This window comes from Nuphar pumila, chromosome 3, assembly GCF_984573655.1.
Source record: "Nuphar pumila chromosome 3, dmNupPumi1.hap1.1, whole genome shotgun sequence".
Lineage (NCBI taxonomy): Eukaryota > Viridiplantae > Streptophyta > Magnoliopsida > Nymphaeales > Nymphaeaceae > Nuphar > Nuphar pumila.
In genome coordinates this window covers 32169431-32276948 of record NC_143251.1, presented here as the reverse complement: position 1 = coordinate 32276948, position 107518 = coordinate 32169431, and the positions used below count along the sequence as shown (strand labels likewise).

The window sequence follows — 107518 nt, the reverse complement described above, 5'->3', positions numbered from 1 at the left end:
GTTCTGCGCAGTACACAATTTGTCATATATCATATGTACATGCTCTGTGTATACTCATGATCTGCAAGGTCATCCATATAGTGCCTTAAAAAGAGTCATCATAATGCTCATGTGATAGCTATTATTATTTGCAAACTCGACCAAAACTACGTGCAAGTCCCACTCACCCTTCTATTCCAACATAAAGGCTCATAACATGTCTTCCAGAGTCTCTATGGTCCTCTCTGACTATCCATCGGTTTAGGAATGAAAAGCGGTACTAAACTTCAACTTTGTAGCGAAAAATTGCTGCAATTGTCCCCAAAACTATGAGGTAAAATGTAGGTCACGATTAGAGATGATCGAGACAGGGACTTCATGTAGTTGTACAATCTCCTTAATGCACAAATCAACTAGGCTCTCCAGGGCCAGACTGATCTGAATAGATAGAAAGTATGTTGATTTTGTGAGTTTATCTACTATCACCCATATAACATTGTGTTGCATACAAGTTTTGGGTAAGCCCACAAAAAAGTCCATCGTGATATCCTCTTATTTTTATTGCAGAATATCTATCCGTTGTAACATTCTGCCTGATCTCTGATGCTCAATCTTGGTTTGCTGACAGGTTAAGCACCTCGAAACATAATCCGCCATGTCCTGCTTCATACTGTTCCACCATATCTGCACTGTAAGTACTTGAACATTTTTGTGCTGCCAGGGTGGATGGTGTACTTGGTCATGTGAGTCTCATCTAACAACTCTACTCTCAACTGGGTGTCACTAGGCACCCAAAATCGCTCACCCATCCATAGATTGTCGTCCTCTTTTAGTCGAAAAGAGGAGTCCTCTTGTTGAGCGAGTGTCTCAAACCTATCGTACTAAGGGTCTTCCTTCTGTGCTGCTATAATCCTCGTAAGGATCTCAGGTTGGACGGTCATACTAGATAACCTTATAGCCCCCTGCTCATCTGTGAAAGGCTTCTAATCTATAAAATCTTCCAGTAATCTCCATCTTTTTCCAACCAAACTGGCCAATGTACCACCTGCCTTGCGGCTAAGAGAGTTCGCCACTACGTTCGCCTTTTCTCAGTGATAAAAAATGGTAAACTTGTAGCCTTTGATGAACTTCAACCATCACCTTTGCTACATGTTCAACTTTTTCTGAAAGAATAGGTACTTTAAGCTCTTATGATTGGTAAAGACTTCAAACTATTTCTCGTACATGTAATGTTGCCATATCTTCAGAGCAAACACTACTACTGCTAACTCTAGGTCGTAGGTCGGGTACTTTTGTTCATGAACCTTCAACTGACAAGATGCATAGGTTATGACTCTACCATGTTGTATTAGTACGCACCCCAAACTTGAAACCAAAGTATCCATGTACACAACAAATTCACCTTGACCAGGGTCAAACAGGGGCAGTAATAAGTTTCTCCTTCAAAATCCGAAAGCTCTCCTCACACTTTTCCGTCCACTCAAATTCAGTTTCTTTCCTCAAAAGCTTGGTCATAGGTAGAGGTATCATCAAAAAATCCTATATAAAATGTCTATAGTACCCTGCTCTTCTGATATCTCCTATTGTCTTCAGATGCTCCCATCTTAGTGTTTCATCAACCTTTTCTGGGTCCACTTAAACTCCATCTTTCGAGATCATATAGCCTAAGAACATGATATTCTCAAGTCAAAACTCACACTTTGAGAACTTTGCGAACAACTAATATTCTCTCAAAGTTCTCAAAATTATCCGTAAGTGATTCCGATGTTGTTTTATGCTTTCTGAGTATATTAGAATGTCATCTATAAATACAATGACAAATAGATCCAGGTACAACTAAAACACCTAATTCATTAGGTTGATAAACGTTGCTAGTGCATTATTGAGTCTGAATGGCATAACCACAAACTAATAATGCTCGTACCTCATCCTGAACGTCATCTTCAGGATGTCATTCTCTTTAATTCTGAGCTGGTGATACCCAGATCTAAGGTCGATCTTGAAAAACACCTACGTTCTCTGCAACTGATCAAACAGGTCCTCTATGCGAGGCAAAGGATACACATTCTTCATCATCTCTTGGTTGAGCATCCTATAATCGATGCATAGCCTCATAGATCTGTCCTTTTTTACGAATAGGACTGGTGCACCCCATGACAATACACTAGGTTTGATGAATCTTAGTTCTATCAGCTCCTATAGTTGCTTCTTAAATTTCTCCAGTTCTGTCGGTACCATACAATATGGTGCCTTAGAAATTGGTGCAGTTTTAGACATTAACTCTATACCAAACTCTACCTCACGATGTGGAGGGAGTTCACATAACTCCTTCAAAAACATGTTTGGGAACTCATGAACATTCTCGAGCTTGTCTAATGGTATTGTCTTCTGCTCCACCAGCTCTTGGCATCCTCCCTCAGCTTGTATGTGCCAAAGGTCACCTTCCTGTCCTCAAGTACCTCCAGTACCTAGAATATCTTTTTTATTGTCCAGATTCACTCTTCAGCAGCATATGCATCCTCCTTCCCAGTGAAGGTCGGGGGATCCAAATCTATGAAGTGCTTATAGCTAACCCCATGATTTCCCTGTTGGTTACCATTATCATTACCCTCACCATTCACGAGGTTCTGGCAGGTCTCCGTCAAAGTATTGAGAGCTCTTAGTAGGAAGTCCCTCTAGATAGTCCATCCCTATGGCTGACGTGTAGTCATCTATTCCACAAAGAATTAATATAAGTGTTTGGGTTTATTTTGAATTGCCTATGATGTCCCTATCATTTTCTAGGTTCACCATTACACATTAAAGGCTAAAATATTATAAGCATACTTACATAGCAACGATGGGTTGCTGGATGGACCATGAAACAAGAATTGTATACTTACTCTGATACCAAGTCTATAACACCCCCAAAATTTTAATCGAAAAATACATAACTTTTTTTTTTTACAAATACAAGGTCTCATTTATGGTATTACCTTAACCGAATTGAGCTTTAAGAAGTCAGTTAGCGCAAGCACCAATGTTTAACAACTCCCTAGAACTGAATATGAGAAAAGACATTCAAGTGATAAAACCCTTTTATTTCAAAATCATATATTATTTGAATTTCATAGCAGAAACATTATTTTGAAAATGGTTAAACATTTTGAGCGAGTTATAGGTATTTAAAACAATGTTAACAATCCATAAACTAATCTAAATCATCCATTCCATAATTAAATAGTTTATATCAATGGTTTAATTAAATAATTAGTAAATCAGAGTAACTATGTTCACAAGATCTAAATAAATAAATGGTTCGCATGGCACCCCCACAACATCCCACAACTGCTCATCAACTCATTCATTAGCATCTATATATTTATAAAGGTAGAGTATCAGATTGTAATTGAGTCACAATATGACACACATTAACATTGCATGCACACACAACACTAAGCATATATAAGCATGTATCAAGTATAACATACAAAATATAATATCAAACTTTCAACTGAATCACTACAACAGTTAATTTAATGAAACACATTATCATACCATGTCATCATTAAGTATCGTATCATTATAAGCATGCTTTCAACAAAACAATAAAATAAACATAAATGCATAATGTAAAGTAATCATAATCATCTAATTAATTGTTTATCTTGCTTAATCGTGTAGGCACTCCCAGGCGACTTCATCATTCAGTCAAGACCACTCAGACATTTATTATATTATATATTTTATTATAACCCGAATGACTAACTAAACAGTAACCAAAAGGAGAATGCCTCATAATCGAGAGAAAATCCCTTAATGATAGCAGCAATTGGATCTATCTAAAAAAAGAAGACTTTGCAAGCCAAGGGAACTACTACTTAAGTCACACGGTAGTCCCATCCCCTAACTTCTGGGACTGGGGACTAAGAGAGACGTCTCACTCTCCAAAACAACACAATGTCCTAGAAGCTTGTACTCTCTACCCTCTCCAAGGTAGACTTGGGATATTGGATCGAACGAATTTCAGTATCCTTTTCAAGTAAATCAGGAACCATCAAGTGTGGGGATTTCTTTATTAAGATCATAAGTTAATGATATTTTTACAAATTGGTGCTCAATCAATAGCACATGGGTTTTCATAACTTCTTGCTCACAACTAAGCGATTTCATGTGCTTGCATGTCACACACATACCTTGCAACACAAGAATATTATTTGACCACATCCTCACAGTTAAGAACACACAAGGCACATTCACGTAAGCATATGCAACACATCAATTCAGGCTCTCAAGTACTTATTGGTTCCTTGATCTACAAACTCACACAAGAGCAAACAATCATGCAATTCATGTATCATAACATAACAATAATAATTATTCAGCATGATGCATGCTCATAAATCATGTCATGACGTACATTACATATCCTACTCATTTAAGCATGTAACATAGCATGCATTCATTTAACTGTGAAACTATCATTCAGCATAAACATTATTTGTAATACACATTGGTCTCTAACCATTAGTATGTCTATTTGGTTCAGTTCTGGATCCAGGATATGTCCAACTGGTCCTCTCTTGAAACTAGGACACATGTATCACACGAGTTCCAACACAGAACTGCAGGAATTGAATTTTATCAATCAATATAAATTTTGTCACAGTCAAGTTATAGTGAGTAAAAATCTAAATTTTTTACAGTAAATTCACAATTCTGTTAGCCAAACATAGCCACAAACTCTGCTTTAATCGGGTCTGAAGCAGGGAGAAATAAATGATTTACCGAGATTGATTTTTGTTAATCGAACAGACCTGTCTGATTCAGTCCCTCTGATGAAGCATAAATTCAGTGACTTTATAGAAGTATAAAATTTTTGTAAAAAAATTTGTAACTAGATGGACATGTATGGAACAACCTCCTACAAAGATCAGGTCCAAATTTTATCCCAGCCGTGAATTAAAATTCATAAACCACAACCTATTCAAGTTTTTGGACATGTTATGCTCTAAAAATTTCTAGGTTTTGGAGCTAACTTTCGTGAGTTTTAACTCACAGGACGTAATGAATATGTGCATCAAATTTTTATTGAAAATTTATCAATATATAATCTAATATACATAAATTTTTCAGCCATAACCTTAAAATAAATTAAGATAAATAAAATCAACAAGATAGTGCAGTCATATATATAATTTCTATCAAGACAAAATTATGTTCTAAGTTCCGGAGATCGTATTTGCTCATCTTGACCTCAAACAGTGCCAAATTTTCTTTTGGGACTTCCTCTACTTGTCTGGAACATCCCACATTTAAAATTTTTTGGCCTAACCATTCAAGCATACAATAAAATTCTTAAAAAGTGTTTGAGCCCTTGAAAATAGGACATGCTTTTCATACCAAAAGCCATGTATAATTAATATTTTTCATAAAATAACACACATAAACATGATTTTAATGGTTTGATTCATCATAATACGATCAATATCAATTTAGACATGCCTTAACATAATTTCATGCTGCATACAAATTAATCCAATGCATGAAAATAAATTTGAAACACAAAAAAAAAAAAAATATTCAAAACAAGCACTCGTATACCAAAATATGTATCGAAAAATAGAATTAAATTCTGAATCAATTATGAATCATGCACGTGTATATCAGCTCTAACATAATGAATAAATCATATGTTGATCATGAATTAATTAAATATAAATCATAAATAAAATCATATATTTTTTCAAAAAAAGCTCCCATAAACCCTAATCAATACGACCTATATGAATTTATTTATGATATTCAATTTCAGTTCTTCGTAAATCATGCATGTAACATGAATATGATTCAAATCATACACTACCTGAATCTTAACATGAAACATAGCAACAATAAACCCATAAAACATGTTTTTCTAAAAAAAAACCTAAATCACCAAAATCAATTTTCACTATTCAGGCTTTTATTTTGATTTTGAACCACAAATATCAATTTAAATAAGGTTTATGCATACTGATCATATCGACTACACATTCATCTTGCTTTAGAAATATCAAACAAGATTTTTACGAACATGATTTAAAGTTTTTTTTCAAAAAATATTTTTAATAAAAAACTACTCGAAAACTAGTAGTCCTTCGAAATCATAGGATATCAGCCCAACACATATCTATAATTGATATTACTAAAAAAAATAGATCTAGATTTTAATCCCTCATGCATATACACCCTTGGTGTTATACATACACACAAATCAATAAAATCCTACTTAAAACTCATAATAGAAAAATTATCAAATTTTGGGTTGCTTCACCTCCCCCACATTCGAGATGCAGCTCCAATGGCTGCCTCACCAGCTGATATTTTCTTCTACTGGGGGGCATGAATAGGAAGATGAAGAGCACACAACGCCTCAAATTCTAAAGGAGAGAAAAAATTAAAAGAGAGAAGAGAGAAGGGAGAGATGAGAGGGCATGCTTGAGCCACATGACCTGAACACGAATAAAGGATGCATGGCCCGGTTCCGCTTGGCACATACCATTTGTTTGAAATTAAAAATGATCACAATGTGTAAAGCAATTGGTCGAGGCACCTGGCTTTGGGAAGAGGTGGTCGAGTGTTCCAATTCTTGGTTTTTATCAACATCCAAAAAATGAGTTATATTCACTTGGCTCCGCTTGTCACAAGCCCAGCATCTCGACCCAAGCTAGAGCTGGGAATCATCTTAAACAAATCCAACTGAACCTCAACAGGCCAAGCTTGGCTCATTCACCTTGATTACCAGCCCTTATTGGGACGCAATCACTTTGGCATCCCATCCCCAAACCGCAAACAAGACATGGCACATGATACGCAATTCGAGACATCACACAACAAAATTTTAAAAAACGAAAAATATATCAATCCATTGGTAAAATGGCTTCTAGGACTGAACACTAACAAAACTGAGAAAGAGAAAAGTGCAGCAATCTGCAACTTACATTTAGCTTTCCATCCACTGTTAACTTTCTCTATTGTCTAAAAGAGACGACCATGAAATGGAGCCTAACCTCCTAATCTCCCCCACCCACCCCTCACACAAGCTCGTGCACACGCACACACATAATGAGACAAAATCACCACAAAACAAAAACAAGTTAGCAACTATTTCTCAAAAACTCATTATTCAACATGTTCATAAACAATTAAATAATTTCACTATCATTTAAGAATGCATCAGCCTAGACACTATGTTACATGACAAGAAAATGCCAAAAAGAAGGAATGAAACCTCAAAATAAACTGCTAAAACCATCAGAAATGAGAAGCACTGTACACTTTGAATAAAGCAGCCTATGATGAAGGCAGACACGAGCATCAAATAATATGCCATGCTTTGCTTCTCAGTGCCCCCCAGCAGCTATCCGCCTGAGTGCAGATAGAAACCCACCACCTGTTGACTTCTCCTTGTGTCGATCTTCACCATCATCTCTAACCTAGAAAAGTAAAAAGTATAGCATTTAGTGCCGCACTTTACAATGATGAAATGTGAGCTTACAGTTGCAGTTGTTAAACCTCTTTGGCTATTCGCTGCAGAATCACAATGATCTCAGAAAAGTCAGGCCTCAATGATGGGTCCTGCTGCCAGCATCTTTCAAGCAGTTCCACAAGCTTTGGATGACTACTGTTTGGAATAGTTGGTCTTAGTCCCTAAAATCCAACCAGGGTTAGAAGAATTTCATTTGTACACTATTAGGCAACCCACAAAAGAAAAAAGAATGGCTGCTAATTAACATGCATGTGGCGCAATCATAAGAAAAAAGAAAGATATAAAGGCAGGAAGATAACATCAGTTTCACAGGTCATGCATGCCCCATGCTACATTCAGCTTTCTACTTGTCAAAACCATCATGTGACATACTAATTTATTGATCACCTGTTAATTCAGTGTGTAGGAACTTGATGAAAATTTAAACCACAGAAGTAATTGTCCCATTCAAAATCCAACACACAAATCCGAGAGACTAAAGAATTGAGGCATATTGTGTTGTTACGATTACATGTTCAACAATGACTTCTGACATTATATAGATTGACCCAGCAAACCAGTTGAGGCCACATAAAAAGCAGTGGTTGTTGCATCCTACCAACACAAACTTACACCTGATATCTATGTCACAGGGACTCGCCAACTAGATGCCGCACCCACGTCGCACCCGATGCGGTCAACCTGACCCTGGGTGCAGTCAACGCACCGAGGATCATTTATGTCCAACTTTTGGACTATATATATATATATATATATATATATATATATATATATATATATATATATTTGCCACAACCCCACACCCGCACCCGCACCCGCACCCATGTGACATAGCCTGATATGCATTTCTTTTGCCACAGTCTAAAGGACTTTGGAAACATTGCCTCTGAAGACTAAAGTTTTCTGGTTCTTTTAGGAGTATATGGACGCAATTTTGAACAGATGGTCAACATTCTCCACCCTATTCAGCACATCCTCGTGTAATAAAAGCACAGCATCCACTACATTCAGGGAAAAAAAGAGGGAAATAGCAAGAGCCAACGTCATAATTTACAAAAGTGGAAGGATGTCCAAGTACAAAAATGGCTCCTACAAGCCTGTTACACAAGGCAAGTGCACACCAACATGGCTTTGAATTTACTATGCCCTCACTCAGTGTTATTAAAAATGTGCCTCAAGGCGCAAAAAGTGTACCTCGCCACAAGGCGAGGGCCCTCGTGCCTTGAGACACAGCTAAAAGGCGTAAATTCCCTGAGGCATACGCCTTAGGGCAAGGCGCAGCTCAGAGTGAGGTGCGCCCTTCTTATATGTTCGGTCAAATGGGGGTCAAAGCCCCCATTTGACCCAAATTAAGGGAGAAAGAGAGGGAGGCCCCGATTAGGGTCCTCTCTCTCTCTCTCTCTCTCTCTCTCTCTCTCGTTGTCTCTCGAAAGGAAGAAGAAGTCACCCAACACGATTGTATGAGCTTTCTGCTTTCCAAGTAACGACAATTCTCTCTCTTTCTCAAATAGGGCTTTTGTGTGCTCGTCAATTTTTTGGCATTTTATTACGAGTGTGCATGCAAAAATGTGTGTGTCGATCCTTTTGATGTAGTGTTTGATGAAGATAAATGGATTTTAGGGCTTTAAATTAGGGGCTTTTGTGTGTTTTCTGGCATTCTTTTGTGTTTGTTAAGCTTTTGGCATTCTATTACGTGTGTGCAAGCAAAAATGTGTGCGCCGATCCTTTTGATGTAGTGTTTGGTGAAGATAAATGGATTTTAGGGATTTAAATTAAGGGTTTTTGTGTGTTTGTAAATATTCTGGCATTCTTCTATGTGCTTGTTAATTTTTTAGCATTCTATTACGTATATACATGCAAAAATGTGTTAGCTGACCTTTTTGATATAGTGTTTGGTGAAGATAAATGGATTTTAGGGATTTAAATTAGGGGCTTTTGTGTGTTTGTTAATATTTTGGCATTCTTGTGTGTTAATTTTTTGGAATTCTATTGCATTAATGTTACTTTTACATGTTAATCTCATAATTTTCAGTATTTATTTGAGATTTTTTTTCCTTATTGGTTGTTGCGTCATCAATAAAGCATTTCTTTTATTTATTTGTATTTTAGATATTTTTTGAAGTGTTTTTTAAGTTTTCAAAAAAAAAATTTGAGGCTTATGCTTAAGCCTCAGTTTTTGGTGGAGCGCTTCGCTACACCTCAACGCTTTTCACAACATTGTTCTCACTCATTGATACAATCATCTATGTACAAAAGACATCAAAGTTCTATCTGAAGTACTCCAACTCACTCAGATCTATGGACAAAAAAATCTGAGTTCAGTAGCCATGAAGAAAATGATAGCTACTGGCACACTGAGAGAACTTCTGATCAGCAACACTACATTTTCTAGATATACATGTTTTGAGTAGAAACAAAAATATCTGAGATTCGCATGTGTATTTGTGTGTGTGCATTCCGTGCATGTTAGTGGGGCATGCACACATGTCACATTTTATGACCCTAATGAACAAAAGAAAGAGATCAAAAGATCAGCCTGTTAGGCAATTAAAACAGGTGCAAGGCATGATGACTATGTATTCATCTAAAAGCTCCATAAATGACAAGCATGTGAAAATGGTGAGAACAGCAATACCTTTTGCACTACACCTACAGCCGCTTGCAATGGGGTTAAGTACTCGTACGGAAGCTGAAAACCATATCACAATTTGCTAAGCATCAAGTTCTGGAAAGCTTCATGTAAATATCTAATAGAAGGCCTATATAAATTGCAAAGAGGCATTCCAAAGCTAGCATGTAAATTAATTACTTTTAAAACGATTTTACCTTTCCTGTCAATAGCTCCCATAGCACAATCCCAAAACTGAAAACGTCTGCCTTGCGGTCATAAGGTTTATGCTCTATAATCTTAGGGAAGCCAAGAAAGGAAAAAAGAAAGGGTAAGGAGATCTGAAACCGACGACCTGATCTTATCTGAATTAGCAAAAGAAACATCCTTATAATGAAAGTAAATCAAGCTGGTAATCATATAGATATATGTTATCTCCATCATGTTATGTAGAATTAGGGGGTGTCTGCATAGTTTGCTAGAAATGGGCTTTGGATATATGTTAAATTTAACTTTAAAACATGCACATTAATGTTAGCAACATTCAACTGATTGAAATGATGAAAACACCTTAAAAGATCATGGCATTTTTAAAAATATGTAGTCAGTTTTAGGGGTACAGTGGGTCTTGAAGGAAAAAAAAACATCAAATACATTTTTCCAAAATGTAAGGTTACTTTTTAATTTTCATTTTGAAAAATGAATGCAAATATTGTACCTAAAAAGAATAAACTTTGCCTCAATTGCCCCATGTCAAAGATTTGAATAAACATTGCAACATAGAAGAGCACAAGTAAACAAACTACCTAGAAACAAATGTATGGGAGTCCTCAAAATCGAAGTAAAGGAAATGCCACAAGAAACTGAAGATAAAGAAAATAAGCTGTCATAGAAAAAGACAAAAAAGCAAAAAGACATTTCTAGTAAGGAATTTGTGCAACATATTTTGGATTTCAACAAAAAGTATGCCCAAGCAAACATCTGCAGCATAGTGCATGCGTGCAGAATAAAATAAAAAGGATCAAACCTCAGGTGCCATCCACCGGTATGTTCCAGTCTCTGCAGTCATAACTCCAGATTGAGATTGCACCCTTGCAACTCCAAAATCAGCAACCTTGACAACCTGCAAATGAAGCTTTAGACTTTTCAGCTACATAATTCAACAGAAGCTTTAAAGACGTGAAGAAAAAGTGAAAAGAGCATAACATTAGTTTTCCTCACGTTATACTTGGTAGTCATGGGCCAGTTCAACTAGTTTAGGAAACAGGTAAGCATGAGTTGACATAAATCAGCAACACGAGATGCATTGGAGGCATTTACACCATAGTCATAGTTATCACCCGCAAAATGAAAATATCAACTATATAAATAATTTTTTTGGAAAAATGACTTAAAATGTAAAATATAACAATATTTACAAAAATAATTTTATAGAGACATTATCACAATAATATAACAAAAATATCATGATATTTTGGTTATTTTTACTTTTTTATTTTTTATTTTTTAAATATGTTTTTCTTCTTTCTTTTATTATAATTTATACATGTGTATTTTATTATATAACATATTATTTTCTTATTTCTGCCTTTTTTATATACTTTTAAACTTTTTAAGTGCCAAGATTTTCCTGAGATTTATCAACTAAACCTATATTATGGTAAGATTTTCCTTGACAAGATATAACCGAGAGTCGAGACCAATATTTGCAACTATGATTTACACATTAAGCCAAAAAATAAATACAACTAGGTTCTTCCAATAAATAAAACAACAGAATGAGGAGATATTGAAGGAATAAGAGAAAACGATACATGTAAAAAGAGACACAGGCAATCGCCTATGCAAGATATGTAATCTAACAACTGAATCAACATGGGGAATGAAACAATCATTTCATGCAATAACCCTGTAAAGATTCACACAAACAACACTTCTTAGATAAAAACCTAAGCTATTCCCGTTAAAAGGCACCACAGTTTTAAACAAGGGTGACTTTGGTGGAAAAGCTATCCTTAGGCATCTGCCTTTGATTTACTATTCAATTTAGTTCCATTTATATCAGGCAATTTATGGGTTTCAAGCATATATGAGTGACAGACCCAAGAGAGAGCATTAAATTAACAACAAGAAACCAAATAACAAACTTTGGGTTTCACATAATTTTTTACATGAGAAGCTTCCCGTTTTTGTCAGGGAAACATTGCAGCCGAAGGGCAAACAAACGGAATTTGGTTGATTATGGAATTAAAATGGAAATAAAATTCTATTTAAATTTTTGAAGGATAAGATGGGTCCATATTGGTTCATATAGGAAGAGGGAGTCTCACCTAGTAACATTTAAAAGTGGGGTTAATACAAGTCAGATAGATTTTTTCCTACTTAGAAAGAGAGATAGGGGTTGTTGCATCGATTGTAAGGTTATACCGGGAGAAAGTGTAGCTACACAACATAGAGTCTTAATTTTAGATCTTAGAATTAGACAATGCCGCAAAAGGGATAGACATAGGATAGATCCTAGAATTAAGTGGTGGGCACTGAAAGGAGCTAAACCAGGAATGTTTGTAGAGCGGGTAGTTAAGAAAGTTGATTGGTGTCTCGAGGAGGATTCAGAATCTATGTGGAATAAGATAGCGGTTGGCATGAGAAAGGTGGCTAAGGAGGTATTGGGTGAGTCTAAAGGCGGTGCACCGCTAGGTAAGGATACATCGTGGTGGAACGAGGATGTCAAATTAGCTATTAAGGTTAAAAGAGAGTGTTATAGAAATCTAAGTAAAAGTCGTGATAATGAGAATTTGGAGAAGTATATGATAGCAAAGAAAGAAGCTAAAAAAGTAGTTCGGAATGCGAGGGATAAGGTATATAAGGAGGTTTATGACAAGTTGGATACCAAAGAGGGTGAGAAGGATATTTATAGGATTGCAAAAATGAGAGATAGGAAATCGAGGGATCTGGGTATGGTTAGATGTATCAAAGATGAAACGCAAAGGGTTTTAGTCAAAGATGAGGAGATTAAGGAGAGATGGAAAGATTATTTTGATAAGCTATTTAATGAAAGTCATGCTCAGGATCTTGGAGACTTTTCCATTCCTTTTCATGAGATGAATCGTGACTTCATGCGCAAGATTCAAAAGAAAGAAATTGCAGAGGCTTTGAAGAAAATGAAATCAAGAAGGGCAGTTGGCCCAGATGGTATACCTATCGAGACTTGGAAATGCTTGGGAGAGAAAGGTTTAGAATGGTTGACAAATCTTTTTAACAAGATTTGGCGGACAAATAAGATGCCTAATGAGTGGAGGAAGAGTACTTTGGTGCCTCTATATAAGAATAAGGGTGATATACAAGATTGCACAAACTATCGTGGTATAAAACTCATGAGTCATACTATGAAACTTTGGGAGAGGGTGATTGAATCTAGGTTGAGGAAGGTTGTCATGATATCGGAGAATCAATTTGGTTTTATGCCTGAAAGATCTACTATGGAAGCTATACATCTTCTTAGACAACTTATTGAGAAAAATAGAGAGAGGAACAAAGATTTGCATATGGTTTTTATTGATTTGGAGAAGGCTTACGATAGAGTACCTAGGTACGTTCTCTGGTGAACAATGATGAAGAAAGGTGTTTCTCTCAAGTACATTAGTATAATTAAAGATATGTATGAAGGAGTAGTAACCAATGTCCGCACTTGTGGAGGGGTGACAACCAATTTTCCTATAACGGTTGGGTTACATCAAGGATCTGCTTTAAGCCCTTTCCTATTTGCTATAGTGATGGATGAGCTTACGAGACCAATTCAAGAAAATGTGCCGTGGAGTATGTTGTTTGCTGATGATATTGTTTTGATTGATGAGTCTAGAGCTGGGGTTAATGCTAAGTTAGAATTATGGAGACAGACATTGGAAGCAAGAGGTTTTAAGTTGAGTAAGAGTAAGACAGAATACATGGAATGTCGATTTAGTAAGCAACGAAATAGAGATGGGAGTGTAGTGAAGCTTGGTGAGCAAGAAATACCGATGGATGATTCTTTCAAATATTTGGGATCTATCATTCAAAAGTATGGAGAAATTGATGGAAATGTAAATCATAGGATAAAGGTTAGGTGGATGAAATGGAAGAGTGCAACTGGAGTGTTGTGCGATCGTAGAATGCCATTGCGGTTGAAGGGAAAGTTTTATAGGACTACTATTAGGCCCGCTTTACTCTATGGTACGGAATGTTGGGCTGCCAAGAGACATCATATTCAAAAAATGAGTGTGGCTCTATGTCACAGGGACTCGGCAAAACAGATGCCGCACCCACGTCGACGCGACGCGGGATCGCGTGCGGGTGCGGTCAACACGACCTTGGGTGCGGTCAACGCACCCAGGGTCATTTTTGTCCACATTTTTGGGCGAAAAAAAAAAATTTCCCCCCGATGAAAAGGAGGAGGATTAGGGCAAAAATTTTTTTTTGCCCTAATCTCTTCTCTCTCTCCCCCTGAGCTCGAGCTCTCCCATCGCCGCCCCAGCTCCGCCGCCCCCAGCGTCGCCGCCCCCAGCGTCGCCGCCCCCAGCGTCGCCGCCCCCAGCTCCGCCTCCCAGACTCCTCCTCTCGACTCCTCCTCTCCTTTCGCAGGTATGTCTCTCACTCTCTTCTTGGGTCGGCTGGGGAGGGGCCGAGCACCCCCCCCCCCCTCTCTCGGTCTCTTGTTGGGTCGGCAGGGGAGGGGTTGAGCCTCCCCTGCTCACTCGTTTTTCGGCACAGGAGGGGCCGAGCCCCTCCCCCATCTACTGTCAGAGGAACACGTTTTTATTTTTTATTGAACTGTACATTATGTTAACTGCAATTGTTACAAGTCAGCCAGCAAGACAGCCTCTTGTCAGAGGAACACATTGAGGGAGCTAAATCTTTTTTACAATGGGATCTGGAAGAAATGGTTGTTTCCTTGGCATAGTAGTTAGACATAGATATGACGAACATGGTCGATGTATGCAAACCAATTAACTCAGCAGTGTGATCAGTTTATTCTCACGCATTCCGCCCAGTTAATCTGGTTTCTCAGCAAGGGGAGAAGATATGGTGAATGGACTGCTTCACGTCATTGATGCTAATCTTTTTTCCGCTAGGCCCTTCTTTAACCTGCATCCCCAAATTGAACATGTAAGAAAGTATCTTCATTAGTTCCATGTGTGTGGAGTACGTGAGTTTATGACAATGTTTACTGTTAAATGTTAAACTGTTAAAACTTCAAAATTATATATATATATATATATATATATATATATATATATATATAAATTTTTTTTTTTTACATTTTTGCCCCTGCCGCACCCCCGCACCCGGGTTTTTTGGAAATGCCAAATCCCCGCACCCGCACCCATGTGACATAGGTGTGGCTGAGATGCGTATGCTGAGATGGATGTGTGGAAATACAATAAAAGATAAGATTCGGAACGAGGAGATACGTAAGAAGGTAGGCGTTGCACCCATTGAAAATAAGATGAGAGAGAATCGTTTACGGTGGTTTGGACATATTCGACGAAGGCCTAATGATGCTCCAGTTAGAAGGATGGAGAAATGGGAAAATATATTAGTTAAAAGAGGTCGGGGTAGGCCTAGGAATACATGGATGGAGGTGATAGGAAAGGATATGAATGCTTTGAACCTCACCGAGGACATGGCATTGGATAAAAATGGAGGAGAAGGATTCATGTGGAAGACCCAGAATGATTTTCTTTGTTGGTTCATATCGCCGACCCCAATTGTTTTGGGATGAAGGCGTAGTTGTTGTTGTTGTTGTTGTGTAAGATGGGTCCATGTAATGAAGTGGTGGAAACTACAAATACAAAGTGCACAAGCACAAATACAAGTCCACTAAGGGACAATACAAAGGCACTACACAAGCACAAAGTACATACAAGAATCACAAAGAATCAAAAGAGGAACAAAAGAACATTAAAAATAATATCTTTATTGATGATAATGCTAAAGGAAAAGCATTGAAAAAATAGGGACAAGTGGTCTTTTTAAATAGCCTACACAAGAGAGTGGAGGGGCTCCCAATAGAGTCGTTGGGAGCCCTCCAATGGTTGGAGCTCCAACAAATCTATGGTCTTAATGACCATAGAGCCCCTACTCAAATACAAGAAAGAAAAAAGTAAAAAATAAAAGAAATAAAAATACAAGACTGTCCTTAGAGGACAGCACCTATTACAACAAGAAAAAAGACAAAAATGCCCCTGATGGGTATTACCTATTACAAAACTGTACAATAGCAAAAATAACTATATATATATATATATATATATATATATATATTAACAGTCCAATGGAAATCAAACTCATATTTTTGTTCATTTTGCTGAATCCTTTCATGAATTTTATAGCAAGTAGTTCTAGAAGCCTTTTCACTTTCCACATTACAAGCAACTAAAAGCTTGAGATAAATGAAACCACAAGAAAATAAAAACAAATGCCAAATGAAACTTTTAAAAAAGCAATTAAGCTGTCAATTTGTTTGAAGTCATCATCATAAGGTCTCAATGCAACTCAAGTTATCAATTTTGCAAGAGAATAAAATTCTAAATTTTTTATCACCATTTATTCTTCACAAATTTCATAAGACTTTTTCATTGTCCCGCATGTTTTAACGAATGTTGTCTGTATCGTATCGTACGATATGCTAGAATACGTATCGTATCGATGAAGTGCACGATGTATCATACGATACAGCCCATATCGTACGATATGGTACCGGCGGACTTAAAAAAAGGCAAAACCGGGGTTTTAAGTTTTTGGGTTTTAAAGGGATTTTGAGGACCAAAACCCTTTTTCATATAGAACATACTAGAGAGCTTCTCACACACCCTAGGATTCGTGAGACCATTTTGGGGGCCGATTTTTGCACTGGGGAGAGGGCTTTCGTGTGCATTTCCACCATTTTTCATGTAAAGAAGTGGGTTAAGGTAAAAAAAATATTTTCCCTCGTTCTCTCTAACAAATAATACACGTCAATATCTGCATAAAAAATCAGTACAGTAATGTTGGTGGACACTAATTTTGACATAGCCACTACTAACTACCACGTAAAACTAGAGAAAGAAAATATTTCAATTGGATCTGAGCCATTAAGCACCATCCTACAAAGACCCAATCCAATGGAAAGCTGAGTTGTCATACCAAAATTCCAAAGTACAACAAAAAGATCAAGGATCCATAAATTAAGCAGCAAGGTAGAAAAAGTAAGGCATCAAGAAAATCCAGCACTCTCTTCAAGGTCCAAGATAGAAATTGTGAGTCTTTTCCTTTTTTCAAACTAAACAATATGGATGTGCAACTTTTTATTGCATTGCTGAAATGGTGCTTCAAAGCCTTCAACAGCACTCATGGATGAAAGGATTGGAAAACCTGCACAAGTTCTCTTAAATCCTGCATAAGTTTTTTTTGTTTTCTGAAAATCTCACATACTCTGTTTGTACCTAGAGGAGTTTTAGATTTAAATGTTTAAAAATCATGGTATGAAAAAGCAGACTCCAAATGCTCACAAGGATACTCTACTTTTACTCCTGCAATGCAACCTCTATATATCATACTCAGTGGAGATCTTGACAGAAAAAATCTGAATCCATATGATGTAATCCAGAAGACATTATAGATGGTGTTTTAACTTTCAAGTTACTTTCATTTGGAAGGAAATTACTCTTTCTGATACAATAGTCATAGATAGCACAAAAAGAAGAAAAGAAACAAAATAGAAGGTGAAACACTACACAGAAAAGTGCTAAACCATTATCCATGATGCAGAAGCAAAAGAAAGCACCAATGTTCCAGAGAATAAACCACAGCTTGAATGAGAAATCATGAGTGCCAATATCAAGAGGAAAACAACTGCATTTCTGACAAAGAAACAATGGACTACCAACACGAGCATGCAAGCCATAGATAAAATTTCAACTAGAGCTTATCTATCCAATAGCCAATAGCCTTGATATACTCATAATTTGCAGCATACAATCTCACCTCATTCTCATCCATCAGAAGATTGGCAGCCTTGAGGTCTCTATGGATTATATTATTCTGGTGCAAGTAATTCATTCCCTTGGAAACATCAATTGCCACTCTAAGCAATGCAGGCAATTTAAAAACACCTTTTTGCTTATGCAGAAAATCATAGACACTTCCACCAGACATAAATTCTGAAGACGAAGGAATATGGAAAAGCTTCAACTTTATGACAAAGATTAGAAATAGAAGGAACTAAGCTAAGTCCTTTGTGGAAATTATGAAAAATTGTACCTGTCACAATGCACAATCTTGGAGGCTTGGTGCAAGCACCAATGAACTGCACAACATTTTTGTGTCGCACCTTTCTAAAACATGAGAAAAAGTGAGCAAATAAGTGTAAAAGAGAGATATTCTGTCTACAGATAGTTTAAAATTAAATCCAGACAAACCCACAAGATTACAGCGAAATTTGTGCTAGCGAAACGTCTTCCATTGAGAAAATGTTTCCCATATCTTAGTTGCAAACAAATACACAATGAAAGTTATATTTCAACAAGTCTGTGGTTTAGTGCCCAGATCATTTCATCACAAGATAAACATGGACCAGTACATCTAAAGTGAATAAGAACATTCACCGTTCTTGCATTGCCAATCCAGATGGAAACTTAGCCAAGAAAACCAAAGGATCAATATTTCAATGAATAAATAAGCACAGAAACAACTGTATTCGTAAAAATTGTATAATCACAAGACTCTTCTATACGGTCACATTCTGACTTTAAATTCACAAACCAACAAACTGGACAGGAAATTCGTGTTCCAGCATCCTCCCAGCTAAATGGAAGCTTGCTAGGAATTAGAGTACGCATACTCCCATGACCTTATAACCAACAAGTGATTAACTTTCTTTATATCTAATTGGCAGATATAACAACATGAACAAACTCTGGTTTAGACTTCCCAGAGTAAGAGTCATGCATACTTATACAAATGAAATGTATGCATCATCCACAGGTGAACAAATATAAAAATTACGTGATATGTAGACATATATCGAAAATAATTCAATATCCTTGACACACACATACACACAACAAACATTCATATGCATGTGTGGATCAACAAAATTCAAAAAGCAAATTACATTTTTGAATAAGGACAAAATGGAAGGCTTACATCATATAAAATGCAACTATTAAAAAAGTAAACTTTTACATTTGAATTGATAGATGTGAAACATGATTTCCAGCAACTAAATCATAGTAACGCATTCATGCTGCCTGATCTACTTGAAAATGCATAAAATGGGATTCCACTCGTTTATACACACATAAGATCACACCAGAGAGTTCGCCACATACACTCACCCGTGCTCCAATTTTTGGTAACTATAGTCTACATATCATCCTTGCTGAAGCACTCAAAGTTTCCCCAATTAAAAGGGAACATGAAAAAGTGAACAATAACAGAACTCTCTCCATTTATTCAATGAAGCTTTCAAGCTGGAAATAGATTAAACTAACACATTACTGAAACAGGAACTAAAAATTAGGCAAAATGAAGAAGAGAGAACTTTTCTTTTCCTTTGTGTCTAATTATACCCAACCGGGTGCCATCCCCCATGAGACTGAAACCAAGTCCCTTGTTTCAAATTGTCTGATTTGTCCACTAACCTGAGATTGAGGTAAACTGACAATTCCCATTTCAGGAGCTTCACTGCTTCTATCAACAGCTTAGTTGCTTCTATTCACATCATCCCCAATGCATTAATTGGACAATGAAATTTACATATATTGCACGACTTTGTTCACCAGAACCCCTCATTGTGTTGTACTTATAGTAATTATTTGTAATTCACCAACATGATTTAGGCCAAAGAGCAAAAGCTGAGCCTTAGTGCTCATTTAATGTGACTATCCCTCAAAAACTAACTCTATGGTCCCTATAGGTTAAAGGACTCCGCCTGGTATTATTTTGCCTCTACCTTCCTTCTATTCTGATTGTTCCTAAGAATTGGTAATCATACTGGCAAAAGAGACACAAAGCACAAGTGAACAAAGATACACATATAACCTCCTAGAGTACCCTTCATAATGTCTTTGCAAAGAAAGATATATATATATATATATATATATATATATATATATATATATATATATATATATATATATATATATATATATATCATAGTCACAAATATCAGTATTGGCTATATCTCACGATATTATAGGTTTGGTGATAAATCTTGAGAATTTCTCTGGGCTTAAAATTTTTTAAAAATATACAAATAACAAAAATAAGTAACAAAATATCATGTTTAGATAATAAAATACATATATAATAAAATAAGTAAAAAATGTAAAATAAAGAAGAAAAACATATTTAAGATGAATACAATAAATAACAGTAAAAATAATTGATAATATAGTGATATTAACACAAGAATATCACAACCTTTTTGTGATAATATCACAATATGATTAAATTAGTGATATTTTCAAAATATCATGATATTTTGCCTTTAATATATTTTGCTGAAAATACAGAGATAATATCGCAATATTTTGAAATTATCATTGATATCTGTGACTATGATACACACACACACACACGGAAACATAGTGTATATATATATATATACGCTATTGTCTACACTCTTGTTGGAAAATCATAGATGGAGGCTGTATCCACTCAATCTGCATGGTATTGTTTGCAGAGGATCAGACTTTGGATCATTTTTTTAATGTAAAAAGTATGATTTTTTTTAGTCACGAATTTTTGGTATATTGTGGACCTTTCATTATTGAAGACCTTGGAAAACCAAGTTACATGTTATAAAAACATGATCCAAAACTTGTTTTCTACTAAAGAACATATATAGATCATGTTTATAAGGTTAAATCTACCAAAAAAATGGAAAAACGTGAATGATGTTTTCTACTAGATTGCATGTACAAAATACTAGCACACACACACACACACACACACACACACACATATATATATATATAGAACTTATCATGTACTAAAAAAGAGAGGAATGCTCAAGCATATAGTTCATTGAGGAGATGAGTAAATTTTTTTGTCAAGATATATTAAAATAAAAGTGAAAATCTGTTTGTCAATAAAGAGCACACCTCATGATAAAAACTTCCTGAGCAAATTCACATTGCATATCAACATCAACACGTTCAGGCTTAAGGGCCTTAATAGCAACATCCTGACTACAGTAGCTTCCCCGATAGCTGAAAGTTGGCGGGATGTACTTAGCATGAGTAAATATCAAACAATTACGAAGACTAGAAAGAAAAACACATAACTTACAGATCGCCATATGATCCGGATGCCACTTTACTCTCAAATTTTAGCAGTCTAACATCAATTTCCCAAACATCAGTCCCATCAGTTGGTATTTTTACATGATCAAGTACAGAGTCTGCTTCTGTTTTAACTTGGTCAGTCAACATGGGCAATGCTTGAGGCTTTGACCAAGCTTGTTTCTACAATGGACAAACATAAAAATACAGACAAAAAATTAGTACACTGTGAGCCTGTCACCTAGATACACCAAAACATAGGCGACATCCCAGACATGGAACAGATATACATACATACAACTCTGGTGAGGATGTGTATACCACATCAATGAGTAGAATCCAACCACTTGTGCATTTTCAAGTAGATCAAACCATACAGATAGATTCAGAATGATATACTTATTATAAATAATGTTTTACGCCTACAAATTTGGAAGGAAAAAGTTATATTTTTAACAGTTGCATTTTTGTGCAATCTGCACCATCCATTTCTGCATTAATTGTTCAACTACCTCCTTTCCTATAGTAGAAAGAGCTGTATGAAAGGAAAACAAAGAAAGAACCAGAAGGGGGAGAGCGGGTGGGGGTTTGAAGATGTTGTATTTGGGCCAAAGAAATGGGTCTACTAGTTAACCCCTTGGTTCTTTTATTGAAGAGATGCAAAGAAATGATATAACTGACGATAATGTTCTTAAAATACAAAAACCATTTCAGTCAATGCTTTACATCACTCACTCAACCCAGTTATCAGGGATTATATGGATATTAATAACTATCAATTACAAGTTTACAACATTACCACTCAATTTGGAGTGAAGATATCCATCCTCCCGAACATGCCTAAGAGCTCTACTTGCCCTGAAGTATCCAAATATAAGGGGTCGTTTGTTTCACCCAATTTACACATGAAAATGGGGGTTTACATATGGGAACCCTCCATTTACATATGTAGGTGAAACAAACATGCCAACACCATTTTCCTGTGGGGCCCATAGTCATCATGAGTTTATTTTCACATTAACTATGGATTTTCTATGTAAATCCATACATACCACCCTTGTAACACACATTTTTCCAAAAAAAAAAGTTTTGGATCCGGGTTCCATCCCCCCCCCCCCTTGTTTCTTCTTCTTCCTCTACTTTCTCAGAGGACAGCAGCAGCCGTCGGCTGCTGCTGTGGCCGTTGGGTGCCAACCCGGTGGGGCTGCTGAAGCCACCACCCCCTCCGCCCTTGTTGTCACCCGAGCCTCCTGCCTCCCTGCTCTTTCCCCCCTCTTCCCTTCTCTCTATTTGACGCCGGCAGGAGGGCAACCCTCCTGCCTCCTCTCTGTTTCCCGGTAAACCAAGGCAGAGGAGGGGCGCCACCCCTCCTGCCTTCTTCTCCCAGCAGGAGGGCAGCGCCCTCCTGCCCTCTCACTTTTTAACAGCCGCAAGAGGACAACACCCTCCTGCCCTCTCTCCCTTTTTATGGCAACAGGAGGGCAGCACCCTCCTGCTCCTTTTCTCTCTTTCTTTGATAGTCGCAGGAGGGCAACACCCTCCTACCCTCTGTCTCGCCTGTGACAGCAGCAGGAGGGTGCTGGCCCTCCTGCCCGTCTCTGCTGAACCATGGTGGTCTTGCCCCTTCTTGAGGGGCCAGCAGGCTAGCCGCTCCTCTGTTGCGGCTCTTCTGCAAACGCCACCGACCACCTGTCTGAGTAGTCGGATGCCACTAGAGTTGCTTCCTCTACTGGACGATGGTAATCATCGCCACCACTGTTAAAATATGATGTATATTTATATATATATATATCTATATATATCGATTACGACACATATACATATATATGATATATATATGTCTACGTGTCTATCTATATATATAAATATATATATATATATATATATATATATATATATATATATATATATATATATATTGTAAAACCCCACAGGGGTATTTCTGTCATTTCACCTGTACACGCATATCCTTGATATGCTTTTTCTTTTCTTTCTTTTTTCCTTTATTCTTTTTCCTTTTTTTTGTATTTTTTACTTTTTCTTTTTTACATTTGAGAGGGGTCCACATAGAGTCGTTGGACCCCTCCAACGGTCATAAATATGACCGTTGGAGGGGCTCCAACGACTCTATGGGAGCCCCTCCTTGGGTCCCTTGCTGTGTATAAATAAGGAGCTCAGCCCCATGTATTCCTTAAGCTTCTTTTGAAGCATTCTATGAAGTGAGATATATTTTTTATCTTCTTTTTGTGCTTGACCACTTTTGTGGTTTATTTTGCCCTTTAGTGGCATCTTGTGTATGTGCGTGCTTCCGTGCTTTCGCTTGGAGACGTTGCTCTTTTCATTTGAAACTTCATTACATGGTATCAGAGCCTTGGCTAAGAAGGCTTCATTGGATCCTCCATTGACAAGTAATACCTCTCCTCTCTCTTGTCTTATAAATTTTTCTTCTAATGGCCAACAAAGATGCAAAAATCGATCTCTCATTCAAATTGGATGAGACCAATTATCGCATGTGGGCGGCCGCTATAGAGAATAATCTCAAAGGTAAAAGGCTTTGGGGTTATGTATGTGGAACCATTCCGGAACCACAACTTAAGTTAACTAAAATTGAAGGAGGTGAAGAAAAAGCCTTGAATGAAGAAGAAAAAGAAAAGGCTATTCTTGATTACTCTTCTAAAATGGAAGATTGGGAAAGTGAACATGCTAAAATCTTAGCATGGTTCATGAATAACGTCGAATTGAAGATTTGTGCAAATCTTGCTAAATTCAAGAAGGCTAATGAAGCATGGTTTTTCATGAAAGGTATGTACACTCAAAGAGACCTTGCTAGGCATTTTTTTCTTCAAGAAAAGGTAAGAGCTACCAAGCAAGGTGATATGAGCATTAGGGACTACTATAGTGCCCTATCCTCTTTATGGGATGAACTTGTCCTTCTCGAACCGCAATGGGAAGGAAGTGCTATTGCTATGAGACAAGAGCAAATGGAAAAAGAGAGGTTCTTTCAATTTATTCATGGGCTTCGTCCCGAATTTGAACAACTTAGAGGATCTCTACTTCATAGAGCCTCTACTCCTCTAAGCGATATTTTGGCCGATTTATGTCAAGAAGAAACCCGTTTGGCCTTGAAAAGGGATGTTGATGAAGTACATGCCGTGTCTAGACCCGGCAACAATGTAAGATCATATAAACCACCACATTTTTGGAAGAATAATGGTGGAGGAAGGAAAATCATTTGTCATAATTGTAATGAACCGGGCCATATTCATCCCGATTGCCCTAAATTCAAGAAGAAGGTAGCTTCCGTGGGAGAAACTCCTCCAATCATCAATGAAGATTCAAAGAAGGATGGTGACATAAAGGATTCCATCGCTCATCTAACCGAAACTCTCCAACAATTTATGAAGATGAACGCCTCTACATCATCATCCTCACCTTCCACTTTCGGTGCCGCCATTTCTTCATTCCCAGGTATGTCTTCTTGGATTCTTGATTCGGGTGCCTCTTTCCATATGACTCCAAATGCATCACTTTTGTCAAAACCAAGTCTCAATAAGTTTAAATCATATGTATCCACCGCCGATGGAACTTCTTTAAATGTTGAGGGTATTGGAAACCTTGAGAAAATTTATGACCAAAACAAAGAATTTTTTGTTCCCAAAATCCGAATCATCCCAAAACTTAATCTAAATCTTTTCTCCGTCTCTCAAATCACTGATTTTGAGTGTAATGTCTCTTTTTCACCAACCCATTGCTATGTGCAGGATCTTCGGTCCGGGAAGCGGATTGGGCAAGGCCATAGAAGAGGGGACCTTTACTATATGGATTTTTTGTCTTTGCCATCCAAATCATTTTGTAATCATGTTCAATCCAAAGATATTGAGACTTGGCATAAGAGACTTGGGCACCCTAGTATTTCCAAATTGTACCTTTTCCATTTTTGGAAAAATTTTGTAATACAAATACATTTACATGCAATGATTGTATTATTGGGAAAATTCACTCTCTTCCATATTCTCATAGCAATTTTGTGTCAAAAAGGCCTTTTGAACTTGTGCATTCCGATGTATGGGGACCGGTACCCGTTATGTCCAAAGGAGGCTTCTCTTACTATGTTTCTTTTATTGATGATTTTACTAGATACACATGGGTTTATATTATCAAGAATAAATCTGATGTCTTCACTAATTTTAAAGAGTTTCACGCTCTTGTTCAAAATCAATTCCAACACAATATAGCCATTTTTAGATCCGACTCAGGAGGAGAATACATGTCTAAAGACTTCCAAAATTATTTTAAAACAAATGGAATTTTGCACCAAAGATCTTGTCCTAAAACTCCGCAACAAAATGGTCTTGCGGAAAGGAAACATAGGCATTTAATTGAAACCACAAGAACTCTTCTTGTGTCTAAATGTGTTCCTAAAAACTTTTGGGCCGAAACTCTTCTTACCGCAACATATCTTGTGAATCGTATGCCCTCTTCCTCTTTGAAAAATGTTTCGCCCTTTGAAAAATTATTTAAAATTACTCCCGATTTTAATAGATTAAGAATCTTTGGATGCAAATGTTTTGTACTTAGTTTAGGACAAGATAAGTTGTCACCTAAAGCTATTGAATGTGTGTTCATTGGCTATGGTGAGAATCAAAAAGGCTATAGATGTTTTGATATTCGAAACAATAAATTATATGTGTCGAGAAATGTAAACTTTATTGAAGAACAAAATGGTTTCGATATCCACACATCTAAGGAAGACATCGATTATTCTTTTCTATTTGACTTAGCTCCTAGAATTGAGTCTCCTGAGGCTATTTCTTGTGATACTAGTTGTGATGGAATTTCACATTATAATGATATACAACAACATGATAATACCTCCCAAAATGAAAACCTTAATGATATAAATGTCTATACCCGACGGATAGGAAATAAACATCAACCTGCTATTGACAGATACTCTCAAGACTTCTCTTTAGAAGAATCTACTGACAACAATCTACCTAGGAGATCTTCTCGTACCAGTAGGCCACCACAAAAGTTTGTGTCCTATGAATCTTTTTCTCCGAATTATAGGGCCTGTCTTATGTTAATACATTCGTATCACGAACCTACATCTTTTAAGGAAGCTAAAGATCACCCACATTGGATTGAAGCCATGAAAATCGAACTAGAGGCTCTTAACAAGGCCCAAACCTGGAGCATTATTCCTCAACCTTTAGGGAAGAAGGCAATTGGGTGTAGATGGGTATATAAAGTCAAAACTAAATGTGATGGGTCTCTTGAAAGATACAAAGCTCGTTTGGTAGCAAAAGGCTATGCCCAAGAATATGGGATTGATTATGAAGAAACTTTTGCTCCCGTGGCCAGAATGACTAGTGTACGGACCTTAATTGCTTTAGCATCCATCAAACAATGGCCCATATACCAACTTGATGTTAAAAATGCTTTCTTAAATGGAACTTTATGTGAAGAAGTTCTTATGGATCCTCCGCCAGGTCTTGAAATTGGGAAAGGCAATATTCTAAAATTAAACAAAGCTCTTTATGGGTTAAAACAAGCGCCAAAAGCGTGGTATGATCTTTTTAGCAAAGTAGTTCTTGATAATGGTTTCTCCTCATGTTACACTGATACTGCTTTGTTTGTTAAATCCTCTAATGAATACATAACCATTTTGTTATTATATGTTGATGATATGATTATCACAGGTAATGATAAGAAAGGTATTGATCTTATTAAAAATATTCTTAAGAAAAATTTTGATATGTCTGATCTGGGTTTTTTGAGGTATTTCTTAGGAATTGAAGTTGCATACTCCCCCAAGGGGTATGTCCTATCTCAGATGAAGCTTGCCTCTGATATTATTGCTAGGTCTGGGCTAACAGATGACAAAAGGGTGGAGACTCCAGAAGTGATCAATGCCAAGATGAGAGCCAATGATGGCACTCCTTTAGCAGATCCCACGCCTTATCGTCAATTGATTGGATCATTAACATATTTATCTATTACCAGGCCTGACATTTCCCATGCAGTTCATAGTGCAAGCCAATTTCAGACTGCTCCTACCACCACTCACATGACAGCAGTAATGAGGATTATCAGATATCTAAAAGATTCCATAACTAAGGGAGTATTCTTATCCTCTTCTTCACCTCTTACTTTACTTGCGTATACTGACTCTGATTGGGGGGTAACCCCGATGATCGTATTTCTACCACAGGTTATTGTGTGTTTCTTGAGGAGTCACTTATCTCCTGGAGGTGTAAAAAGCAGCGTAAAGTTTCTCTCTCATCTATTGAAGCCGAATATCGTGCGATGGCCACTACCACAACTGAGATTATATGGTTAAGAAGCTCACTTAAAGATATGGGTGTCTCATTCTCAACTCCCTCAAAGCTATGCTGTGACAACAAGAGCTCCATTTATATCGCTAGCAATCACACTTTTCACGAACGAACGAAGCATATTGAGATGGACTGTCATTATGTTCGAGATGAGTTCCTACCGAATATCAGTTGGCGGACTTCTTCACCAAAGCCTTGCCTTCGCCTCGCTTCTATTTCCTCCTTAGCAAACTCTCGGTGATTTCACCGTGTGTTTGAGGGGGGGTGTTATAATATGATGTATATATATATATATCGATTACGACACATATACATATACATGATATATATATATATATGTCTACGTGTCTATCTATATATATAAATATATATATATATATATATTTTGTAAAACCCAACAGGGGTATTTCTGTCATTTCACCTGTACACGCATATCCTTGATATGCTTTTTCTTTTCTTTCTTTTTTCCTTTATTCTTTTTCCTTTTTTTGTATTTTTTACTTTTTCTTTTTTACATTTGAGAGGGGTCCACATAGAGTCGTTGGACCCCTCCAACGGTCATAAATATGACCGTTGGAGGGGCTCCAACGACTCTATGGGAGCCCCTCCTTGGGTCCCTTGCTGTGTATAAATAAGGGGCTCAGCCCCATGTATTCCTTAAGCTTCTTTTGAAGCATTCTATGAAGTGAGATATATTTTTTATCTTCTTTTTGTGCTTGACCACTTTTGTGGTTTATTTTGCCCTTTAGTGGCATCTTGTGTATGTGCGTGCTTCCGTGCTTTCGCTTGGAGACGTTGCTCTTTTCATTTGGCACTTCATTACAACCACCACCTTCATTCCCCCTGGTTATGGAAGGACAACGAGGTCAGACAAACCCTCGTATGCCTCTTCTTTCTTTCTTGAGCAGGAACCGAGCCTGACTCGGTTGTGGGCTGGCCATTGCCTACGACAGTGGCCCAACCACGCTGGGTAAGCCTGACCGAGTTGAGCTCAATCAGCATCGAGCCCAGCTCGGTTCCCGCCTTCAGACCAAGCCTGGCTCGGTCCGGTCAGCTCGAACTAGGATCGGGTTCGACCCGTGCAACACAAAACATTGTTTATTTTATTAATTTAAGTTGTTGCAATGTTCTCTTTCGCAGCACGATAAAAATACCTTTTAGCACATCAATGCAACGGACAAAACACGCTTACCAAAGCATAAATCTTTAAAGACGTACGCTCGAAACCGTCAGCAAGTTTGACTATCTCCGAGGTAGGGAAAAGTTGCATATAAGGACAATGGCAAGACACTTCTAACATATATGTATATGTATATACATATATATATATGCTTTTAACTCAAGGACGCAATTTTGCGTATTCTTGTCCATTTAAAATTTATGTCATTTACTTTGTCGCCGCACTGTTACATGCACAGGCTACTACTTACGCAATTTACTTAACCGATATACGGTTTTGTACATCGTGCATTGCTTAAGCAACTTATTTAGCCAATGTACGATTTCGTACATCGTGCATCGCTTACGCAGTTTATTTAACTTGATGTGTGGCTTCGCACATCGAGTCTTGCTTTATGTCATTTACTTGCCGCCATGTTGTTACGTGCACAAGCTACTGCTTATGCAATTTATTTGGCTGACGTACGGTTTCGTACATTGTGCACTGCTTACGCAATTTATTTAGCCGATGTACGGTTGCGTACATCGCTTATGTAATTTATTTAGCTCGATGTGTGGCTTCGCAAGTCGAGCTTTGCTTTATGTAATTTACATTGTCGTCCCGTTGTAATGTACACAAGCTTATGCTTTGATATATATATATATATCATATATACATGTATATGACTTTATAAGGTATGCAGTTTTGCGTACTTCTGCCTACTTTGCATTATGCTTGCATTTAAAGATGCATAATTGTGCATGCTCGCCAAGTCTTTATAGAAAAAAGAAATTTCATGCGAGGTTCCAATGTTTGTAATATTCATTGTTTCGAAAAGCAAAAACGAATATCTAGTAGTTGCTTATTCACAACCAAGTCTTTCCCTCAACCCTGCGTAGCCCTAAAAGGTATGTATGGTTTTTTGTTTGATATCCAAAAATGACTCAGACATTCCCGACCTAGAGCACGGGACGTTGAGATTTTCTAAACAAAGTTGGGGTTTCTTTCTGAGAAACCGATACCCCTCTCATCGTAACAGTACTATCAGACATGCATGGCATGTTAGTATCACGGTGATTGTACGACAGGTTTATGGTAACCTCGTAACGTGCAAATGCACAATGATGAAAAAGAAATCACTTAAATGGTGATCATCGCCTTCACAAGTAAGATGCTCGAGATGGTTTAAAATACCAGAGCTTGTAGAATGGGTTGTCAGTTAAAATAGAACCTGATATACTCATTCGTCTCTTTGGTTCTGTCAAGGGAGAAGATGGGATGATACAAAAACTCTGATGGACAGATTGTTAAAAACTACGTTCCTCGAGTAGCAATTGAACTCGGTGTTCCCTGTCATTGGAGTTAGGAGACTGGGCTACCAAAAATTATCCTAGGTGGTAGGTCCCAATGACTTCTGCAGAAGTATGGATGCATCCCCTTGAACGAGTGGCCTCTAGGGAATTCTCTCTTAGTCATTGGCCATCCCCTTACGAGCAGACTCAGTTAGTTGTCCGAGGTATCAAAATACATAGAATAACAAACCCCCGGACAGTCTCAGTTGTTTCTACGTTTTTCCTGTGCGTACCCTCAGGACAGTTAATATCGAAACAAAGTTATATTTATTTTACTTATTTTGACTTGCAAATCACGAAAAGGATAACACATATGTTAGTTTTGTTCTTAATTGTTATATCTATACACCTATCAGATTTTTTTCAATCTGACCCGTTTCAAGGGTACAGGTGATGATTGTTAAAATATGTAATCTCATATATAATCTCATAGACATGTAATGTTTTATCTCCTTTCTAGTTAGGATTTTTCGTTTAATTAATTCTAGTTAAAATACAACTAGAATTAGCCAAACCAGTCCATCATTGGACTGATTTGGCCTTTACCTTTTTGACTAGTCAAAAAGGTACCTTTTTGACCAAGTCAAAAAGGTAAATCCAAAAAGAGCTGTTGGACTCCCCAACAGCTCTATTAGAGCCGTTGGAGAGTCCAACAACTCTCTTAAGGCTTCTCTCTATCTCTCTATAAATATGGGGCTATTCCCCTTGTAAATACTTACTCTTGTTTTGGGTTTTTATCTCAAATCAATAAAATTGTTTATTTTTCATTTTTATACCCGTTTCGGGTTGTGTGTATTCTTAAGTTCTCTTTGTGAACCTTTGTGGTTCTTATGATGTATTTGTGAGAACTTGTTGAGAGACATTTGTTGTAGCGTATTTTTCACTTTCTTATATGGTATCAGATCGGAACGGCAAGCGATGACACAATAACGTGATGATATCAAGATGAGACTTTTTCCCTGACGTTTCGCTCCTGAGAATATTTTTTTTGTAATTTGGTACGAGGGTTTATTTAAAATTCCACTTTTCGTATAAACTTTAAAACCTCATTTTGAATCTATTTGGTTTCAATGAATGTACAGAGTTATAAATCCGTTGTGTAAAAGAAGGTTGGCCAGTAATGCGCCCAAGGTTCGTTGACTTGTCATTTCAAACACCATTTTCCGCTGAACTGCTATTTCAAACTCTGAAAAATGAATAATTAGAAAGCTTTCAAAATTTTCCTAAAAAGTTAGGAGTCCGGGATTTTAGGGGCGTTACAACCCTCCCTATGAATGGATTTACTTATGCATTTTTTCACACATGGGTTGGCCCTCCCATCATGGGAGACCTTTCCCATGGAGTCTTTTCTTATTGGTGGGAATGAAACAAATGATCCCTAAGTGTGTCTTGAATACGCCTTTTTTCACCCTTCTCACAAATAATCAAGGATCGTGGTTTTGACAAACTCATTGATTCATCACTAATAATGACCAGCCCTTTCTCCTTCGAGTAAGCCAAACCACAAAGCTACTAGATTGCCTTTCACTTGACCTCCATTGACAATAAGGCATATCATGTTTTCTTTCCTTGGGCTTGACTAACTCCATATTGATGAAATAACACCAAATATCACATTACAATCAAATAAGATGCCCCTCATACATTATACACAAACAAGGGAAAATCTTAGTTTTATTCCAAGAAAATGCTTTTGACTTACCCAACAAATCACATATGAAAAAACCAAACAACATTATTCTTTCTGAGATTGGAGCCCAGCATGGCAAAATGTTATCATGACATCAACAAATGGTAGGTAGTCTTTTTAGAAGTACACAATGGGAGCCTACAAAGCTTTTAACGATACGTTCTACCACTTCCTTTAGCAGAAAAGATGGTCAACTATGTCACATAGGTGCGGGTACGGGGTTGCGGGGAGGGTATATATATAAAAATTTTAACAGTTTTAAGTTAACACTACGTGTAAGTGTGTGCATTTATGTATTTATATATATATAATATAGATAAAAATGGACTTGATTAGGGTTAACTGAATCTACTTTTGGATAGAAATGGATCTCAATGTGGTTGACTTCATCTAACACAAAGGAAGTTGTGTCCAAGTGTCGCACCCGCCCGGGTGCGGGTGTGGTGCCCTGTTAGTAGAGTCCGTGTGACATAGATGGTTAATGTTTACAGCCCATAATAAAGGAAAATATAGAAAGATTTGAAGAAAAACAGGTGAAGAAGAAAGTAGTTGTTTAGGTCCAAAATAATGGGTCTACTGGTTGACCTCTTTGTGGTCTTTTACTAAAGATCCATTCCATTCAACACTCCATGCCCCTTGATCAACCCAATTGCCATAATAGGGCAAGGACATATTTGTCCTTGTTGGGGCTGACAAAGTTTGACTGCAGAATCCAGAGTTAATTGGGATTAACTTTGTAATACAAGGGCATTGTTAGGATGAAACAATTGGTTTTATTATGTAAGAATAAAAGAAAGCCAGATTGAGATATACCCTGCTGTGAATGAGCTCTACCTTCTTCCTCTTCTCTTCTACCTTCTCCCTCTTTCTTCTTTCCTCTTCAATTGGCTTATTGCAAGTATACAAGATTAACATCAAAGGATAGATATCAATAATGCGACACCAATCAATGCCTATATGGACAGAAATGTCCCCATATTTTAAGAAAATTATTATTGCAATATTTATTTTTTTCATACAAAAAAGTATTTTGTGGTAGATGAACCATGTTAAACCCATTTATACTGTCAGATGTACATGAACAGTGGGACTACTCATTCACAACGCATTTTTGGTACACACACCTACACCAAAGACATACAACAACAACAACAACAACAACAACTATGCCTTCATCCCAAAACAATTGGGGTCGGCGATATGAACCAAAAAAGAAAATCAGTCTGGGTCTTCCACATGAATCCTTCTCCTCCAATCATTTCTATCCAATGCCATGTCCTCGGTGAGGTTCAAAGCATTCATATCCGTTCCTATCATCTCCATCCAAGTCTTCCTAGGCCTACCCTGACCTCTTTTAACTAATATATTTTCCCATTTCTCCATCCTTCAAACAGGAGCATCATTAGGCCTTCGCTGAATATGTCCAAACCACCGTAAACGATTCTCTCTCATCTTATTTTCAATGGGTGCAACGCCTAGCTTCTTACGTATCTCCTCGTTCCGAATCTTATCTTTTATTGTATTTCCACACATCCATCTAAGCATACGCATCTCAGCCACACTCATTTTTTGAATATGATGTCTCTTGGCAGCCCAACATTCCGTACCATATAGTAAAGCGGGCCTAATAGTCGTCCTATAAAACTTTCCCTTCAACCGCAATGGCATTCTACAATCGCACAACACTCTAGTTGCACTCTTCCATTTCATCCACCCAACCTTTATCCTATGATTTACATCTCCATCAATTTCTCCATACTTTTGAATGATAGATCCCAAATATTTGAAAGAATCATCCACCGGTATTTCTTGCTCACAAGCTTCACTACACTCCCATCTCTATTTCGTTGCTTACTAAATCGACATTCCATGTATTTTGTCTTACTCTTACTCAACTTAAAACCTCTTGCTTCCAATGTCTGTCTCCATAATTCTAACTTAGCATTAACCCCAGCTCTAGACTCATCAATCAAAACAATATCATCAGCAAACAACATACACCACGACACATTTTCTTGAATTGATCTCGTAAGCTCATCCATCACTATAGCAAATAGGAAAGGGCTTAAAGCAGATCCTTGATGTAACCCAACCGTTATAGGAAAATTGGTTGTCACCCCTCCACAAGTGCGGACATTGGTTACTACTCCTTAATACATATCTTTAATTATACTAATGTACTTGAGAGAAACACCTTTCTTCATCATTGTCCACCAGAGAACGTCCCTAGGTACTCTATCGTAAGCCTTCTCCAAATCAATAAAAACCATATGCAAATCTTTGTTCCTCTCTCTATATCTCTCAATAAGTTGTCTAAAAAGATGTATAGCTTCCATAGTTGATCTTTCAGGCATAAAACCAAATTGATTCTCCGATATCATGACAACCTTCCTCAACCTATACTCAATCACCCTCTCCCAAAGTTTCATAGTATGACTCATGAGTTTTATACCACGATAGTTTGTGCAATCTTATATATCACCATTATTCTTATATAGAGGCACCAAAGTACTCTTCCTCCACTCATTAGGCATCTTATTTGTCCGCCAAATCTTGTTAAAAAGTTTTCTTAACCATTCTAAACATTTTTCTCCCAAGCATTTCCAAGCCTCGATAGGTATACCATCTGGGCCAACTGCCCTTCTTGATTTCATTTTCTTGAAAGCCTCTACAATTTCTTTCTTTTGAATCTTGTGCATGAAGTCACGATTCATCTCATGAAAAGGAATGGAGAAGTCTCCAAGATCCTGAGCATGACTTCTATTAAATAGCTTATCAAAATAATCTTTCTATCTCTCATTAATCTCCTCATCTTTGACTAAAACCCTTTGCGTTTCATCTTTGATACATCTAACCATACCCAGATCCCTCGATTTCCTATCTCATCTTTGCAAGCGTATAAATATTCTTTTCGCCCTCTTTGGTATCCAATTTGTCATAAACCTCCTTATATATATTTACTGTTTTCTGTTTTATGTAAACTGAAATACACATCAGGGGTATTTCAGTCATTTCACCCATGTATAGGTGCCAACCTATTAGAGGCTTATGTATTCTTTTTTATTTTCTTTTGTGTACTTTATGGCTGTTAAGGCAGCCCAACTAGACGTTGGGCTGCTCCCAAAGGTCATAAATATGACCATTGGAGGCTAGCCCAATGTCTAGTTGGGCTGCCCCCTTCACTCCCTCTCGTATTATAAATAGGGGTTGAAACCATTTGTAATCTCTATGCTTTTCTATGCATTTCCTAGTGAATTTTATATTTTTACATTGTGTTGTGTGTGCCCATAGTGGCTATTGTGTATGCCTTTAGTGGATAATTGTGTTTGTGTGTTATGTTCTTGAGATTGTTCTCACCTTTTATTATCTTTTGATGAATTAGTTTGTGCACTTCATTTGTATTTGTGTTGATCCTTACTGGGATCTGTTTGGTACTTTCACTTGTTTCATTACATGGTATCAGAGCTTAAGGCTTTTGTATTTGTGTAACTCTTCTTTTCCAAAAGTTAGTGATTCCAAAGTTAGAACCATCCACACTCTATCCAAATGGGCGAAAAAGAATCCATGATGGTGATTGCCTTCAAGCTAAATGACTCCAACTATTTGATGTGGGCCACCGCTATGGAGCACCACATTAAGGGGAAGAAATTATGAAGGTATGTGAGTGGTACCACATGTGAACCACAACTCATACTCACCAAAAAAGGATGGTGACCAAGTGAAAATTCTCAATGATGAAGAAAGAGAGGCTGCACTTAAAAAACATTACATCAAAGTGAAAGATTGGAAAGCCGAAAATGCCCAAATTCTTTCTTGGTTTATTAATAGCATCGACCTCAAGATTGCAACAAGCATAGTCAAATTTTGCATGGCTTTTTTCATAAACACCTGTTCGTGCAAAAAGACTTGGCATAAAAATACTTTTTACAAGAAAAGATTTGAGGTGTTAAACAAGGAAATAAGAGTGAAAGATTACTATGATACTCTCTCACCTCTTTGGGATGAATTAGCCTTGCTTGAGCCAAATTGAGAAAGTCCCGCCAATGAAAAGAGGTAAAAGAAACTTGCAGAGGAACATTTGTTTTCCTTCCTATTCAGGTTAAGACCTGAATTTGAGCAAGTTAGGTCCAATATCTTGCATAAGACAGAAACTACCTCTCTTAATGATGCACTTGAAGAAATATACCAAGCCGAGACCCGACTTGGCATGACAAAAGGAAGTGAGGAGGTACTAGACGTGTCAAGAGCCAGTGATAACGTTAAAGCATATAAACCTCCTCAATTTTGAAAAAGTAACAATGGAAGAGGAACATATAACAATGGAGGAGAAGATGAGTGATTTGTCATTTTTGTCAAGAGGTGAGACACATTAAACCGGATTGTCCTAAGCTCAAAAAAAAGGTAGCGATCATTGAAGAAACACCATCCAAGCAAGGTGGTGAAGGTACCATAAGAGAAGGAAAACTTAAGGATTCTATTAAACATTTAACGAAAGAATTTTAACAATTCTTTAAGAACTCTTCCATATCTACTTCCGGTGTCGCCGTATCTACTTCCTCTCTTCTAGGTATGCTTTCTTGGATTCTTGACTCTGGTTCCCTTTTTTCATATGACTCCTTTATAATCTCTCTTATCCGAATGCACAAAATCCTTTTATAACTCTCGTGTTTCTACGATCGATAGAACAAATCTTTCAAACATTTAAAAAAATTCAAGTACCTAAAATTAGAGTTGTTCCAAAACTTAACTTAAATCTTTTATTCGTCTCTCAAATATCAAATTATGGGTACAAGGTCTCCTTCTCATCAAAAAAATGTTGGGTGTAGGATCATCAGTCAGGGAAGTTGACTGGGGAAGGATATAGGAAGGAAAACCTCTACTACATGGATTTTCTTCATCTTCCCAAAGAATCATTTTGTCAAGGAAAAAGATATTTCTATATGGCACCAAAGATTAGGTCATCCTAATGTATCTAAGTTATCGCTTTTTTCGTTTTTGAAAAACTCTTGTAATAAAGTGTTTATATATATATAACAAATGTATTCTTGAAAAAATGAAGAATATTCCTTTTCGTCATAGAACTTTTATTTCTTAAAAACCTTTTGAACTTGTGCATTCGGATGTATGGAGATCCACACCAATCATGTCAAAAGGAGGACTCTCCTATTATGCTATGTCACATGGGTGCGGGTACGGGTGCGACATAGGTGCAAAGCAATTTCAAAAAATTTGGACACGGGGACACGGCTATATATATACATATATATATATATATATATATATATGATTGTAAATTTTAAAGCAATAAGTTGACTGGTCAAAGTTGACAAAATATATATATATATATATATATAACAATAATAACAATAAATATATATATATATAACAATCATAAATGGACAAAAATAGACTCAATCAAAGTTGACCGAGTCCAAAATTAATTTTAATAAATGGACAAAAATAGACTCGGTCAAAGTTGACCGAGTCCAAAATGTGGATGGACTCAGCCTCGGTGCGTTGACCGAGTTCGACACTTTGTTGACCATGTCTGCCCCGTATCCAAAGCCGCACCTGTGTCGAGTACGGGCGACGCGGGTGCATCGACCTTTTAGCCGAGTCCGTGTGACTTAGCTATTATGTTATATTCATTGATTATTATACTAGGTATACTTGGATCTATTTATTTAGGCAAAAATCTGAGGTATTCTCATGTTTCAAAGAATTTTATAAAACTATACAAAACCAATTTCAAACCAATATTGTCATTTTTTGATCAAATTCAGGGGGAGAATATTTGTCCAATGACTTCAAAAATTATTTAAAAGAAAATGGGTTTTCACATCAAAGATCTTGTCCAAATACCTCTCAACAAAATGGTTTAGCTGAGAGAAAGCATTGACATATCATTAAAACTACAAGAACTTTGCTTGTAGCAAAAATTGTTCCCAAAAATTTTTGGGCTGAAAGTGCCCTCACTGCAATTTATCTTATCAACCGAATGCCTTCATCCACTTTGCAAAACATATCCCCAATTGAAAAATTATATCAAACCATTCCTGATTTAAAAACCTTAAGAATCTTTGGATGCAAATGTTTTGTACTTATTGACAAAAAAGATAAATTATCTTCCAAGGCTATTCAATGTGTGTTTCATTGTTATGCTAATAACCAAAAAGGGTATAGATGCTATGATAAGAAAAATGACAAATTATACATGTCAAGAAATGTTAGCTTTCTCGAAAATGAAAATGGTTTTGATTTTGATAAGCCTAAGGATAGTCTCGAGTATTCCTTTTTGTTTGGTTTATTGTCAAATAATACCCCTGATAGTGGTATGAATGATAATGATATGCGTATTAATGACTCTAGTATTCCCTTTGAGGACACCCAAAATCATGATATTTAAACTTATTCCAGAACTCTTGATCATCCAACATGAGCACTTGATAGATACTCACAAAACCAAAATCTAAGATAACCTAGTATTAGGAAATCTAGTAGATCCTCTAGACATCTTGAAAGATTTGTGTCTTATAAAACTTTTTCTCCTAGATATAGAGCTTATCTTTTCTCTATTCAATCTTTTTATGAACCCGCAACCCACAAAGAGGCTAAGAAAATTCCCGAATGGATTGATGCAATGAGCTTAGAAATAGGTACCCTTGGAAAATTCAATAATTACTCCTGGAAAAAACACTATAGGACGTAAGTGAGTCTATATGGTCAAAACAAAAGGGGATAGATCCTTAGAAAGATATAAGGCTAGGTTAGCAACCCAAGGCTATCTCCAAGAGTATGAAATAGACTATGAAGAGACATTTGCTCCTGTAAGCCGTATGACTAGTGTTAGGACACTCATTGCCTTAGCATCTTGAGATCGAGAGAGAAAAAGTTCTTCGATTAAAAAAAAACTTTGTATGAGCTTAAGCAAGCCCCCAAAACTTGGCATGATAGGTTTAACAATGTTATACTAAACTTGGGTTATAGATCTTGTTATCCAGGCATTGCTCTTTTTGTCAAAGATACGGGTACTGATATTGTCGTACTCTTATTATATGTCGATGATATGATCATCACAAGAAGTAACTGTTGAGACTAATTGTCCTATTGAGTTTTTAAGCTTAAGCTTTCTTAAAAGGTAGGTTATTTGATATTTCATAATTAAGGAGGGACTTGTATGTAATTTCTTTTATTGGCTTATCTCTATTTAACTTAGAGGAGATTAGTCCTAAAGAGAATTAACGAGTTCTCTCTCTCTCTCTCTCTCTCTCTTCTTCTTCTTCTTCTTCTTCTGCTGCTGCCTCAGTTCTGGTGCACCTCATTCAAGTTTCCACATGGTATCAGAGCAGTGGATCTCAGGAGCCTGATGACGTGATCGACCTACACAAAATCGTAAACAGGTGCGGTTAGTTTTATTTATCTAATTGTATAGATTTGATCACAGATCTGATGTCTGACTAAGGTCATGACACAGATCTGTAATCAGATCTACAGATCGATTACAGCCAAGTTGGGTGTTACGGCAGAGCAGGCGTGATTTTCTGTTTCGTGGAAGGAGTTTTTTTTTGCAGGCGTGATTTCTGTGCCATGGAAGCAGCATGTTAATAAGTTTTTTTTAATTTCTGTGTCGTGGAAGTAGCAGTCCTAATTTCTGTTTCGTGGAGTAGTTTTTTTTTTGCTATCGTGGGATTTATATGTCGAATGCAGCTGCTAAAATCAGACCATGAACAAGCTGTCGTGTTTGACGTTGTTCTGGCTTTCTCATATCTATGTTTCTGAGTTGTTTTTCCCATTGTGTCTGACGTGGGTTGAATAGTCAGGTGTGGTCGTGGAATTGGCTGACGCGTGATCATTAAACACGTTGTTTTATGTGTCAGTTGTAGCCTGTCGTGAATTTATTTCTGGTGTAGCAGCCTTGTATAGTCGTGGACTTGGCTGACGTGTGATTATAAAACACGTTCAAGAGAGTGAATCTGGATTTTTTTTGGCAGCTGCATTAGCATCAAATATCTCCCATATCCTGTTAGTACTATTCAGTATGGGTGAAACTTCGAAATTTGATTCCAAAAATGAGTATATTGGGGAGTATAAGGTTTTGCAAATCCCTTCTCGTATGGCTCTTCTGTGAGATTGAATGAAACTAACTATGCCAGGTGGTCCAGAACTTTTATGATGTCGGTATCTGGACATCGTAGAAAACATATTTTGTTGGAAAATGAACTGAATAAAAAGGTGGGAAAATACATTATTTGGGACGAAGATAATGACATCGTTATGTCATGGATCATGAATAGTGTTGAACCTCATATTGCAGATGGTCTAATTTACTATAATACAACAAAACAGATGTGGGACAATCTTCGAGATACATACTCTCAAGAAACTAATGTGAGTCATATCCTGCAAGTCGAACAGGAGATATATAATTTGCAGAGGAGATCAGACACTGGCTCAGTATTATGCCTTTGTCAAAGCAGCGTTTGAAAGACTCAATGCCCACAGGCCTCAGTGTTGTTCGCAGCAAAAGGATCATTAAGAACAGACTATGGTAGCTCAGTTTCTCATAGGTTTATCTTTAGAATTCTTTGTTGCAAAAGTACAAATGCTGACTGGATCCGATGTCCCTACTCTTGCTGATGCATATAATCGTCTGAGTAGACTTGTGATTTCTCTTCCACAATCTCACCATGTGTCGCAGTCATCTGCTCTAGCTGTCTCATCTGGTTATGGAATTGGAAATATTCAGAATATTAGAGGGAGGTCGTGGAAGAGGTATTGGAGGCAGAGGAAAACTTCAGTGTACCTTCTGAGGAAAATCTGGATATTTAGAAGATCGCTGCTGGGATAAGCATGGCCGTCCAATTCCTTCTTCGTCAAGGCATAATGTTCCAAAAGCTAATGTTACTACACTAGAGGTAGCAAATGCAAATGATAATACTTCTGCAAGTGATAATATCACCCTTAGTCGATCAAAATATGATGAGCTGATAGCACTTCGTCCCTCAAGCTCCTCTTCTCTTGTAGCTGGTGTGGCCTACTCAACAGAGAATCATCTTCATCTGAATGATAGTAAGTGGATTATTGACTCTGGTGCATCCATACATTTGTGTGGGAATTTGCTTTTCTTTTCAGATCTAAAGGATATTACTGTTCATCGAGGAGTCTCATTAGCATATGGGAGTTCCTCACCAGTTGTTGGTCAGGGAAATATTTCTATATCCTCCTCCTTGCAATTGAAAAATGTTCTTCATGCTCCCTCATTTCCTCAAAGTTTACTCTCTGTTAGCTGTCTTACCAAAGAACTAAACTGTAGAGTGATATTTGACCCGATGGGTTGTCATTTTCAGGATTTGCTGACGGGGAAGAAGATTGGTGGAGGCTATGAAGAAAATAGAGTCTACTACCTACATCATCCAGTGGACAATGTTTATGCTGCAGTAGAACACTCATTCAGCCCTGTTCAGTGGCATCGTCGTCTTGGTCATCCTTCATTGTCAAAGCTTTGTTATGTCTTCCCTCAAATTCCTTCTACTACATCATTTCAGTGTGAAGCATGTCAAATGGGTAAGCATCATCGTAGTTCGTTCCCTTCTAGTCAGAGTCAGTCTAGTCATAAGGTTTTTGAACTTCTTCATGCAGATGTATGGGGTCCTAGTAAGATTCCTACTAGGACTCAATGTCGTTATTATCTTGTTATTGTTGATGATTTCTCGAAGCTGTCATGGGTGTATTTAATAAAAGAAAGATCTGAAGTTCTAAGTATTATCAAATCCTTAATTCTTGAAATAAAAACTCAGTTTGAATTTGTTGTCAAGATTGTTCGCATTGATAATGCTCTTGAGTTCAAAACAAAAGCCTTGTTGCAATTTTATCAAGACTATGGCATTCTACCCAAACTACTTGTGTCTATTCCTCTCAACAAAATGGTGTGGCTGAACGAAAACACAGGCACCTTCTTGATGTCGCACGTGAAATGAAATGGGGATCTTCGAAACACGAGCTTAGATTAACAAGAGCAAGTGTCAAGAATGACACTAAAGCATAACCCTTAAAAAGGGTATAACTGGAAACAAAATAAAAATAAAAATAAAAATGTAATCTTTATTGATATGAAAAACCAATTGCTTAAGAAACATTGGAGTAAAATACAAGAGGGGCTGCACCCCTTTATATACACAGCTGAAAGAGGACTCAATAGAGCTGTTGGGCACAGTCCAACAACTCTATTTAGAGCTGTTGGAATGTGTTAGTCCAACAACTCTATTGCTAGTCAAGTCTGGACAGGACTTGACTAGCAACAGTCATTGTAGTTCAAACTGAACTAGATGACATAAAGACAAAAAATAAAAATAAAGGAAAAAAATTACAGAAAAGAAAGAAATGAAAAATGTATTTATATATATATATAATAATATAATATTATTATATATACATATATGTACTGTTTTACATTTTAACACTCCCCCTCAAACTTATGGTACAATGAGCGAAAGTTTGTCTAAGAGAAAGTGAAATCGGGGAGCAGCGAGAGGCTTTGTAAAGAAGTCTGCTAACTGATATTCTGAAGTGACATATGGCAGATCAATTATCCCGTGTAGATATTCCTCTCTGACGTAGTGACAATCCATTTCGATGTGTTTGGTGCGTTCGTGGAATGTTTTGTTACTGGCAATGTAGATCGCACTTTTGTTGTCACAACACATTTGTGAAGCCTTTGTTGCTTCAACTCCCATGTCAGCAAGCAGTCGTCGGAGCCAAACTACTTCCATGGTCGTGGTTGCCATGGCTCTGTATTCAGCTTCGGTGGATGAGAGAGATACCTTCTGCTGCTTTTTACACCTCCACGAGATTAATGATTCCCCTAAAAAGACACAAAAGCCAGTGGTTGAGTGTCTGTTATTGGGATCACCTCCCCAATCAGCATCAGTATATGCAATTAAATCAAAAGAAGAGGAGGAAGATAAGAAAAGTCCTCGTGAAAGAGAGGACTTGATGTATCTGATAATACGCATGACTGTTCCCATATGAACAGAAGTAGGAGCATGTTGAAATTGACTTGTTGTATGAACAGCATGTGCTATATCTGGTCTGGTAATGGATAGATAGGAAAGTGCCCCGACAAGCTGTCTGTAAGGAGTAGGGTCTGCAAGAAGTTCTCCATCATCAATCTTCATTTTAACATTAACTTCTGGAGTGTCGACTTTCTTATCATCAGTAATACCAGACCTGAAAACAATATCAAAAGCAAATTTAGTCTGAGATAATAAATATCCTCTAGGAAAATAAACAACTTCAATGCCTAAAAAATATCTCAACAAGCCCAAATCAGTCATTTCAAAATGAGATTTAAGAAGTGTTTTGATTGTTTCAACTCCCTGTTTATCGCTTCCGGTGATGATCATATCATCCACATAAAGAAGAAGCACAATGATCCCTGCATCAGAATTCTTAATAAACAAAGCAGTGTCAGTTAAACAAAATTGAAAACCAATATCAACCATAACACGACTAAACCTATCATACCAAGCTTTTGGTGCTTGTTTAAGTCCATAAAGAGCTTTTTCTAAGCGAAGGACTGCACCCTTAGGAATACTTAGACCAGGAGGGGGTTCCATATATACTTCTTCAACTAGCTTTCCATTTAAAAAAGCATTTTTGACATCCATTTGAAAAATAGATCATTTTTTGATAGAAGCTAAGGCAATTAAGGTTCGGACAGTAGTCATACGAGCCACCGGAGCAAAGGTTTCTTCATAATCAATCCCATATTCTTGGGCATAACCTTTGGCTACTAAACGGGCTTTATATCTTTCAAGAGTACCATCACTCTTGGTTTTAATTTTATAAACCCATCGACATCCTATAGTTTTCTTCCCTGGAGGAAGATCTTGAATATTCTATGTAGAAGCCTTTTCAAGTGCATCTAATTCAGCTTTCATGGCTTCTATCCATTTGATATCATTTTTTGCTTGAAAATCTGTGGATAAGAACTCTCCTCCTGAATCTGTGCGAAAAATAGTAATATCATTTTAAAACTTGTTTTTAACCATATTATGAAAAGTTTGAAAGTATGAAAATACTTCAGACTTATGTTTGAGAAAGTACATCCACGTATGTCGGGAGAAATCATCGACAAAAATAACATAGTAAACAAATCCTCCTTTAGAAATTACTGGTGCAGGACCCCAAACATCCAAGTGTATTAATTCAAGTGGTCTTGAAGAGAAAAAGGTTTTGTTCTGAAATGGTAATCTTTTTATTTTGTTGAGAATACAATCTTTACAATCAAATGATTCAGAGTTACAAAATTTTCCTAGATTTGGAAAATGTTGGATTTTGGCTATATGTGGGTGACCAAGTCTCTTATGCCATAGTTCCAACTCTATTTTTTGAATATTATAACAAAAAGCTTTCTTCGGCATTTCCAAAAAATCCATGTAATAGAGTCCTCCTTCTCTATGGTCTTCCCCAATCAGCTTGCCTGACTGGCGATCTTGTACCCAACAACCATGAGAAGAAAAAGAAATATTACACCCATAATCAGAAATTTGAGATACAGATAAAAGATTTAAATTTAATTTGAGAACATGTCTAATTTCTGGAATAAAAAAATTTTTTGTTTTATAAATTTTTTCAAAATTTCCTATTCCTTCTATTTCAAGAGAAGTCCCATCAGCAGTAAAGACCTTTGACACACTTGTTTTATTTTTAACACATTTGGATAGACTTTGATTATTTGGGGTCATATGAAAAGATGCACCAGAGTCAAGAAGCCACGAAATTTTACCTAGATCAGAAAAAGATGAGGCTGCTGCGCCGGTTGAAGCTTCAGATGAGGAAGAGGCACCTTTGATGAGAAGCTGAAGAATCTCCATTAGTTGGGCCAAGGAAACTAGTGCATCCTGATCTTTAGGCTCTGATCCAGCAATTGCAGCTCTTTTTTCTCTCAGCTCCTTAAGTTTGGGACATTGTGGCCTGTAGTGTCCCGGTTCATGACAGTGATGACAAATAACTTTCTTCTTATCATAGTCACCATTTTGTCGGTTAAAGTGAGGAGGCCTATATGATCGAACATGATTCCCTGGTCTAGACACGACTAAAACGAAATCATCTTCAATTTTTAAAGAACCTTTCCGGAGACGATTTTCTTCCATTGTTAACTCTTCAATAGTTTCAACAATAGAAGGATTTTTTCCCCGGTGAAGTAGGGCCGATTTAGTGGTTTCAAATTCCGGCCTTAATCCAATGATAAACTGGTAAAAATGTTCGGCATCGAGTTGTTTCTGACGAAGCTCGATGTCTTCGGCACAATGCCACTTTGGTTCTAAAAGGGAAAGTTCTTCCCAAAGTTCGGACAACCCATTGTAATATTCACGAATAGTTTTGTCTCCTTGTGTCATCATTCGAACTTTTTCTTGGAGGTTGCACACGTGTGCAATATCTTTAAGGGAATACATATTCTTAAGGTATTCCCATGCCTTATCGGCATGATCAAATTTGGCAAGACTTGAGCATTTTTTAATGTCAACGCTATTGATAAGCCATGACATTATCTTCGCATGAGATATTCTCCATTCTTTCCATTTCTTCTCGTATGAGGCAATAGCCTTGATTTTCTCTTCTTCCGATAGAGGGACCTCTTTATCTCCCTCCTTTTTAGTAAGAGATAGCTTAGGTTCCGAATCGGAACCATCCACAATCCCCCATAAGCCTTTTCCCCATATATGGTGCTTCATGATTGAAGCCTATGTTACATAGTTCGTATCACTTAGTTTCATAGGCATGATGGTGACTTTATCATTGTCATCCATCGATTACAATGAGAGAAAGAATAGGGATAGAAGAGAAACAAGAAGGAAAATGAAAAAGAAAGAAAAAAAAAACAATACAACAAGATGTGAAATCTTCTCCAATGAAGTGATAAAACACTTCTCTTCAAGTGGCGAACACTTTTGCAGACGGGCACGGAAACCGAGGCAGCTTTTCCTCAAGATTTAGTACTTCCGCGGCTCTGATACCATGAAATGAAATGGGGATCTTCGAAACACGAGCTTAGATTAACAAGAGCAAGTGTCAAGAATGACACTAAAGCATAACCCTTAAAAAGGGTATAACTGGAAACAAAATAAAAATAAAAATGTATTCTTTATTGATATGAAAAACCAATTGCTTAAGAAGCATTGGAGTAAAATACAAGAGGAGCTGCACCCCTTTATATACACAGCTGAAAGAGGACTCTATTTAGAGTTGTTGGAATGTGTCAGTCCAACAGCTCTATTGCTAGTCAAGTCTGGACAGGACTTGACTAGCAACAGTCATTCTATTTCAAACTGAACTAGATGACATAAAGACAAAAAATGAAAATAAAGGAAAAAATTTACAGAAAAGAAAGAAATGAAAAATGTATTTATATATATATAATAATATAATATTATTATATATACATATATGTACAGTTTTACATTTTAACAGTACGTACCCTTATGATTCAATCAAATGTTCCTGCGTCATATTAGGGTGATGCTGTTGTCACTACCTGTTATCTGATCAACCGCATGCCTTCATCTTTCGTGGGAGATCGAATTCCACTACATATCCTAAATTTAAATGCCCCACTCTTCTCTTTCTCACCTAAAATATTTGGATGAGTTTGTTTTGTGCACAAACTTGGACCTGACCGTGATAAATTAGCTGCTCAAGCTACAAAATGCATGTTTATAGGTTATCCCAAAAATCAAAAGGGATATCGATGTTATGATCCAATTTCTCGGTGAGAGTATATCAGTGCGGATGTATCTTTCTTGGAATCCATTCCATATTACTTGAGTGCCTGCACTCAGATGCAAGTTGATCCAACGGAGTTATTTTCACTTCTTGTACCTCCTTTTCCTTTGGAATCTGTGCCCCCATTACCGAACCAAACTTTATCTCCTTCACGATTTCATAATCCTCCATTGGTATATGTGTGTAGAGCTCTACCCCCTCCAGTGCCTTCATCTTCTTCTTCTCCTGAGGTAAGTACTACTGACAACAGTGATCTTCATGATGATAATAACAGGTCAATCGCTCTACGGAAGGGGACACGACAATGTACCTTATATCCCATATCTCATTTTGTATCCGATGCCAGAATTGGAAATCAGATGAAAGCTTTTGTTTCAGCCTTATCTGCTGAAACTATTCCTCTGAACTATCAACAGGCAGAGCTCGATAACAGGTGGAAGCTGGTCATGCAAGAAGAAATGGATGCCTTATTGTCTCAACATACATGGGATCTAGTTGATTCCCCAGTGGATGCTGACATTGTTGGATGTAAATGGGTATATACAATAAAGTACAAATCAAATGGTTTTATTGAAAGGTACAAGGCCAGATTAGTAGCAAAAGGGTATACTCAGACTTATAGTATTGATTTCTTTGAAACTTTTTCTCCTGTTGCACGGATGGGTACCATTCGTCTTGTTCTCTGCGTTGCCGTTCACCACGGATGGAATTTATGTCAATTAGATATGAAAAATGCATTTCTATATAGGGATCTATCTGAGACAGTATACATGCAACAACCTCCTGGTTTTGAGGTTGAGTGGGAGTGTCAGAAGGTGTGTAGATTGAGAAAGGCGATATATGGTTTGAAACAAAGTCCGCGTGCATGGTTTCAAAAGTTGTTTGAAGTGATGTCAAGTTTTGGCTTCAATAGGTCGGCGGCAGACCATACTCTATTTATTAAGAGAACTAAATCAGGTATTGGTGTTATGGTGGTATATGTGGATGACATCATTCTTACAGGAGATGATATGAAAGATATTGAAGCTACAAAAGCTCATCTTCAGAAACATTTTGTTACAAAAGACCTTGGTTCACTTAGATATTTTCTGGGTATAGAAGTTGCCAGGAGCCATGAAGGAATGGTTTTGTCTCAACGAAGGTATGTTCTTGACTTATTAAAAGAGACTGAAATGTTAGGAGCTAAACCAGCAAATATTCCCATGGACCATAAAGTTCAGTTGTTTGAGGAAAGGTCGAAACCTGTTGATAGCAAAAGCTATCGCTCACTGGTAGGGAAGCTACTATATGTAACTATGACCAGACCTGATATTGCTTTAGCAGTAAGCAAAGTTAGCCAATTTATGGACAAACCAACTGAAGTACATTGGAATGCAGCAATAATGATTCTCAGGTACTTAAAATCTTCTCCTAGAAAAGGGTTATTATTCAAGAAAGGTGGAACCCTGAAAATAGTGGCTTACTCTGATACTGACTATGCAGGATCTGTAGTTGATAGAAAATCTACTACAGGATTCTGTGTGTTTATGGGAGATAACCTAATTTCATAGAGAAGTAAGAAGCAAAATGTGGTTGTTAGGTCAAGTGCAGAATCAGAATATAGGGCTATGGCACAAATTGTTGTTGAATTAATGTGGGTTCGTACTATACTAAATGATCTTCAGGTGAAGATTTCCTCTCCCATGACAATGATGTGTGATAACAAAGCAGCCACATATATAGCGAACAATCATGTCTTTCATGAGAGGACAAAACATATTGAGGTTGATTGCCACTACGTAAGAGATATGGTTCAAGCTGGTCATATCGCTACCAAATATCTAAAGTCGGAGGACCAAGTTGCAGATATGTTTACAAAGCCTCTTGCTAGACCAAATTTCTCAAAATGTTGTGACAAGCTGAGCATGATTGATATTTATGCTCCAGCTTGAGGGGGAGTGTTGAGACTAATTGTCCTATTGAGTTTTTAAGCTTAAGCTTTCTTAAAAAGTAGGTTATTTGATATTTCATAATTACGGAGGGACTTGTATGTAATTTCTTTTATTGGCTTCTCTCTATTTAACTTAGAGGAGATTAGTCCTAAGGAGAATTAACGAGTTCTCTCTCTCTCTCTCTCTCTCTCTCTCTCTTCTTCTGCCTCGGTTATGGTGCACCTCATTCAAGTTTCCACAATAACAAAAACGGAATTGATGAAATTAAAAATATTCTTAAAAAATATTTTGATATGTTTGACCTTGGTTTTTAAGGTATTTTCTAGGTATTGAAGTAGCTTATTCTCCTCGAGAATATGTGTTGTCTCAAATGAAACCGGTTGTAGATATTATTGTCAAATCTGGAATCTCTGATGATAAAAGGGTTTATACACCAAAAGTTGTATATGCAAAATTAAGATTAGAGGATGGAACTCTACTTGATGAACCAACTCCGTACCAACAATCGGTTGAATCCTTGACTTACTTATTCATCACTAGGCTAGACATCTCTCATGTGGTTCACTCAGCCAGTCAGTTTCAACATGCACCAACTACGGTGCATATGAGTGTTCTGCGAATTGTCAGATATATCATGAATACTATCACCAAAGAGCTATTTTTATCCTCTTTCTCTTCTTTAGAGTTAATTGCTTATACTGATGTCGATTTGGGAGGTAATCCCAATGATACAATCTCAACTACGGGTATTTGTGTTTTTTTAGGTGACTCTCTTATATCTTGAAGGTACAAGAAGCAGTAGCAGGTCTCCTTGTCATCCACATAAGCTTAATATAGAGTCATGGCAACCACAACGATGAAAATCATTTAGTTGAGGGGGCTTCTCAAAGATATGGGTCTAATCATCTCTAGTCCTTTGAAGATGTGCTGCGACAATAAAAGTGATATTTATATTACAAGAAATCACACATTCCATGAACGCACCAAGCATATAAAGATGGATTGTCATTATGTCTAAGAAGAATTTTTGCTGAGAACCATTGAATTACCTTATGCTACTTCGGAATGTCAGCTGACAGACTTCTTCACTAGGGTCTTGCCTTCACCTCACCTCGTTTTTTGTCTCTTCTTGGTGATTACACCGTAAGTTTGAAGGGAAGTGTTAATATATATATATATATATATATATATATATATATATCATATTTACTATTTTCTGTTTTATGTAAACTGAAATACCCATCATTTCACCCATGTATAGGTGTAAGCCTATTAGAGGCTTATGTATTGTGTTTTATTTTTTTATTCCTTTCTTTTTTTTTCTTTACTTTATGGCTGTTGGGCTGCTCCCAACGGTCATAAATATGACCGTTGGGGGCTAGCCCAATGTCTAGTTTGGCTGCCTCCTTCACTCCCTCTTGTATTATAAATAGGGGTTGAAAGCCCTTGTAATCCCTATGCTTTTCTAAGCATTTCTTAGCGGATTTTATATTTTTACATTGTGTTGTGTGTGCCCTTAGTGGCTATTGTGTATGCCCTTAGTGGCTAATTGTGTTTGTGTGTTATGTTCTTGAGATTATTCTCACTTTTTATCATCTTTTGATGAATTAGTGTTTGTGCACTTCATTTGTATTTGTGTTGATCCTTATTGGGAACTCTGTTGTATTTTCGCTTGTTTCATTACACTACGCAACTGCCAAGTGTTGTGAAATGATAGATGCAAGATATATTGAAGGAATCTTAGAGGAAGAGAATGAAAAAACAATATGAGACAACAAAAATTGGCGGCTACAATATGTCCTAAACCTGAGACCAAGAAATGCCACCTAAAACGTATGGTAAGCTGTAAAACCCAAGTTTTAAAAAAAAAACTTTTGGACCTGGGTCATATCCGACCCGAACCCGTAACCCATTACGGTTATAAATCGTTATCGCGAGGGTTTTAAACCCTCGCCTTTTTTCTTTCTTTTCTTCCCCCCCCCCCCCCCCCCGTAGTCGCTCTGTTTCCCTCCTCTCGTTTCTCCTTGGAAAAGGAAACCCCGCTGGGGTTTCCCGATTCATGCCTCCAACTGGGCCCTTTAAGAGGCCGTGCGAGAGGAAAGAGGGCACGTGCGCCTCTTTCCTCCTCTCCCTCCCGATCACCCTCCTCTCTCTCTCACTCTCTCTCGTCTTCCTCAATTCGTCGGAGCTAGCCCGGGTAGCCCTCCTGTCCGGCATGCCACGAACACCACTGGCTCCCTGCGGGCGACTGCGACCCCAACGCCATCCTCACCCTCTCTGTGTTTGTAACGCCCCAAAATTTCGACTTGTGATTTCGAAAACCTTATCGAAAAAACCTTTCAAAGATTTAAAGTTTAATCTTTAAAAACAACAGCGGAAGACATTTAGAAAGGAACACAAGTCAACAATCCTGGGTACGTTAGCTGAAAAACCATCATTCACATGTACAACATCTTAAAGAAATTTAAGAAATAAGGCAATCGATTAAAATCTGCAGTTTATTACAAAATGAGCCTTTTATTCCAAAGTTCAATAAATCTAAGAAAAACTCCAAAAAGTCCCAGAGCCAAGCCGCCAGCAGAAAGAAAATGAATCTTGATCCACGTTGCACCACGCCATCGGCCGCCAGTGAAGTCCTACTCCTCACCTGCCCATGAAATGGGTCAGTTTCATAACAAACTAGTAGGTGCACGAACAGATAAGTAGAATGAGAATAAAACAGGACATTCATGAGATAAGCAGTTATGATATTTAAGCAATTAAAGCAGTTGTAGTCTATTCTAGCAAATGTAATAAGTGCAAAGAGAAGCAGTGTAAGTCTCAGTCATCTATATCTATTCCTGAATATATTCTTTAAGTTCTGATATTAACTGGCCTGTGGGTACGCACAGACGCGAAACGTAGAAACAGCCGAGACCGATCCGGGGGTTTATTATGTCAGGTGTTTTCATTAACCCGGATGGCTGGCTGAGTCCGCTCCTAAGGGGACGGTCAGTGACCAAGAGAGTAAATCCCCAAAGGCATTCGTGGCCCATGGATGCATCCAACTTCTGCAGAAGTGCCTGGGAGTTACCACCTAGGATAATTTATGGTAATCCCAATTCCCCTAACTCCGATGACTGGGGAAACCGAGTCTTTTGCCCGTGGGGTGGTTGTTAACAACCTGTCCATCGGAGTCTTTGTACCATCCATCCTCTCCCTTGATGAACCGTGAAGATCGAATGGGTACGACGGGGTTTTCTTAACCGCTGCCCCATCCTACATGCTCTGGTCTATTAGACCCACTCGAGCATCTTGCCTGTGAAGGCGAAAGGTCACCATTTATGTGATCTCAGCATTGTGCCAATTGCACGCATCGAGGTTGCTACAACCTCATCCCCCAACCATCGTAACCCACATGGGACGTACTTGTCCAAAAGTACGGTTGTACCTCCCTAGAGATACGACTACGATGAGAGGGCAACATAAAATGTTCTATGATACTTTTGGTTCATGCATGTATTGCCTTATGAGCAAATGGGCCTGTGGAGGCCGGTATTATCTCATTGATATCAATAAAGAGTTGCTTGATCACTTCGAGGTACTCAATGACCCCCAGTACTATTTGTATCATACCTGTCTTCAGTTCTAATGATAGTAATTTGTGGGTTTCTCGATAGATAACCCATCACAAAGTTTTGTAAAAATCTGTATTATACTTGGCATACTCGAATACTAAGAAACAAGAAGTCTCATACAAGATTCATCAGGCAATAATCAATAATGCATCTATAGTAACTTATAACAGTGAGCAAGGCGGAAATACAATAATAAGATCTTTCTAGCAAGGAGTCTACTCGTAGAGCTCACAATAAGCATGTAATTTCAAAACAAATACGGGAGCGGAAACACCATACAGACAATCACCAGTTAAGAAATTCTACGAGTAAGAATGCATGTCAAATAAACTATTCTATCACAGAATCCTTATAATTTATTTCATTCACACAAACCCTTCGTGCGACTTTCCCCTACCTCGGGATGTCGTGCAGCTGCGTGCGTCTACGCGTGTAGATGATACGAGGCTCGGGCCGCGGAGCCAGAGCGGGGGTCCGATACGAAGTCTGCAACAGTGCTACGTTAATTATCATGCGGAGCAAAAGAAAGACAAACCTGCCTATAGGAAAAGAGAGGCAGCAGAGGTGTGCCCCTGCTGGCCGAAAACAGACAAGCGGCGGGGGAAAAAGCCCCTGCCTAAACATAGCGTAGCGGCAGGGGCCAACCCCTGCCGACAGCCACCAAGTGGCAGGGGCTGAGCCCCTGCCAACGGCGCACAGTGGCAGGGGTTGAGCCCCTGCCGACAGCAATGGATGGCAGGGGGGCAGCCCCTGCCGGAAACAATGGATGGCAGGGGGCCAGCCCCTGCCGGAAGCATAAGGATGGCAGGGGGCCAACCCCTGCCAGAAGCACAAGGATGGCAGGGGGCCAACCCCTGCCGTCAGCACGAAGTGGCAGGGGCTGAGCCCCTGCCGACAACACAGGTCGGCAAGGGCCACCCCTGCTGACAGCACCAGACGGCAGGGGGCCCAGCCCCTGCCGAAAGCACAGGTCGGCAGGGGCCAACCCCTGCCGACAGCATGAAGTGGCAGCAAAAAGGGGTGCCGCAGGGGCCACCTGTCCCCTGCCGGCACTCCGGCGAATCGCAGAGGGAGACGGGGACGACAGGGGCCGCGTAGGCCACCTGTCGGGGCCCTGGCGACACAGAGAGGCGATGGGAGGCCGCGGCAGTGGCTGTGAACCACCTGCCGGCCTCCCGGCGAGGTGACAGGGAGGGGGGTCGCAGGGGCCTCAGGTCCCCTGCCGGCACTCCGGCGATCCCCAGCGAGAGAAGGGGACGACAGGGGCTGCGTAAGCCACCTATCGGGGCCCCCGATGGTACAGGGAGGCAGTGGGAGGCCTGCGGCAGCGGCTGTGAGCCTGCCGGCCTCCCGGCGAGGTGACAAGGAGGGGGGGTGAGGAAGAAAAGAGGGAGGAGAAGAGAAGAACGGCGTACCTGGGGGAGGGGGGGGGGTGGTTCCCGGCGTCGGCGGCGGGTGCAGCAGGGAAGGAGACCGGCGCGGGGGAGGAAGCTCGAGAGGGGAGGCGTGCCTCCCCTCGCCCTCCTACGATGCTCTTAAAGAGCTAGGGGGACGATAAATGGGGAAACCCCGATGGGTTTCCCTTATCGGGTCACAGGCGGGGTGGAGGGCGCGGCGCACAGGGGAAAGGGTTTTAACAAAACCCTTTCTCCTGTGTCGGGTTATTAAAACCCTAAAAAAAAAGGGTCCCGGGTAGGGTCCGGACCCGACCCGGCCCGGGTCCAAAACAAATTTTTTTTTTTTTAAAATGCGGGTTTTACAGTGTTCACCCTCTCTCCCCTTCTGATCGGCCTCCGAACTCCGGCCTGCGAGCCATCGTTGGTGACGCCGACCTTGTCGGTCCCTTCTCAGGTTACTCTCTCTATGCCCCTTCTTTTTCCTCAATAGACAGGGGTTCGCCCCATCTCTGTCCTTCGCACCCCCCCCCCCCCCTCTTTGGATGTGTCAGCCAGGGGCTTCGCCCCTGCCTCCTCGTAGTTTGCTCAGGCAGGGGCCTCGCCCCTGCCGTTTGAACCTTCTGTCTGGCAGGGTAGTCGCCCTGCCTCTCGGTTCTTGTCAGGCAGGGACTGCCGTTCCCAGGTTTCGTCAGGCAGGGGTGAAGCCCCTGCCATTTCCAGATTTCTAGTATATCCTCTGCCCCTTATCTTTCTTTCATTTTGTTTTTACTATATTAACAATTTACTTCTCTCAGCTTGCACAACGGAGCTCGTTCGTGCCCCGCGACCCGAGCCATCATCACCTACGCTCAAAGACGATCGAAACCTCGCAACTTCCCAAGGTAGGGGAAAGTTGCGCAAAAGGGCAGTAGATGAACTGAATTAAGTTGAGATAATTAAAATAGGCATGCTAGATATGCCTAGTCATACTTTATTTCTTTCTTGTACTTATCTGCTTTGCGCATAATGTGTGATTTTGCATATCGAATATTGCTTAGTACTTTGCTATCACGCTATAATATGCACATGCTCACAGTTATGGTATACAAGTAAACAAAGCTTTTTATATATCCTATTTTTCGCTAATTTTCGAAGGATGCGAGTGGCACTTGTGCGCAATAGTTCCTTTTAAAAAGGATTCCTTATGCGAATCCAGTTTTCAAATGCACCGTTTTGCAAAAGTGAAGATTGGAAGTCTCGCAAGCTGCGAAAGTGCAACTAAGTTTTCCAAGTCAGCACTTTCAAATAGAATGCTTTACAACTCTAATTTGATATTTTGATATGATTCGGAAACTCTGAAAAGGATTATAACTTATCGAGGGTGCAGTCTTGCAAAGCAAGCTCGAAGGTTTTGGGAGTTGCAATATAACAATCAAGTCTCCCAAATTATTGTGTCTTTGGAAGACAGAAGCAAGATCCGTAGCGATCTCCTGCATGCAATATTGTATCGTCACTCCAAAAGAGAGTGTATGACATCTGAGCAGTTTTTGATTTGCATTGAATCTTAGTGTAAATTTTGTGTTGGGGTTTTTATTGAGAAACCTATACCCCCCTTTCGTCGTAACGTACTTGTAGACATGTGCGACATGGTAGTACTACGATGATCGAATGAGAGATCTGAGGCAATCTCATATCGTGCAATATGCCATTGTTGTTAATATAATTTAAAAGACTTGATCTTATCAAACTGAGTAATTATTGTATCACTTTTTTTATAAAAGATAAATGTTGGGGTTTCTTTTGAGAAATTGTTTTCCCTTTTTATCGTTGTCGTACCTTTTGACAAGTATGGTCGTACCTTTTGACAGGTACGTCACATTGGTGTTACGATGATCGGATGAGAGGTTTGTGGTAACCTCAAAACCTGTTTTGGCACCTTATTGTAATCATGTAATGTTGATGATTGCCTAACAGGCAAAAAGCTCGTGAGGGTCTAAAGGACACAAATATGAACTCAAGTGATTACACTGTGTACTTTTACAAAGCAAATGTGTTGGAGATTTCATATGAGAAATTCATTCCCCTCTCATCGTGGTTGTACTTTTGAACAAGTATGTTGCGTATTACGATGAGTAGGATGAGAGGTCCATGTTTACCTCGAACGTGCAATGGTACGTATAATCCACATAATAGTGATGGTTTCGCCTTCACAGGCAAGATGCTTGAGTGGGTCGAAAGACCAGAGCATGTAGAACGGGGCAGCGGTTAAGAAACCCCCATCGTGCTCGTTCGACACGGTTCGTCCAGAGAGAGGACAGATGGTACAAAACTCCGATGGACAGGTCCTTTAATGACAGTAACGGGCAAAAGACTCGGATTCTCCAGTCATCGGAGTTAGGAGAAATGGGCTACAAAAGGTAGCTTACAGTTTGATGCATCCATGAACCACTCACACGCCTTTGGGGATTTACTCTCTTGGCCATTGGCCATCCCCTTAGGAGCGGACTCAGTCAGTCATCCGGGTTATCTAAAACACATAACATAATAAACCCCTAGACTGGTCTCGACTGTTTCTACGTTTCGTGCCTTACGCATACCCGCCTAGCCAGCTAATATCGAAACATAAGTTAAACTATTCACATTATTGAGATGTGCAGGATGTGACGTGACTTGCTTGTTTGCTCAATAATTCAATATACTACTCGTTGAAGTATGTACGTTTGTTTCAGCGTTACACTAGTTCTTTGCTAGTAATAACTAGCTGCTCGTACTAGTTAAATGCTTATGATAATAGCATTATGCTAGTTGCAATATGATGCATGTGACTTGCTTTACTACTTGGTTAAACTATTTGTGTTGGTTGTAATGTAGCATTTATTGGTTTGAGTCTCTTATGACTAATGTGACTACTTACAACTTAAATCTACGAACCGTTTACATCTTATGGCTAATGCAATTGCTTGATTGTACAATTGTTTATGGTTTGTAATTTGCACACAGCCTATACCATATGCTTGGTAGAATTGCTTGCAATGTAATGGCTTACAACTCGTAATCTACGAACGGTTTACAACTAAGACTATTATAGCTGCTTGTCTTATGAGTTGCTTACAATCCATGATTAATATAATTATTGTCGTGTGATTGCCTACCGCATATAGCTTATAAACTACTTGTGGTGCAATTGCTTATAGCTTGTGGTTTATGAACTACCTGCGCCTTGTAATTAATAGAACTGCTTGTGTAATTGCTTGCACCTTATGATTAATGTATTTGCTTGCCGTGAAATTGTGTATGTTTTATGTGAAATAAACTCTTACTCTATGATAGTTGATAGCTCACTTGATTTTATAGTAAATTGTTCATATTGAAAACCTGTATTTGTTTGCATACTCAATTGTTCATGTTAAAAATAGTTATTCATTTGCATAGTCTATTTGCATATGCTTGATATAACTCATCTCTTGTTCTAAATTGCTTAATTCAATTCTATATTGTCTCACTTGCGCACCTATCAGTTTTTCGTGAAACTGACCTATTTTATGGGCAGGTGATATATAGGTCAATGCGGCTTGTGATGGCATGATGACGTCATGAGATCAAGATGAGACTCTTTTCCTGACGTTTCGCTCCTGAGGACATATTGGTAAATTTGGTATAAAGTGTATTTCAAAAATTTTCTTTTAATTAAACCTTGAGTTACTAAAACTGTTATACTAAACTTCTTTTTGGTTTCAATAAATATAATGAGTTGCAAAATCTGATGTACAAATTCTCAATTATTGAAACTGCATTTTGAAACCATTTGATTTCAATAGTTGTGCGGAATTCAACAAAGAAAAGTTTACGCTGTAATGCGCTCAAGGTCCATTGACTTGTTTTAAAAATATCATTTTCTGCTGAATTACTATTTAAACTCTGATAATCGTATGATTTCAAAGCTTTCTAAACTATTCTAAAAGTTACAAATCCTGGATTTTTGGGGTGTCACAGAAGCAACGGGCAACGTGACCAGCCCAACTAAGGAGTTGGAGATTATACGACAGCAAAAAGAAAAGGGGTAGAGGTGGGGACAGGCAACGGTGGTCCTAAGTGTGCACCAACCCATAATGGTAGTAGTAGGGGAAGGAGGAAGAGAGAGGATTTACGAGTCTAAGGCATGGGATTTGTACATATTTTCCACTTACCACAACTCCTAGACCCCAACCTGATATACGTTCTACCATGGTCTCCAAGCAAATAACAGAGCCAACAGATCTAGCAATTGCATGTTTTTTTATGACTTGTACACCCTTCAAGAGTGCAAACTCGTATCGTTTAAAGGTTATGGCTGATGCAACAACCAGTATATGAACTTGTTACAAGATTCCCTACTATCATGCATTGAGCATCACGATTTTGAAGAAAGTTGTTGCATAAGTGAAGCAATGGATAGACGAACAAGAGACGACAAAAATCTGGTAAATTTTTTGGTCTTGTCTTAAAGGCATCATATTTTTGAAATCTACAAACATGTATTATCGAGCAAAGACGGCAAATGAGTTTGTGAATTTTAAAGATGTGGTGGAGAATGTTAAACCTGAAAATGTGGTCTAATTCACTATTGATAATGCAGCAAACTTCAAAACTATTGGGTTAATGGTGCAGGAGCACTATAAATGTTTTGTTTGGTGTCCATGTGCAACGCATTGGTATGATCTCATGCTTGAATATATTGGTGTGGGTACATTGAAACATGCAAAAAAATAACAAAATTCATCTGTAATCCTTCGAACATCTTACACTTGATGAAGAGGTTTACCAACGGAGCCGAAATGATACGCACAAGGTTTTCTATGAATATTTTGACTATTACGAGCCTTGTCATTCGTCAAAATGAATTAAAGCAGATGTTAGCTTCAGATGAGTGGTTTGCAATAAAGATTGAGCAGAAACCTATTGACAAGGAGCCTCTCTGAGGCATCATGTTTGAAGCCTCAAACCACATACATGCACACAGTCGAATACTTGCTCTGATACAAATGTTTTTAATAAATTTTAACCACAAATTTTTAATTATTATTTGTGCCTCAAGCCAAAAACCAAGCTGCTAGCCACTATACATCAAGTAAAATGCTAACAGTTAGGACAATCTTGCGTTCAAAAAATCAATGAAAACTTTATACAAACCATGCGTAGTACAAGTGATAAAACTGGCAACATGGCCCAATAAGAACAATTGAACAAAAAAAAAGAAGTAATCTGTAAGGTACATTAAGCATACATGCAACATTAAAAACAAACGCTGTATATGAAATATTTCAAAGAATTGCATTTAGGAATAGCATGTCACTTTGTAAAGATATTGAAAATAATAAGGAAAATCTATGCAACAGTTAATACATAGAATGCAGTGAAATAAACATCTGACAAATTTGGGCAACAATTGACACCCAAGGACTTGATAGGTATAAAGCTATTACCTTCATGAGTAGATCAGTTTTAGGTTAATACCATTAGTAATAACTCACTTGAAAAAAATTCTTGGTAAACATCAGCCTTGAAATAATAACTCTAAAAAAAATCGAGAAGAAAAGGAAATTAATAAATGTTCATCCGTATGAGTTTCTCATGCATACTGATCCGAGTATGCTGAGGAAAAGAAAAAAGCTTCAAAGAGTGATAACAGCAATTCTTATGAAATGAATAGAGAATAAAAGTGAAATGTTTGTCATGATTGCTTGCACCTGTATTACACAGATTGATCATGGAATGAGAATACAAAGTTTAAAAAAAAAAGGAAGGAAATCAATAATAGGACCTTAGAAAAATCAAAGTGCCTGGACTCATTACTAATGAACTTCCTTGTTATTTGCATTATTTACACAGAATAAACATCATGGCAGCATGTAATAGTATTCAGGTGGGAGAATCACCTCAGCCTTTGCAATTTCGTTCTTTATAGCATCCCTTAGCTGTTCAGTTTCCTGGAAGGTTTCAATAACAAAGTCCCATAAGCAGAAAGTGATACAAAAGAGCAAGAAGTGTGAAAAAGATTGAGGAATACAACATAATGATACGAAATTTGCTTCTTAGGAGATCATTACTGTGATAATCTGATGAAATTGAACTGAACAACACTAACATATTTCATATTTGCAAATTTCTGCCTTTCGAGGATGTGATATGGCCATTTAATAGACAAACAAAATAAGCATAAAGAAAATATCAGATGGTTGAGCTCAAAGTTATTATACTCTCCCCTCTTCTATTTCTCAATCCTCTACATTTCCTACCACTATTTTTTCTTCACAACAAAGTACAACAGTGGCTTTCCTTAATACTTTTATTTATTTACTTCATGAGATAATAATAATATGAAATAATGCAAACCAACCAAGCATAACGAAGAACAGTGTAAGAAGCAACAAAAAGGTAGAATTGGAGAAACTGTCAGTCCCAATGCAAAATTTCCCTTTCAGAAGTTTCCACTTTTCAAACCCAAATCCTCCTAATTGAGAAGTGATTTCTTGATCTCTGAAAAATCCTCTTAAAACATTGGGTGTGATAATAATTTCCTCGGGTCATATGGATCATGGTGGATAGAACTTGAGGTGGAGATCTTTAGTTAGGAACATAGGGATTAAACATACACCTCTCATGCTATACATAGATACATCATGCGTATATAGGGTTAATATTTGGTGATATTGAAGGCACGGAACTATATAAGTATAAGTCACCTTTCATATCATTCAGAATTTTTCTTGTCCAGTAGAAAATGAGTCTTGAATCATGTGATTATGATATATAAGCGGGTTTTTAAGGGCTTCAAAAATCAATGGCCCACAATACACTAAATTTCATGACTGAAAAAACTTAAATTTTTAGATCGAAATAACACGATCCAAGGTTTGATCCTTATCAAACAAACCATGCTGAACACATCTGTGTGGTCAGATTGTGTTGATAACGCTTAAACTTATGATTTCCAGCTAATAGTCTTGTGCCTTCAATAGCACCAAATATTGACCCATATATATATGATCCCAGACCTAGAGCATGTTATGGATTCAACCACAAATCTGTTGAATGAAGGCAGCTTGCTTACTCTCAATAAAAAGTTTGAACCTTGGACTTAAATTATGCTCAGTAAAGTGAGGTGGGTTAATCCATGAGTATGCCTCAGCGAGGACATCCCCCTTTATAAACCAGTAAGAAACCTATTAAAAGAGTTTCATCTCTCCCTCTCTCTCATGCACCCTCCTTTTATCTCTTGCCTTGTTTCACAACACACCCTCATTCCAATATACCCACTTTCTTCCCAATGCACCACTCTCTCCTTCCCTCCTTTCTCTTCCCAGTGCACCCTTTCAACATGGCTTATAGTGGGATTTAATAAGTTCACCAAATCATACTACCCAAAATAAATCTCAAAAGACAGTTGTAAGCCAAGAGGGAAGCCTAATAATGGCTTTTACGGCAAGAAATAGCATAAGGCAAGCAAGAGCAAATATTTACAATGTTCTAAGTTCTAATCTCAAATCCTTATTTATTTTCTAGATAGCTCTCCTTTGACTTGATATGTAGGGCAAAAACCATGCTTACCCTGAGCAGGATTATGATTCAAATGCATGAGTTACTCTAAACAAAATGGGGCTACTAATAGAGGTGGATATCAGACCATGCTTACACTTTATGAGCAGGATTAAGGTTTAAATGCATGATTATTACTCTTAACAAAACATCAGGTACCCAGCATGAGATGGGCTGGGCTAGGGCTGAAAATATGGCCTGAATCCAGAAAAAAAAATTGGCTTATCCCATTCCAAAAGCTACTTGGGTCAGCCTCAGGTCTGGACCTTGGCTAAATTGGGTGATTACTATATTTAAAAAACAGGATAAAAATAGGGAAAAGGGTACCACCATGAATGACTCAAAGTCAGTGCCCATGCCTTGGTGTTTTAAGTCTTGTAATTTAGATAGAGAGATCCTTTGACAATTACCCGAAGTTCCACGGTGCCGAGAGAAAGAGGGAGAGAGAGAGTCCCTTGACAAATGCAGCGAATTTTAACAATGGCCAACCAGAGAGTGAGAGAATAAGATGATGATGGCAAAGAATGTGAAAGGAGACAAAAAAAAAGATAAATGGGAAAGAAAGAAAAACAAGAGAAAAGCCGAAGGAGAAGCATAAGGAATGATGAAGCAGATAGAGAGAGAAGGGAGGGTTAGAACTTAGAAGCAACTCTCATACAGGCCTGTCAGATAGGCAGAGTTAATGGTACTATCCAAGCCCGATATGCTTCCAGGCTTAACGTAGTATGAAAAGTCTTTGGGTTAGGTCTATCCAGGACAGTGTTCTTAGCGGCACGTCAGGCATTGACAGATCCAACTCAAACCTAACCGGGCCTAGCATGACACTATTAAGATCATGGGAAGTCTCTTTTCCTTTTTTACAATTTCCCTTAAATCTACAAAAAGGGAACTCATCAATGAAAGCAATAGGACAAGAATTTTCCGATTCGCAGAATGACACTGTTGAAGGAGCATAAGAGGCCAAAAGGAAGACAAATGGTGCAAAGAAAGCTAAGCACCTGCTTCACTGACTAATATGCTCATTTGACGAAGAGAGAACCAACATAAGGTGTTCTTCTCTAGGATAGCAATCCCTTGGCTGGGATCAAATATCCAGCTATCAGTGTGAATTATCAGCACTGCAAGGCACAAACTGGAAACTGCAAAAGTTTCGGTAGGACTGAACCCCTTGGTTCTTATTCTTGTATATCATTTAAAAAATCATCATTGGGTCTCAGACAAGTGACCCTGAACTCAGAAAGCAATGCAGCAGATGAAGCATGCACAAACAAAAATGTTACTAAATGTTTTACCACTTGACACTGACTTTCAAAGATGGGTCCTTATTCAGTATCAGGGCCAAAAGGTGTTACCCCTAGAATCTAATCCAACACATCCATGAATTAGTTTCTGGTAGCAAAGACCAAAAGACCAGGTTAAAATGTAGTGAGGCAACCTGTAGGAAAGACTTAGCTGGTTTTCTTACCACGCGAGTTTTTAAGAACCTGGTTGAACATTTCTACTGTCAACTAGATGAATCGAGGTTCTCAAAAAGTGCAGTGAGTCAACAAACTCTGTAAAGTCTATGACAAAGTCCGGAAAGCTTAAGTGCAATCTTTAAACAATTTTTCTTTCCTTTCCTCTTGTCAAGCTCCTTGTTTCCTCTCAACATATGTTGTATTAAGCCTATTATGTTTCATGAACAGTTTTCAGGTCATGTAAAGTATACATGCCAAAAGCTGATACTCCTATGCTTCGAAATTAACACATCAACAGACATGATTTTCAAGCATGTTGTTTTCTTCACAATTGATCAGTTATTAACAACTCTACTGAACCAAAACCATTAAAAAGGATCTTTATAAAAATATTATGTTTAAAAAAACTATAAATTAAATTATTATATAAGAAAACACCATTTTTATATGCCAGGTTGAACTTTTATTTTTCCTTCTGCTTTGTATCCCAATATGGTTTACATAAGCTACTTTACCTCACAAAAATTAGCAGTGTGATTCCAAACTCTGTTGTTCTGTCTTGATGTTAAACAGCCACTAACTTCCATAAAATTATGTATCTTCCAATATGACTTGAAGAGTAGTTTAAATTCATGCCGGCCACTACTTATCATCATGAAATGCAACATGTGCAGTGAAAAGTAAGGACAAATTACTGTGGCTGGATTTTGGAAAAGACAGCACACACAAAAAAAAACACAGCTAATTCTAGTTATCCTGCCAATGGCAGAGATTCAATAACAAAGTCTTTATAGAAAGCAGTTGATCATGAGCGGCAGTGAAACTTGTTACATAAAAAAAGCAATCAGAAACTAGTCCAAAATCAATTAGTCAGTACTGGCTCTCACACTTATGCACACAATATGGAATATTTATGACCAAGAAAAACATTTTATAGTATGTTGTAAAAGTTCCAAAAGACGTAAGCAACATTATAATTTGTTATGCTTCTAATCAAGACAACACAAAACAACACTAACCAGTAACCAACAAACAAAGTAGACAGCTACAGAACAAAAAGGGAAGATAAAAGATGGCAAGCTTGACAAACAAAAATGTGAACTTGCCTATAAATAATTAACTTAAAATAGCATAACATCTTGAGAGAATGAGAATTTTTAAGCATCTCTGCACAGTCCTATTTCAAGCCTCGATTAGCCAATTAAAGCAAAGTATCGAACTGCAGTGCCAACAAGGAATAAGGAAAGAAGACAAAGACAAAAGTATAGTGAAATGTAGATTGTCAAGGAGCCCAAAATCATATCTCAATGTTGATTGGAGAGGTAAAAATATTAAAAATTTACATTAACCCAGTATAGAACCACTAGAAAAAGCAGAAATTGCAGACAGAAATGCACACCTCATAAGACCACCCATCCACAACAAAAACATCCAGAGAATAGCCATCTGTAGTAGAGAAAGCATGTGCCTCTTGTATGTTCAATCCAATTTCAGCAAGCAATGAAGTTAACTGACGCAAAACCGAAGCATAAGTGTTATCAAAATCCAGATAAAAGAACATTTACAGTTCTATGGAATCATTCTCATGAAGCTCAATCATTCAACAACAAAGAAAAAAGACCCAAATACTCAAAATGTGTATCAACAACTTAAAACGCTCTACCAAATATGCAGCAATCACAATTGCATCAATTATTTAGATGAAAATAACATGTATACATCTATTGAGCACGGTGCATCTAAAGATGTATATAAGGTAGGGAGCATCTAAAGCCTGTGGTTTTGATATATTTATATGTATATCTGATAAATCGAAAATCAATATTAAATGTATATCATGTCATTAGTATTGCGATCTATGAAGAAAATTCAGGTCATCTGACAACACCTTAGGATGATTCACCATTCAAACAATAAATAGCATCCAAATGTGATCTCAATATCCAACCGAATATTCTAAATCTTAAAGACCAATCTGCCTTGTGCTGATGTCACCTACATTTAGATTATCATGTATAAGGAGGAAAGAGGATACAGACATAGCACCATATAATTTAATGCAACAGAAAAAGATTTAAAATCTGATTCAGTAGGACATCACTAAAAAAGAGTATCAGACTCTCTTCTATTATTTATTCTTCCAAGAGAGAGCACCCTTGGAACAAAAGACTTCTAAGTATATTGCAATACATGAAGAACAATGTATTCATCATTTACATCTTCCATCTGGAAGGACTCTATGCAATGTGAGCAGTCTAATTATTGCATTGCACTAAATAGCTTGTGTGTCATTTGCATATTAATTTAGTCTTCTTTTTCACCTTTTGCATTTAAAATGGTTAACATGCCTGAAATATCAAAATTCCAAGACCTATATAGTGTAAAAGGCGTCTGCTCAATTTGCTAAAGAATCTAACTTATGTCTGCAGACTCAACACAATACACATGCTCTATTTCTCCAACTTCTGTCATCATAATATATCAGCGGGAGAACACCTTGGGGTGGGCATAGAATTGGCCCATCCCTTGTCCAAGCCAAGTGCCATTTTGAGCACAGTGACCCAGTCGACAATAATCAGGTATGGTGCCAAAATCTTATCAAGAATTGGATTGGAGATGCAGCCTCTGATCCAACTGCTGGCCAAATGAGCCATGAAGCAAGCATGACCTAGCCCAATTCCTTCTGCATTATTCTAAGCTACTGATGTAGGGATTTCTTTGACACTGTTGAAATTTATGGCCCTCTCTATCTCTCTGTAATGCCTAGCATTTTCGAAAATTCAGAAATTTAATTTAATTTAATTTAGTGGCATTTTTCTATTTGAATTCTCTAATAATTGATTAATGAATATTGTTTAATTAATTAAGTATGGGTTAGTAATATGCATTGGATCCTATGATGGGATCATGGACCTTTTAGATAAAATCTTTAATCCACGTAGGAGCCTATTATCCATAGAAATTAATATTTAAATTTAAATAAAATAATTGAAAACCCTAAATAGGTTTAGGTTGACTTTTTTATTTAGTTTCAGTAACTTCTAGATAGGATGTTTAGAGAGAGCGAGAGCCCAATTAGGAAACTAAGGTGGGACGCCCTGAACAACGTCATTACTGTTCCGACAAAAATTTAAGCTGATCGGTAGCTCACCGATTAAATCGGAGTCTTCCTTAACGTTCCTCATCCCGAGGGCATCAAGATCGACTAGCTATAAGCCTGAATTGGTGTTGATTTGAGTGTTCTATCGTTAGTCAAAGTTCATGCCTAATTGTAAGCCAAACATCAATATTTTCCGGCATTAGATTTGATAACAGTCATAAAAAATAACATATAGTCAAATTGGCAGGTTCGATCAGACTGCTCACAAAAATATATAGGCAGATCTGATCAGACTGCTCTTGGAAACATATCGACAGACCTAATCAGATTGCTAAAACACTGCACAATGGCAGATTTGATCAGGTTTGCTCATATGTTGAAATCAGCAAATTAAAGTCAGATCAAAACTGATCCCAAATAATATATATATAGCATGCTTGGCAAAAAGAAATCCACAACAAAACAAGAAAAAATTGACATATAAACACAGGTATGCCTAGATTTAATACTCAAAAGAAATCAAGATCTCAAGAAATACATGAAATCATCACTTAATATGTACACATACATATTTTTGAATCAGATTTTCCTTTTCCATCTAAACTTACACATAAAATTAGTTTATACGTATTTCTTCCCGTACAAACTTTAGAGAGAAACTTGTACCTTAATCGAAACGTAGAAAGAGATCAAAAATCGACGGATGAATGGTGAGAATTTTTTTTCTTTTTCTTTTTCTTTTTCTTTTTCTTCTTCTTTTCTTCCTTTCTTTTTTTTCCTTCTCTCTCTCCCCAATGAGTTTGGGGTTCTCTCTCTCTAACTCTCTCTGAAACAAGCTCCCAAAGCTTGGTATGATAGATTTAGCAATGTTATGCTTAATATCGGCTTTAGAGCATGTGTGACTAACATAGCTTTGTTTGTTAAGAATTCTGAAACAGGTATTATCATTCTGCTTCTCTATGTTGATGATATGATAATCATTAGAGGAGACAAATAGGGAGTTCAACATATTAAAAATATTCTTAAAACCAGTTTTGAAATGACTGATTTGGGTCTTTTATGATATTTTCTAGAAATAAAAGTTGTTTATTCCCCGATAGAGTATTTACACTCCTTAAGTAACAAATGTCAAAATCAGATGAGAAGAAGTTCGCAAGTCTAGTATATCAGATGACAAGAAGTTTGACACTCCTTAAGTAACAAATGCCAAAATCAAAATTGATGATGGGAAGCCTCTAGATGATCCAACTCATTATAGACAGCTTATCGAAGCTCTTTCTTACTTGACAATTCCTAGAACTGATATAGCATATACAGCTGGTCAGTTTCAACGCGCTCCCACATCTGTTCACATGGGAGTTGTTTTACGTATTATTAGATATCTCAAAACTTTGATTTCTAGAGGCATGTTTATGCATAGTTGGCAAATCCGGGAGTCGACTTAGGAATCGCCCGAGTCGACTCAGATCGGACCCCAACTGGGTCACGATTTATCATGTATTTTATTATTTTAATGCATAATTCTTATATAAAGTCGCTTGTTATGAAGAATCTAATATTGTTCAATGAAAAAAGTTAATAATCATTCATAATTATATGTTTTTGCAACTTATTTATTGACATATTAGCTTGAAGATTAGTTATTTCCACGTCTTATTCATGTGCTTACATTATAAAATATAGAGTCCTGAGTTACCGAGTCAACCCGCTAACTCGGTGACCCAGTAAGGGTCTGATCCGAGCCCGAGTCACGAGTTTGTCAAGTGTGTGTTTATGTCTTCTTCATCTACACTAGACTAACTTGCATATACAGATGCAGATTAGGGAGGTGATCCTCAACCACTGGTTTTTATGTTTTCTTAGGTGAATCGTTAATCTCGTAGAGGTGCAAAAAGCAACATAAGGTCTCTCTCTCTCTCCTCAACTGAAGTCGAATATCGGGCCATGAACTACCACATTGGAGGTGGTGTGGCTAAGAAGATTGTTGGCTAATATGGGAATAAATATAATAACCGCATTTTTTGGGGAATTAATTGGAATTTTTGTAGATAAAATATGTAAATAGGCCTGGGATCCACATTCAGGATCCAAGATATCTACTTATATAAGTATAATATCTTATATATATATATATATATATATATATATATATATATATTTAAGAAAAAGAAAATAAGAAGTGGAAAATATATATATATATATAAATAGACGTAAGTATATTAAGGGATCCACGATTGGATCCATTCGGATCCAACCCATGGATCCATATCGCATGGGTGATGCGGGTCCAAAACCCCGACTAGACCTGGATTCTCGGTCTTGGACCCAGACCCGGCCCGCACCCTACGAAAAAAAAAGGGAAAACGAGTTAAAGGAAACCCGATACGGGTTGCCCGATAAAAAAACAAACAAACAAACAAAGGTTAGGGTTCAGAGTGAACCCTAACAAAAAACGCAATGGGAGAGGGGTGGAGCGCAATCGTCAGAGGAGAGCTCCTCTCTTCTCAGGCTTTCCCCTACAAAGAGGGGCCCCGAGTTTGTCTCTCTCACTCTCCTCTGCCTCTCATCTCTTCTCTCCCTCTCTGTCTTCTCCTGCCTCTCGACTCCTCTCCGCCCTCGCACGTGGGTGGACTTAGCCGACACCCCTCCTGTGCCCCCGCTCACCCTCTCTCTGAATTCACCCGCCCGCCCCTTCAGATCGACCTCCGAGCTCCGGCCTGCTGCTCGTTGAAGCCCTTGCCGGAGACGCCGACCTCTTCTCAAGTTGTGGTGCTGTCGAGGCCAGCCGACTTTCCCTCGCTGCAGCAACCTTCCTGTCACGATCTCCCTTCCTCTCTGACCTCGCTCTCAAGCAGCCACCCTCGGTCGACAGCCTCGTTCCTCGCCGTCGGTATCTCTGGGTCTTTTTTCCCCAAGCGTTGGATTTTGAGGTACTGGCTCTCTCTCTCCCTTGAAGTCGAGTGAGAATTGGAATGTGGATCGGATTCCATGTAATATCTTGATGGGAGATGTACACACAGTAGGGTATAGGTATGCGCACAGCAGCCTGTACATACTCCTTGAAAAAAAAGAAAAAAGAAAAAAAAAGAAATATTTTTATACAGGTTTAGTCAGCTGGGCATTGGCATTTATGCTTATGGGTTTGCCAAATGAAGCCTTTATTTGAACCTGATTCACAAATGTATAATTAGATGCATAAGGACATTAAGCTCTACTGAGGTCTTATTAGTAAAAAAAAACTAAAAATATGTGCATATATACATTATGCAAAGTCCCACGGTGTTGAGGCATTTCAGGTTATCAGGTTAGAGTATAATGGGTTTTCAACTTGTCTATACGCAAAGAAAAACTACATATGTGCAAGCACTACAACAAGAAAATAAAGAACATAAGTAAATGGGCAAGTAAGATATTTTCATTCGAAAATGATGTTCAAGTAAAAGCATTATACTTGAGAATTTGAAGGATTTCAGAAACGGTTTTGGCACCCTAATCAATGATGTGGTACAGGGCATTGTATACCTGTATCCTATGTAACCGCTTGCTAAGATATGCTTGTTGTTACTACTTGTATGCTCTCATAAATTTTCGGTTTAGGTATGAGCTTACAAGCTTGGGAAGAACATGGTGATGCCTTATGAGTACTCAGAATTACTTATGTGACATGAATTCATTGTCTCCATATTCATGAGATGTACTTATAAGATAATGAAGGCCCTGTTCTTTCATTTAAAATTTATGCTTGTCTTTGCTTAGCCTGTCGTTTTAACTTGGAAAGGATTTTATTCATCTATATCCCTTAATAGATAGCATATTTTGTGTCTGAAGAGATCATTTTATGTTCAAGAAGACCTGGTCTCACTTGCATTCTTTGATGAAACTGGTCTTAGCTCATGAGTCAATTACATGTAAGGAGCTTGCTCCATTACACACTCATTGTTGTATTGTATTACACATTCATTGTTGTATTGTATCTTATTCATTGTTCTTTATGTGTTGATAAGTTTTGCTGCTGTGGCTTTTGATGATGTTTCAAATGATTTTTTTTTTGTTTCGATAGTACAGATGGAAGACTCAACAAGTATTAAGCGAAAATTATCCGCATAGTATTGAATGTGTGATATATGTTTAGGCGAAGTCAAGTATGGTGTGGCTTACGGTTCCAATAGCTAATTTAGAAAAGAACTTTGTTAGTTCACCATATAAATGACCAGAAATATTACCACCAATTTAAGTTGCAGTTGGATCCTATAGTTAATTATGATACTTTATGCAAGGTTGGCACCAGAGCCTATAGCATTAGTAGCATGTCGCCCGGGAATATTCATCTCTGTCCACTGTCTCAATCATCAATACCTAAAAGATATTTTTTTTCATTGTTGCATATATGTCGTTGATTGGGGTGTTCTTCAAAAAGGAAAAAGAGAATTCTATGTTTACACTTTGTATTTTCATGTGCTCTGTCTTCAACACTTTGGTTGGTTGGACAGGAAGGGGTGGATCAAAGGGAAAAGGGGAAAAACTTGCTAGATCCAGGGCATGGAAGTTCTCCCTCATGAAAGCTGTTTTGAAAATCTGGAAAATCTTGGGTGCAATTTTCTCTGTCTAGGTGTGATAACCATGAGAAAATTTGCATTAGGTAGTATTTAAATGAAAAAGCCTAGCCGATTGGCTGGGCATGTGGTCCTTCAAAAAAAAAAAGAGGGAGAACACCTTATGTATATCTATGTAAATCCAGAATTTTGCACAGGATGTTGCTGATTTTATACACATATAACTACTCATGTGTAGGTGCATAATCAATTCATATATGTTGATGGTATATCAGCATATTTGATTTCTGTTTATGGATCGTGTCATAACCATTTGCCTTGTGATCAAATACATAGTTTATGTAAAGTTGTTAGGCATGCATTGGTGAAATCAATGTAATTGGATATCCTATGCTGAGTTAAAAATGTTAACACCTGGCTGCTTTCTTATGCATAGGTCTACATGGAATTGAAATGTGTCTACATGTGAAAGGTTGCATGAGTATTCATATAGTTGTTGTAAGTGTGTATTGCAGGAAATCATGCATACAAATACTAAATGAAATCATGCATTTGACATAAATATGCAAATCAAATGAAAGCATGCAATGAATATGAAGTGTGACTCATGCACATACATAGGTGTATTATTGTGTTATGCTCATCTTTAAATGGCATAAATGCATGTGCATTGGGAAGCGTTGAAAGAATGCATTGGCATGTTCCTTAAGATTTTTGCATATGAATGCATAGATGATCAAGATGGATTATGGTAGGTTGTGGATGCCTTGAGCCGGTGTGCTCCTTGTTTTACTTGGTTATGCGTTGCAAAGATCATATTTGATATTGTGGTTTTAATTGCACTCTTCTATTGTTGCCATGAGTGGTAGACCGTGAAGAGTTGCGAGCTTATATTTGCATGTTGATTTGCAAATTTATGAAATTGATTTTAATAACAGGATAAAAAAAAAGAGAACAGTGTAATTAACGTTCCCTTAATGCATCTTCTTTAGTGTGGGAGTTTTGGGCTTAGCAGTTTGGGGACCGTGAGGATGCAAAAAAAAAAAAAACTATGTGTGCGTTGTTGCCCCTGAACCCGATATTGAGGTTCTTCTCCTGACCACGGTTTTAGGGAGAATCCACCGCTTTACCTGAGGGTGGTGTGTAGACACAACAGTTGTTTTGGTATACCAAGAAAGTAACGTCAGTGGATGATGATTTTCATGACGTCCCCGACATTAGATGTTGTTTTCTAATGTTTTGATGGATGGTGTTGTTTCCTGATATCGATCGATGGCTAAGTTTAGAACCCAGTAATAAAATACAAATTGTGTGCTAAGTTACCTTGAGAACCTAACTTGACCTCGAGGATTTCACTTGTTTTGATTATCTGCGGGTGAGGGTAATAAAAAGTGGAACTTAAATGTGTGTGCAATCTAGTAGGGACATGCATATAAAAAAAAACTTGATTTAAGACAATAAATTATATATGCACTGCATTAAATTATGCATATTCCTGCTTAGGGATGGCAGTAGACCGGGGAAAACCGGGGCCCCGCCTCGCCCCGTTTGGACCGGGGATGAAGGGTATGAAACGGGGATGGAGGCGGGGACGAAGGTTAAAATCCATCCCCGTCCGGGGGTGGAGGCGGGGATGTACTGGCACGTTCCCCCGCCCCGCCCCATCCCCGCCCCGGCCCATCCCCGCCCCGCCCCCGGCCCATCCCCGTCCCGGCCCCGCCCCGCCCCATCCCCGTCCCGGCCCCGCCCCATCCCCGCCCCCAACCCTTTATATTTTTATTGTTTACTAACCCTAACTCCCTTCCCTAATTTCATAACCCTGGAGCCGCCGGGCCGTCGCCTCTTCCCCTTCCCCATCTGCATTATCATTGTAGCCGGGCCGTCGCCGACCACCGTTGGCCGTCGCAGGGGGAGGCCTCCACCGTTGGCCGTCGCAGGGTCGTCGCTGATCTCCGACTCGTCCTCGGCGACGCTTGGGTGCGAATGCACACCAAGAAGCTTCGGCAGTACGTCGCTAACTACGAGCGCATGGCGTGGAGCGAGGTCGTGGCGGCCATGGCGGAGATGCCGGTGGTGATCGATGCCGAAAGCGCGAGGCGGGCTTTCAGGCGGTTCAACTCCGCCTTCGAGGAGGCATACCGGGCGCAGACTGCGTCGATCGTGGTGGAGGACATGAAACGGGGATGAAGGCGGAAACGGGGACGGGGCAGGGACGGGGGCGGGGTGGAGGACATGAAACGGGGATGAAGGCGGGGGTGGAGGATAAAATACATCCCCGCCGCGGAGGCGGGGCGGGGGTGGAGGATAAAATTTTGAGGCGGGGCGGGGGTGGAAACCTTGTCCCCCGCCCCGCCCCGCCCCACTGTCATCCCTATTCCTGCTATGCATTAGATCATGCATATTTACTTGTTCCCTTGATAGTGATATATTGATGAATGCATAATGTTATTCTTTAATGCATGTTAAATGCCTTTAATGTTTAGATTGTGATCTCTGTTGTTATTAAATGTTCTCTGATGCTTAATAAATATTCTTTATTGCATGAATGGTTATTTGAATTATGAATATATTATATTTATATCCCTCTAAAATATTGCATGAATCTTATTTATGTTCTTTTTACTTATTTGATTCATTATAGGGACCTGTACGCAGGATTCTGACACCCTACTTTTTCTATTTTTCGCAGTCTCAGATGTCTAGTGAGGTGACTTGCTTATGAGAAGGGTTACGAGGGGACCACACAACTACATGGCAGATTCTTTGGACAGCGTGGCTCTTTCCTTTTGTCATTTTTGCTTTCTTTACTTTCATTTACTTATGTCTCAAGCTCTTTGCAATTGAATAAATAAAGTCTAGTTTGATTTTAGGTTGGTATGAAAGATGAGTATAAGATCCCTTGTGGTGGTGTTTAACTGTAAGGCCCGGGTATCTGGGAATGTTTTCGCACTTATTTAAAAAAATATATCACTTTTTCACGGGTATGAAATGGGTCGTTACAATAAAGATTTTAGGAACGTCAAAGATGCATTGCGACAACAACAGTGCTATCTACATTGCAAGCAACAATACCTTTCATGAAAGAACGAAGCCGATCAAGATGGACTGCCATTATGTTCGAGAGGAATATCTTCAAAGAACCATTGATTTGCCCTATGTCACGTCTAAGTACCAGCTAGCAGACTTTTTTTACTAAACCTCTCTGCTCCTAGATTTCACTTCCTTTTAGGCAAACTTTTGGTCATCATACTGTAAGTTTAAGGGGGGTGTTAAATTATATATATATATATATATATAATATATAAAAGAGACAAGTCAAACTGATTTGGCTTTGACCCCAATGGCTAGAATTCTAGCCGTTGGGAGCAAGTCAAATAAGTTTGACTTGATCCCAAAGGTTAGAATACTAGCCATTGGGAGCTCTCTCTCTCTCTCTCTTTTATATCTCTCATCTCCCTATTGTGTATAAATAGGGGTGATCCCCCTTTTGTTTTAGTGTGTTTTTACCAAGGTTGCCAAACTAGGAAGCGGAAGCAGGAAACGATACGGGAAGCGGAAGCGAGAAGCGAGGCATTTTAAAATTTATATGAAGCGAGAAGTGAAGTTTCAATTTAAAAGCGAAATTTGAATAAAAAATGAAGCAATATGGAATCAAACAAGAAACAAATAAAAACTAAAATAAAATTGATCATTCTTATATTTCATGATTTTTCTGTAAAAGAGTTAAATTTTTATTAAAATCTAACAATGATGGTTACCAATTTAAAGAAAGTACATGGAAAGTGAGTGAAAGTGTGAGAGAAAATACATGAAAAAGGTGAAAAGAAACGTGAGAAAAGTATATAGTATGCATAGACCATGTGTATGAGAAGCATAGAAGAAGCGTGGGGGAATTGAGCTTCCCATGAAGTTTCGGAAGCGAGGAGTATCGCACTTCCGAAGCGAGTTTCTGGGAAGCGAGCTTCCCACCTACCTAAGAAGCTTCCGGTAACTCTGATTTTTACACACTTGTTCATTGAATAAAATATATTCTTTATATTGTGTGTTTTCTTGTGTGTGTCCCCTCTTTGGGATTTGTTAGTGTGTTCCTTAGAGAACACTTTTTTGATTATCCACTTAAGTTGGTAGACTTTTGGTTTATGATTGAAGACTCTTTTGCATCTTTACACATCATTGTGTCATTAAGTTTATCTATTTCTTTTTATGATCTTGATTACTTTTTGTATTCACTTGCATTTCTTTTTTCTTTTAATTTGTCATCAATTACATTATATTTCACTTTCAACTTAGTTATTTCTATTCTTTTCAATTATAGTGATCCAAAATTGTTGTTCAAGAGTCTGTTGAGATGATATTCATGTACTTAGGACTACACACACGTATATATATATGGACACACACACACATCTGTGTGCATGTAAGGCCATGTTACAGTGTCCTAATTTTTTACAACTATCGTATTGCACAAAGCATATGTGCATCATGTCCCATTCTCGGACTTTTATCCATATAATATGGCTAGAAACATAAATATTAAGAATCCACTAATCACTACAATTTTTCAGTTTTTTGTTCCTCAACTATAACTGTAAATGAGTTTCTAAAAGACAATATTCAAGCAGACCCTCCCTGTGATCCTGATCAATATCCACCAGAGTTAGTCTACAAGAATCAACTTCTACCAATAAGAAAATGTAGTTCTAATTCAGGTAAAAAACACTCACAAAAATCTGGTTATCCAACTCACGAGAGAAAAAAAATGGAAAAAAAGAATGGCCTAATTAACAACAGCAAAGAAAATTTTCACAATCACGCATCCTTGAACTACCTGATTAAGTAGCTTTGGCTTGTCATCCGTTGAAAATGTAACCTCATGCATTGGCCTACAAGAGTATTGGTATAAAGGTCAATGATTGTTAGGAAAAACTAAAACACAAACTTATGCTACATGGTCTCCTAGAGTAACATTAAAATTTCAAAACAATACAACCTGCAGCTTTCTTTCTTGTGAAAAAGTGAAAAAAAACTGGAACAGTTACCTAATTTGAATTTAGCAAAGAACCCATAACGCATTAGAGGACAAACAAATAAAATAAAATTATAGTATCACTTAATGGCACAACAAGAAGAACATCTAATACAAATTTTCAGGCATTTAAATCAATAGATTTTTTTTTGCTAACAAAATGAATAGAGAAACAGAAGAAGATTAAGCTCAGCAGTGAAAACAAGTGAGCTCACTGATGGATAGACAATAAGATGAAAGATTTTAGAAACTGAATCAACAATCTGGAGTAATCAAGACTTCACAATTTTTTAACAATGTCTAAAAAAAAAGGCAAGAAATATGGTCATTCAAACAAATAAGCTAATTAACATATGTCCATACAACTTCATACAAGCAGCTATTGAATATCTCATGAGACAATTCCACTGTAGCTAAGAACACAATCACCAGAAAAGAAAATTTCACAAGCTTGTCACACTGGGATTTTAGTAGTACGAGGCACCCCCTCTTTGCTTTGAGTAGGTGTAACCATTCTGTGTTGGTTTGATATAGAAATATCTCCTTATTTCTTCCCCCCTTGTTTTTGTTATTTGATTGAAAAGAGATTTTGTCACCGTGGGACACTTTCAAACGAGTAATGCTTACCATTCCATTATTCACACAAACCCTTCGATGACTTATCGACTGGCTTGCTTGAGGAATAGTTTCACGAAAATGGAGACAAACTGGAATAACGTCTGATCTTGTTTCTAGATTGAGTAGAAAAGGGACATATGAAGTTCGTTTTGCTCTTTTGTGCATCTCTGTGATGGGGAAATCCCCATAAAAAAGGGACAACTTTAGTGTATCAGTGGAGTCAAAACTCTAACACCAGGGGAAAAGCACAAAGTTTATTTGGATGTTGGGCTTGCAGTGGGGCGAAGGTGGGGAGGGCATGGGCTTCAGAAGAATTACTCATAATCATAACATGTGGCAGAATCTGAGCATAAAGATCATGAAAATAGTTTTCACAGGCAAATATAAGCATAAAGATCACGCATAAAGATCACATGATTTTCACATATTTTTCTCAATGAGAAAAGTGTTAAGATGGATGTATTCTTTGGTGTGTATATACGTATGTATATATATTAATATAATATATATTTTCATATATATTATAGATAGTATGTATATAATATATATAGAGTCACCAGCATACGAGAACTAGAATATGAGAACCAGAAATATGGGGATTTCCAACACTTTTTTTGCAAATCCAACCATGTGGATGTGCTTGGCATGGTGAATTTGCTAGGAATCAACCATTGGATTGTGTATTTTCAATAAAAAATGTGATTTTTGAATGCTTGAATATTTATGAAGATTATGAGCCATTGATGTTAAAGCCTTATAAAAACTCGTTTATGCATCAAAATTGGATGATTCAAGAGCGGGTTCTTATAAAACCAAGCATGTAAATCACATCTAATTTGATTCAAGACAAAAGAACAAAAAATTTATGAAAATCGTGGTTCACACATTAGTTCTCATATTTCCAGTTCTCATATTCTAGTGACTCATATATATATATATGAAGATATATATTATATATATTAATAAATATACACATACGTGTATACTAAGGATGGCAGTGGACCGGGTAAAAACGGAGATTCATTCGAACCCGCTCCGTTTGGACTGGGGATGAGGGACATAAAACAGGGAATGGACTGGGGATGAAGGTGAAAATCAAAACCCGTACGGGGATGAAGGCGGGGATGGACTTACTCTTGCTCCCACCGGCCCCGCCCCGCCCCGCCCCATCCTATCCCATCCCATCCCTATCCCTATCCCTATCCCTATCCCCGTTAATGAAATTATTAATATACTCTTATATATTATAAAATCTTTATATATATACATATATTCCTAACCCTAAACCCTTTCTCTCCTTATTTTCTTCTTAATCCTCTTAAAATAAGAATAAAGTTAGTTTGAGACAGGGATGGAGACGAGAACGGGGATGGGGATGGGGATGGGGATGGGAATTGGGAATTGGGATTGGGACGGGGACAGGGATGGGGACGAGGATGGCTATTTTGAGATGAGGATGGACCGGGGATGGAGGGCAAAATTTTGAGACGAGGTGGGGGCAAGAGTAACTAGTATATACATATATATACAAGGAAAAGGACATCCCTAGTATATACATATATATACAAGGAAAAGACTTTTCTCATCGAGAAAAATATGTGAAAATCATGTGATCTTTATGCTTATATTTGCCTGTGAAAACTATCATAGAGGATCTTCAATATCATCAATTCTTGAAAACTTGTAAATAGAGCTAACAAAACATCCCAACTATATATATATATATATATATATATATATATATATATATATATATATATATATATATATATATGTATATCATAAGAAAAATTCAAAAGATAACTATATTAGTTATATATTATGAAGAATTTTCATGTAATGGGTTTCTTCCTTTGTAAATTCAAACTTAGAGTCACAGTAAGTTTGAGGGGGGGTGTTAAGATAGATGTATTCTTTGGTGTGTATATATATATATATATCTTCATATATTCTATACAGTATATATATATAATATATAGTTATATATATTATATATCTTAGTCAACCTAGGTTGACTAAGATGTAATATATTATATACAAATAAATATATATATTATATATAAATATATATACATAGTATATATAATATATATGAAGATATATATTAATATATATATATACATACATACATATATACGTGTGTGTATATATATATACACAAGGAAAAGGACATCCATCTTAACAAAAAGTTTTCTCATTGACCATCAGTATTATGAGAAAAAGTTTTTGCCTCTCTGCTCCCCAGTGGAAAATTTTTCTTACCTTTTCAGATCCATGTTCTTGTTTAATTTGTTATCAATTTGTATGCTATTTTTCTTTTAACTTATGTGCATATTTTCGTACTTTTTTTATGATGCCCACTATTTTACCATTGATACTTGTTTTCTCGTATCATTGTCTTCATATGAAATTTTTTTACTGAAAAGAATTTTGATGAAAACCTACGGGAAAGCATGAGAACATGGGAACTAGGAAGATATCCCAGCCATACTCGCTGTGCCATGCACATACCCACATCCATCTGACATAGGGAAAAATAGAATTTCCCACCTAGCTAATCCCTGTAAAGTAAAGTCTCGAAGATTATTGAAGATGAGGGGGTAGGCAACCAGCCAAAAAAAGGTGGAGCCACCTAAAGCATCTAGGTTGTCATTCTGGATAAGGAGGTCACAAAAAATGCATAGAAGAACAGACATAAATTACAAATCTAAGAGAACCTGGTGACTGCAGTCTACTATACTGAATTCTTCCATAACAGGAATCTCAACCAAATATCCTTCCAAAAGCAAGTCTGGATTCTATTACCATGTGTAAGTGTAACTTTTTTTCGTTTTGTTATTCACATTCTTGCATATAGAACTCAACCAGCTTGTCCATGGGGTCTGTGGAGTAAAACATGTTGGAATTCAATATCTAGAATTTATTATGTTCTGGTCTGAAACTGGTATCTTTGTCTGATTCAGGAGGATTGCAAATCAATTTATGAACTGTTTGCTCCTCTATACGTTTTGGAACATCTAAAAGGTCAACAAGAATTGGAGATCCCTAACACCAGTCTTAACCAAAACTTGGTGAATGGTCTCTGAGGTTTGTCCTCACCATTCAAGTACAATTGCAAGAGCTTCAGAATACTAACAATGATCAGTAGTACTGACATTTCAAGAAGAAAAGAGCTATTAGAAAATGATTTTTTTCCAATCAACAGGCTCACTTAATTTGAAAACATCAAGCTCTCTTACTGAATAGAGCTCCAAAACAACTGTATCTCTGAAATTGCCATTTAGATACACAATTTTTCATGTCAGTCGGAAAAAAATATCATAGAAGTTAAAATACAGAGCAGAAGTAGGTACAAGGAGAACAAACGACGTGGACCAGGACATGAAAAAGATACATGACATTGAGGATATTAGTAACCTATGTCACATGGATGCAGGTGAGAAGGATGCAACGGGGCAATTTCAAAAAACTTGTGTGTGTGTGTGTGTGTGTGTGCGTGTGTGAGACAGAGAGATGGACCCTGGTGCATTTGATTGCATCTTACACTGCAAAAGCTGCACTGACATGGGTGCATTGCCCTTTTAGAAGTGTCCATGTTACATAGTAAATAACAATAACCCTAATCCATAGCAATGTATGAGCACGAAGTAATACCCAAAAGTCCTACATTTTGTGGAATTATGAACTTCCAACACAAAAGAGCAAAAAAAAGAAAATACCTAAAATAAAGACAGTCGCCGTTCACAGTACAATCAGAATCCCCATTGTTGGATTTGTTGCCTTCAAGAGCAAGGGCCTCAAGGTTAGGTGATGAGCCGAAGGCAGGTGGTGGATGAATGCTGAAGAGGATATCCAGCAACAAACGAATGGACATAACCAAGACAAGGCAAACAAGTGAGAAAAAAAATCTCCAAAGCTGTACTGGAGGAAAAGAGAAATCAGGAACTCAAAAAAAAATCTACAGATGCAAAGTGGAGGACAATGAAAACCCCAACTAAAATGTTAACTACCAATACACTCTGACATTTTCTATAAAATCTAAGGAACACCAACAAGCATCAAGAAGAAGACCATAAGAGATATTAAAAACAAAAATATATGGAAACTTACTGCACCTCTGTCTACTCGTAGAACCTTGACCATCTTCTTTCCCAGCAGAGCTTGGTGACAACGAACCAACTCTTTCATCATTCACAGGTGGAACCTGTATCAGAGAGTTAAGATGATTTTTAGCCTCAACAACTGAATGGAAATCGACTAGGGAGTAAAGAAGCAGGAATAACTTGCATTTCCATTGGAACCTTTCCAGGAAAGAACCCAGTTAAAGTTTTTTCAAACTGTCCATCATACAGTTAAAAATGAATGAGTGATCCCTTTGAGAAAACTTTTTAACACAAGAAAAAGGTAATACCATCAAGTATAAAGTGCAGCATAAGTTTTGGAACTACCCTGGAAATATTTCATGACAAAAAAGCGCAGCATAAAGACACTGACCAAATACCTTATAGAAGTATAGGAAAAGTAATAGCCTTATTTGCAGGGATAAGGTCTTGTTTGTTATAAGAATGAAGGAGAAGGAAGAGGGAGAGGTTGTACAATTTGAATACCACAGAACTCAGTGGGACATAATCATGATAAGATCTTAGTAGGCCAGTTTGAGTAGATATTCTAACCAGCCACTGGTTCACCAAGTGAAAAACACTAGAAATCCCTAGAGCCCTTCCAAACAAATGAATTGCACTTTTGTCCAAATCCAATATCCAATTGCCCTCAAAAGCACTCAATAAAGGCAATATATAGGAATACTAGACAGCACATGCTTCATAAAAGAAATTATCCCATAAACACCAGTTAGTTAACCAGAATTAGATTCTCTTATGGGTAGATGTCTTGGCGATAGCTAGATAAAATCATCATCCCCCATAAAGTAGCAATGTTGATTTTTTTGGGTCCATACACTAAACAAATTGCATTAGTACAAACAACAACAACAACTACGCCTTCATCCCAAAACAATTGGGGTTAGCGATATGAACAAAAAAAAAACATTTTGGGTCTTCCACATGAATCCTTCTCCTCCAATCATTTTTATCCAATGTCATGTCCTCGGTGAGGTTCAAAGCATTCATATTCTTTCCTATCATCTCCATCCAAGTCTTCTTAGGCCTACCCCGACCTCTTTTAACTAATATATTTTCCCATTTCTCCATCCTTCTAACTGGAGCATCATTAGGCCTTCGCCGAATATGTCCAAACCACCGTAAACGATTCTCTCTCATCTTATTTTCAATGGATGCAGTGCCTACCTTCTTACGTATCTCCTCGTTTCGAATCTTATCTTTTATTGTATTTCCCACATCCATCTAAGCATACACATCTCAGCTACACTCATCTAAGCAAACAAATTGCATTAGTACCTCCCTAAAATAAACCGTCCTCATAGTTCGAAAGGAAGGCATGAGATTCAATCCCCATGCATAGAGCCTCTTCTCATGCAAAACAGCAACACAATCATCAAAGAGAAAATAGCAGTCCATATCTATGTCCAGCAAAGAACTTCAAATCGTGTTTTTTCCTTGATATGTAGGTAAAAACCACAGCCAGACGTATAAAAAGCTCTAACTAAATATGCCTTCAAGTTAATAACTTGTTTTGACCTTGAAGGCCTCCGTTATTTGTTATGTAATTATTCCATCTTCAAATACAAGTGCATTTAGATCGATGTTGATTTATGAACTATTATAACTGTCACTCTGCAAATGTTGTTTGTGGTTGCAGATGATAAGAGCTACCTCATACCCTGAAACCATGGAGCAGACATCTTAAGAACATGTTAACAATCATCAGTCTTGTAATGAATGTTTCATCAAGGTTTTATTGTACTCCATGTGCCTGTGGTCCTGCAATAACTCTAAAATTTCATACAACAACAACTACGCCTTAATCCCAAAATAATTGGGGTCGGCGATATGAACCAAATAAGAAAATCATTCTGGGTCTTCCACCTGAATCTTTCTCCTCCAATCATTTCTATCCAAAGTCATGTCGTCGGTGAGGTTCAAAGCATTCATATCCTTTCCTATCATTTTCATCCAAGTCTTTTTAGGCCTACCCTGACCTCTTTTAACTAATATATTTTTCCATTTCTCCATCCTTCTAATTGGAGCATCATTAGGCCTTCGCCGAATATGTCCAAAACACCATAAACGATTCTCTCTCATCTTATTTTCAATGGATGCAACGCCTACCTTCTTACGTATCTCCTCGTTTCGAATCTTATCTTTTATTGTATTTCCACACATCCATCGAAGCATACGCATCTCAGCTACACTCATTTTTTGAATATGATGTCGCTTGGCAGCCCAACATTCCATACCATATAGTAAAGTGGGCCTAATTGTCGTCCTATAAAACTTTGCCTTCAACCGCAATGGCATTCTACGATTGCACAACACTCCAATTGCACTTTTGCATTTCATCCACTCAACCTTTATCCTATGATTTACATCTTCATCAATTTCTCTATCCTTTTGAATGATAGATCCCAAATATTTGAAACGGTCATCCACCGGTATTTCTTGCTCACCAAGCTTCATTACTTTGTTGCTTACTAAACTGACATTCTATATATTCTGTCTTACTCTTACTCAACTTAAAACCTCTTGCTTCAAATGTCTGTCTCCATAATTCTAACTAGCATTAACCCCAGCTCTAGACTCATCAATCAAAATAATATCATCATCAAACAACATACACCACGGCACATTTTCTTGAATTGATCTCGTAAACTCATCCATCACTATAGCAAATAGGAAAGGGCTTAATGCAGATCCTTGATGTAACCCAACTGTTATAGAAAAACTGGTTGTCACCCCTCTACAAGTGCGGACATTGGTTACTACTCCTTCGTACATATCTTTAATTATACTAATGTACTTGAGAGAAACACCTTTCTTCATCATTGTCCACCAGAGAACATCCCTAGGTACTCTATCGTATGCCTTCTCCAAATCAATAAAAACCATATGCAAATCTTTGTTCCTCTATCTAAATCTCTCAATAAGTTGTCTAAGAAGATGTATAGCTTCCATAGTTGATCTTCAAGGCATAAAACCAAATTGATTCTCTGATATCATGACAACCTTCCTCAACCTATACTCAGTCACCCTCTCCCAAAGTTTCATAGTATGACTCATGAGTTTTATACCACGATAGTTTGTGCAATCTTATATATCACCATTATTCTTATATAGAGGCACCAAATTACTCTTCCTCCACTCATTAGGCATCTTATATGTCTGCCAAATCTTGTTAAATAGATTTGTCAACCATTCTAAACCTTTCTCACCAAAGCATTTTCAAGCCTCGATAGGTATACCATCTGAGCCAACTATCTTTCTTGATTTCATTTTCTTCAAAGCCTCTGCAATTTCTTTCTTTTGAATCTTGCGCATGAAGTCACGATTCATCTCATGAAAAGGAATGGAGAAGTCTCCAAGATTCTGAGCATGACTTCCATTAAATTTTTAAATTCAGAATCAGAGCACAACATGCAGGAACCATAAAAGACATTCTTGCACTAGGATATTTCTATAACAATCTTTACATAAGAATCAACAAGGAACGAAATAACATCTCTTATTCATTATATCCACCCCTTATGTCGGGACATCTTTTTATTATAGCTACTAATTGGAAGGCACGACCATGATCACTACAGTGAATAGATGGATGGGTCACATGTCTTTATTATATCCACTCCTTATTCTAACAATTAACAAAGTTACATGCCTGAATCTATATGGAAAATATGTTACAAGATTGAAATCCCAGGGTTACTAGAAGGGTCTTATATAGGTGGGAGCTATGTTACCGCGACACGGCAGATTGGCCGGCGTACCCGTGTGGACACAGGTGTGCTACCGGACATGGTACTGTTATGCCGCGGGTCAGGTCGGGTCGAGTCTAATGCAGACCCGAACCTCAAAAAAAAATTTGCCCCCCCCCCCGAAACTCTCTCTCTCTCTCTCTCTCTCTCTCTCTCTTCTTCTTCTTCTACTTCTTCCCCTCCACACCCCTCTTCCTCTCATCTCTTCTTGTTCTTCGTCATTTTCTTGTTCAGGCAAGTGATGTTATATTCTATGTTTTTATATATAATCTTCTAATTATATATATTTTGATTATATGTTTCTGTAAAAGCATGATTTTTGTTAACATATATCATGATTTTAAAAGCATGTGTACTTAGTGGATGTACACATCTTGTTAGTTATATATGTGTTTGATTCTTTTACAGTGTTCGGCACTTCAACTAGGTGTTTTTTTTTACCTATTACTTATTGTTGATTGATTTTATGTTACATACATGTTATTAATTTTAGCAATTCATTTGCAAACTTTGTATATTTTTTAATTGGAGTACCAATTAGTCCCGCCTACTCTCCTACTAGCATCTCCAAGCGCTTTACCTACATAGGTTTTAAGTTTCTTTATATTTTATATGACATGAGTAACATGGATCATATGTTTTAATTAGTTAAAGAAACATAATATAATCATATATTTTTTCCCATTATTTTTACTTTTTCCTTTTTTGTTTGGCTTCTAGTTCAACTCCTATTTCATTTGATTACCATTTTGCTTCCCGTTCGATCCCTGTTTCACTTCTTGTTCGATTCTCATTTCTCTTCCAAATTGAATATTTCTTCTCACTTCCGCTTCCTAGTCTGGCAACCTTGGTACATCCGGCCTATGTAACATACAACCATCATCATGACCAAACTTTAGGAGGTAAGAGGCTGACTTCTGGGAATAGATGGTGAACTCTTAAAACTTAATTGTTTCTACACAGGCAGGGAACTTCCCTTGAAATGATTTCCTCAAGTGTATATTGAGACCAAAGCCATTACTAAGTTGATAAGTTGGATGTACAAACCCAAGGACAAAACTAAATGATGAAACCAATAACAGTTTCCAATGAACTACAAACCCACTGCACTAATTACATTGATACTTCACATATATTGGCAAGTCAAATTGACTTCCAAGGATATCATATACTACCAGTACAGATGATATTTTATAACAATTATCATGTCCTGACTTTCTTAGGGCATGTCCTGTTATAGGTCTGAAAAATATGCCCTGACTTTTTCTCAAAAGAAAAAAGAAAAAAAAAGGATGTCTTGAGTGATATCTGATGACACTATATAACAATTAGAGTTTCTGTTTCATCTTCCACCTTTTCCTTATGTAATAGGTTATAGAAAAATGAGGCAGAGCACCTTAAACCAACTATTACGTTATTGAGTTCATGTGTAGACTAGTTACAGTGTATGAGAAGAAAACTGGCTCTTCCCTCTCCTAATTCTTGTTAGAAACCAGAGGATGATTAGTGGCATGAGCGACTCCTATTCATGGTCACTTTTTGTAAATCAATATAAAGCACACCCAATCTATGACTGATAATTTTTTTCGCCAGAGAAAGCTGGGGTTAGGCAGAACCCTACCAGTTATACAACCGTACCATTTGGGGTTCGAACTTGCAACATCCCAACACAAGGTGACCTGCACTAACTGCTCCTGCCAGACATGTGGAGCCCCCATTGGTATGACTGATATTTTTTTGCTGAAGACATATTACTGTTTTGTGCTTAAACAATCAAATATACCAAGAACTGGCAGTAAATTAGTAATTTAGAACCACTGTCACCGATATCGCTGATATTTTGAATATATCATGATATTATTGGCAATTTCAACGTTGCCGATACTATCGGGAATATATCACGATATTTTCAAAATATCGGCAAATAAAAAATATTATGATATTTTTTAGATTTTTTTAATTTTAAGTTTGCATTTCCTATTTCTTTGTTTATTTTATATGTTAAAACCTTTAAAACAAGTTTCTTTATATTTTTGAAAGAAAAATAATACAAAACTTATTATTTCCTTAGGTTTTTTGGTGTTATATTTTTCAATTTTTTAAACTCCCAAGATTTATCAACTTTTGGAAATATCTCCGAGAAATTACCTTTAACAATACAGGTAACTATGCTTAGAACACAGTAAACCCAGTGTTGAGCAACTTTTCGGGGTCCCAGATTGTTATGTCTATGAGAAAGAAGGGTGGTAGTTTTATGAGGATTTTTTTCTCTTTCCTCAAAAAGAAAATTCTAACCAGAACCATTATTTCACAATGCCTGATTTTATTTTGCATAGATGTGGAGAACTCTTTGGCTAACTGCACCAAGCAACTTCTACATCTTTCACATCCATAAACATTTCTTTTTCCCAATATGATCCACATAAAACAAAGGATGAATTGCTCTAACAGAGTTTGTTTAAATATAATCTAAAGGTGTCCATTTGTGTTTTCATGTTACATTGTTCTCAAAACATTATTCCAGTTTGTCATCCATATGCACAGAAAAAATGAAATTTTTGGGCATTGGTTTCTGTTTGCACATTTTTAGGTTCCAACAGGCTACGGAAAACAAAAGAACTTTTGGCATCGCCTGTAAGTGTACCTGTTGACAGACTCAACAGAGAACTATCTTAAGAACACAAAAGAGATGAAATCCGACTCTCTTGTAAACCTCATTAAAGCAGAGAGATCCACAAGTTCAGATGATCTACATAGAAACAGGAAGTTGCCATAGAAATGTTGTATCATTAGACAATCAAAATAGGTAGAATTTCCAGAACGCATTTAATTATAACTTGCAAATTTTGTTCATTTCTGAAAGCATATAGTGAAATGATCAAATGATATAAATAGAGATCGCCATCATCCAGAAGAAATGAGCTAGACAACTTGTATTTCTCTATTTTTTCTGCTAGTTTAGACATGAAGGAGAAATCAAAATTCCTGTCTGTCCAGGTCAACTTCACTAAGATGTTAGAACTACTTTCAGCTAAAACGGATTGAACCCATCAATAAAGAGTGCTGGCAGGCACCTCGGCAAGTACAAAATTAGAGCAGCACGGGTAGTAAGTTGGACGCTTCTCAAGAAACTTAAAACCACTCCAATGTTTAACAAATTATAAAAGCACGCACAGGGTACCCAACAGCAATCAACGATGCTCACGGTGCAGCTATGAGTGAACAAACCAAACCCCACAAAACGTCGAGATGGATTTACCTGAACGAGGCGAACATCGAATACCGGCCTCCTAGAAGGATCCCTTGCCAAATGGAGAAACTTCTTGTGGTTAAGAACATCTTCCGCCCTCTCCACATTGACATCCAATGCGTACCTGCAACCGCACACGCGAGTGATCCCATAAGTTTCCGCTTCAAGTTCACATGCAATCAGGACGCATATGATTCCAACGCAGAAACGTTTGCACACTAATCAGGCAATCCAATAACGGAAACTTCTGAGACAAGGAAAAGCAAGAATCTCATTGCATGCTGCACAGAAACAAGACCGACTAGAAAAGGTAAACGATCCTTTACATAAAAGACGAAGAAAAGCAAGGGTCCTTTACAACAAACCTCTATAGCTGACGATCCAAACACCAAAGTTAGCATGAAATCAAACACAAATGGACGATCCGATTGTCCATGGAAAAGAAAAGAGAAAAAGAAAACATTTGATCTCCTATATAAAAATCATAATCCCAAACCCTAAGCCTCCTCCGATCCTCCAGACAAAAAGTTAGCCGAAGGAAGCCAAATTCATATAAACTGTAGCCGACGACAACGATGATAAGCAGCGATCAACGATAACGACGATTCCGACACGCGAAACGTAGTAATTCAGAAGAAAACGAGGAAATAAAATGGGAAGGAAGAGATCGGGGAATTACCGGGGAGGGAGGCGGTTGAAATGGTTCCAGAGCTCGTCTTCGAAGCCGGGGCGATTGGCGTCGTCGTTGCCGGACTCCTTGAGTCTCCGGAGAACCTCGGTGTAGACCTCGAGCTTGTGGCGCTGCTGCCTCGGCGACGAGTCCACGGCCCTGCTGCAGTAACTCTGCGTGTCCTCCATTGCCATTCGACACGATTCTTACAAACAAACAACAAACGAAGCACCAAAAAAGAAAAGAAAAAAGTCGGGAAAACGAAAGAATCTGTCTCTCTCTCTAGAAGCCGAGGGAGGGCGATCGGTCGTCACGCGCCATCGTCTTCTTTCATCTCGAACTTCACGTGAAGTTGGCGTAAACGGGAAAAGGGAAACGGAGGGGAGAAACGAGGAAGCCAAGCCTGAGGTGTCTTGTGCCCAGCTTTCCTTCTGTCTCTTTCTTCTTTTTTCCCTCGTCTTCTCTCTCTCTTGCTCTGTGTAAGGGGAGTGTCCACCTTGCCTTTCCGTATGGCGCAATTATGTGCAACGGTGTGGAATCGACTCTCGTTCTGGTTTGCGTGGATTCAACCCTTTTTCAAACAATCCGCATCCCCTTCCAGGCACCCCCATGTCCCTCTCATCATTATCATCATCATATTCTGGTTTAGGCCACTCTTTGAAAATGTTTTGAATATAAAAGGAAAGGCTTTCTTTTCTTCCTGTCCAATGCATTTTAGTTGATGAGGGCTAATAACCCCTGCTCGTCTGACTTGAACAGATCCTTCATCTGGACCGTCAAACTTGAAGAGATTGGTAATCGTGTGGACTGTTATGGAGGACCTGCACTTCACTATTCATGCGTTCCAATCCCAATGTTGAAGGTTGATGAAAACATGAAGGAGCTGGCCCTCCGCTTTGGCTATTGCGGTCCCGCCTATACATCTGAGCTCGGCTTTTTAGGTTTGACCGTCGAGCAAGTTGGCTCGGAAGCTATGCTCAAGCACCAGACTCATAAATATATATATATATATATATATACCCAAAAAGTTATAGAACTTAAAAATTTGTTTACTATTTCTCTCACATGAAACATTTATACTTACTTCCGATCAAGATTTGACTTTTATTTTTTTGGGTACTCGTCTTGAGTCAAGGGATTTGTGGATACATATTTTCGTTTGAGTTGAATTCGCAATTGCTCAAGCTATGTAATCTCCTCTGATTACGGAACATTTGTAGACGACCCAAAATAATTTGATTATGTGAAGATAATCTTGCTAAGTTACGTAGTTGAAATCTTATATTGGTACTTTATTAATAACAAATCTCATCCTGATGAATTTTTTTACGTGGACAAAACTTGAAGATGGTTTCCCGAGAAATATTCATGACAGCCACATTATTGTATTCCGATGGGTCCCACAGCCAAGTTCATCCAGTGGGCGCCATCTCTAAACCCAGCAGTCAATACAGCAGGAGGAGATGCGAACGGGCAGTAGAACCTCCAACTCTCAGTCCAGCGGTGTTGATTCCAACTACCACGTGATGGCGAATGGGGGATGAGAAGAGAAGGGTCAACCGGTGACGGCGAATGGGGGGGAGGATGAGTAACAGACAGCACCCCTCAATTTTTCCCGGGTCCACTGCCATCCCCTTAGGCAGCACCAACTAACCAAAATTGTGAGAAACGTTTCAAACGAAAAATTAGGGTCTCTGAGAAATATATCGCGCGTGGTGTTTTAAAGTGTTTGCTTTCTCTCGTTTTTTTTTTTGTTTCGTGGTGAAAGAAAAAAAAAATGAGAAGCTGATATTTTAACGATATTATGATATGCAAAGGCAAATATCATTGAAAGATTTGTAGACAGAGAGATGCATGACGTGCATCCAACTTGGTAAACAGCTGATGGACCTGCGTTAGCATATGCATCATTTATTTATTTATTTTCTTCAAAACAGATACCATAAGAATGGCTCCGCTTGTTTGGTAGGAGCTGTTACTGCACGTCATGCATTCGTCACAAGCCTGCCTTTAAAAACTAAAATAGAGCATCAGAAGAACCCCAACCGTAACCAATTAACCAAGACAGGAATTATGCGCGGAATCAACAGCGCGTTTTTGTCATCACTTCATTGAAAGCAATAACTCTGCCGGCCCACGATCCACGCCCATGTTGGCATTTGACTTTGTGATCATGACCACTGCTGTTCTACGGGTCTGGGTCTGGGTCTGGGTCGGGCGCAGATAGGTTCTTTCTGGACCTCGCTTCTAATTTTCTAACCTGGATTGGCTAAAATAAGATTGAAAACAAGGTCTAGCTTTACATGTAAAGTGTGTGATTAGATTAGGTTAAAATTAAAATTAGAAATTTGATCTGACTAGGAAACATCGATCCGAATCTGAAAAATAATCTGAATGGGTAAATCTGGATCTGACCTAAGCACTTTTTGGATCTTGCTTTAAGAATCTGTATTCAGAAATAAAGCGTCAGATTCAGATTAGAGATCCAGCCAATCCAGATCCATTCGCAAGTTGCAACCAGTAAAAGCGGGTCAACGGGTGATGGATTTAGGAGGCAAATAGGCGCCGAGTTGGACGCTATAGGACGATGAGGTTGAGCAACAGGACACTAGCAATTTAAAACTTTATCTGTTTGAATTCTTTTGGTGGTCCTGTGATATAGGGTGTTGGGGATTCGCATACTGAGGTGGGTTAACCTTTGAGATAGGGGTGTCAATAAATCAGATTTTATCGGATATCTAATCGTATTCAATTCTGTTTAGTTGCGTTTGGTAAGCCAAAATCATATTGATTTTTTGTTGCTGAATCCAACAAATATCTGAATATTTTTACATGTATCTGAATCTAAATCTGAATTTGAATATGTTTAGTTAACATGCATGCAATTAATCCAATATGGTATTGACCTCATCTGATCCAAATCCTAACCGTTTACATCCCTACATTGGGTTGGAAACTTGGGATCAGTTCTAGAACATCATCCCAAAATGCAACTCGAGTACATATCGTCAATGTTCCCATAATTGATTTCTGATTTTTTTGATTTTCAAATTGGTTCGTTCAATCGCGCTAACTCAATCAATTTCAATTTTCAAAATGGATTTTAAAGTTGGGACTTAGCAATCGCCCTTCTCTGGTTACGACTTTGCACGTTGGACGGCTGGATGTAACATACTTTTCCCGAAGCAGGTTATATGTCCCCCCCTCCGAAGATGTAGGTGCGTGTTCGGGGGTCCGAATGAACGCCTCGTATATAAGCATGTGGAGCTCATATCCCTGTGTGTGTCAGCATCACTTAGTATTGGAGTCCGATGCGGTTGCAAAGACTACCCTTTCCCGACATTCTCGCCATGAAATAACGGTTTAAGAAAAGGACAAAAATATTTTTCATCCAAAAAATGAAAATGACGGTTCGAGAAAAGGACAAAAATATTCTTCATCCAGAAAAGGGAGGATGATATTAACTCTTCAAAGTCCAAACGTTCTTTTTTCGCCCTAAGCAGTAAACTTTTGCACTATTTGTTGTAACATGTGCTCCCTTTGACGACACACCATTTGTCGTCGTTTGCTGCTGTTGGAGCACCCTTTGTCGTCGTCTGCTGCCACTGAAGCACCCTTTGTCATCATTTGCTGTCGTCGAATCACCCTTTGTCATCATCTGCTGCCGTCAGAATAGCCTTTGTCGTCGTCTGCTACCGCCAGAGCATTCTTTGCCGTCGTCTGCGCAGTGGGAGTATCGTTGCCACCATCGGCCGCATCTACCTTTTGGGTGTTTCTCTTCCACTGTCGGATTACCAAAACATATGGCATTTCGGTGAGTTTTGTCTAAGGTTTCATTATGTAAATAAATCGATTTATAAATCTATATGCTAAATCTTACATTTGGTTGTACTATTTATGCTAAATAACATATATTTTCATACTGAAACAAATCGATTTGTACCTATCCACCTTTTGGGCGTCAAAAAAAGTTAGCATGATTTATTCTTATGAAAGCCAAACATTACAACGATATGTACTTATGAAGGCTAAATTTCTACAACGATTTGTATGTTGGAATGTCGCAATGATTTATACATTTAATGCAGTAGTGATTTATACGTTTGATGAAACAATGATTTATACATTTGAAGCAATAACGATTTAATGAAGTTACCACGATTTGTACTTAAGTTTGCTAAATCGTACAATAATGTTTACTTATAAAGCCCAAATGTTACAACGATATTACTTATGAAAGTTGTGATTTCTATAATGATTTGTAAGTTTAAAGCAGCAACGATTTATACATTTAAAGTAGTAGCGATGTATATTTATGAAGTTACCTTGATTTCTACTTAAGTTTGTTAAATCCTACGACAATGTTTACTTATGAAGCCAAATATTGTGACGATTTGTAATGTCAGTGATTGTTTAACGAATGAGATAATTTATATTATTATGTACTTGGGGAGGCGATTGTAACATATACTGATGCGGTTAAATTTATGTGTTGTGCAGGTTAGCAATGACTAAAGCTCGTAAGACAAGAAAGCCCTTGTTGTTCGATGGGATGACTATTGGAGAAATTATATGTCAGTCCCATATATATGAGCGTTATGAAAAGTATCAAAATATAATTAAGATTGAGAATGATAAAGATAGGGACAAATTGTTGGAATTGTATAATGTGGAGCATTATCCATCAGATATTGAGGCTGAAGAGCAAAGGATGAGGAAGAACTAAAGATGAAGAAGAAGGATGGCGAAGAGAAGGAAAAGCAAAGGAAGGAGGAAGAGAATGAAAAGCAAAGGAAGAAAAGGCAAATGAAGAAAAAGAAGAAAGATGAGAAGGAAAGGCAAAGGAAAAAGGAGGAGAAAATGAAAAGCAAAGGAAGAAAAGACAAATGAAGAAGGCGGAGGAGATGGAAAAGCAAAAAAAGAACAATGAAGAGAAAGAAGAGAAGGAAAGGCAATTGAAGGAGAAGGAGGAAGAGAATGAAAGGCAAATGATAAAGATGAAAGCAGAAAGGCAAAGGAAGAAGCATCAGGATGAAGAAGAGAATGAAAGGTAAAGGAAGAAGGAGGACAAGAAAAGGCAAAAGAAGGATAAGGAGGTCGAGGAACATAATAAAAAGGCAAAAGAAGGAGAAGGAGGATGAGGAAGAGAAGGAAAGGCAACGAAAGAAGGAGGACGAGAAAGATAATGAAAGAGAAAGGAAGAAGGAGGAGGAAGAGAAGAAAAGGGAAAGGAAGAAGCAGGAGTAGAAAGAGAAGGAAAGGGAAAGGAAGAAAGAAATTGAAAAGTAGAGGAGAGAGGCGAAGGAGCGAAGGAAGGAAAAAGTAGGAAAGCAGAGAAGGGAGGCGGCAGAGCAAAGGAGCAACAAGAAAGGCAGAGGAGGAGATGAGGGGGAGAGAATGAATGGAGAACAAGAAAGGCAGAGGAGGGAGGAGGAGGAGCGAATGATGGAGCAACAAGAAAGGTAGAAGTTGGAGGGAGAGGATGAAGAGGAGAAAAGTGTGACCAAGGTACTTAAATTGCTCATGTCTGTCATGATTTACTATGATAGGTATTATTATGTATAGTGATTAGTGTGATAGCGATTATTATGTATAGCGATTAATGTGATAGTGATTACTATGTATAGCGATTACTGTGAACGATTTACAGTAACAAGTACTATTATGTATAACGATTAATGTGATAATAGTGATTACTGTGAATAATTTACTGTTATAGGTATTATTATGTAAAGCAATTACGGTGATGACGATTACTATGTATAGCGATTACTGTGATAGCTAGTGTGCAAGAATTATTATATATAGCGATTACTGTGTACAACGATGTGTAAAAGTATAAATGAAACTAATTTTGATTTGATACGAATAATATGTTATTTTGTGTTACAAAAAGGTCAGAAGAGAAGTAGAGCACTAGGTGAAAAGCTCAGAGGGCGGTGTTAATGGCCTATAGTTCTGTTGTGGTATGGACAACTGAGTAAATATCAGAAGGATCGATTACAAAATATGCACTTCGATGGCCTTCTGGACTAACATTATTTTGAAATGTGCTGGAACACCATGACCCACCTGATAAATAAGTGGAATCATAAGACAAACAAATTCCAGTTTGATTCTTTTGAGATCACCATGACCCTAGTTCCAAATATGATGCCACGATGCTCTAATTATGCGCTACTTGAAAAATTTTAATACAGAAGGGCCAGACTCCCCTTTCTGCGTAAGAAGCATTATATTTATATGTGGTGCTCAGTGTGCTGTGTACAAATATGTGCAACATCTGCATATATAACTAGCATGGAAATTTATATCATTCTAAGGAAATGATTATGCTTTCTAATTCATGATACAGTGTAAAAGTTAACTGAGCTAACAGTACATTAGCAGAAGTTGTAGATTTCACCAGCTTTACGAAAGTCATATCAACAGTACGCAAATTTCCAGAATTTAGTTTTCAGTCAACTTAAATTATTTACTGTTTATCTTACTCTTACTCTTACTCTTACTCTTACTCTTACTCTTACGCTGTGGGTACGCACAGGCATAGACATCATAGTAAACTGATACCCTACGGTGATATGCCTAACTTTCACAAAACATGAACATTTACGAAGCTTGTACCACATACCCTCTCCAAGGTAGATCAATGGGTCCAGTAACATATACCGTCTTTCAGGTATACCCAGAGCCTAGAGAATCCGGTAACATATACCGCCTTTCAGGTATACCCAGAATCTCGAAGGTTTTATGTTTTATATTTCATTTTACATTTTCTTTATAACCAGGTGCGAGTTATCACACTACGAGGGGTCCGGTAACATATACCTTCTTTCAGATATACCCAGAGCCTCATGAACCTTATGAGTATGCATACATTTTATCTCTCATTTATGCTCCTGTGCGCGCCATCGCACCACAGAGGATTACCAAAATCCCGAACCCGCCATTGGGTTCACAAACAATGTATGCATCTTACCATTTGAGGTGTCTTCTAAGCACCGATCATATATATATATATATATATATATATATTAGGGTGTATGTATCGTACCCAACTGGTGATGTGGACTGCATGATCTGTCTCACATATGTCCTTTCATAAGTGCCTATGAGGCAAATTTTCAAAAGCTTTGTAACTCAGCAAGTTAACTTTGAATATTTATATCCATATATTTTTACTCATGAACCTGTCCAAGTCATGAATTTCCCATAGGTAGTTTAAGAGCTGGATGTAGCCATCCAGATTGTGTGCCAATAGGGCAGCGTCTAGGGTGGGTTGGCGTATATTGCCAACCAATTATGGACAGTTGTATGGGTTATTTAGGTGGGGCAGTCCGGCTGGGCTCGAGGTGTAGCACACCGACTCGTACTCTAGTTATTGGCTGCCCGCAAAGATGAACAATGACCAGCTTTACGTAGGCTGATGATTTGTTGTATTTTGAATCATGACAGTGGAACCACATTACTGACCGAGAGTTGGGTGTTCTATCAGAATTCCTTCCTGGTTCAGGTTAAATGACGATGAACAGGCCCATAACACCTGAACCACCATAATCGCTTGGCATAACTGCCATAGCAACAAAGTTCTTGGCTGGGGGCTAGTCAACCCCAACTTACTTGAATTTCCAAGGTAATAGCCCCCATGTTTATATATTTACTTACAGTTAAATCTATAGTCTATTATTCTCCTACGAAAATCTGTAATAAATCAGGATATTACACAAAACATCTCACACCTAATAGTGCAACAATTAACATAGATTAGGCATGTAAAATCTATAATTGCTAGTGCTCAAAATAAAAGACATGTGTATATAAAAAAACAATAATTTCTAATTGTATCCACCACACGCCTAAATAGTAATTTTCGTAATCATGTCTCTTACATGAACCTGTGGGTTTGTGCTCGAGGCAACTATAGGTATAGATTTACTAAACAATGACACGGTATAAGAAGTTTCAATGTGTTTTTTTTTTTTGAATAACCATTATAGGTTCCAATAATGTGTATTAAGGTCCACTCCAAGTTTATAAGAGGAATAGACTCATGTTTAGAAATGAATCCACCCATTCTTAAGCACATGGGCAAGCTACAATCATTCATTTCCTGCATGTCCTGACGTGTTCTCTCTTTTGCAGGCACAACTCTCCTTGACTTACATCATTGTAAACAAATCTGCTTAAAAAAATTTGTTTCTCTCTTACCAATAAAGACTCTAACACAAATAGTGTGCCTCCTTGAAGAAATCAGAAGGAAGCCATTTGAGAGAGAAAAAAAAATAGGTAAGTTTGTGTCATGGTGGTTCCCAAAACCAGTTTGACATGGCCCATGCATCCAGCGTAGACACATCATTTTAATGCTTTCTTCCTATGGGCCAACATGGTCTACATACAGAAACGATAATGGTACAACAAATTTTTTCTACTAAATAGATTCAGATCTACATTCAAATAGAAGATTTAACAGGATACATAATGATAAGATAAGCATTCTAACCTTCTGAATATGTAGGTTCGTGTATGACCAAAGGTCTTAACAAATGGTTGGAAATAACACAAACGTGCATGACCTCAAAAAATGCAATTTCAAAATATTGTTTCACTACGTCATTGTCATGTAGGAAATGTATATTTTTTTTTTGACACACCAGAACGTGTGCTTGCATCACACGACCCCTGCAAACATCAAGCTGAGGTTGTTGGCTAAACTCTTGTAGTTCGTCAACCAGGTGAGCCAAAAGATTCGGTTCACACCAATCATGCTTCCTAATGACGACTTCTACCTGGGTCTATAGTGACGTCCATTCTTAGATCGATCGACGACACTGCAACATGTTTGTGCCACAAGACATCAAACACGCACATATAAAGTCAAATACTTGTTACCTCTTTGGAGTCTCGCGATGACAACCACCCCACTTCCTTATCTTCGTTGAAGCGGCGCACTCCGTCTCTAATGGAGGTCCACTTGCATAGCAATAGAAGGTTTACACGTCCAGCAAGGGAGGTCCAAACTCACAAAAATGGAGAGGAAAGAGAGAGAGAGAGAGAGAGAGAGGAGTCCAGCCGTTTTTCCCTTTTTCCCCCATTTAATTTCCTTCCCTACTTAGGGAAAGTTTGATTTTTAAAAAAAACTAACCTTCAGCTCACGTTTTGTGTGGTTTGTTTAGAAATTTTCGAGATTGCCCCCTTTTACCTCTTTAGCAAAGAAATTTCCAATGTTGCTTTATGGGTACCCCTTCATCCCATTTGGTGGGATTCCACTACAAATGTGGAAACGTGGAATGAAGAAGCCTAACTAGTAGGATTGGCTAAGATCCGACGTTTTTACCCTCTTCTTTATTTTTATTTTTTTTCCACTAAAGTAAAAATTGTAACCTTTGTGTGTGTAAAAAGGAAATTTTGTGGACATGGGGTTTTGAACTAGGGTTTTCAACCTAAGGGGTAACGAGCAACCCAGTTGTGCTACATTGTTTTTCATTGCAAAGTGTGTGAATTAAATTGTATTTAACCCTATCTGTTTCGTTCCAGATTTCATGAAAAAAAAATATAATGCTTTTCACTACTACGTGGACGCCCCAGGGTTTTGAACTCGGGTTGTGGCTCCACACAACCATGCGTCCTACCACTACACCCCACCATCACTTGGTGTTTACTTTTGTAAGAAATTTCCTTTATGTCTTATTGAGACGTTTATCTCCGTTGGTGGATCTCTCCCGTTACTACATGGATTTTTCTCCCGTTTGTTTCAACCTTACACTCTCTCACCTTAAATGTGTTTCGGATCTCACGCTATTATCCCGAAACTATCGGATTTCCTCACTTGGCCTCGTGAACCAGGACGGATCAGCGGATCTCGCTAAAGTCCGGATCCAAGTAGCCTTTTTTTTTATTTGTTACCGGGTTCGCTCTGCTAACCCGCAAGGATCAAAATCGCCTTGAATATCACATGAACCATATTATTTTACACAAACACACATTTTTATTTAATTGAAAATTCCTTAAAATTCATGGGTTTTACATCTAAAGACTACGTGCTATCGTGATTTGCTTGATACTGATTGGCTTACAACCAGTTCTATAAGAGATCGTAATTTGTTTTTTATAGAAGGTGTTCTATCACGATCTGTACAGCCATCCCACCTAAACCCATTCAACAATCGCACCAAATCCGTTTGAACATCTTTTTACGAACTCTGTCTATGTGAACGATATGTCCTATCACGATTTACACAATGACTGATTCATAAAAGGCGAAAAAGAAAAGCAATAAACAAATCAACACGATGTTTAGACTTAGTTAAGTATTAATCGATGTAACTTCAATGATACAAATCGAGGTAACTTCATAAATACAAATCGATTTTGTTCACAAAGATAAACAATGACATATCATTGTGGTAACTTCATAACTACAAGTCGACGTGATTTACAACCATATTCATTTACAAAAAATATGAGTATTTAGTTACAATACATCATGACCAATGGTTTGACTTAGATACAATACATGACCATCATCATAAAAGAAAACATACATCATCATCAACATCACCCCCACTTCCAAATAGTGATGTGCTTCGAATGCAATCCAGGTGCGCATGAAATCCAACTTGCTAGTGCAGAAAACTTCGAGGCATAGCTGACGAAGCTGCAGAATGTATGGGATACCAACACGTGGAGAAGATGAAGCTTGCATGACTGCAACATATTTGTCATAAAGTATATCGAAGATTAGGCATATATATTTTCCAACTGCGAAGTATGGTTTGCGAATGATGGAGTATATCAAAAACTGTTGTGCACTACTTTAGAGAAAAGTGCAGAAAGCTTCGAGGTAGAGTTGACGAAGCTGCAGAATGTATGAGATCCCATCATCATCAATATGTTTCTACAAGCAAAGAAGATGGAATCGCATGGCTGTAGCATATTTTTCATTGTTGTATTCTGCGTAAACTTTGATATACTTCACGACAAATATGCCATAATCGTGGTCTCCTCATGCCTACAGGCTAGTGCAGAAAGCTTTGAGGCAAAGCTGACAAAGTTGCAGAATGTATGGGATCTCAACACGTGGAGAAGATAAAGCCCGCATGACTGTAGCATATTTGTCATGAAGTATATCGAAGATTAGACATATATTTTTTCAACTGCAAAGTATGGTTTGTGAACGATGGAGGGTCCGACAGTAGGAATAGATCAAATAGATGGTCATCAGCATGAACCTCTGTCTATCATGCAGAATATATGTGCTTGCTTCGGTACGATGGCAACGATTGAGGATATATATGGTCGTTTTATTCTACATAAACTTCAGTATACTTCACGACAAATACACCAGAGTCGTATGTGTCATAAATATATCGATGTATACACAGAAGATAACCACCATAATCATTATCAAATATTATACAGATATTTTTTCACAGCGTGAAACAACTACGTTATCAGCATCAAACCCCATCTATCAAGCACAGGTAGAAAAAACACAGAAGAAGAAAGAAAAAAGAAAAATATAAGAAAGAAGAAGAAGAAGAAGAGGAAGGCGAAGGAGAAAAAAGAAAAAGAAGAAGTTGCGCTGCCGCAGAAAAGAGGAAGAGAGGTTAAATAGATTAGGATTTTAGACTTGAACAACGGGTCAGGTCGGGTCGGGTAGGGTTTTACATAGAATAGGGTTTTACACAGATCTATATTAGGGTTTTACAAACATATCGATATCGTTCACAAAGACAAACAAAGTCATATCATTGTCGTAGTAACTTCATAAATACAAATCGACGTCATGATAATTACTTGTTGGGATTCTATAATTCTTTGCTGGGATTCTATAATTCTTTGTTGTAATTCTAGAATTTTCTGACATTCTATAAGTGTATAAATCTATTTTAATAAGTGTAGCACATAATTGCCACTGAACAAATCATTGTAATGATCGACCTTCGTAAATAAAAATTGAGCAAGCATTTAGCATTGTGTACTGTGAAAATTATGATTTGCTTTTACGAGTTGTCTTCCTATCGCCATTTACACAATGATTAATAAAAGGTTGAAACAATTTACACAAACATTGATAAAAGGCTGAAACAATTTGTACCTATAAAGGCTATGTGCTATCGCGATTTGCTTGATACTGATTGTACCAATTATAATTCTTTGTTGTAAATTCATTTGACCTATCGAGGTATTTGTACAACCACAGACTTAGTAAAGTACAAATCGAGGTAACTTCAATGATACAAATCGAGTTTTAGGTTTTTGGGTTTTAAGGGTTTAGGGTTTAGTTTTTTAGAATTTAGGGTTTGGGATTTTGCGGGCTTAGGGTTTAGGGATTTAGGATTTAGGATTTAGGGTTTAGGGTCTAGTGTCTAGGGTTTAGGTTTTGGTGTTTAGGGTTTAGGATTTTAGGGTTTTAGGATGTATGGTTTAGGGTTTAGGTTTTTGGGTTTTACGGGTTTAGGGTTTTAGAATTTAGGCTTTAGGGTTTTGGGTTTTACGGGTTTAGGGTTTTAGAATTTAGGGTTTAGGGTTTAGAGTTTTAGGGTTTTAGGGTGTAGGGTTTAGGGTTTAGGGTTTAAGGTTTAAGGTTTAGGGTTTAAGTTTTGGATCTATCTAAATTTCAAATGGATCCTCTTAAATAAATAGAATTTTGGTTTATTTGATAACCAAATAAATTTAATTAAAAATATATATATGTAGATATGTATCTCTCTCTCTCTCTCTCTTTATATATATATATATATATATATATATATAATAGTTTAGATTGAGTTTGGATTTGATGAGAGGTAAATGGGTCTCACAACCAACCCAATCCAATCACTCTCCCACCTAAACCCATCCAACAATCGAATACATCCCATCCCACCAAATTCGTTTGAATATCCTATTGAGATTTGCCATTATGAGCTTTTCTAAGTGAACAATACATCCTATCACAATTTACACAATGACTGATTCATAAAAGGTGAAAAAATAAATAAATAAATCGAGACGATGTTTAGACTAGATAAAGTAAAAATTGAGGTAACTTCATAAATACAAATCGATTTACAACTTGATACCGATTTAAGTAACAATTGCAAATCGATTTCACTGTAACGATTTATACAGCCATGGACATAAAGCAGAAAAGATTTATCCTATCGCGGATTGTGTTGATGAGCTTTGTCTATGTGAACGATATGTTTTATCGCAATTTATACAATAACTGCTAAAAGATGAAAAAGAGAAATAAAAAATAAATTGACACGATGTTTATTGGTAAACTACAAATCTAGGTAACTTGATAAATACAAATCGACTTACAACCAAAATTCTTTAAGTTTTATAATATAACAATATTTATCCTATCGCGATTTGTTGTTACGAGCTTTGTCAATGTGAACGATATGTCCTATCACGATTTACACAATGTTGATTCATAAATAAATGACACGTCACATAACTTCAGGAAGGTGTTGCTTCGCTTTGCTTCGTCAGTAAGTAACAAACAAACTGACATTTCCTTTATAAACGATGTGTTCGTGAGTCGAACATATAACAGACAAATTATGCAAATCTCTTTTGGTTGAAATAAAAATTCAATTTTACTAAACACGTCAATAAGTTGGATTCTTATTTGTAGCAAAGGCAAATCGTTGTCTCCAACACAGACATCATTGTGTAAATCGCTTTGGGACACTATCTGGTATAACGATTTGAATACAATATATGTACAACGATTTGTCTTATCGTGATTTACACAATGACTGATAAAAGGCAAAAAAGAGAAAGAAAAAACAAATCGACACAATGTTTATTGGTAGAGTACAAATCTTGGTAACTTGATAAATATAAATCGACTTAGAGCCATAATTCTTTAAGTTTTATAGTATAATAATATTTTTTCTATCGTGATTTGCTTTTACGAGCTTTGTCTATGTGAACGATATGTCCTATCATGATTTACATAATGACTGATTCATAAAAGGTGGAAAAGAAAAACAATAAACAAATCAACATGATGTTTAGACTTAGTAAACTACAAATCGAGACTTAGTTGCAAATCGATTTCACTATAATGATATGTGCTATCGTGATTTGCTTGATACCGATTGAACTATCGTAATTTTCATTGATGAGCTTTGTCTATGTGAACGATATGTCCTATCACGTTGATGAGTTTTGTAAAAGGCAGATGAAACAATATTTTTTTAATTTAATTAATGCACAATGCAATTTATTTGTGCACGATTTTTGAAAACAGGCGGTATGTGAAATGATATTTCCTTTATAAATGAATGACACATCGTACAAGTTTAGGAGGGTGTCACTTCGCTTTGCTTTGTGAGTTAGGAACAGATGAACCAACGTTTTTTTTATAAATGACATGTTTGTGGGTCGAACATATAACCTGCTTCATCGCAAAGGGGGTATAGATGGTGAGGAAGGAGACGACAACAGCTACACAACCAGTGATGGTGAATCAGACGTATATTTTCTAAACCTCGTGACGAGCTTTTTCAAAATTTATCTCTTTTATGACGTATATTCAATTTGTGTTGTGTACTGTAGAAAGAAATTGCAATATCATTTATTGAATATTCTGCTAATGTCAGTAGAACATCCACAAAAAAGGTGCCCAAAAACTCAGCAAAGAGCTCCAAGATAACATCAACTGGCTGCAAGATGAATTTGTAGAAGAAAACGCTATCAGTAATTTTGTACGTATGAAACCACTATCAGTTATATATTTACGTATGCCATTGGTATGTATGTTAACACATGTATATTTGTTACAAACAAACTATATACGATTTTGTCATGTATATTCAAAGCAATGCAACAATCAATACTAGACGTGTCATCACCCCTTATTTCATGGTATATCAGTTCTCTTATATATATATATATATATATATATATATATATATATATATTTGATTTACTCTTGTTGCTTAGTGTTTTAACCTTACTATTATCACTATTTTGTTCAACAGAGTTTCGTCTGCCGACTGCCATATGCTATTAGATTTCAAGATGGACTACAATGCTGGGGTAACGATGATCACTGTAGAGACTTTTGGTCAAGTAAAAAGGTAAGTGAAGAAACCTTTTGTCCAAGGTTTAGGCATAACAGTCTTAACACAATTTGTACTATCAATTTGTAAGATATTATATCGATTTAAGACATTATTTTGATTCTTGATATCGATTTGTATGCTGATTCTAAGCTATCAATATGAATTTCCATATCGATTTGTAAGATATACAGATATTGATTCCTACACCGTGGCAATCTTCTAAGCATTGAGTCTTATACGTGATGAATTTACGTAAAAAACAATTATGGTGCTACAACTCATTGGACTTTTAAATTAGTATACAACATGACATTATGCATTTGGTAAATTTCTATCTATAAGTGTATCGTATCTTGTATGGTGACCCAGAATTTACTTGCTTATGCATTAACCAATGAAGGATTTATCAAAGACGTTTTGGGTGTCAACATTAGCGAGTGAAGGTTTTGTTGTGCACACGATGCTCCTTTATAAAATAATGACATCGATTATGACATATTTGTAATGAAGTATATTGAAGCAATATACAATTGACAAGAACCTGATTTCGCCGTTGTATGCTCTACACCTAAACATGTTTTATTATCCTCTATTATTATAGACTCAATTTATATATTGGTATCACATTACCTTTATGATATACCTGGATTCCGCACAGAACTATGCGAAAAATTGATGAAGTTTTTAATTGCGGAAGAGAAAAAAATTCAGTCGGCAAGAATACCTAGAAGGCAACAAATGATGACCTTCAGGAGTAATATGATGTACAGAGATTTCTAACAGATTTTGTAGATTGTGTATACAAATTTTGTATACAAATTTTAGAAGACTGTGTATACAAATTATGTAAATCTCTCTGGGTTGAAATAAAAATTTAATTTTACTAAACACACTAATAAGTTGGACTGTTATTTGTAGCAAAAGCAAATCATTGTCTCCGACATAGACGTCATTGTAGAAATCGCTATAGGCAAATTGTATTGTAGTGATTATATATATATATATATATATATATATATATATATATATATATATATATATAAAGAGAGAGAGAGAGAGAGAGAGAGTAATGGGTAGGTGCAAAATGATAGGTGCTGAATGCGTTTTTTCAGTTTTGTTTTTGTTTTTGTTTTTTTAATTTTTACCGTACACTTGTGATCTATGTACTTGATTTTATAGGGATCAGCTCTTGAAGTGTTTGATTCAAACACATGAGTGAATTTTTATAAGGTTTGAAAAATCAACAGTCCAAAATCTTTGTAAAATTTTGAAACTCCAAATATCATTTTTTTCATCAAAAACATATAATTCAGGTGTGGATTCCTCGTAAATCGGCCATCCCCAACACATTTATGGGGTCTGCAAAAAAAACACACCGAAAGAGCAGAAAACACCATTTAGCACGTATCAAATTTTCACCTACCCATTTCTCTCTCTCTCTCTCTCTCTCTTTATATATATACCTGGCTTCATATACAAATCAGGCCTTTTGGCACCAACCTGGATTTTCAGTGGACCTTCTTTGTCACCAAAGCTTGATCCGACAGGGTTTGGTCAAGGTATGGGTCAAAGCCTGTCGGATTGGCAGGCTGGGCCTGGTTGGCCTGCCTGGTTATTTTATTTTGAAATCGTTTTTTTAGGTAAATGTGGGGGAGACTGAAGCAAAAACTGATTGGAAACCAACGTCCCGCACATTGGTGGTGGTAGTGGTTGAGACGAGCCACTGGCGTTTTCTTTTACAGCTTCCACTGTGAGATCTACAAGCATGACGTGCATCCAATTAATGAGAGGAATCATGCGGGGAATCAGCGTCGCAATTTTGTCATCTCTCCATTCGCTGGGTTATCCGCTTTTTTTTTTCTCCTTCGGTTAGACAGCTCGCATGAGATTCGAACCCGAGACCCATCTTTGTTATGATCCATGATACAGATACACGGTATTTTGGCTGTGTCCTGCTGCTAGGGATGGCAGTGGACAGGGGGACAACGGCCCCGCCCCACCTCGCCCCATTTGGACGACCGGGGATGAAGGACATGAAACAGGGATGGAGGCGGGGATGAAGGTTAAAAATCTATCCCCATGCGGGGATGGAGGCGGGGGTGGACTTACGCTTTTCCCCACCCCGTCCCTAATCCTTTAAGGAATGACTATAGACCGAGGGGAAATGGAGCCCTGCCCTGCCTCACTCCCTAATCCTTTAAGGAATGACTATAGACCGCGGGGATGGAGGCGGGGATGAAGGTTCAGATTTTGAAACGGGGTGGGGGTGGAGACCTTGTCCCCCGCCCCGGTCCACTGCCATCCCTACCTGCCGCAGATTGGTACATTTGTTATTTTAATATTTTAATAATTTTTATTATTTTTAATAATATTTCAACAAAAACATGTTTTAATAAAATTATAAAAATTAGTTTTTATTGAATAAAAACTTTAAAAAAATTCTCTGTCCTGATGTCCCATTTTAAAAAAAATTCAAACTTACAACTGTTTCATTCGACCCATGTTGTTGCAGGGGTTAGAGTTTGAAACCATGACTTTGATATTTAGAGAAGCGGCATGGTCCATATGGGTCGTTTCTATTGGACCCACACATGCTTTGGCTCAAATCTAGTTCAACTGTTGGAAAAAGTATTAAAATAAACTATTTCCTATGATGTGAATGTACGTATCACTTGCTTTTTATGGATTTGGTTCATTCATTGTTTACTATCAAAATACATTTGGAAAATGTTGTCTTATATACGAGGGAAAAACATTTTTTTTGTGGTTTAAATAAAATATTTTATTTATTTTTAATACTTTGAAAACCCTTGTATCTTAAATAGCTTGGAACAGCGATAAGAATGAAAGCACTAACCGTGTGCGCGCGTGTGTGCGTAAGGCCACGTGAGGCGCTCTGATGATGCACTTTGCACGCTTGCAGCGGCGCGGTGCCTAGGCTTGTTTTGATTGAACCAAGCTCATCTTGACTTTTTGACCAAGTCAACTTTGATTTTTAGTTTCTCGCATTGATTTAGCATGTATGAGAACATTTAAATGGTGATTATGGGGTTTTGTCATTGTTGGGCAATGTTTAAAAACTAGATGAGTCAACCCAATGACTCAGTGGACTGGGTTCAACTTGATCACTTACTGTGACAGGGTAATCAACATAACACTCAGCCAAGTTTTAGCATGACTTGATTCACACTCATAACGCGACCAAGTCATATATATTGTATATAATTACATATATGAAATATAATATAAATATTATATATATTACACATAAAAAGATGGTTATACATGTATTAATAAAAGTATATATTAAACATATTATAAAATAACATATAATGCATATAATATATGATATATTAATAATATACTATAAAATATACATATATTACATATTTTATATAAAATATAAAGTTAACATGACTCGGTCGAGTCACTGGTTTGACTGGGTTGGGTCACAAGTCAATCATGGATGAGCCAAGTGATGAGTCACTAGGTTTTAAAAAGATGTTGAGTGGTCCTTGATCATTGGTCAAAGGCGGATGATAGTTAAAGATAATTTTTGTTTATTTTTTAAAATGTTAGATTTATGCTTATCCAATCTTATTTATCACCCAAAATGCTATTAGCCTTCCTAGTTTGATAATAACCCTTTAATTTCAACCTTTTAATTGTCATATTTTTCGATTCTCAAGTTTTTCCTACTTTCTATCGTTTTGGCTCTCATTTGGCTTATAAGTTCATATGTCATATGATCTTACAAAGCGGCGACACTTTTGAGATTCAAGCTTAGTTATATCCTTAGGACTCAATCGTGCACAAACCCAATTTGCATTTTGGGAAATCTTGAAGTGGGGCGATTGAATTTCTAAAGATCACAACTTTTCAAAATCCTATTTTTGACTACTGTCTTTCAACACAAACCTGAGCCTAAAATGGATCAGATGCCAATAAGACCGAACCCCATGAAAAGGATTTGCACCATAGCTTGATACCACTCGAGTGCTTGAAGGGGGCAAGCTTAGTCCTGTCTTTTTTTTGTTTTGAAGACTAGGAACCCTCACTAAAGCGAGAGAAAACCCAAGGTGGGGCCTACAATCACCCTCCCTTACGTGGCCCTTCTTCTCTGAAAGCTACGGACACACCCGTGCACCATCTGGGTTTGACTTGAATGTTCAACTCAACAACTTGTGTTTGATCCGGGAGTATTAAATTCAGCACCTTCACAAGCTCGGGTGACCCATGCGGTAGTGAAAGCTTAGTCCTTGTCAATGAGGCTTGGACAGTCCTATCCCGGCAATTTAGAAATGGCTCTTTGGTTACATGAATCGATGCATATAGCTCAATTTTTTAGCCACAATTGAGGAAAAAGAAGTAATTTCAAAGGTAAAAGCAACATAAGTGATAATCTATCTTTAAAAGATAGCCGTTTATCTCAAATAGTCACAAACTGAGGTGCCTAAATATAAATAAATTCACCATATTAAGCAATATAAATGAATTAACTTTTTTTTTTTGTATCCTAACACTTACTATAGTTGATGCAGGGGGTGGTGCAAAAATCATATGCTTTATGAAGCCTAAGTGATATACATTGATAAGTGCAAGTTTCTCCTTTAGGGGTCTTTGCATTTGGATATTTTCTCGGTCTACATTCGATGAACCTGGACATAAC

At 37.6% G+C, this 107518-nt stretch overlaps 1 protein-coding gene across 2 annotated transcripts; it reads right to left on the bottom strand.

Annotated features, from left to right (window-relative positions):
• Window positions 1–7100: 7100 nt before the first annotated feature.
• On the bottom strand, window positions 7101–88383 carry LOC149842504 (serine/threonine-protein kinase STY46-like). 2 transcript variants are annotated; one of them, XM_089999237.1, is made up of 16 exons: window positions 87794–88383; window positions 87124–87238; window positions 80092–80180; window positions 79696–79815; window positions 75161–75215; window positions 64079–64189; window positions 59563–59613; window positions 21408–21583; window positions 21221–21328; window positions 18375–18448; window positions 18099–18274; window positions 11125–11220; window positions 10316–10396; window positions 10125–10178; window positions 7516–7650; window positions 7101–7436 (listed from the first exon to the last, which is right to left on the bottom strand). In XM_089999237.1, the coding sequence occupies exons 1-16, from the start codon at window positions 87976–87978 to the stop codon at window positions 7344–7346; spliced, it is 1719 nt and encodes a 572-aa protein (XP_089855363.1). In that variant the 5' UTR covers window positions 87979–88383; the 3' UTR covers window positions 7101–7343. The 2 variants fall into 2 exon arrangements, with proteins under 2 accessions (XP_089855363.1, XP_089855364.1); XM_089999238.1 differs by lacking the exon at window positions 21221–21328.
• Window positions 88384–107518: the final 19135 nt, after the last annotated feature.

Coding starts and splice junctions, on each gene's coding strand:
- LOC149842504 (XM_089999237.1), bottom strand. CDS start 87,978: ATGGCAATGGAGGACACGCAGAGTTACTGCAGCAGGGCCGTGGACTCG. Junction 79,816..80,091: donor GGTTCTACGAGTAGACAGAG/GTGCAGTAAGTT, acceptor TATCCTCTTCAG/CATTCATCCACCACCTGCCT. Junction 18,449..21,220: donor CAGGAAGTTTTTATCATGAG/GTGTGCTCTTTA, acceptor CTCATGTTTTAG/AAAGGTGCGACACAAAAATG.